The sequence below is a fragment of the Triticum aestivum genome, chromosome 6D, assembly GCF_018294505.1.
Source record: "Triticum aestivum cultivar Chinese Spring chromosome 6D, IWGSC CS RefSeq v2.1, whole genome shotgun sequence".
In the NCBI taxonomy this organism is placed as follows: domain Eukaryota; kingdom Viridiplantae; phylum Streptophyta; class Magnoliopsida; order Poales; family Poaceae; genus Triticum; species Triticum aestivum.
Window position 1 is genome coordinate 25,675,166 of NC_057811.1, and position 129,249 is coordinate 25,804,414.

Consider the following 129,249-nt stretch of genomic DNA (forward strand, 5'->3'; position numbering starts at 1 on the left):
TTCTGCGAGAGAGAGAGGTGTTGCAGGGGAGGAGGGAGGCGCCCAAGGCTGTAGGTAGCTGCCCTCCCTCCCCCCCCTTTATATAGGCCCCCCTGGGGGGGGGGGGGCGCCGGCCCTAGAGATGGGATCTCAAGGGGGGGGGGGGGGGCGGCCAAAGGGGGGAAGGGGTTGCCTTGCCCCCCAAGGCAAGGGGGAAGCCCCCCACCCTAGGGTTCCCAACCCTAGGCGCATGGGGGGAGGCCCATGGGGGGCGCCCAGCCCACTAGGGGCTGGTTCCCTTCCACTTTCAGCCCATGGGGCCCTCCGGGATAGGTGGCCCCACCCGGTGGACCCCCGGGACCCTTCCGGTGGTCCCGGTACAATATCGGTAACCCCCGAAACTTTCCCGGTGGCCGAAACTGGACTTCCTATATATAATTCTTCACCTCCGGACCATTCCGGAACCTCTCGTGATGTCCGGGATCTCATCCGGGACTCCGAACAACTTTAGGGATTCCGCATACATATATCTCTACAACCCTAGCGTCACCGAACCTTAAGTGTGTAGACCCTACGGGTTCGGGAGACATGCAGACATGACCGAGACGCCTCTCCGGTCAATAACCAACAGCGGGATCTGGATACCCATGTTGGCTCCCACATGTTCCACGATGATCTCATCGGATGAACCACGGTGTCGAGGATTCAATCAATCCCGTATGCAATTCCCTTTGTCAATCGGTATGTTACTTGCCCGAGATTCGATCGTCGGTATCCCAATACATAGTTCAATCTCGTTACCGGCAAGTCTCTTTACTCGTACCGCAATGCATGATCCCGTGACTAACGCCTTAGTCACATAGAGCTCATTATGATGATGCATTACCGAGTGGGCCCAGAGATACCTCTCCGTCACACAGAGTGACAAATCCCAGTCTCGATCCGTGCCAACCCAACAGACACTTTCGGAGATACCCGTAGTGCACCTTTATAGTCACCCAGTTACGTTGTGACGTTTGGCACACCCAAAGCACTCCTACGGTATCCGGGAGTTGCACGATCTCATGGTCTAAGGAAAAGATACTTGACATTGGAAAAGCTCTAGCAAACGAAACTACACGATCTTTTATGCTATGCTTAGGATTGGGTCTTGTCCATCACATCATTCTCCTAATGATGTGATCCCGTTATCAATGACATCCAATGTCCATAGTCAGGAAACCATGACTATCTGTTGATCAACGAGCTAGTCAACTAGAGGCTTACTAGGGACATGTTGTGGTCTATGTATTCACAGATGTATTACGATTTCCGGACAATACAATTATAGCATGAACAATAGACAATTATCATGAACAAAGAAATATAATAATAACCATTTATTATTGCCTCTAGGGCATATTTCCAACAGTCTCCCACTTGCACTAGAGTCAATAATCTAGTTACATTGTGATGAATCGAACACCCATTGCGTCCTGGTGTTGATCATGTTTTGCCCTAGGGAGAGGTTTAGTCAACGGATCTGCTACATTCAGGTCCGTATGTACTTTACAAATATCTATGTCTCCATTTTGAACACTTTCACGAATGGAGTTGAAGCGACGCTTGATATGCCTGGTCTTCCTGTGAAACCTGGGCTCCTTCGCAAGGGCAATAGCTCCAGTGTTGTCACAAAAGAGAGTCATCGGGCCCGACGCATTGGGAATCACCCCTAGGTCGGTAATGAACTCCTTCATCCAGACTGCTTCCTGTGCTGCCTCCGAGGCTGCCATGTATTCCGCTTCACATGTAGATCCCGCCACGACGCTTTGCTTGCAACTGCACCAGCTTACTGCTCCTCCATTCAAAATATACACGTATCCGGTCTGTGACTTCGAGTCATCCAGATCTGTGTCGAAGCTAGCGTCGACGTAACCCTTTACGACGAGCTCTTCGTCACCTCCATAAACGAGAAACATATCCTGAGTCCTTTTCAGGTACTTCAGGATATTCTTGACCGCTGTCCAGTGCTCCATGCCGGGATTACTTTGGTACCTTCCTACCAAACTTACGGCAAGGTTTACATCAGGTCTGGTACACAGCATGGCATACATAATAGACCCTATGGCCGAGGCATAGGGGATGACACTCATCTTTTCTATATCTTCTGCCGTGGTCGGGCATTGAGCCGTGCTCAATTGCACACCTTGCAATACAGGCAAGAACCCCTTCTTGGACTGATCCATACTGAACTTCTTCAATATCTTGTCAAGGTATGTACTCTGTGAAAGACCAATGAGGCGTCTTGATCTATCTCTATAGATCTTGATGCCTAATATATAAGCAGCTTCTCCAATGTCCTTCATTGAAAAACACTTATTCAAATAGGCCTTTATACTTTCCGAGAATTCTATATCATTTCCCATCAATAGTATGTCATCCACATATAATATGAGAAATGCTACAGAGCTCCCACTCACTTTCTTGTAAACACAGGCTTCTCCATAAGTCTGTGTAAACCCAAACGCTTTGATCATCTCATCAAAGCGAATGTTCCAACTCCGAGATGCTTGCACCAGCCCATAGATTGAGCGCTGGAGCTTGCATACTTTGTTAGCATTCTCAGGATCGACAAAACCTTCCGGCTGTATCATATACAACTCTTCCTTAAGGAAGCCATTAAGGAATGCCGTTTTGACGCCCATCTGCCATATCTCATAATCATAGTATGCGGCAATTGCTAACATGATTCAGACGGACTTCAGCTTCGCTACGGGTGAGAAGGTCTCATCGTAGTCAACCCCTTGAACTTGTCGATAATCCTTAGCGACAAGTCGAGCTTTGTAGATGGTCACATTACCATCTGCGTCCGTCTTCTTCTTAAAGATCCATTTGTTTTCTATGGCTCGCCGCTCATCGGGCAAGTCAGTCAAAGTCCATACTTTGTTTTCATACATGGATTCTATCTCGGATTTCATGGCTTCTAGCCATTTGTCGGAATCCGGGCCCGCCATCGCTTCTTCATAGTTCGAAGGTTCACCGTTGTCTAACAACATGATTTCCAGGACAGCGTTGCCGTACCACTCTGGTGCGGAACGTGTCCTTGTGGACCTACGAAGTTCAGTAACTTGATCCGAAGCTTCATGATCATCATCATTAACTTCCTCCCCAGTCGGTGTAGGCACCACAGGAACATTTTCCCGCGCTGCGCTACTTTCCGGTTCGGAGGGGGTGACTATCACCTCATCAAGTTCCACTTTCCTCCCACTCAATTCTTTCGAGAGAAACTCCTTCTCCAGAAAGGACCCGTTCTTGGCAACGAAGATCTTGCCTTCGGATCTGAGGTAGAAGGTATACCCAATGGTTTCCTTAGGATATCCTATGAAGACGCATTTTTCCGATTTGGGTTCGAGCTTTTCAGGTTGCAGTTTCTTGACATAAGCATCGCATCCCCAAACTTTTAGAAACGACAGCTTAGGTTTCTTCCCAAACCATAATTCATACGGTGTCGTCTCAACGGATTTAGACGGAGCCCTATTTAAAGTGAATGCGGCAGTCTCTAAAACATAACCCCAAAATGAGAGCGGTAAATCGGTAAGAGACATCATAGATCGCACCATATCCAATAGAGTGCGATTACGACGTTCGGACACACCATTTCTCTGAGGTGTTCCAGGCGGCGTGAGTTGTGAAACTATTCCACATTTCCTTAAGTGTGTACCAAATTCGTGACTTAAATATTCTCGACCACGATCTGATCGTAAGAATTTTACTTTTCTGTCACGTTGATTCTCAACTTCACTCTGAAATTCTTTGAACTTTTCAAAGGTTTCAGACTTGTGTTTCATTAGGTAGACATACCCATATCTACTTAAATCATCAGTGAGAGTGAGAACATAACGATATCCTCCGCGAGCCTCAACACTCATTGGACCGCACACATCGGTATGTATGATTTCCAATAAGTTGGTTGCTCGCTCCATTGTTCCGGAGAACGGAGTCTTGGTCATCTTACCCATGAGGCATGGTTCGCACGTGTCAAATGATTCGTAATCAAGAGACTCCAAAAGTCCATCTGCATGGAGCTTCTTCATGCGCTTGACACCAATGTGACCAAGGCGACAGTGCCACAAGTATGTGGGACTATCGTTATCAACTTTACATCTTTTGGTATTCACACTATGAACATGTGTAACATCACGTTCGAGATTCATCAAAAATAAACCATTGACCAGCGGGGCATGACCATAAAACATATCTCTCAAATAAATAGAACAACCATTATTCTCGGATTTAAATGAGTAGCCATCTCAAATTAAACGAGATCCAGATACAATGTTCATGCTCAAAGTAGGCACTAAATAACAATTATTGAGGTTTAAAACTAATCCCGTAGGGAGATGCAGAGGTAGCGTGCCGACGGCGATCACATCGACCTTGGAACCATTCCCGACGCGCATCGTCACCTCGTCCTTCGCCAGTCTCCGTTTATTCCGTAGTTCCTGTTTTGAGTTACAAATATGAGCAACCGCACCGGTATCAAATACCCAGGAGCTACTACGAGTACTGGTAAGGTACACATCAATTACATGTATATCACATATACCTTTGGTGTTGCCGGCCTTCTTCTTGTCCGCTAAGTATTTGGGGCAGTTCCGCTTCCAGTGACCAGTTCCCTTGCAATAAAAGCACTCAGTCTCGGGTTTGGGTCCATTCTTTGACTTCTTCCCAGTAACTGGTTTACCGGGCGCGGCAACTCCCTCGCCGTCCTTCTTGAAGTTCTTCTTACCCTTGCCCTTCTTTAACTTAGTGGTTTTATTCACCATCAACACTTGATGTTCCTTTTTGATTTCCACCTCCGCTTATTTCAGCATCGAATATACCTCAGGAATGGTCTTTTCCATTCCCTGCATATTGTAGTTCATCACAAAGCTCTTGAAGCTTGGTGGAAGCGACTGAAGGATTCTGTCAATGACCGCGTCATACGAGAGATTAACTCCCAGCTGAGTTAAGCGGTTGTGCAACCCAGACATTCTGAGTATGTGCTCACTTACAGATCTATTTTCCTCCATTTTACAGCTGAAGAACTTGTCGGAGACTTCATATCTCTCGACCCGGGCATGAGCTTGGAAAACGAATTTCAGCTCCTCGAACATCTCATATGCTCCATGTTTCTCAAAACGCTTTTGGAGACCCGGTTCTAAGCTGTAAAGCATGCCGCACTGAACGAGGGAGTAATCATCAGCACGTGATTGCCAAGCGTTCATAACGTCTTGGTTCTCTGGGATTGGTGCATCACCTAGCGGTGCTTCTAAGACATAATCTTTCTTGGCTACTATGAGGATGATCCTCAGGTTCCGGACCCAGTCTGTATAGTTGCTGCCATCATCTTTCAGCTTGGTTTTCTCTAGGAACGCGTTGAAATTAAGGACAACGTTGGCCATTTGATCTACAATACATAGTGTAAAGATTTAGACTAAGTTCATGATAATTAAGTTCATCTAATCAAATTATTTAATGAACTCCCACTCAGATAGACATCCCTCTAGTCATCTAAGTGAAACATGATCCGAGTTTAACTAGGCCGTGTCCGATCATCACGTGAGACGGACTAGTCAAGATCGGTGAACATCTCCATGTTGATCGTATCTTCTATACGACTCATGCTCGACCTTTCGGTCCTCCGTGTTCCGAGGCCATGTCTGTACATGCTAGGCTCGTCAAGTCAACCTAAGTGTATTGCGTGTGTTCCGAGGCCATGTCTGTACATGCTAGGCTCGTCAACACCCGTTGTATTCGAACGTTAGAATCTATCACACCCGATCATCACGTGGTGCTTCGAAACAACGAACCTTCGCAACGGTGCACAGTTAGGGTGAACACTTTCTTGAAATTATTATAAGGGATCATCTTACTTACTACCGTCGTTCTAAGCAAATAAGATGCAAAAACATGATAAACATCACATGCAATCAAATAGTGACATGATATGGCCAATATCATCATGCTCCTTTGATCTCCATCTTCGGGGCACCATGATCATCTTCGTCACCGGCATGACACCATGATCTCCATCATCATGATCTTCATCATTGTGTCTTCATGAAGTCGTCACGCCAACGATTACTTCTACTTCTATGGCTAACGCGTTTAGCAACAAAGTAAAGTAATTTACATGGCGTTATTCAATGACACGCAGGTCATGCAAAATAATAAAGACAACTCCTATGGCTCCTGCCGGTTGTCATACTCATCGACATGCAAGTCGTGATTCCTATTACAAGAATATGATCAATCTCATACATCACATATATCATTCATCACATCTTCTGGCCATATCACATCACATAGCACTTGCTGCAAAAACAAGTTAGACGTCCTCTAATTGTTGTTGCAAGTTTTTACGTGGTTTGTAGGTTTCTAGCAAGAACGTTTTCTTACCTACATATGACCACAACGTGATTTGCCAATTTCTATTTACCCTTCATAAGGACCCTTTTCATCGAATCCGTTCCGACTAAAGTAGGAGAGATAGACACCCGCTAGCCACCTTATGCATCTAGTGCATGTCAGTCAGTGGAACCTGTCTCACATAAGCGTACGTGTAAGGTCGGTCCGGGCCGCTTCATCCCACAATGCCGCCGAAACAAGAAAAGACTAGTAGCGGCAAGAAGAATTGGCAAACTCAACGCCCACAACTGCTTTCTGTTCTACTCGTGCATAGTAACTACGCATAGGCCTGGCTCATGATGCCACTGTTGGGAATCGTAACATAATTTAAAATTTTCCTACGCTCACCAAGATGCATCTATGGAGTGTACTAGCAACGAGGGGACGGGAGTGCATCTACATACTCTTGTAGATCGCGAGCGTAAGCGTTCCAATGAACGCGGATGACGGAGTCGTACTCGCCGTGATCCAAATCACCGATGACCGAGTGCCGAACGGACGGCACCTCCGCGTTCAACACACGTACGGTGCAGCGACGTCTCCTCCTTCTTGATCCAGCAAGGGGGAAGGAGAGGTTGATGGAGATCTAGCAGCACGACGGCGTGGTGGTGGATGTAGCGGGTCTCCGGCAGGGCTTCGCCGAGCTTCTGCGAGAGAGAGAGGTGTTGCAGGGGAGGAGGGAGGCGCCCAAGGCTGTAGGTAGCTGCCCTCCCTCCCCCCCCTTTATATAGGCCCCCCTGGGGGGGCGCCGGCCCTAGATATGGGATCTCAAGGGGGGGGGGGGCGGCCAAAGGGGGGAAGGGGTTGCCTTGCCCCCCAAGGCAAGGGGGAAGCCCCCCACCCTAGGGTTCCCAACCCTAGGCGCATGGGGGGTAGGCCCATGGGGGGCGCCCGCCCACTAGGGGCTGGTTCCCTTCCACTTTCAGCCCATGGGGCCCTCCGGGATAGGTGGCCCCACCCGGTGGACCCCCGGGACCCTTCCGGTGGTCCCGGTACAATACCGGTAACCCCCGAAACTTTCCCGGTGGCCGAAACTGGACTTCCTATATATAATTCTTCACCTCCGGACCATTCCGGAACCTCTCGTGACGTCCGGGATCTCATCCGGGACTCCGAACAACTTTCGGGTTTCCGCATACATATATCTCTACAACCCTAGCGTCACCGAACCTTAAGTGTGTAGACCCTACGGGTTCGGGAGACATGCAGACATGACCGAGACGCCTCTCCGGTCAATAACCAACAGCGGGATCTGGATACCCATGTTGGCTCCCACATGTTCCACGATGATCTCATCGGATGAACCACAGTGTCGGGGATTCAATCAATCCCGTATGCAATTCCCTTTGTCAATCGGTATGTTACTTGCCCGAGATTCGATCGTCGGTATCCCAATACCTAGTTCAATCTCGTTACCGGCAAGTCTCTTTACTCGTACCGCAATGCATGATCCCGTGACTAACGCCTTAGTCACATAGAGCTCATTATGATGATGCATTACCGAGTGGGCCCAGAGATACCTCTCCGTCACACGGAGTGACAAATCCCAGTCTCGATCCGTGCCAACCCAACAGACACTTTCGGAGATACCCGTAGTGCACCTTTATAGTCACCCAGTTACGTTGTGACGTTTGGCACACCCAAAGCACTCCTACGGTATCCGGGAGTTGCACGATCTCATGGTCTAAGGAAAAGATACTTGACATTGGAAAAGCTCTAGCAAACGAAACTACACGATCTTTTATGCTATGCTTAGGATTGGGTCTTGTCCATCACATCATTCTCCTAATGATGTGATCCCGTTATCAATGACATCCAATGTCCATAGTCAGAAAACCATGACTATCTGTTGATCAACGAGCTAGTCAACTAGAGGCTTACTAGGGACATGTTGTGGTCTATGTATTCACAGATGTATTACGATTTCCGGACAATACAATTATAGCATGAACAATAGACAATTATCATGAACAAAGAAATATAATAATAACCATTTATTATTGCCTCTAGGGCATATTTCCAACAGAATATAGTCATATGTGCTTATGGAAAAGAACTTGCATGACATCTTTTGTCCTACCCTCCCGTGGCAGCGGGGTCCTAGCGGAAACTAAGGGATATTAAGGCCTCCTTTTAATAGAGTGCCGGGCCAAAGCATTAACACACAGTGAATACATGAACTCCTCAAACTACGGTCATCACCGAGAAATATCCCGATTATTGTCACTTCGGGGTTGTCCGATCATAACACGTAATAGGTGACTATAGACTTGCAAGATAGGATCGAGAACTCACATATATTCATGAAAACATAATAGGTTCAGATCTGAAATCATGGCACTCGGGCCCTAGTGACAAGCATTAAGCATAGCAAAGTCATAGCAACATCAATCTCAGAACATAGTGGATACTAGGGTTCAAACCCTAACAAAACTAACTCGATTACATGGTAAATCTCATCCAACCCATCACCGTCCAGCAAGCTGTCAACATAAAAGTAAATAGATAGGCCCTTCGTAGAGGGAAGCAGGGATTTGTAGAGGTGCCAGAGCTCGATTTTGAAATAGCGATAAATAATATTTTGAGCGGCATACTTTCATTGTCAACACAACAACCGAGAGATGGCGATATTTTCCATGCTACACACATTATAGGCGGTTCCCAAACAGAATGGTAAATTTTATACTCCCCCTCCACCAACAAGCATCAATCCATGGCTTGCTCGAAACAATGAGTGCGTCCAACTAACAAGAGTCCCGGGGGAGTTTTGTTTGCAATTAATTTGATTTGATTTGCATAAAGAATGGGACTAGGCATCCTGGTGACCAGCCATTTTCTCGTGAGTGAGGAGCGGAGTCCACTCCTCTTGAGAATAACCCGCCTAGCATGGAAGATACAGACAACCCTAGTTGATACATGAGCTATTCGAGCATACAAAACATAATTTTATTTGAAGGTTTAGAGTCCGACACATAAAAATTTACTTGGAACGGCAGGTAGATACCGCATATAGGAAGGTATGATGGACTCATATGGAATAACTTTGGGGTTTATGGAAGTGGATGCACAAGCAGTATTTCCGCTTAGTACAAGTGAAGGCTAGAAAAAGACTGGGAAGCGACCAACTGAGAGAGCGACAACAGTCATTAACATGCATTAAAATTAATCAACACCGAGTGCAAGCATGAGTAGGATATAATCCACCATGAACATAAATATCATGAAGGCTATGTTAATTTTGTTTCAACTACATGCGTGAACATGTGCGAAGTCAAGTCACTCGAATCATTCAAAGGAGGATACCACCCTATCATACCACATCACAACCATTTTAATAGCATGCCGGCACGCAAGGTAAACCATTATAATCTCCTAGCAGATTAAGCATGGCATAAGCAACTATAATCTCTAATTGTCATTGCAAGCATGTTTATTCATAATAGGCTGAATCAGGAATGATGAACTAATTATATTTACAAAAACAAGAGAGGTCGAGTTCATACCAGCTTCTTTCATCTCAATCAGTCCATCATATATCGTCATTATTGCCTTTCATTTGCACGAACGAACGGTGTGTATAATAATAATAGTGCTCGTGCAATGGACTAAGCTGGAATCTGCAAGCATTCAACTCAAGGGAGAAGACAAGATGATATGGGCTCTACGTTAAATCAACAATCATGCATATAAGAGCCACTAAGCAATTTCATTATGGTCTTCTCCTCTCAACCCCCAAAGAGAAGAAAAGAAATAAAACTATTTACACGGGAAAGCTCCCAAGAAGCAAAAGAAGAACGAGAAATATTTTTGGGTTTTCTTTTAATTATTAGTACTACAAGCATGGAAAGTAAACTAGCTAAAAGCTACAACTAATTTTTTTGGTTTTTATTAAAGTTTTTCAAACACACAAGAAGCAGGCTAGAAAATAAAATAAACTAGCATGGATATTACAATGAAAAAGTATGAGCACCGACAACTAGCATGAGTGTGCGAACATGAATGTAATGTCGGTGAGAAATACGTACTCCCCCAAGCTTAGGCTTTTGGCCTAAGTTGGTCTATTGCCACGGCTGGCCTGACGGATATCCAAAGTTGTAACTGGGGTCGTACTGAGATGCAGCGGCTACTGCCTCCTGAGCTGCAGCGTGGCTGCGAGCTGCCTCCGCCCTCCTCTCGTACTCATCTGCCTCCTCTCTGGTAATAACATATCTTCCTTTTGCCTGATAATCAAAAAAGGCAGGAGCAGGGAGAGTAATATGGACAGCGCGACTTCTGTCAAAGATTAGTCGATACTGGAGGGACTATTCGTTCCTCTCAAGAAAACGATGATGCACCATGGCATTATAATCTCTTGGTGGCCATTCGCAAGCCCGCACTTGAGCTTCTCTTGGTGGTTCATCGTCCGCATCGCGTATTGCGAGCCTGGGTCCTTGCTTCCTTGAAGAACCACCTTGGTACATTTTCCTAAACATATTTCTTCCTCTGAAAAATTTCTGAAAATTTTAATAACTCAAAATAAAAATGAACCAAACTCAACAAAATTGATAGCAACTACTCCCACAAGTGCCTAGAGACTATATCATGCATTAGAACTACTTGGGACCATAAAAATTTGACATGCAAGCTCAAGAACAGGATCACCTAGGCAGAAAAAAATTGTAATGAATAAAGCACTAGAACAAAAACTAATTGGACCATTGGAGGAGTCACATACCAAGGAACAATCCCCCAAAGCAGTTTTGTAAATGGAGCTTTGAGCAAGGAGATCGAAAATCGCAGCAAAATGAGCTAGAACTCGTGCTTGAGCTGGTTGGTGATTTTTTTGGGAGGAAGAAGAAGTGTGTGGTTGCTGGAATAAGTGGAGGGGAGCCACCGTGGGCCCACAAGGCAGGGGGCGCGCCCTGGACCCTCGTGGCCAGGTGCTTGCTCCCCCTGTTGTGTTCTAAGTGCCAAATATTCTCAAATATTCCAGAAAAAGTCATATTAAATTGGCAGGGCATTTGGAGAACTTTTATTTTCGGGATACTTTTTTATCGCATGGATAATTCAGAAAACAGGCGGGAAATACTATTTTTGCTTTATTCATTCTAAATAACAGAAAGTAAAAAGAGGGTACAAAAGGTTGTGCCTTCTAAATTCATCCATCTCATGATCATCGAAAGGAATCAACTAATAAGGTTGATCAAGTCTTGTTAACAAAGTCATTCCGAATAACATGGAGCCGGAGAAATTTCGAATAACACTAGATTACCTCAACGGGGATATGAACATCCCCTATAATAAGAATATCATATTTCTTCTTGACAGTACGAAGAGGAAATTCAAAACCTCCAATAATAATCGATGGAATTTTTCCAATAGAATTGACGCTATGAACTTGAGGTTGTTTCCTCGGAAAGTGTACCATGTGCTCATTACCATTAACATGAAAAGTGACATTGCCTTTGTTGCAATCAATAACAGCCCCTGTAGTATTCAAAAAGGGTCTTCCAGGAATAATAGACATACTATCGTCCTCGAGAATATCAAGAATAACAAAGTCCGTTAAAATAGTAACATTTGCAACCACAACAGGCACATCCTCACAAATACCGACAGGTATAGCAGTTGATTTATCAGCCATTTGAAAAGATATTTCAGTAGGTGTCAACTTATTCAAATCAAGTCTACGATATAAAGAGAGAGGCATAATACTAACACCAGCTCCAAGATCACATAAGGCAGTTCTAACATAATTCCTTTTAATGGAGCATGGTATAGTGGGTACTCCTGGATCTCCTAACTTCTTTGGTATTCCACCCTTAAAAGTATAATTAGCAAGCATGGTGGAAATTTCAGCCTCCGGTATCTTTCTTTTACTTGTAACAATATCTTTCATGTGCTTAGCATAAGGATTCATTTTAAGCATATCAGTCAAACGCATACGCAAACAGATAGGTCTAATCATTTCAGCAAAGCACTCAAAATCCTCATCATCCTTTTTCTTGGATGGTTTAGGAGGAAAGGGCATGGGTTTCTGAACCCATGGCTCTCTTTCTTTACCGTGTTTCCTAGCAATAAAGTCTCTCTTATCATAACGTTGATTCTTTGATTGTGGGTTATCAAGATCAGCAGTAGGTTCAATCTCTACATCATTGTTATTAATAGGTTGAGCATCAACATGAACATCATCATTAACATTATCACTAGGTTCATGTTCATCACCTGATTGTGTTTCAGCATCAGAAACAGAAATATCATTGGGATTCTCAGGTGTTTCTACAATAGGTTCACTAGCAGCATGCAAAGTCCTATCATTTTTCTTCTTCTTTTTAGAAGTACTAGGTGCAGCTAAATTATTTCTCAGAGAATCTTGCTCAATTCTCTTAGGGTGACCTTCAAGATACAAAGGTTCCTGAGTCATTCTACCAGTTCTAGTAGCCACTCTAACAGCATAATCATGTTTATTATTCAATTCATCGAGCAAATCACTTTGAGCCTTAAGTACTTGTTCTACTTGAGTGGTAACCATAGAAGCATATTTAGTAATGAGTTTAAGTTCACCTTTAGCTCTAGACATATAATCTCTCAAGTGTTCAATCATATAAGCATTTCTTTCCAATTGTCTACCAACATAAGCATTGAAGTTTCCTTGTTTAACAATAAAATTATCAAACTCATCTAAGCATTGGCTAGCAGACTTGTAATGAGGAATATCACCTTCATCAAATCAATAGAGTGAATTTACCTTTACTACTTGTGTCGGGTTATCAAGACCATGTATTTCTTCAACAGGCGGTAAATTAAGACCATGTATTTCTTCAATAGGAGGTAAATTCTTAACATCTTCAGCTTTAATACCTTTCTTTTTCATTGATTTCTTTGCCTCTTGCATATCTTCAGGACTGAGAAATAGAACTCCCCTTTTCTTCGGAGTTGGTTTAGGAATAGGCTCAGGAGTTGGCTCAGGAAGTGTCCAATTATTTTCATTAGTCAACATATTATTCAATAGCAATTCAGCTTGATCGACTATTCTTTCCCTGAAAACACAACCAGCACAACTATCCAAGTGGTCCTTGAAAGCATCGGTTAGTCCATTATAAAAGATATCAAGTATTTCATTTTTCTTGAGAGGTTGATCAGGCAAAGCATTAAGTAATTGGAGAAGCCTCCCCCAAGCTTGTGGGAGACTCTCTTCTTCAATTTGCACAAAATTATATATTTTCCTTAAAGCAGCTTGTTTCTTATGAGTGGGGAAATATTTAGCAGAGAAGTAATAAATCATGTCCTGGGGACTACACACACAACCAGGATCAAGAGAATTGAACTAAGTTTTAGCATCACCCTTTAATGAGAACGAAAATATCTGAAGGATATAATAGTAGCGAGATTTCTCATCATTAGTGAACATGGTGGCTATATCATTCAATTTAGTAAGATGTGCCACAACAGTTTCAGATTCATAGTCATAAAAAGGATCAGATTCAACCAAAGTAATTATCTCAGGATCGACAGAGAATTCATAATCCTTATCAGTAACAAAGATAGGTGAAGTAGCAAAAGCAGGGTCATATTTCATTCTAGCATTCAGAGTTTTCTGTTTAAGTTTAGCTAATAACTTCTTAAGATCAGATCTATCATTGCAAGCAAGAAAATCTCTAGCAGTTTCTTCATCCATAACATAACCCTCAGGAACAACAGGCAATTCATATTTAGGGGGAGAACCTTCATCATCACTATCTTCAATAATATCAGTTTTAATAATTTCATTCTCTCTAGCCCTAACAAGTTGTTTATCAAGAAATTCACCTAGTGGCACAGTAGTATCAAGCATAGAAGTAGTTTCATCATAATTATCATGCATAGCAGAAGTGGCATCACCAATAACATTGCGACATATCAGAATTAATAGCAGAAGCAGGTGTGGTGTCGCAAGCTTACTCAAAATAGAAGGTGAATCAAGTGCAGAGCTAGATGACAGTTCCTTACCTCCCCTCGTAGTTGAGGGATAAATTTTAGTTTTATCGTCTTTCAAGTTCCTCATAGTGACCAGCAGATATAAATTCCAAGTGACTCAAAGAATAGAGCTATGCTCCCCGGCAACGGTGCCAGAAAATAGTCTTGATAACCCACAAGTGTAGGGGATCGCAACAGTTTTCGAGGGTAGAGTATTCAACCAAAATTTATTGATTCGACACAAGGGGAGCCAAAGAATATTCTCAAGTATTAGCAGTTGATTTGTCAATTCAACCACACCTAGATAACTTAGTATCTGCAGCAAAGTATTTAGTAGCAAAGTAGTATGGAAGTAACGGTAACAGCGATAAAAGTAGCAGTAGTAGTTTTGTAGCAATTGTAATAGTGGCAACGGTAAAGTAAATAAGCAAAGCACAATATGTGAAAAGCTCGTAGGCATTGGATCAGTGATGGATAATTATGTGGGATGCGATTCCTCATGTAATAGTTATAACATAGGGTGACACAGAACTAGCTCCAATTCATCAACATAATGTAGGCATGTATTCCGAATATAGTCATACGTGCTTATGGAAAAGAACTTGCATGACATCTTTTGTCCTACCCTCCCGTGGCAGCGGGGTCCTAGCGGAAACTAAGGGATATTAAGGCCTCCTTTTAATAGAGTGTCGGACCAAAGCATTAACACATAGTGAATACATGAACTCCTCAAACTACGGTCATCACCGAGAAGTATCTCGATTATTGTCACTTCGGGGTTGTCCGATCATAACACATAATAGGTGACTATAGACTTGCAAGATAGGATCAAGAACTCACATATATTCATGAAAACATAATAGGTTCAGATCTGAAATCATGGCACTCGGGCCCTAGTGACAAGCATTAAGCATAGCAAAGTCATAGCAACATCAATCTCAGAACATAGTGGATACTTGGGATCAAACCCTAACAAAACTAACTCAATTACATGGTAAATCTCATCCAACCCATCACCGTCCAGCAAGCCTACGATGGAATTACTCACGCACGGCGGCAAGCATCATGAAATTGGTGATGGAGGATGGTTGATGATGACGACGACGACGAATCCCCCTCTCCAGAGCCCCGAACGGACTCCAGATCAGCCCTCCCGAGAGAGATTAGGGCTTGGCGGCGGCTCCGTATCATAAAACGCGATGAAACTTTCTCTCTGATTTTTTTCTCCGCGAAAGCAAATATATGGAGTTGGAGTTGAGGTCGGTGGACATCCAGAGGGCCCACGAGGTAGGCGGGCGCGCCCCCCACCCTCGTGGACAGGGTGTGGGCCCCCTGGCCTTGATTCTTTCGCCAGTATTTTTTATATTTTCCAAAAATAAGCTCCGTTGATTTTCAGGTCATTTCGAGAACTTTTGTTTCTGCACAAAAATAACATCATGACAATTCTGCCGAAAATAGCATCAGTCCGGGTTAGTTCCATTCAAATCATGCAAGTTAGAGTCCAAAACAAGGGCAAAGTGTTTGGAAAAGTAGATACGACGGAGACGTATCAACGCGGCGGCTGCGCGGGCCTGTGCCGCAGATCAGGTGCAGGCGGCGACCATGGTGGCTCGTGGCGTGGGTGCGTGCCCGGCGGCTCTGACGCTTGGAGCTCGCCGGACGGCGCGGGTTGGGCAGTGGCCCGGTATGGCTGCTCCTCCGGCCGTGGGTGGATCCACGGCAGCTTTGCAGGTCGGTTGCGGCTGGCTTGTTCCGGTGGCGGCTCATCCGTAGGTGGCTTGTGTCAGTCTTCGACCCCTCTCCTCATCATCAGGCGCTACTTTCGTCGAAGGGTTGGCCCTCCCGCAGCTGCGGTCCATCGCCCGTCTCGCGCCTGGCAGCAGGACGGATCGATGGGGGCCAGTTTTTGGCCGGCCTATTGGGTCTCGGCGTTGGGGCCGCCCAGGGGTGCGAAAGGCGGATCCTTTCCGCTTGTCTCTTTGGTTGGGGTAGCGGCTTGTCTCGGGTGAGATGATGTCTAGGTCTTGGATGCCGGCGCGGCGGTCTTGGTGGTGGTACCACGGTGCTCATGGGCAGAGCCCGTGGCGCGGTGCTGCCTGGTGGCCATGGCCGCATGGGCAACGTGTTCCCCGAGGTGTGGCGTTCGGTGGCGGTGAGTATTGGCCAGTGTGAAAACCTGATCTATCTTCGGACGAACCGGCAGCGGCGAAGCTCGTTCCCTTCTTGAAGGCGTCGTCGCAGCTTTCATTGCCCGTGTGTTGCTCCAGGGGAAACTCTGATCCTCGGGTCGGGCGGTGGCGATGCTCTAGTGTCGTAACCTTCTTGAAGGCGCCGCCTTGGAGCCCACAGTTCTTCATATGTGGCTTCATCCCATCGCGGTGACGTGTTCACGGTTAAGGTCCTCCAGTTGCTCTTGTAGTGCTAGGGGTGGTGTTGCTGCACTCAGCGCCAATGTATCCTGCCTTGGGTGTGTGCGCTTTTCTGATGGCGTGCGTTTGTATTGAATTGTGGATGATCATTGCTTTATATATAAAGCGGGGCGAAAGCCTTTTTCGATAATGCATTAATATCACGAAGATATCAATTACACCTGTCATTTCTATCAACGAAATGTCTCAAAGATATACAAATATACACAGCCAAAAAACAGAAGAAAAAACACTTCATCCCAGTGATTGGCGAATCTCGCACGGAAACGAAGGGTACGCTTAAAACATCAAGTTTCTAAGTCTAATTAGCAAATGCATTACAATTTACACGTTAAACACCTCAGTATAATTGTCAAGTAATATGTTTAGCTGAAGGGTGTGGTGTGGTCTCAGTCAAGTGATATACTACCTCCATTCTGATTTACTAGTCCCCTTTCTATTTTGTGTTAAATTTTGACTTTAAATTTAACTGACAAAATGTTAATGCACGAAAAAAATAATATAATTGGAAACTATGTTCAAATACAAATCCAACGATATAAATTTTTGTGACATGCATTAATATTTTATTAGTTAAATCTCTAGTCAAAATTTGGCACAAAATACAAAGGGGGCTTATAAACCAGGACAGAGGTAGCAGTATAAGAAGAAAAAAGGAAAAACTGAAAAGAAAAATTGTGTACGAATCTTCGTGGAGGATCAAAGGAATATAGTGTCTACTGAGGCATAACGAAGTCTCAGATGACTGGGACTTCGCAAAACTGTTAGCTGAAATAAGATTTCTGGAGGGTAGGCTTAAGCCTATTGAAGCCCAATAATAGAATCGCCACTGGCGGTGATCAATTACTAGCATCAGCGGTATTCTAATCACCACCAAAGACAACACCCAGATTAAGAGATTCCAAAACAACGTCTTCAAGAAGAATACAATGCACAAGCGTTGTCGTTGCCCGATCAAAGGTCTTAGGTTTTCACCCTGAAGAAATCCGAATTCACACAAAAAACAATGCTTTCAACAAGATCAATACCAAATACAACCAATAAAAGACAAACTTGAATTTTCACGATGGGAATCGAGACTCGGTACTTGAGGAGCACCATCAAAAAATGTAGTTCTCGAGTGTTGTCGCCCCCACTTGCAGAGGCTGTTGATGCAAGTCACCATACATCTAGCACACAGTTTTCATTGCATCCAATACATCCTTCCACCAAAATTTTAAGGCCTTCAATTGCAACCGCCATGACTTTCTCCACCTCTATCAATGTCTTAGGAATCTTAACTTAGACATGTTTCATGACACTGGTAAAAAGTGAAGCTTCACCCCGCCCTCTTGGTGTTGTGTTGGCTGATAATATGAGCTCCCACGATCAGAATTTTTTCAATCTAGATGTCCATGGGCAACATAGGCCAATCCGTATGAATCTTCGACGGAAAGATCGGAATTCGTCAACGGCCAGATACAAGAGGTCGACCTCCCATAGAAGGAGGACTTGGCGAAAGAAGAGCGATAGGGCCAAACCACCACTACCGCGCCACTAACTCCACCAGGCGACGACCACGGCGGAGCCGGCCGCCCGCGACCCACGCCGCCCTCGGCGCGCCTCGCTCAAGCAGCCAGATCGGCGTGTCCGCTGTCCAGCGACTCCGACCGCCCAGCGGTACACCACCTTGACGTGTGACACGCCGCCATCATGCTGCCTGATGAGCTTCGGCGCGCCGCCACGCTGCTGCGCGCGCCGCGGGCGCTGGCCCGTCCGCCTCGTCCCGCGCCAGAGGCCTCACACAAGGAGACGAGACCACCCCACTGTCGCCAGCGCCGACTGGGCTTCGCCTGGCCGCGCATGCTGGCGGCGACGAGGAAGAGGAGAGAGGAGGAGGTGGATCCCCGGCGAAAGCGACTTGTTTACCTCCGGTGACGCGCGCGGGGCGCATCGCCGGAGCGATCCGTTTTTCGCGGCCTCTAGCGAGAAGACTAGTCTTCCCGTGATGTCTCTCTTCTCTGAATGATTCCTTGTCAGCTCTTCCCTGGTTATCTGACAAAGACAGCAGAACACCATGACATACTATTTCCCTTTTTCCAGTTTGCTCCATTAACGAGCTGAAAAGCTGGAGAGGAAAAGCTGGAGACTGCACGAAGCCGGCTGCATGTTGGGCAGACTGAGCCCAACTCCAACGCGTGATTTCAAACGGACGTCCGGTCTATCCGCTTTTTGTTCGTTTGAGGTAGAAAAATGGACACGGCAAAAAAAGAATACCTGTGAAACGGCAGCTCCTCCCTCCCGTCTCGCCCCCGCGTGGCGACGGGGAGGGAACCCTAGATCGCGCCGCCAGCCCCCCTCCTCTCCTCCCTCCTCCTTCCTCGCCGCCGCCGGGGGCCGGGCCGGGCAAAGGCTGATTGGCGCCGGCGGCGGCGGGGCATCCTCGTCCTCCCGCGGGGTGGGGTTGGCGCGGGTCAACACCCCGGGCCGGGGCATGGCATTGATGCCGGGCGCCACGGCGGTTCATCTGCAGCGGCGGCGCGGTGGCGGTGTGTGCCTAGGGCCGCGGCGGCGGTCGGTCGTCCTTCTCCTCCGGCGGTAAGGGCTGCGGTCGGCACAGGTCGCGGGCGGCTGCCTCTACTCCGGCGCGGGCTGGCGGAGGTGGCGGGACGGCAGCGGTATGTTCGACCCCCTCCTCTACGGCCGTCGTGGTGCATGAATCGACTGCTGGTGGCGGCTCCTCTTGTGCTCTGGTTCGGCTCGGCTGGCCGGTGGGTGGCATGGGTGCCGTGAGGGGGGAGGCAGGGGTGCCTCCCGGACTCGCCGTCGCCGGCATTTGGAGGTGCCAGATCGGGCGTCTTGGGTGGCTGCAGCATGGCTGGCCGTCGGCGTTTCCCCTGCTCAGATCTGGCTGCCGGCCGCTCCTGCCAAAGGAGCTTGTTTGGGGTGGAAAGACGGGTCTTTGCTGCCCGTTCACCGGTTGACGATTTCGGTGTGCAGCGGCGGCAGTTGAGGGGTGGTCTCGGATGCCGGGGCGGCGGCCTCGGTGGTGGGAGACGCGATGCTCGTGGGCGGAGCTCGCGGCTCGGATGTTGGCCGGTTACCATGGTCGTGCGGGCGGCGTGGTAACTTGGGTACGACCTGCTTTGTCCGTTTTGGACGGCCTGCTTTGTCCGTTTTGGTCTAAACAGACAACCGCGGACCATTTGGGGGTGCCTGTTGGAGTTGGCCTGATGGTGCACGAACGCATATGCCTTTGTCCGAGGAACACAAGGAGGATTAAACTTCATGAAGAAATTTGGTAGTAACTGACATTACCAGAGAAGATGTAAGTTCAGAGAAGCAGACACGAAAACTAAAAAAGTTCGCTCGGGCTGGAAACGGGAGAGACCAGCAGTATATACGTACTTGATAACTTCTCTTTTCTAGAGCAGATTTTGTTGAGCCCCCTTGCTTCAGATGCAGATGCATCATTATCAACCAACAAAACTTCCAGAGCATTTTTCAGGTTCTGCATATGTGACTCGCATAGTAAGATAGCAGCAGCACAATATTGGATCGCACCTCCAACTCCAAGCGCGGACCCTAACTCGCAAAATGTGCAGAAGTTTCTATGGCTGATTTAAAGAAATTATTTCCACGACTGTATTAAAGAAATTAACAAAGCCAATATTATATATACAAGATACAAGCATTATCTGAACTCACATTTTCCATGTACATACCCGGGTGAAGGCCCAAGATTCTTGATGACGACGCCAAGGACATTGGGATCGGGCGTCGGCGGTGCCCCGTGCACCGTAACCTTCCTGATGACGACGCCAAGGACATTGGGATCGGATGGAAGGGTCTGCAGGTGAGGGGTGGGATGTGCTGCCTCCCTTTCGGTGGAGCGGTGTTTCTTTCTACATATTCTTGGCGGCGGCTCTTGGCGGCATGGAGCAGCGGAGGCTTGGCGTCAGATGTGTGGTGACGGACACGCGCAGGAGGTCGACGCTGTCTGGCGTCGTGGTGGCGTCGGCGGCAGCGAGACCGGGCAAGGCCGACGCAACAATACAGCTCTGAAGATGGATATGTGGCAGGTGGCTGTGGCGGCCTCATACCCGGCAGGCGTCCTGGTTGAGGAGCACGCCGGACTGGTGGGTGCCCATATCCGGCAGGCGTCCTGGTTGGGACCTCAGGTCTTAGATGTTAGGTTTGGCTGCGATGTTTGTTTGGTATTAGGCCCAGACCATCAGCGCCCCTTCATCAGTTAGATAGGAGTAGCGACAGAGGTTGCGAAGATGGTGGATTTGGTCTTACTGTTGTACGACTTTGTGAGGTCTAATGTTAATAATTAATAAATTGGCCGTATGCATCGTCCAGATGCCGAGGCTGGGGGTATTTCTCCTTTTCTAAAAAAAATGTTCATATGCAATAACATGTGCACTTATGCAAGTGAAGGAACCTGCACTAAGACAAGGATACATAACAGCGCTTGGGTTGCAAATATGTTGCTTTATTATACTACTCCCTTCGTTTGAAATTACCCGCCTCGAAAATGGATGTATCTAGACATATTTTGGATGTATGTCTAGATACATTTATTTCCGAGACAAGTAATTCCGAACGGAGGGAGTACTATAAAGCACAGGACCGCCTACGGTCATATGCAAAAAACAGAGACCACCTCTTTGCATAGAAACCTCAGCCAGAGCAAAAAAGGACTTTAATTTTATTTCCATAGTACTGTCTATTGCATATGTCATGTCAACTATTGCTCTTGCAGAATCGAGCATCTTCCAAGCCAGAACAAAAATCAGGATCAGCTTCATCACCTGTCATGTCATCATCATTTTTGCCATCACCCTCCTTACCTTTGCCATTCGAGTTTTTACCATGGAATTATTATAAAAAGAAAAGCACCAACAACAGAAAGCACATAGAAAACACATCATATATACAAACCTCTGTTAATGGCAATGCACCTAGAAATCATACATGTGCATGACTAGTTCCAATACAATGCACCTTACAATACATACATGTGTGTGACTTGTTCACTACCGGAATCGCACCCTATGCCGACGGCCCCCGTCGGCATAGGGCCGTCGGCATAGAAAAGCCGTCGGCATAGACCCTATGCCGACGGTGGCCGTACATCTATGCCGACGGCCTTGGCCGTCGGCAACGTCATCGCCTAACGGCGGCCGCCGTCAAGTGCTGCCCAATGGCTTCTCGCCACGTGGCGAGACGCCGTTCAGCATGGGCGTGTCTATGCCGACGGCCCAGCCGTCGGCTTAGTTTGAAATTATGCCGACGACTAGGCCATCGGCATAGACACGCCACGTGTCAGATACTGGGCGCTCCTGGGGCAGGTCTATGCCGACGGCCAGGCCGTCGGCATAGACGTGCCACGTGTCGGCCACTGGGAGCTCACGCCAGGCCTATGCCGACGGCCTAGCCGTCGGCATAGTTTCCACGTGTCGTCCACTGGGAGCTCACGCCAGGCCTATGCCGACGGCCTGGCCGTCGGCATAGATTCTGTCCAGTTTTTTTTCTGTTTCTTTTCAGCTCAATTCATTTGAATATATAACAAACAACATATATAACAAACAGCATATACACAACATCACACAACAAATTGGCATCGTTAAGAAGCATCGCAAAGCATCACACATATAAGTATCATCACCACAAAGCATATAAGAATCTCACAAACAACAATAAGATAAGTATCATCACAATCATACAAGTATCATAGCATCGAGAAAGGCTTAAGCGCCAGGACGTCGAGCACCGCGGAGGTCGTCACCGCCAAGACCGCCGAAGCCCAGGTCATCACTGCTAGCGGCAGCGCTACCGCCAAGACCGCCTCCGCCTCCATCTCCGTGGATCGGAGTGGTCGGGCTCCGTGTCTCGGGAGTGTTGCGAAGACCACCGCCAATGGTAGATGCACCTGTTCCCTGGATGTTGAAAAGATATATTAACGGGATATAAGACTGTGTTGAAAGGCATGACATGCTTTGGGTGAATTGATTGGGGATGAACTAACCGGCGAGGGGCCAGCATTTTGTGCCACAAACTCCTCAAAGGTCAGCAGCACTGGTTGTGCTGGAGGACCCTCTGCTGATGGCCATTAAGGACACCTGTCGGCCGCCATTTCCTGAAAAGCGTGCTGCATCTCGCGATCCCTCTGCTGATGGTATGCATGAAGGCGGTCGTGCCACGCCATGGTCTCCTGGCATGAGTACTCCATGTAGGCCTACAGTATGACATGATGAGACTCATAAAACTACTAAATGCGGAAAATAAAGGGAACAATGAAGATAAAAGGGAAAATACTTACAGTTTGCTGCTCCTGAAAGAGGGACAGTGACGGTGCACTGCTCATGCGTGTGCTCGTGCGCTGGCTCAGGGTCGGGTCGATCCGACGGAGCTGTGTGTAGGAGATAGACGGAGTGATCACAACATCGAGAACCGCCTCCCGACCGTGCTCCTTCGGCCCCATGCCCACCACCACCCTTTCGTCCAGATCCGCCGCAATGGGGTCAGGTGTGTCATGATGTAACGCCAGATACCCTTCGGAGTAGGCCTTCTTCCTCCCCGCGGTCTTCTTGCCGTAGTACTTGGGCTCGCCAGGCTTGGGGTCCTTCCGCGTATGGGCGATCTCCCACGCCTGCATGTGTGAGAGCGGCCGCTTCAGTTTCTCCTCCTGCACCACCAAACAGAGGTTAGTCATACATAAGAAAGTGATGGTAAATAGAAGAAGAAGAATGTTTAATGGGGTTAGCTAGTCATACATTAACTGCCTTGTGGAGATAGTGGTTTCGGTTTCCCTGAGCATGTACTCCCTCCTTCCCTCGGTTAGCCTTGTTTTTGACTCTCATAGCCGCCCAGGCTCCAGCCTCATCACACCAAAGATCCACCAATGCCGCCCAAGACTCGTCTTTTCCATAACACCAATTTGGACACACCTACATAATAAAAGCATAATGGCATGTCAACACGAAACGGTGAAATGTACCACAAGGTAATGAAAGCATAATGAAAAATCTTTTATACTTACCGCCAAGAACTCGTCCCTCTCCAAGGTAATGCCCATCCTCCACGCTTCTTCCTTGGTCATCTTCACACCAAGATAGTCGTGGTAGTATGTCGAGATGGCCACATGGCGCACCTCGTACTGCATCTGGCGGGCCTTCTTCTTGCATTGGCGTAGCACGATCTGGTCCGCTCTGCCCCTGTGCTCCGGGAGAACTCGATAGAATTTCTACAATCATGCACGAAACAAGAATGGAAGAAGCCATGAGTTAAATCATTCATGAAACTAGAATGGACTTGTGCTTCTGAAGAGAACTCACCCAGAAAGTGGTGATCACGGCCTTGGCATGGGTCCCATGCTCCGCGTGGAGGGCCGCTTCCCAGTGCTCCCAGCTCGTGGCCAAGACCCGATGGTCCGGGTGCCTGACTGGATCCGGACAGTACAACCCCGGCCAGTGTAACTTCAGCAGGACGGTGATGAGGCCGTTGGGAATACAGACCCCTTTAGAATATATCCAGTTGCTGCAAAAGAATGAACTATTAGCATGTGACAAGCAAAATAAATAACAACCGGAATGAGCATGTGACAAGCAAAATAATGAAATTATTATAAAGTGGCACTTACTCTTTCCCCGTGGGCTCAATGAGCCACTTCTGCTCCTCAGTAGCAGGAACCTGCTTTGGTAGCTTTGCGTTACCACGCAGCCACCCCTTGTTGTCAACCCCCTCCCCGCCAGCACCATCATCCCCGCCACCACCCTCCTCCTCGCCTGCCTTCCCCTCCCCAACCTCCTCCTCATCCTCCTCCTCCTCGTCCTCCACCTCCTCCTCGGCCCCATCCCGAACCTCCTCCTCCTCGCCTGCCTCGTCGTCCTCCTCCTCCTCACCAGAGGAGGGTACCTCACTAGAGGAGGGTACCTCACTAGAGGATGGCCTCGAAGACAACACCCCTAAGTCGGTGAGGGTGCCCTCTTTCTGGCCGCGACCCCCTGTAGTGGCTCTCCCTCCACCTCACCCTCTAGGGGCTCTCCCCCGCCCCCTCCTCCTCTAGGGGCACCTCTCCCTCGACCTCCCTGTGAGGAGTCATCGTCAAGTAGCCGGGGGGGAGGATTACGTGCTCGACCACTCCGACTAGGCAGGCCAACGACCTTGCGTAGGAAACCCACGCCGTCGGCCTTCCCCTTGCCCATGTTCCACGAACCTGCATTGAAAAGAGAATAAGCAATTAGTAAATTAATGAAATGAAGGAAAAGGCATGAAAATAAACACATTAATAAAAAGGCATAGAAGGCATATTCCTAAACTATAGAAAAGAGGTTTCTTCGACGAGGCCAAGACCTCCAAGAAGGCCTTTGCGGTTGCCTCCGGCTCCTCCGGTTCATTCTCTGAAGGTGTCGCATTTCCCGTTTCTGCAACAATGACATCATCTAGCATGTCCCTGACCCCGTGGTCCTCATATCCATCGATGCGTTGTCGCATCACCTCCTCTCTACCACGGTCCTGCTCGGCTATGTTTATCGGCGGCATGTCAAAGTTTGGCATATATCCGTGCGTGCGAAGGTGCTCACTCATGTCCGTCTGATTTCTACGGTGACGTCTGGCACATCTCGCACAGGGGCATGGTGGGATAATTCTCATTGGACGACGGAATATCTCCTTCAAATAGACATCGGTTTTCACGATCCACTCTGATGTTACTCGATTCCGACGGATAAAACCACTGTACATCCACTGATTATCTGCCATCCTCTGCTTTTTTGCAAGCCACACAACATAATTAAGGATTCATTTAAATTAATCACATCAAATTTTCAGTTTCTACCGCGTTTAATCCACCTACATCTCTAATAGGTAAAGATGGGTCCTAATCCCACCCGAGGATGTGTAGATTGAGTACGTTCTCCATTCTACCCCGTTCCGAGACAAAATTTTGGCAGCACCTCCCCGCTGTTCTCCAGATACACGTCTCGGCAAATAGCCGAGAGAATGTGCTCCGGAGAACAATGGGGAGGCGTCGCCGAAATCCTGTCTCGGAACGGGGTAGAACATGGAGAACATACCCAATCTACACATCCTCGGGCTGTCCGTGGAAAACGCTGGACAATCCTAAAGAGCTGCGGTGATAAATATGCAATTGAATGCATATTTATCGATGCAACCCTTTCGGACGGGAGACGCCTAGGTTACGCGACATGACTTGAGAATGTAATCTAGTGACATGATTCGTAGCTCACCCTCGGCTGTAGAGGAAGTAGTCGAACAGCGGAGGGACAATCAGGGTCCAACAGCTCCTACGACGATCACTCCACCGAGGTGGAACACCACAGAACCTGCACCGTATCATCATCAATATCATCATCGTCATCATCATCATCTATCATCATGTAACAATCATCGAAGCATAAAAAAATCATCATCATCATCATTTATCTTGATCCAACAATCATCATCATTTATCATCTCTTCCGAAAAAATGGAAATCTATCATCATCATCATCTAAAAATTATCAAGGCATAAAAAAGCACTATCATCTATCATCAACATCATCATCTATCATCATCAACATCATAATCTATCATCATCAACATCGTCATCTATCATCTAAATTTTTTTGCATTTCTTGCATTTCTCACATTTCTAACTATCATCAAATCATCTATCATCTAACTATCATCATACATAATGCATGCATCCATCCATCTAACCATCTATCATCATACATAATGCATCCATCCATCTATCATCTAACTAAATTAAAAAATTGCTTCAAAGAGGGAGGGAATGAGCTCACCGTGTGGGAGGGCCGGCTGGGGGGGGGGGAGGGCAGGCACGGAGGGGGAGGCGGAGGGGAGCTCCGGCTCGGGCTAGGCCGACCGGAGCATCGACAGAGGAGGGCCGGTGCAGCCTAGCCGCCGGCCGGAGCAACGGTTGGGCGGCGGTGAGGGAGGAGTGGGCTCGGAGAGGTCCGGCCGGACCGAGGTCGACGAGGGCGTGGCCGAGGGGTGGCCGGGGAGGAGTCCACGCGCCCCACTGCGGCAAGGGAAGGGCGGCGGCGACGCGAGCCGAGATGACGAGGCCGGGGCGGAGCACGGGTGGGGCGGGCTGCGGCGAGTGGCGAGCGAAGGGCGGCGGCCCAGAGCGCGGGTGGGGCGGCGGCGGAGCAGGGCGAGGGAAGGGCGGCGGTAGCGAACGGCGGAAGGGCAGCGGTGGGCGGAGCAGAGGATCCGGCGGCGGCGCGGGTGTGGGTCGGGGGAAAGGGGGAGATGGGGAATGGGTGGTGCGGGGGCGAACCGCAGCGGATAAGGCAATCCTATGCCGACGGCCAAACCGTCGGCATAGGCCTGGCCCTTTGCCATGTCATCGATCTGTGGCCCACATGGCAGCGAGAGGGCCATCGAGTGGATAAGGTGGCTCTATGTCGACGGCCAGGCCGTCGGCATAGATAGGAGGCCTATGCCGACGGCTATGCCGTCGGCATAGATGGCAACTACTTTTTTTTAAAATAGTCCCACCTCGCCGAGGGAAAAGCAATTTGACCTGTTTAAATAGTTCACTAATCCATACGTTATAAGCTCCGGTATTCATTAGACTTATATGAAGAACATGGACAGTTGCTGTGAACTTTTCAGTGCTCGGGCACCGGATAGCCGGCCCGGTGCCCGAGCACTAAAAGGTTCACAACAATTGTACATTTTCAATGATGAATACCGGAGTTTTTAATCAATTCAATTATTACATTTTAGATTCTTAGTTTACCGTCTGTATGGGACCCGGTACCCGGCACCTGGAGGGGGGAAACGGACGCGTCGGGTCTACACGGAGGGGATCTTGCCGTGGGTCTGGCCCGGATGTTGCTCCAAAGTGTACCTATGGGCTGACCTACCACAACCGGGTGGATAGGTCCACTGCTGAAAGCCCGTCCGTGCAAAGTCAAAGGGCTAGATCCCGTGGTCAAACGCTATAGGGTTAGGCGGGACGGGGGCCCTGGGGGGTAGCAATGCCACCCGAGCGTCGCACCGGGCCCTCATACATGCGGGGTGGTGTGGTGGCATGTCCCAAGAGGCGGCACGCGTCTCCGGGGTGTGCCCCCCCTCATGGACGGCGCCGCCGCCGGCACCTGGAGGGGGAAACGGGCGCGTCGGGTCTACACGGAGGGGATCTTGCCGTGGGTCTGGCCCGGATGTTGCTCCAAAGTGTTCCTATGGGCTGACCTACCACAACTGGGTGGATAGGTCCACTGCTCAAAGCCCGTCCGTGCAAAGTCAAAGGGCTAGATCCCGTGGTCAAACGCTACAGGGTTAGGCGGGACGGGGGCCCTGGGGGGTAGCAATGCCACCCGAGCGTCGCACCGGGCCCTCATACATGCGGGGTGGTGTGGTGGCATGTCCCAAGAGGCGGCACGCGTCTCCGGGGTGTGCCCCCCTCACGGACGGCGACGCCGCCGGCACCTGGTGGGGGGAAACGGGCGCGTCGGGTCTACACGGAGGGGATCTTGCCGTGGGTCTGGCCCGGATGTTGCTCCAAGGTGTTCCTATGGACAGACCTAACACAACCGGATGGATAGGTCCACTGCTCAAAGCCCGTCCGTGCAAAGTCAAAGGGCTAGATCCCGTGGTCAAACGCTACAGGGTTAGGCGGGACGGGGGCCCTGGGGGGTAGCAATGCCACCCGAGCGTCGCACCGGGCCCTCATACATGCGGGGTGGTGTGGTGGCATGTCCCAAGAGGCGGCACGCGTCTCCGGGGTGTGCCCCCCCTCACGGACGGCGCCGCCGTCGGCACCTGGTGGGGGGAAACGGGCGCGTCGGGTCTACACGGAGGGGATCTTGCCGTGGGTCTGGCCCGGATGTTGCTCCAAAGTGTTCCTATGGGCTGACCTACCACAACCGGGTGGATAGGTCCACTGCTCAAAGCCCGTCCGTGCAAAGTCAAAGGGCTAGATCTCGTGGTCAAACGCTACAGGGTTAGGCGGGACGGGGGCCCTGGGGGTAGCAATGCCACCCGAGCATCGCACCGGGCCCTCGTACATGCGGGGTGGTGTGGTGGCATATCCCAAGAGGCGGCACGCGTCTCCGGGGTGTGCCCCCATCCAAGTGACGGCGGCACTGCTTTGCGTGCAGGGGGGCACACCGCGGAGCCCCAAGACGGGCGTCTACGCATGCCTGAACACTTTCACATATGCATCGGGACCCGTGCGATGTTTCGGTGACATAGCTACACCCCGAATCCCCCACCAACTAGAATTCCCTCCGTGTCGACCGTTTCCCCCCTCCGTGACAAGGCGATAGCGACGTTCGTAACGGGGGGCAGTCGATATACAATCAGGGTATGTTTTTTTAGATAAGGCATAATTATCTTATGCAAAAACAAAAACTAAAATAAAGTAAAAATGAGAAAATAAAGTAAAAATTAAAAAAAAAAATAGTATGCCGACGGCGAGGCCGTCGGCATACCTGTGCACACACGGAGGTGCAGTCCCACGGATCGATGACGTGGCACGGCACACGGATCGATGACGTGGCAGATGGGCCTATGCCGACGGCTATACCGTAGGCATATATTTGCCATAGGTAGTATAAAGCGAAATTTAAAATAAAACTAAATAAATGTATGCCGACGGCTAGGCCGTCGGCATATCTGTGCACACACGGAGGTGCAGTCCCACGGATCGATGACGTGGCATAGCACACGAATCGATGACGTGGCAGAGGGGTATGGGCCAGGTCTATGCCGACGGCACAGCCGTCGGCATAGTGCTGGCACGGGTATGCCGACGGCCGCCATTACCACCCGTCGGCGTAGGCTCAACGTCGTCAAACGGTCAGCGCTGACGGCAAGGGCTATGCCGACGGCCGCTCCTATGCCGACGGTCCCTGTAGGCATACCTCGAGCGGTCCCGACGGCCTCATATATGCCGACGGCCCCGTCGGCATATATGGATTTATGCCGACGGCTTTTCTACGCCTACGGCCTGCCCTTGGCCGTCGGCATAGCTGCATTTATGCCGACGGGTGCCGTCGGCATAGATTCGGCCGTCGGCAAACGAAGTTTTTCTGGTAGTGGTTCCAGTACAATACACTGGAATATCGATTGATACATTCATGATAAATCTCCAGAGTACTTATATTACATGTCCACAGCAAACCAAGAACCAATGCTGGTTCTAGTACACCAAGGAAAACAGCATAAAAACCTTGAATACATATCCTGACCACTTCTAGTACAATACCTGAATATTGATTGATACATTCATGATAAATCTCAAAAGCATTTATTGAATTACATGAGAGAAAACCAAGAACCAGTGATGGTCCTCTCATCTTAGCTTCTACCCATTGATTTTACCTCTCAAGGAAGTCCAGGTAATAGCCACATGCACATAAACCCAATCATACAGGCTGTCACAGAGCGAGTACCAAACAGCTCTCCATCTCCTCTTGAACAAGAAGGTACAGAAGACCACCCAGAGACCCATTACAAATCTAGAGCTCATGGCGAGGAGAAAGGAAACCAAGTCATCGCTTGCATCTCCATGGTTTTCTCCTGGAATTGGCTCAGGCTGCGGGCAATTCCGCAAGAGAGGAGAGCCGCAGAGACCCGGGTTGCCAATATAAATAGATGCCTGGTCTTCAAGTGTTTGCAGCTGATTTCCAGTTGGTATCTTCCCTCCCAGATTGTTGTAGGACACGTTCAGGTGACTCAATGGTGTGAGAGCCGATAAGCTTGAAGGGATTTCACCAGACAAATCATTGTGTGATAGGTCAAGTGACTCCACTTGAATTAAGGCGCCAATATTCTCAGGGATTTTTCTACTGAAGTTGTTCCATGATAAGTTCAGGTTCTTCAATGCTACAAGAGCGCCAATTTCTGCAGGGATATCTCCGGTAATACTGTTACAAGATAAATCAAGATTCACCATATATATGATTTCTCCTGTATATTGTCTCTCTTGACCTTTCGTGAGTATCGTGAAATTCTCAACATAGACAAATACTAGTCTCTCACCATCCGCTCTTTCAAAAGTTAACGTATTCTGAAGATTATCAGAGTTGCCTCTTGTTTGTGTCATGCCTGTGAAGTTACTAATAGATCTTGGTATGCTCCCTGATATATTGTTGTACGCAAGGTCCAAATATTGCAGATTAACAAGCTTTGTAAGCTCAACTGGAATGTGACCATAAAACATATTGGATCTCAGTCGTAAGAATGACAAAGATGATAGCTTCTCCCCAATCCATGCTGGTAAAGTCCCAACGAATTGATTATGTCCGAGATCAAGAAAGATGAGTTGTGGACATTTCTGGAGAAGTGAAGGAAATTCACCAGAGAGGTTGTTGTTTCTCAAGCTTAGATTAACGATGCCCAGATCTGTCATGTCTGTGATGGACTTGTTGACTAGGCAATCGGTAATTGATCCATTGAGGTTATTTCTTGATAGATCTAACAACCTCAATTCTCGCAATCTGCACAATGAAGATGGAATGGCCCCAGAGATCATGTTGTTATATAGAACAAGTGTTTCAAGCCCCGGCGCTCCAAAGTCTAATGGTAGTGGCCCAACAAGATTGTTCCGACTCAGATCCAGGTCGGTTAGATTGATGGGAAGTTTAGGTATTGGACCACCAAGCTGGTTAGAACTGAAATCCATTACCTCTGCTCTCATAAATTCCATTGTTGATGGGAGCACTCCTGTAATCTGATTATTTCGAATATTCAGATAATATTCTACTGAGGAAGCTGCTGTACAAAACCAATCCGGCACCATGTCATTTATGCTTGTGTTTGATATATCAAGACTCTTTACGGATGTTTGCCATTTAAGCCACATTGGGAATTTAGGCCCTAGCAGACAGGACCGAAGTGCAATCCAATTTAGGCTGAAAGGAGGGACCCAAGTTGGACTCAGTGTGATGGCAATGGAGTTGTAGGACAATATCAATTGCTCTAACATAGCTAGACGTGATAAATGGCCTTCATGCATAACCCCGTCCAGGTTATTAAAGCTAAGGTCCAACAAAGTTAGCTGTGTGAGCTCTCCTATCCACACCGGGACATGACCAGTGAATTTGTTCCGACCAAGTTCCAGCCAGCTCAGGTTTCTCAAGGGCTCTACTAGTGTAGTTGGTAGGCTTCCAGTCAGATTGTTGTCGTGTAGAGACAACCGTTGTAGTTTATTCTGTGAACAGCTGGGTAATCGATGGAATAACTCTGCTATACTCCCGTCGATATTGTTCACAGAAAAATCTAATGTCTCCAACTTACATAGGTTCTTCATGTTGGATGGTATCATGCCCACAAGGTTATTATCTGATAAATCAAGCTCCACAATCGAGGTCATATTACCTATCTCGTCCGGAAACGGGCCATAGAAACCATTGAACGAGATGTCTAGATGCTTGAGGCTGGTTAAATCCCAAAACCAGGTGGGCCTGCTATGCTTATGGAAGTTGTTTTCTGAAAGGTCGAGTGTTTCAAGAGATGTCAGATTTGAGAGCTGAAGAGAATCAGGGGTACTTCCAAGCTGGCAAAAGGGAAGACGAAGAACTTTCAGAGTTGGAAGCATGTTAATCACCGGAAGCCAGTGAACAATTGTACTGAGGTTCACCCCAGTCATATCCAGGTGCTCAAGGGAAGTTAACCGTGACAACCAGGTGATATCAGTGGAGTATATCTGCTGCGTCTTCCTAGGGTATCCCCTAGAGCACAAGGGTTATCGGTGTTTTGATCTGGAGTCGCGCCGTGTTATCGTCTCTCGCCATGTCATTTTTGACGAAACGTGCTTCCCATACACACAGCCACACACCCGCACGTCCACAGATGATCCCGCCCACCGTATCTCCCCTACCAAATCTCTGGCCGATCCTGCTTCCTCGGATCCACCGCCTGATCAACCCGAGTCTCCGGACCCCACCACCCCATGCACGCCCGTGCACGCTCGTCGCGACGCGCCCCCATCGCATGGCTCCACCACGTGTCCTCGCTCCACCGGCCACTCTTGCGGGTCCACCACTACCGCCCCCGACCGCGTCCACCTCCACCCAAACCCCACCCGCCTCTGCCGCACCTGCCAGCCCCACTGCGCCCGCATCCTCCTCGCTCCACGCGCCCTGCCGATAGGATCCGTCTGCCACCAGCCCCACCGAATCCTCCTCGGGATCGCCGCTCCCATGCACCCCCACCACCCAACGTACCGCCTCGTGCCGTCCCTGTTGCACCACCTAATAACGCACACAAAATGTCTACTCGCGCCAAATCCGGATTTTGCATGCCTCGTCGCCTCTTCCTTGCCTACACCCCATCCACCACCATCTCACCCATTCCACCCACCTACAAGTCAGCCCTCAAAGACCCAAATTGGCGCCAAGCTATGCTGGATGAGTACACTGCTTTAATGAATAACTCTACGTGGTCTTTGGTTCCTAAGCCTGCAGGTGTTAATGCGGTCACGGGGAAGTGGATCTATCGCCACAAATTCAACATGGACGGATCCTTGGCACGGTACAAAGCTCGTTGGGTGCTTCGAGGCTTCACACAAGGGGAAGGTGTGGACTATGATGAGACGTTCAGTCCGGTGGTCAAGCCGGCTACTATCCGCGTGGTGTTGAGCATTGCCACATCCCACTCTTGGCCCATCCACCAAATGGACGTCAAGAATGCCTTTCTCCATGGTGATCTCAACGAGCTCGTCTACTGCTCCCAACCGGCTGGTTTTGTTGACACCGCTCGTCCGGATCATGTTTGTCGCCTCCACAAGTCTCTTTACGGCCTCAAGCAAGCTCCTCGCACGTGATTTCTTCGCTTTCGGGCCTTCCTTCTCTCCCTTGGATTTCATGGCTCCAAGAGTGACACTTCCTTGTTCATTCTTCATCACGGCACCTCCATCGCATACTTGCTTGTGTACGTAGATGATATCATTCTCACAGCCAGCTCTCCTCAAACCCTACACCACATTATCTCGGCTCTCAAGTCTGAGTTTTCCATGACCGATATGGGGGCCCTCCACCATTTCCTCGGCATCAACGTCACTCCAACCTCCTCGGGGCTCTTCCTCAGTCAACAACAGTACACCTTGGAGGTTCTTGAGCGTGCCAACATGCTACATTGTAAGCCCGTCTCTACCCCCATAGACACGAGCTCCAAGCTGTCCCTCTCCCATGGCCAGCTTCTCTCCAACCCCACATATTACCGCAGTCTTGCAGGCGCGCTTCAATATCTCACCTTGACCCGGCCGGACATATCTTATGTCGTCCAACAAGTGTGCCTTTTCATGCATGAGCCACGCGACACTCATATGCAGCTTGTCAAGCGCATTCTTCGTTACCTCCAAGGCACCTCCCACTATGGCTTACAATTCTACAAGTCATCTTCCAAGGAACTCATCGCATACACGGATGCGGACTGGGCCGGTTGCCCTGACACGAGGAAATCCATGTCGGGTTTTTGTGTCTTCCTTGGTTCCAATCTCATATCTTGGTCATCCAAACGCCAGGCCACCGTGTCCCGTTCTAGTGCGGAGGCCGAGTATCGTGGTGTTGCTAACTGCGTTGCCGAGTCCTGCTGGTTACGCCAACTCCTTCACGAACTCAAGTGTCCACCACATCGTGCCTACTGTGACAATATCAGCACCTCCTACCTCGCGTGCAACCCGGTTCAACATCAACGCACCAAACACATCGAGATAGATCTTCATTTTGTGCGTGATCGCGTTGCCTTCGGCGACGTCCATGTCTTGCACGTCCCTTCGAGCTCACAGTTTGCTGATTTGTTCACAAAAGGCTTGCCATCTCCGGTGTTACACGAGTCCCGATCCAGCCTCAACATCCATGCCAATGGAGTTCCGGCTGAGGGGGGGTGTTGAGTTGTGTTGTAACGTGCTGTTATGCATGCCCATGTATATAGGATCAAGGGCCTGCGTGCCTCATGACTCGGGCAGCGCCCGGTGTATAGAAACCATGTATGTAACACTTGATGATTAATAGAGAGTGAATTGTTTCCTCCAACTCGTTTCTAGGACTGAATTAGAGGAACTATTTATGGGACTGAATTAATAAACAAATTAACAAAGCCAATATATACAAGATACAAGCATTATCTGAACTCACATTTTCCATGTACGTATGCAATAACATGTGCACTTGTGCAAGTGAAGGAACCTGCGCTAAGATAAGGATACATAACAGCGCTTGGGTTGCAAATATTTGCTTTGTTATACTACTATAAAGCAGAGGCAGACAATGCAAATATTTGCTTTGTTATACTACTATAAAGCAGAGGCAGACAACTGACAGTCATTACCACAGGGAGGACACAGTTCGACAAATCGACAATGGTCAGGCTCAATCGAATAATCCAAGAGAGCTGAACCTTTGAAGCAGTAATCAATCGAGCAGTCTATGTCATCTGTAAAAACCATCCAAGATCCAATGGTTACATGCAGGACAAAACAAACAAAACAGAGACCACCTATTACATGGAGACCTCAGCTAGAGCAAAGACTTCGATTTTCCCTCCATTGTGTTGTCTGGGTTCTTCTCAACTATTGCTCTTGCAGAATTGAACATCTTGCAGGCCAGAACAAAATCAGAATCAGCTCCATCACCTGCCATGTTATCATCATCCTTGCCATCACCAGTTTCATCGTCCTTATCTTTGCCATTTGAGTTTTGCCCGAGGTATTAATATTTACCATGGGGTAAAGCACATTGAAAAGAACCATAAACTATTATAAAAAGAAAAAGGACCAACAACAGAAAGCACATAGAAAACACATCATATATAATTATATACAAACGTCAGTCAATGGCATGCCCCTAGAATTCATACATGTGCATGTTTAGTTCCAATACAATGCACCCAGAATACATGCATGTGCGTGACTTGTTCCAGTACGATACACTGGAATATCAATTGATACATTCATGATAAATCTCCAGATTATATCATATTACATATCTAGAGCAAACCAAGGACCACCAGTGCTGGTTCTAGTACAATATGGAAAACAGCAACCAATCTCAGTCCATGGTACGCACCTTGAATACATATCCTGACTAGTTCTAGTACAATATAATACCTGAACATCGATTGATACATTCATGATAAATCTCAAAAGCATTTATTGAATTACATGAGAGCAAACCAAGAACCAGTGATGGTCATCTCATCTCAGCTTCTACCCATTGATTTTACCTCTCAAGGAACTCCAGGTAATAGCCACATGCACATAAACCCAATCATACAGGCTGTCACAGAGCAAGTACCATGAAACTCTCCATCTCCTCTTGAATAAGAAGGTACAGAAGACCAACCAGAGACCCATCACATATCCAGAGCCCATGGCTAGGAAAAGCGAAACCAAGTCGTCGCTTGCATCTCCGTGGTTTTCTCCTGGAATTGGCTCGGGCTGTGACGAACAATTTACGGAGAGAGGAGGACCACAGAGGCCGGGGTTGCCAATATAAATATAGGCCGGGTCTTCGAGTGTTTGCAGCTGATTTCCAGTTGGTATCTTCCCTCCCAGATTGTTGTAGGACAGGTTCAGGCGACTCAATGATGTGAGAGCCGATAAGCTTGAAGGGATTTCACCGGACAAATCATTGTGTGATAGGTCAAGTGACTCCACCTGCATTAAGGCGCCAATATTCTCAGGGATATTTCCATTGAAGTTGTTCCATGATAAGTTCAGGCTCTTCAATGCTACAAGAGCGCTGATTTCTCCAGGGATCTCTCCCATAAGATTATTACAGGATAAATCAAGATTCACCATATATATGATTTCTCCTGTATATAATCTCTCTTGACCTTTCGTGAGTACTGTGAAATTCTCAGTATAGTCAACTAGGTCACTGCCAGCAGAATATACTCCAGAAGTGAATGCATCCCCAAGATCATCATTGTCTCTTGTTTGTGTCATGCCTGTGCAATTGATAATAGATCTCGGTATGCTCCCTGAAATATTGTTGTAGCCAAGGTCCAAGTATTGAAGATTAACAAGCTCCGTAAGCTCGTCTGGAATGTGACCATAAAACATATTGGATCTCAGTCGTAAGAATGACAAAGATGATAGCTTCTCCCCAATCCATGCTGGTAAAGCCCCAGAGAATTGATTATGTCCAAGATCAAGAAAGATGAGTCGTGGACATTTCTGGAGAAGTGAAGGAAATTCACCAGAGAGGTTGTTGTTTCTGAAGCTTAGATTAACAATGCTCAGATCTGTCATGTTTGAGCTGGACTCATTGACTGGGCAATCAGCAATTGATCCATTGAGGTTATTTCTTGATAGATCTAATGACCGCAATGATCGCAACTTGCACAAAGAAGATGGAATGGCCCCAGAGATCATGTTGTTATATAGAAATAGTTTTTCAAGCCCTGGTGCTCCAAAGTCTAATGGTAGTGGCCCAACTAGATTGTTCCGACTGAGATCCAGGTCGATTAGAGTGATGGGAAGCTTAGGTATTGGACCACCAAGCTGGTTAGAACTGAAATCCATGACTTCTGCTCTCATAAATTCCATTGATGATGGTAGGAATCCTGTAATCTGATTATTTCGAATATTTAGATACTCTACTGAGGAAGCTGCTATCCAAAACCAACCTGGTACCATGTCATTTATGCTTGTGTTTGATATATCAAGATTCCATAAGTGTGTTTGCCTTCTAAGCCACATGGGGAATTTAGGCCCTAGCTGACAGGACCGAAGTTCAATTGTTCCTAGACTGAAAGGAGGAACCCAAGTTGGGCTCACAGTGATGGCTATGGAGTTGTCTGATAATGTCAATTCCTCCAACATACCTAGACCTGATAAATGACCTTCATGTATGACCCCGTCCAGGTTGTTAGAACTAAGCTCCAGATTTGTTAGCTGTGTGAGCTCTCCTATCCACACCGGGACATGACCAGTGAGTTTGTTCCCATCAAGATTCAGCCAGCTCAGGTTTCTCAAGGGCTCTACTAGTGTAGTTGGTAGGCTTCCAGTCAGATTGTTGTCCGATAGAGACAAGTCCTGTAGTTTATTCTGTGAACAGTTTGGTAATCGATGCAATAACTCTGCTATACTCCCGTTGATGTTGTTCATAGAAAAATCTAATCTCTCCAAATTACATAGGTTCTTCATGTTGGATGGTATCATGCCCACAAGGTTATTGTCTGATAAATCAAGCTCCACAATCGAGGTCATATTTCCTATCTCGTCCGGAAAAGGGCCATATGATAAATCAAGCTCCACAGTCAGGTGGTTGCCTGAAAAGTCTAGTGTTTCAAGAGATGTCAGGTTTGAGAGTGGAAGAGAATCAGGGCTACTTCTAAGCTGGCAATTGGCAAGACGGAGAACTTTAAGAGTTGGAAGCATGTTCACAACCGGAAGCCAGTGTAGAATTGTACTGAGGTTCACCCAGTTCATGTCCAGGTGCTCAACGGAAGTTAACCGTGACAACCAGGTGATATCAGTGGAGTATATGCCATCTGAGTTGTACGCAAGATTTAAGTAGTGTAAGTTGGAGAGATTACCCAGCTGCGGTGGTATCCTTCCAATGAACTGTGACCATGATAGGTCGAGATATCTCAGCTGATGGAGAGAACCCATGAACTCTGGTATTTGTATCTTGTCAAACCCATTCTTGCTGAGGTCGAGATAGCGTAGATGCCGTAAACCGAGCAACGAGGAGCTTATGTTGCCTGCTAGCACCTTCCTACTCTCATCGCTGCTTCCGTAACCAGGGCCTTGGAGATCGAGCCTGACAACATGGCCGGTCCTGTTGCTGCAGTAGACGCCCTTCCATCGGCAGCAGGCATCACTCTTCCATGATGGAAGGAGGTTGGCAGGGTCTGATAGACCTGCCCTGAAGGCCAGAAGGGCAGACCTCTCACCGGCAACACAGCTGGGGATCGCATCGTTTGGATGCAGGGCAGATGTGCTGCCCTCTGTGGTGCTCTTGGCTTGAGTAAACAAGACTAAGGCTATGGCTATTTGGATGCAGGAGAAGTGAAGTGTGTCCATGGATGCTTTTTCCATGGATGTATGATCTTCTTCTTCTTCCTCCTTCTGAGGGTTGGCTATATGTTTTTCTTGGTGCAGGACACCCCATGTATGGGTGGTGTATATGTAAATCCAACTCTTGGTGTCACCTCGCCAAGAAAAAAAGAGAACAATTCCTGGTGTCCTGGCTGCTGAATTTCCTGTGATGGTTAACTGCTTATAGTGACATCTGAGACGAAATTTCTTGTGACTGATTGTCGTTTGTACACAGGAACATGACCTGTGCTACGTGTAAACGTTAACACCAGTCATTTGCATGGGAAGGTCACTGGTCGCTATTCTGCTCTGCCTTGTTATACGGCTGGGGACCAGAGGTAGCTGACCTGGCCAGGTCTTCCTGAAGCTTGGAATTTAATTGCAGCCACTAGAGAGCGGAGTGGAGCCAGTGATTGACAGCAACCTGAAGCTCAATGCCGTTCTTCTACACCTATTTTTGACGTCCTCCATGGTCCAAGATTAATGGTGGGTGTACTTTCACCTACAACTCTCTTCCACTCCACTCTCTTTCTATCATTATCTGGATTACATTATGTAATCCTCGGCGTGAAGAAATATCTAAGTATCTGGACGATGAATATGTTAGGAATGAAAAGATGAGCATTATGTTCTGGTTACTAGGCATATCCTAAATGTGAATATTCTAGTAATTGTATAGCGTTAATGTTCAGTACTCCCTCCGTCCGGATTTACTTGTCATCAAAATGGATGAAAATGAATGTATCTAGAACTAAAATACATCTAGATACATCCATTTCATGACAAGTATTTCCGGACGGAGGGAGTATATGCTTATGTAAAATTACTGATGAATTCCATTGCAAAGAGATCCCATCCCATCTAGGGTATAAAATAAGATGGATCTGAAAGAAGTTTTGACATTGTGACCGCGAACCCAATCCCGTCCATCTGCTGGGGCAAGGGACGGAGGAAGGAGATGACCTGGCGGTCTGGAGGCCGGTGACGAGGACGGACAGAGACGCCGTCGAGGTGGCTGGCGGCGATCCGGTGGAAGAACTCCCCCACGACCCCGAGCCACCCCAGCGCCCCCTTCCCGCCGCCTCGGCCCTCCTCGCCGGCGACGGCAACAAGGGAATAAATCTGCGTTGGTTGAGCGGAGATGGAGACCTGTACTTCTGCAATCTGTGCTACTTACTCCTGTGGACTGACGGCGCCCGTTTTTGCTTCTGTGCATTATTCGTTCTCTGCATTATATCTGACAGAAAAACACAACACCTTGCGTACAGAAGATGATACTAGTATGATACTCACTCCGGTGAAGAACAAATAAACTGCCTGATGATCCTTGTGTCGTACTACGTTGGGCAGATCAATGGTGTGTGCAGGCATATGTCTCTCTCGAAGGATCAGAAGGAGAATTAAACTTCCGGAAAATCGTTAGTGACCAGAGCATCCTAAGCTAAGCTCATTTAACGTGGGGTCAGAGAACAAAACCAAGAACAACACAAACCCGTGGGTAATGTTAGAGTTATACTATAAGTCATGTACTCCTTTGTATTTATCCCGTTGTATAAGGGGTTTCCTGCATATGTTCCACACCTGTACATGTATATATATATCGGCCTATGGCCTCATGGAAATACAAGTTGCTTGTTCCTAACATGGTATTAGAGCTAGGTCAATTTTTTGCACGCTGCAACTCGTGCTATTGATCCAAGGCGTCGGCCTCGATCTCCTGGAGTCTCCCGATCTGATCGATCGAGTCCGGCTCGTCTTCCTCTCGCTCGAAGCCCGCCGCCGCCGAAGCTGTTCCCGCTCGAAGCTTGCAGCCGCCGAAGCTGCTCCCTCCCGCTCGCAGCCTCCCTCCCGCTCGAAGCTCGCTCCTCCCGCTCCTCGCTCCCTCCCGCTCGAAGCCGCCGTCGCCGCAGCTGCTCCCGCTCGAAGCCCGCAGCCGTTCCCGCTCGAAGCCCGCACTCCGCTCGAAGCCCGCTCTGCCCGCTCCTCGCTCCCTCCCGCTCGAAGCCTATATATATATATATATATATATATATATATATATATATATATATATATGTCTGCTGCATCGGGCTATGTAGCTGTCCCTCGCTGTCCGGTGATCTTCGATGATACTAACTACACCGAGTTCGCTGGCTTCATGCGCATTCACATGCGTGGCATTCGTCTCTGGGGTGTTCTTTCTAGCGAGGTCTGCTGTCCGCCACGTCCGGTTCCTCCAGTGGCCCCTACTCCGCCGACTCCACTGGTTCTTCCTACGGACGCTAATCAGGCTGCCAAGGATGCGGCTAAGCTTGCTGATGAGGCTGCTGATCGTGCCTATGATGAGAGGGTTTTGACCTATGAGGAGGCTCTTCAGACGTATCATGGTGCTTTGTCTGTTTACACCCAGTGGCTTGATGATGATGCTCGTGCTGCAGCTGTTCTCACTGCTAGTGTTCTGCCTCAGTTTGCTTCTGAGTTTCTGGGTCTTCCTACTGTCTTTCAGATGTGGACCTGTCTTCGTCAGCGCTATGAGCCCTCTGGTGATGCCTTATACCTTTCTGTGGTTCGTCAGGAGCATGCTCTTTAGCAGGGTGACTCTACTGTTGATGACTTTTATGCACAGAGTTCTGCTATCTGGCGCCAGCTTGATTCTCTCCGCAGTGCTGGTTGTCGTACTTGCCCCTACTGCCAGGCTGTCCAGGCCAATTTGGAGTTTCATCGCGTCTACAAGTTCCTGTCTCGGCTCCGTAAGGAGTTTGAGCCCCGGCGTGCTCAGTTGTTTGCTCGTGGCCGTATTTCTCTCATGGAGGCGCTTTCGGAGATTCGTGCTGAGGAGACTCGCTTACGTGGTGCTGGTTTGCTGGAGGTTCCCTCTGTGCTCGCTACTCGGGCTTCTTCCACTCCACCTGCTGCACCGACTCATTCTCGCTCAAGTGCTCCGCCGCTCTTGCCCACTCCTTCTGGAGGCTCAGGTCACCCCCGTCCACATTGTGACTACTGCAACAATGATGGTCATATTGACTCCCAGTGCTACACAAAGCGGAAACACCTGCGCAAGGCGCGATCACCATCCTCAGGGACTTCGTCATCTCCCTCGACAGCTTCAGCCATTGCTTTGACTGAGCAGGATATTCTAAGACTTAAGCGTCTACTCGCGGCTTCAGGTTCTTCCTCGACGGGTACTGCTGGTTCTGTGACTGATGCTTCCCGCACTGCGCAATCGCCCTCTACACAGTCAGGTACATCCCCATGGGTTCTGGACTCTGGAGCTTCTTTTCATATGTCTTCTCATTCTTCCGCTTTGTCCTCTCTTCGATCGCTGGATTCTCCTGTTCATGTCTTCACTGCTGATGGTACTTCACTTTCTGTTGCTAGTAGAGGCAATCTTTCCACTCCTTCTTATTCTGTTCCTGATGTTGCTCATGTTCCTCGACTTACTATGAATCTGTTTTCTGCTGGTCAACTTACTGATTCTGGTTGTCGTGTCATCCTTGATGTTGACTCTTGTTCTATTCAGGACCATCGCACGCACACTCTGGTTGGGGCTGGCCCTCGCCGCCGTGATTCTCAGGGTCTTTGGGAGTTGGACTGGCTTCATGTTCCTTCCGCTGCCACCACCATCGCCAGTTCCTCCGCTTCTGTCGCCTCTGTTACTGGTTCCTTCAAGCAGTGGCACTATCGACTTGGTCATCTGTGTGGTTCTCGGTTGTCGTCTTTAGTTCGTCGAGGTCTTCTGGGGTCTGTCTCAGGAGATGTCTTTTTAGAGTGTCAGGGTTGTCGTCTTGGCAAGCAGATTCAGTTACCATATTCACATAGTGAGTCAGTGTCTAAGGGTCCTTTCCATTTAGTCCATTCTGATGTATGGGGTCCGGCTCCTTTTACTTCGAAAGGTGGTCATAAATACTATATTATTTTCATAGATGATTTCTCTCATTACACATGGCTTTATTTCATGACTTCTCGTAGTGAGGTGTTGTCTATTTATAAGCGTTTTGCTGCCATGGTTCATACTCAGTTTTCTTCACCCATTCGTGTTTTTCATGCTGACTCCGCTGGCGAGTATATCTCTAAGATGTTGTGTGGTGTCCTTACTGAGCAGGGTACTCTTGCTCAGTTCTCTTGTCCTGGTGCTCATGCTCAGAATGGCGTGTCTGAGCGCAAGCATCGTCACCTTCTTGAGACGGCTCGTGCGATGATGATCGCCGCCTCTCTTCCGCCTCATTTTTGGGCCGAGGCTATCTCCACTTCTGCCTATCTCATCAACCTTCAGCCGTCCGCTGCTTTGCAGGGTGGCGTTCCTTTTGAGCATCTTTTTGACCGTTCTCCCGATTATTCGATGCTTCGCTTGTTTGGTTGTGTTTGCTATGTTCTTCTTGCCCCTCGCGAACGCACCAAACTGACCGCTCAGTCTGTTGAGTGTGTCTTCTTAGGCTACAGTGATGAGCATAAGGGCTATCGTTGTTGGGATCCTATCGGTCATCGGATGCGTATCTCTCGAGACGTGACTTTTGATGAGTCTCGTCCCTTTTACCCACGCCCATCTTCCTCGATTTTTTCAGTGGAGGATATCTCTTTCCTCACTTTTCCTGACTCACCTATCACCCCCGTCGTGCCTGTGCCTATTCGTTCCACTCCCTCTGCTTCTCCATCTCTAGTCGATTTGTAGCCACCATCCTCTCCGGTCTCCTCGCCTAGCATGTCATAGGATTCTACGCCTTCCTCTCCGGTGACTTCTTCGTCACCACCCCCCATCCTACCTTGGCGATTCCTCCTTCTATTGTTCCATCTTTTCCTCAGCATTACACTCGTCGTTCACGACCTGTGGATGCCTCATTGGATGAGTCGTCCTCTTCCTCTCAGCCTACTTATGGCTTGCGTTCTCGTCCTCGTCCGCCTGTTGATCGCTTTGGATTTCCCACCGCTGGTGCTGCTGTTCTTGAGCCAACTTCTTATCGTCAGGCTGTTGTTCATCCTGAATTGCAGTTTGCGATGGCAAAGGAGATTGCTGCTCTTGAACGCACTGGTACCTGGGATCTTGTTTCTCTTCCTCCCGGAGTCCGTCCCATCACTTGTAAGACAAGGTTAAGACTCGCTCCGATGGTTCTCTTGAGCGTCACAAAGCTCGTCTTGTGGCTCGTGGTTTTCAGCAGGAGCATGGTCGTGATTATGACGAGACTTTTGCGCCTGTGGCCCATATGACCACTATTCGTACACTTCTTGCCGTTGCTTCTGCACGCCACTGGTCTATATCTCAGCTTGATGTTAAGAATGCTTTTCTTAATGGTGAGCTGCGTGAGGAGGTGTACATGCAGCCACCACCTGGGTATTCTATTCCTGATGGCATGGTATGTCGTCTTCGTCGCTCTCTCTATGGCCTTAAGCAAGCCCCTCGCGCCTGGTTTGAGCGTTTTGCCTCTGTGGTCACTACTGCTGGTTTTTCAGCAAGTGCTCATGATCCAGCATTGTTTATTCACCTTTCTCCTTGTGGTCGGACTCTTCTTCTTCTCTATGTTGATGACATGATCATCACTGGGGATGACCCCGAGTATATTGCCTTTGTAAAGGCCCGTCTTAGTGAGCAGTTTCTTATGTCTGATCTTGGACCTCTTCGCTACTTTCTTGGGATTGAAGTCTCTTCTACCTCTGATGGCTTTTTTATATCCCAGGAAAAGTATATCCAGGATCTTCTTGCTCGTGCTGCTCTTACTGACGAGCGCATTGTTGAGACTCCTATGGAGCTCAATGTTCACCTCCGTGCTACTGATGGTGATCCTCTCCCTGACCCGACGCGTTATCGTCATCTCGTTGGCAGTCTTGTCTATCTAGCTGTCACTCGTCCGGACATCTCTTATCCGGTTCATATTCTGAGTCAGTTTCTCTCTGCTCCCACATCGGTTCACTATAGTCATCTCCTTCGTGTTCTCCGATATCTTCGGGGCACGATCTCTCACTGTCTATTCTTTCCTAACTCCAGTTCTTTACAGCTTCAGGCCTATTCGGATGCTACGTGGGCTAGTGATCCTTCTGATCGCCGTTCACTTTCTGCTTACTGTGTTTTTCTTGGCGGTTCTCTCATTGCCTGGAAGACGAAGAACCAGATTGCAGTTTCCCGTTCGAGTGCTGAGGCTGAGTTGCGAGCCATGGCTCTTTTGACGGCAAAGGTGACTTGGTTACGGTGGTTACTTCAGGATTTTGGTGTTTCTGTCACTACACCGACTCTGCTCTTATCTGACAGTACAGGTGCTATTAGCATTGCGCGTGATCCTGTGAAGCATGAGCTCACCAAGCATATTGGTGTTGATGCTTTCTATGTGCGCGCTGGTGTGCAGGATCAGGTTATTGCTCTTCAATATGTGCCTTCTGAGTTACAGTTGGCGGATTTCCTGAGGAAGGCCCAGACTAGAGCACAACATGGCTTTTATCTCTCCAAACTCAGTGTTGTTCCTCCACCATGAGTTTGAGGGGGGGGGGGTGTTAGAGTTATACTATAAGTCATGTACTCCTTTGTATTTATCCCATTGTATAAGGGGTTTCCTGCAAATGTTCCACACCTGTACATGTATATATATATATATCGGCCTATGGCCTCATGGGAATACAAGTTGCTTATTCCTAACAGGAAAATGCTACTAGCTTCGCACGATGAAATCCCATCTGATTAATCAAGAGGGTGTTCCGTTTCAGTTTGAAGCACGAACAAAAATCGGCTCATATGGCCCCCCATGGTACAAGCTTTGCACAAAAGAGCACATAATCACCCTAGCACAAACCAATGAGAAAGCGCAAGGTGATAACGAAGATGCATGGATAGACTTAGTCCACCCGGTGAACTTTGGTGTACAGGATTCGGTTTCAAGGTTCGGCGACCAACTTTGGTGTACCACCCTGTGAACATTCAGGAATGCAAGGATGAAAGCTTTCTTTGTGTCTTGCTCCCGTAGGAATTCTTATAATTTAGTAATTTGAAGACTTTGTTGCTGACTGAGTGGTGTGTGCAACCTGACCTCCGTGCACTAGTTTGTATGCTTGAACATTCACCGGTTCTTGAGAATCTGACACTTCAATTGCGTAAGGTATACGTTTTTTAAATGGACAGTTGCAGAGTTGCTGTAGTGTTAAGTTTTCATGCACGATTGATAGCTATTGATGAAATATTTTTGTGTGCTGCAGCAAGAAGGACCTACATGTGAATTTGAGGTGGAAGAAAATCATACTTTGATGGAGCAACCAACTGCTATTTCAGGATACCTGAAGATTATCAAAGTCAAATGTAACGAGATGGATGGCAGAGTTTACGAAGTGTTGAAGTTCTTGAGTATATTTGGCATAGACATTATTATCCAAAGGACTAAGGGATAATTGGAGAAAATGTAAGTTAACTTGTGACTCTTTGCCTGGTTATTATATAATTTAGTTGTATAGGAATCCTTCATATAATGGGATTACAAAACACGATTAAATCTGTTATTATGGATAGTATTTTCCACTGCGGTGTGTCAACTAATTAACTTCCATGCGAATCAAAGTGTCTAACCAGATTACTTCTTTTGACGTCATACTCTGATGAGATGAGCAAGCATGGGTGGCCTTCGGTATTGCTATGAAACAATTTATTGTTGCTTTTCCAAAATATCAATTGTATAAAAAATTATTCAAATTCATGTTAATATTTCATCGTATAATAATTGAAATATTCATAGTATGTGCATGGTAGTAAGCTAAACCTCCCATCCCCTACAGTTTGGCTTCAATGTTCAAGTCTCTTTGTCAAGTAATTGAACACCTCTGAAGCTTCTTTGTTTTTACATACTTGTACAGGATTCGGTTTCAAGAGGTGGCAAGGAGCTATTGATGGATGGATGTACCAGCCCATGACCATTCAGTTTCAAGATGCGGCGGTGAACTTTTGCTGTCGTTGGATGAACCATACCGTGGAATGCAAGGCTTGAAATCGAAATGTTTTTTGCAGCGGGTAACTGCATCGTGGCGCCGCGCCCGGCGCAACCGCATGCATAATGGCAGCATGACGTACGTGACCATGGCAATCAGCTTAACTGACCAAAATGTACTCCCAAAGACCCAGTAAACACACACACATACACTTCGGTTGCAAATATGCTGCTTTGTACTACTACAAGGCAGACAACTAACACAGCCATCCTCACAAGTCACAACCAAACTCACCAAGATGGCTGAAAGTGTGTAGTAATCAAGCGAGCTATCTAAAAAACAGCAGTTAAACAATTAAAGCCAAACATAGGAATATGAGGAATAAAAACCATCTGACAGAGCAACTCACAAAACAGAGACCGCCTTTCAGACAGAGCAAACAGGATTTTAACTCTCTATCTCATGAATCCGCTTCTCGCCTGCCAAGTTATCATCATCTTTGACAAGTATTTACAATTTGGTGGGAAAGCACATTGAAAAATCACTATCTGATTTGACTACTCATAAAAAGAACAGCACCCGCAACAGGAAGCACATAAAACACATCATATGTACTAACCTCGCTCGATGGCATGGACCTAGAATACATAAATGTGCGTGACTAGTTCCAGTACAATACATTTGAACATCGATTGATACATTCATGATAAATCTCCAGAGTATTAAATTACATGTCCACAGCAAACCAAGAACCAATAGTACAATACAGAAAACAGCATGCCAATCTCAGTCGATGGTATGCACCTTGAATACATATCCTGACTAGTTCTAGTACGATACTTAAACATCAATTGATTCATTCATGAGAAATCTCCAAAGCATTTCTTGAATTACATGAGAGCAAACCAAGAACCAGTGCTGGTGATCTCATCTCAGCTTCTACCCATTAATTCTACCTCTCAAGGAAGCCCAGGTAACAGCCACTTGCACATAAACCCAGTCATACAAGCTGTCGCAGAGTGAGTACCACGAAACTCTCCATCTCTTCTTGAACAAGAAGGTGCAGAACACCACCCAGAGACCCATCACATATCCGGACCCCATGGCAAGGAAAAACGAAACCACGTCGTCACTTGCATCTCCATGGTTTCCTTCTGGAATTGGCTTGGGCTGTGGACACCTCCGCGAGAGAGGGGGGCCGCAGAGACCTGGGTTGCCAACATAAATAGATGCCTGGTCTTCAAGTGTTTGCAGTTGATTTCCAGTTGGTATCTTTCCTCCCAGACTGTTGTAGGACAGGTTCAGGCGACTCAATGATGTGAGATCCGACAAGCTTGAAGGGATTTCACCAGACAACTCATTGTGTGATAAGTCGAGTGACTCTACTTGCATTAAGGTGCCAATATTCTCAGGGATTTTTCCATCGAAGTTGTTCCATGATAAGTTCAGGCTCTTCAGTGCTAAAAGAGTGCTGATTTCTGCAGGAATCTCTCCAGTAAGTCTATTACAGGATAAATCAAGATTCAGCATATATATGATTTCTCCTGAATATAATCTCTCTTGACCTTTCGTGAGTACTGTTAAATTCTCAGAATAGTCAACCAGGTCATTGTCATCAATAAATACTCCAGAAGTTAATGCATTCCGAAGATCATCAGTGTTGTCTCTTGTTTGTGTCATGCCTGTAAAATTAATAATCGATCTCGGTATGCTCCCCGAAATATTGTTGTAGCCAAGGTCCAAGTATTGAAGATTAACAAGCTTTGTAAGCTCGACTGGAATGTGACCATAAAACATATTGGATCTCAGTCTTAAGAATGACAAAGATGATAGCTTCTCCCCCATCCATGCTGGTAAAGTCCCAGAGAACTGATTTTGTCCGAGATCAAGAAAGATGAGTCTTGGCATTTCTGGAGAAGCGAAGGAAAATCACCCGAGAGGTTATTGTCTCTTAGGCTTAGATTAATGATACTCAGACCTGTCATGTTTGTGCTGGAGTCATTTACTAGGCAATCAGTAATTGACCCATTGAGATTATTTCTTGATAGATCTAACAACTGCAGTGATTGCAACTTGCACAAAGAAGATGGAATGGCACCAGAGATCATGTTGTCATATAGAATAAGTGTTCTAAGCCCTGGCGCTCCAAAGTCTAGTGGTAGTGGCCCAAGTACATTGTTCTCACTAAGATCCAGGTAGGTTAGACTGATTGGAAGCTTAGGTATTGGACCACCAAACTGGTTAGAACTGAAATCCATTGCCTGTCCTCTCATAAATTCCATTGTCGATGGGAGGACTCCTGTAATCTGATTATTCTGGATATTAAGATAAGCTACTGAGGAAGCTGTTATCCAAAACCAGTCTGGTACCATGTCATTAATGCTCGTGTTTGATATATCAAGACTATATACACGTGTTTGCCATCGAAGCCATGTTGGAAACTTAGGCCCTAGCTGGCAGGACCGAAGCTCAATAGAACTTAGACTGAAAGTAGGAACCCAAGTTGGACTCACTGTGATGGCTATTGAGTTGTCTGACAATGTCAATTTATCTAACATATCTAGACCTGATAAATGGCCTTCATGTATAATCCCATCGAATTTGTTGGCATTAAGGACCAACGATGTTAGCATTGTGAGCTCTCCTATCCACAAAGGTACATGACCACTGAGTTCGTTATCACTGAGGTCCAGCCGGTGAAGGTTGCTTAAGGATTGTACTGTTGTAGTTGGCAGGCTTCCATTCAGATTGCTTCTTGGCAGAAACAAGACTTGTAATTTATTCCATGAACATCTGGGTAATCGATGGAATAATTCTGTTATACTCCCATTGATATTGTTCGCAAAAGAAGATAATATCTCCAAATTACATAGGTTCTTCATATTGGAAGGTATCATGCCCACAAGGTTATTTTCTGATAAACCAAGCTCCACAATGGAGGTCATATTACCGATGTCGTCCGGAAAAGGGCCATAGAAACCATTTTGGGCGATTTCTAGATGCTTGAGGCTAGTTAAATCCCAAAACCAGTTGGGCGTGCAACGCTTTTGGAAGTCGTTGCCCGAAATGTCAAGTGTTTCAAGAGAAGTCAGGTTTGAGAACTGAAGAGAATCAGGGCTATCACTGAGCTGGCAAGCTCTAAGACAAAGAAATTTCAGAGTTGGAAGCATGTTCATCACCGGAAGCCAATGAACAATTGTACTGAGGTTCACCCCAGTCATATCCAGGTGCTCAACGGAAGTTAACTGTGATAACCAGGTGATATCCATGGAATATGTGCCATATAAGTTGTACCCAAGATTTAAGTACTGTAAGTTGGAGAGATTACCCAGCTGCGGTGGTATCCTTCCAATGAACGGTGACCATGATAGGTCAAGATATCTCAGCTGATGGAGAGAACCGATAAACTCCGGTATTTGTATCTTGTCAAACCCGTTGTAGCTGAGGTCAAGATACTGTAAATGCTGTAAACCAAGCAACGAGGAGCTTATGTTGCCTGCTAGCACCTGCCTGCTCTCATTGCCGCTTCTGTAACCTGGGCCTCGGAGATCGAGCCTGACAACATGGCCGGTTCTGTTGCTGCAGTAGACACCCTTCCATCGGCAGCAATCACCACCCTTCCATGATGGAAGGAGGTTGGCAGGGTCTGATAGACCTGCCCTGAAGGCAAGAAGGGCAGACCTCGCACCGGCAATACAGCTGGTGACCGTATCATTTGGACGCAGGGCAGATGTGTCCTCTGTGGTGCTCTTGGCTTGAGTAAGCAAGAGCAAGGCTACGGCTATCTGGATGCAGGCTAGTTGAAGCGTGTCCTTGGGTGCTTTTGCCATGAGTATGTGTTCTTCTTGGTGTAGGATACCCCATGGTATACATACATGATATATATGTAATCAAACTCTTGGTGTTGCCTGCCAAGATAAAAGTCACTGGTTGCTGTTTAATTAAAGCATCTGGAGAGTGAAGTTGACCAATAAGGGGTTGCAGGCTTGATCGATGCTCATGGAGTTTCCCTCTTGTCCGTTTTGGGGTTCGAGGTAGCAGTGCACACCAATCAGGGCTTGCAGGCTTGGGATTTGAGTAAAGCAACTGGACAGTGAAGTTGCATATATTTAATCAGAGCAGTTTGTTCATAATTAAGAAAAATATGCACAGTGCTTTGGTTACTAGCAATCCTGATTGTAATTATTCTAGGAATTATATAATGTATATGTACAATGTTGATGTGTGCTCTTATATAAAAACAACTGATGGATTCCACTGCTAGCAGATCCAAATATTCTAGGGTCCAAATTAAGTTTGATTTGAAGGAAGTTCAAATCTTCGGACACATGGCGAACCCAATCCAGTCCATCTGCGAGGGCAAGGAATGGACGAAGGGGGGGTACCTGGCAATCTCGAGGCCGGCGACAAGAACGGAGAGACGCCGTCGAGCGGGCTGGCAGGCACCCCAGTGCCTCCTTCCTGCCGATCCACCGCACCCTCCCCGACCTCATTGCCGTCCAGCCTTTGATGTCAGCTCTGGTGGCACACCAACAAGGACTCTAGGGCTTGGAATTCAAAGCCACTGGTCAGCAATGTGAAGCTGGGTGCAGTTTCTCCACAGCTACTTGACTTTTGAGGGCCCAAGCACTAACCAAGGATCATGAATCTGTTCGGAATGGAACAAAATAAGTATAAATGTTTTCTTTATAAGTAATCCAAAAGAGTGTAGATATGCCATAGTATTTGGGATGTGTTTGTATATAGAGTGAACGATGAATCCCACTACTAAGGTCCTCATCCTTTTACGCCTGGCCTGAAGCATGCCTGCAAATTGCCTGGAGTGTGTTTGGTTGGAGTCCATAGGAGCAGCAGCTAGCCTGGCCTGGTGACCGCAAAACATTATTTAGCCTGGGCCATGACCGAGGCTACCTGATTAGCCTGGCTCAGGCGCAAGGAGCCGGTTGCCTGGCGTCAAGTCGTACATTTTAATCAGCTTTTTCTTTCGTGGGCCAGCTCTCAAACGAATCATTTCTGCACTAAGCTTTTCTCAGGCCAGGTACAGAACCAAACAGACCATGCCTGACCAGGCACAAAACGTCTACGTTTCCAGGCTTTTCGGGTTGACATCGTTTGCTCCAGCTATTCAAGTTGATGCAAAAGGACTCAGATATATGTCAAAAAAATCCTTATAAGCAAGAAAGAAAAACATGTTCTTTGTCATAGAGCACTATGTTCATGAGAAATTAATGAATTAAAAAAAATCCTTATAAGCAAGAAAGAACGAAAAACCTCCAAGCAAACTCGCACAATATGCAGAGGTTTCTAGGACTGAATTAAAGAAATTAATTCTAGGACTGAATTGAAGAAATTAACAAAGCAAATATCTACAAGATACAAGCATTATCTGAACTCACATTTTCCCTGCACATATGCAATAACATGTGCTAGATGTGAGTCAACTCAGATTAACTGAAACCATACATGCATAACAAAATAAACATGACAGTTAAATCTTCAGCTTACGTGCCTAAAATTTACCCACCAAACCCAATAAACACACGCACAGAAGGATGCACAACAGCACTTGGGAGTTGGGAAGCAAATATGCTGATTTATACTACTATAAAGCAGAGGCTGACAACTAACACGGTCATTACCACAGGGGGGATACAGTTCCACAATTTGACAATGGTCAGGCTCAACAAAATAATCAAAGAGAGCTGACGCTTTGAAGTAGTAATGAAGCAAACAGTATGCCATCTGTAAATCGGATACAGGGACATGAGTATAAAAACCATCCAGTGGTTATATGCAGGAGCAACAAACAAAACAGACCCGCAAATAAATAAATAAAAACAGAGACCACCTCCTTGCATGGAGAGACCTCCTGCCATCGTATTGTCTGGGTTCTTCTCAACTATTGCTCTTGCAGAATCGAACATCTTCCAGGCCAGAACAAAATCAGAACCAGCTTCATCACCTGCCATGCTATCATCATCCTTGCCATCAACGGTTTCATCCTCCTTATCTTTGCCATTTGAGTTTTGCCCGATATTAGTATTTAAAAGACCATAAATCATTATAAAAAGAAAAGCACCAACAACAGAAAGAACACACAAAACACATCATATATAATTATATAGAAAGGTCAGTCGATGGCATGCCCCTAGAATTCATACATGTGCATGTTTAGTTCCAATACAATGCACTCAGAATACATACATGCATGTGCGTGACTTGTTCCAGTAAAATACACTGAAATATCAATTTACACATTCATGATAAACCTCCAAATTATATCAAAATACATGTCTAGAGCAAACCAAGAATACATGTCTAGAGCAAACAATATGAAAAACAGCATAACAACATCAGTCGATGGAATGCACCTTCAATACATATGCTGACTAGTTCTATTACAATACCTGAACATCCATTGATACATTCATGATAAATCTCAAAAGCATTTATTGAATTTCATGAGAGCAAACCAAGAACCAGTGATGGTCATCTCATCACAGCTTCTACCCATTGATTTCACCTCTCAAGGAAGTCCAAGTAACAGCCACATGCACATAAACCCAATCATACAGGCTGTCACAGAGCGAGTACCACGAAACTCTCCATCTCCTCTTGAACAAGAAGGTACAGAAGACCACCCAGAGACCCATCACATATCCAGAGCCCATGGCGAGGAAAAACGAAACCAAGTCGTCGCTTGCATCTCCGTGGTTTTCTCCTGGAATTGGCTCGGGCTGTGACGAACAATTTACGGAGAGAGGAGGACCGCAGAGGCCGGGGTTGCCAATATAAATATATGCTGGGTCTTCAATTGTTTGCAGTTGATTTCCAGTTGGTATCTTTCCTCCCAGATTGTTGTAGGACAGGTTCAGGCGACTCAATGATGTGAGAGCCGACAAGCTTGAAGGGATTTCGCCAGACAGCTCATTGTGTGATAGGTCGAGTGATTCCACTTGAATTAAGGCTCCAATATTCTCAGGTATATTTCCCTTGAAGTTGTTCCATGATAAGTTCAGGCTCTTCAATGCAACAAGAGTACTGATTTCTGCAGGTATTGATCCAGTAAGACTATTACAGGATAAATCAAGATTCACCATATATATGATTTCTCCTGTATATAATCTCTCTTGGCCTTTCGTGAGTACTGTTATATTCTCAGTATAGTCAACTAGTTCATTTTCATCAGACGATACTCCAGAACTGAATGCATACTGAAGACCATTAGTGTTGAATCCTGTTTGCATCATGCCTGTACAATTAAGCATAAATCTCGGTATGCTCCCCGATATATTGTTGTACGCAAGGTCCAAGTATTGAAGATGAACAAGCTTCGTAAGCTCAACTGGAATGTGACCATGAAACATATTGGATCTCAGTCGTAAGAATGACAAAGATGATAGCTTCTCCCCTATCCATGCTGGTAAAGTCCCAGAGAACTGATTATGTCCAAGATCAAGAAAGATGAGTCCTGGGCATTTATGGAGAAGCAAAGGAAAATCACCCGAGAGGTGGTTGTCTCTTAAGCTTAGATTAATGATACTCAGAACTGTCATGTTTGTGCTGGACTCATTGACTAGGCAATCGGTAATTGGCCCACTGAAATTATTTCTTGATAGATCTAAGAACTGCAATGTTTGCAACTTGCACAAAGAAGATGGAATGGCGCCAGAGATCATGTTGTCATATAGAAGAAGCATTCTAAGCCCTGGCGCTCCAAAGTCCAACGGTAGTGGCCCAACTACATTGTTCCGACTGAGATCCAGGTAGGTTAGATTGATGGGAAGCTTTGGTATTGTACCACCAAGCTGGTTAGAACTGAAATCCATTGCTTCTGCCCTCATGAATTCCATTGTTGAAGGGAGGACTCCTGTGATCTGATTATTTTGGATATTGAGATACCCTGCCGAGGAAGCTGCTACCCAAAACCAACCCGGTGCCATGTCATTAATGCTCGTGTTTGATATATCAACACTATACATGCCTGTTTGCCATTTAAGCCACGTTGGAAACTTAGGCCCTAGCTGGCAGGACCGAAGATGAATAAAACTTAGACTGAAAGTAGGAACCCAAGTTGGACTCACTGTGATGGCTATTGAGTTGTCTGACAATGTCAATTCCTCTAACATATCTAGGCGTGATAAATGGCCTTCATTAATGACCCCATGAAGTTTGTTGGAGCCAAGGACCAGCCTTGTTAGCTTTGTGAGCTCTCCTATCCACTGTGGCACAGGGCCACTGAGTTTGTTACGACTGAGGTCCAGCCTGTGAAGGTTCCTTAAGGATTGTACTGTTGCAGTTGGCAGGCTTCCAATCAGATTGCTTTGCCGCAGAAACAAGTCCTGTAATTTATTCTGTGAACAGTTTGGTAATCGATGGAATAACTCTGCTATACTCCCGCTGATATTGTTGAGCCCGCTTGCTTCAAATTTTGTTTGATGGAATAACTCTGCTATACTTCAGATTGCTTTTCTAGAGCAGATTTTGTTGAGCCCACTTGCTTCAGATGCAGATGCATCATTATCAACCAACAAAACTTCCAGAGCATTTTTCAGGTTCTGCATATGTGACTCGCATAGTAAGATAGCAGCAGCACAATATTGGATCGCACCTCCAACTCCAAGCGCGGACCCTAACTCGCAAAATGTGCAGAAGTTTCTATGGCTGAATTAAAGAAATTATTTCCACGACTTAAAGAAATTAACAAAGCCAATATTATATATACAAGATACAAGCATTATCTGAACTCACATTTTCCATGTACATACCCGGGTGAAAGCCCAAGATCCGATGCGGATCGGGCGTCGGCGGCGCCCCGTGCACCATAACCTTCCTGGCGACGACGCCAAGGACATTGGGATCGGATGGAAGGGTCTGCAGGTGAGGGGTGGGGGTGTGCTGCCTCCCTTTCGGTGGAGCGGTGTTTCTTTCTACATATTCTTGGCGGCGGCTCTTGGCGGCATGGAGCAGCGGAGGCTTGGCGTCAGATGTGTGGTGACGGACACGTGCAAGAGGTCGACGCTGTCTGGCGACGTGGTGGCGTCGGCGGCAGCGAGACCGGGCAAGGCCGATGCAACAGTACAGCTCCGAAGATGGATATGTGGCAGGTGGCTGTGGCGGCCTCATACCCGGCAGGCGTCCTGGTTGAGGAGCACGCCGGACTGGTGGGTGCCCATACCCGGCAGGCGTCCTGGTTGGGACCTTAGGTCTTAGATGTTAGGTTTGGCTGCGAGGTCTGTTTGGTATTAGGCCCAGACCATCAGCGCCACTTCATCAGTTAGATAGGAGTAGCGACAGAGGTTGCGAAGATGGTGGCTTTGGTCTTACCGTTGTACGACTTTATAAGGTCTTGTGTTAATAATTAATAAATTGGCCGTATGCATCATCCAGATGCAGAAGCCGGAGGTATTCCTCCTTTTCTAAAAACAAATTTACATATGTGCACTTATGCAAGTGAAGGAACCTGCACTAAGACAAGGATACATAACAGCGCTTGGGTTGCAAATATGTTGCTTTATTATACTACTTCCTTCGTTCGAAATTACTTGTCTCGGAAGTGGATGTATCTAGACGTACATCCACTTTCGAGACAAGTAATTTCGAACGGAGGGAGTACTATAAAGCAGAGGACCGCCAACGGTCATATGCAAAAACAGAGACCACCTCTTTGCATAGAAACCTCAGCCAGAGCAAAAAAGGACTTTAATTTTATTTCCATAGTACTGTCTATTGCATATGCCATGTCAACTATTGCTCTTGCAGAATCGAGCATCATTTTTGCCATCACCCTCCTTATCTTTGCCATTCGAGTTTTGCCCGAGGTATCAGTATTTACCATGGAATTATTATAAAAAGAAAAGCACCAACAACAGAAAGCACATAGAAAACACATCATATATACAAACCTCTGTTAATGGCAATGCACCTAGAAATCATACATGTGCATGACTAGTTCCAATACAATGCACCTTACAATACATACATGTGTGTGACTTGTTCCAGTACAATACACTGGAATATCGATTGATACATTCATGATAGATCTCCAGAGTACATATATTACATGTCCACAGCAAACCAAGAACCAATGCTGGTTCTAGTACACTAAGGAAAACAGCATAAAAACCTTGAATACATATCCTGACCACTTCTAGTACAATACCTGAATATTGATTGATACATTCATGATAAATCTCAAAAGCATTTATTGAATTACATGAGAGCAAACCAAGAACCAGTGATGGTCCTCTCATCTTAGCTTCTACCCATTGATTTTACCTCTCAAGGAAGTCCAGGTAATAGCCACATGCACATAAACCCAATCATACAGGCTGTCACAGAGCGAGTACCAAACAGCTCTCCATCTCCTCTTGAACAAGAAGGTACAGAAGACCACCCAGAGACCCATTACAAATCCAGAGCTCATGGCGAGGAGAAAGGAAACCAAGTCATCGCTTGCATCTCCATGGTTTTCTCCTGGAATTGGCTCAGGCTGCGGGCAATTCCGCAAGAGAGGAGGGCCGCAGAGACCCGGGTTGCCAATATAAATAGATGCCTGGTCTTCAAGTGTTTGCAGCTGATTTCCAGTTGGTATCTTCCCTCCCAGATTGTTGTAGGACAGGTTCAGGCGACTCAATGATGTGAGAGCCGATAAGCTTGAAGGGATTTCACCAGACAAATCATTGTGTGATAGGTCAAGTGACTCCACTTGAATTAAGGCGCCAATATTCTCAGGGATTTTTCTACTGAAGTTGTTCCATGATAAGTTCAGGTTCTTCAATGCTACAAGAGCGCCAAGTTCTGCAGGGATCTCTCCGGTAATACTGTTACAGGATAAATCAAGATTCACCATATATATGATTTCTCCTGTATATAGTCTCTCTTGACCTTTCGTGAGTATCGTGAAATTCTCATCATAGACAGATACTAGTCCCTCACCATCCGCTCTTTCAAAAGTTAACGCATTCTGAAGATTATCAGAGTTGCCTCTTGTTTGTGTCATGCCTGTGAAGTTACTAATAGATCTTGGTATGCTCCCTGATATATTGTTGTACGCAAGGTCCAAATATCGCAGATTAACAAGCTTTGTAAGCTCAACTGGAATGTGACCATAAAACATATTGGATCTCAGTCGTAAGAATGACAAAGATGATAGCTTCTCCCCAATCCATGCTGGTAAAGTCCCAACGAATTGATTATGTCCGAGATCAAGAAAGATGAGTTGTGGACATTTCTGGAGAAGTGAAGGAAATTCACCAGAGAGGTTGTTGTTTCTCAAGCTTAGATTAACGATGCCCAGATCTGTCATGTCTGTGATGGACTTGTTGACTAGGCAATCGGTAATTGATCCATTGAGGTTATTTCTTGATAGATCTAACAACCTCAATTCTCGCAATCTGCACAATGAAGATGGAATGGCCCCAGAGATCATGTTGTTATATAGAACAAGTGTTCTAAGCCCTGGAGCTCCAAAGTCTAATGGTAGTGGCCCAACAAGATTGTTCCGACTGAGATCCAGGTCGGTTAGATTGATGGGAAGCTTAGGTATTGGACCACCAAGCTGGTTAGAACTGAAATCCATTACCTCTGCTCTCATAAATTCCATTGTTGATGGGAGCACTCCTGTAATCTGATTATTTCGAATATTCAGATAATCTACTGAGGAAGTTGCTATCCAAAACCAATCTGGCACCATGTCATTTATGCTTGTGTTTGATATGTCAAGACTCATTACGGGTGTTTGCCATCTAAGCCACATTGGGAATTTTGGCCCTAGCTGACAGGATGGAAGGTCAATCCAATTTAGGCTGAAAGGAGGGACCCAAGTTGGACTCAGTGTGATGGCAATGGAGTTGTCTGACAATATCAAATGCTCTAACATAGCTAGACGTGATAAATGGCCTTCATGCATAACCCCGTCCAGGTTATTAAAGCTAAGGTCCAACATAGTTAGCTGTGTGAGCTCTCCTATCCACACCGGGACATGAATTCCCACCAAGTTCCAGCCAGCTCAGGTTTCTCAAGGGCTCTACTAGTGTAGTCGGCAGGCTTCCAGTCAGATTGCTGACATATAGAGACAACTCTTTTAGTTTATTCTGTGAACAGCTGGGTAATCGATGGAATAACTCTGCTATACTCCCGTTGATGTTGTTCATAGAAAAATCTAATATCTCCAAATTACATAGGTTCTGTAAGTTGGATGGTATCATGCCCACTAGGTTATTATATGATAAATCAAGCTCCACAATCGAGGTCATATTACCTATCTCGTCCGGAAAAGGGCCATAGAAACCATTGCTCGACATGTCTAGTTTATGAAGGTGGTTGCGTGAAAGGTCAAGTGTTTCAAGAGATGTCAGGTTTGAGAGTGGAAGAGAATCAGGGCTACTTCTAAGCTGGCAATTGGCAAGACGGAGAACTTTAAGAGTTGGAAGCATGTTCACAACCGGAAGCCAGTGGACAATTGTACTGAGGTTCACCCCAGTCATATCCAGATGCTCAAGAGAAGTTAACCACGACAACCAGGTGATATCAGTAGAGTGTGTGCCTCTATGGAAAGAAGAATCAACACTCCTGTATGAGTAGGTCTCAAGATTTAGGTACTGTAAGTTGGAGAGATTACCCAGCTGTGGTGGTATCCTTCCAATGAATCCTGACCACGATAGGTCGAGATATCTCAGCTGATGGAGAGAACCCATGAACTCCGGTATTTGTATCTTGTCGAAGCTGTTCCAGCTGAGGTCGAGATACCGAAGATGATGTAAACGAAGCAACGAGGAGCTTATGTTGCCTGCTAGCGCCTGCCCGGTTCCGTCTTCAGTGCCTCGGAGATCGAGCCTGACAACATGGCCGGTTCTGTTGCTGCAGTAGACGCCCTTCCATCGGCAGCAGGCATCACTCTTCCATGATGGAAGGAGGTTGGCAGGGTCTGATAGACCTGCCCTGAAGGCCAGAAGGGCAGACCTCTCACCGGCAACACAACTGGGGATCGCATCCTTTGGATGCAGGGCAGATGTGTCCTGTGTGGTGCTCTTGGCTTGAGTGAACAAGAGCAAGGCTATGGCTATTTGGATGCAGGAGAGCTGAAGCATGTCCATGGGTGCTTTTGCCATGAGTATGTGTTCTTCTTGGTGTAGGATACCCTGTGGTATACATACATGATATATATGTAATCAAACTCTTGGTGTCGTCTTTCCAAGATAAAAGTCGCTGGTTGCTGTTTAATTAAAGCAACCGGAGAGTGAAGTTGAGGGAGCAGACCAATGATGGCTTGCAGGCTTGTATCCATATGCTCATGGAGTTTCTCTCTTGTCCGTTTTGGGATTTGAGGCAGCAGTGCACACCAATCAGGGCCTGCAGGCTTGGGATTTGATTAAAGCAACTGGACAGTGAAGTTGTATATAATTTATCAGAGCAGTTTGTTCGTAATGAAGAAAAATATGCACAAAGTTTTGGTTAGTAGCAATCCTGATTGTAAATATTCTAGGAATTATATAATGTGTATGTACAACTGATGGATTCCATTGGTCACTAACAAGTTAGCTCTGGTGTCGATGTTTGTGTTAGCTCTGGTGGCACACTAACAAGGACTCTGGTGCTTGGAATTCAAAGCCACTGGTCAGCAATGTGAGCTGGGTGCAGTTTTTCCGAGGATCATGAATCAGTTCGGAATGGAACAAAATAAGTATAAATGTTTTCATTATAAATAAATCCAAAGTGTAGATATGCCATAATATTTGGGATGTGTTCGTATATAAAGAGGAAACGATGAATCCCACTACAAAAGTCCAAATTAAGTTTGATCAGAAAGAAGTTCCAACCTTGGGGCGTCTGGCGAAGCCAATCCCATCCATCTGTGTGGGTAAATGATGAATCCCCATCCATCTTTGTAAATTTATTATGTAACTCACCGAAAGCAAAGTTTGCATCCGTTGTGAACTGGGAGAAAAAATGATTGGGTGTTCGCTCTGGCGAAGTATCATTTGCTCGAGCAGTTTGCGTGCGTGCGCATGTGCGTCCACCGGAAACACGGCGAGAGAGTGAGGCTCCTGCTTGTCAACAAAGGAATGGTGGAGGACGGAGAGGACCTTGTGACCTCGAGGGCGATGGCGCCGGTGACGATGTCGGAAGACGCCGTCGAGCGGGCTGGCGGCGACCCGCTGGACGAGCTCCCCCCGCGCGCGACGCCGACCCGCTCCAGCGCCACCATCCTCCTTCGCCGCACCCCTACCGGGCTTGACCGCCGCCTTGGGTCCTCCGCCCCCACTACCCGCTGGCGCCGGTCGCCGGCGATGTAGGAGTGGGCAGAGCCGGCGACCCAGTGACTCTTACAAGTGACCCACCGAAGGAAATCAAGATTTTTTAATAATCCCTCTACTCCATATTAATTGATGCACAAAGTTAGACTGAGGGCCTGTTTAGATTGTGATTATCTTTGCCACATTATTTTTATCACACTTGCTTAACTTGAGTTGCGCAAATTTTTAACCATACTTTCGTTTGCCTAAAAAATTTCTTGCCTTACATGTGTCAAGAATCAAACACCCGGTCAAATTTCTCTAAGGTAAGGTGTGACAAAGTGTGGCAAGGTGTGGTTAGAAACTAAAAAGACACTTTCAATTAACATGGATTGGTGGAAGTACACCCTCCATTTTTTATATACAACCACTATTGAAATTATAATTTGCAGCTATATAAGGCTACTAATATTGATCGACGTAAATATTGATGGAGTGAGAAGGTTGATTTGCATGCGTTGCATTAATCAACCAATAAGGAGTGAGAGAGTTGTCTTGTTGTGTGTTGAAGAAAAAAATACACATTAATTTACACGTCAAACTAGGAAGAAAGTTGGCCTCAACATTGGTTTAAACCAGCATTCATTTTTTACCTTGGTACATGTAATATAGGTTTATTGCTTTGTATACAAAAATGAAGGGAGTACTAATTTTATGGAATCCTCTATTTTCAGTTAGCTTTAATAAGTCAAAAGCTTTTTTTTACAGAATTAATCAAAAGCTTACAAAGAGCAAATTATATGTGTACCACTGTCGATTTACCTGTATATTCAAGAAAAATGTGGGGGTACATGTATATTCAAATGGTACTGGATTTTTGTTATTCCAAATATGCCACTAAAAATTTGCACACGATACAATTTGTCACTTTTGTGGCTCATATGAAGAAACAAAAAAAAAATTACCCGAGGACCCAATATCTTGTTCCATGCGTGTGCAGCAAAGAGGGAAAGCTCAAAACTCAGAATACCAATTGTTTTGATCCTACTTCTTGTATCTCTCGAGAACAGCACAAGACCTTCCTTCGTCTAGCCGAAGCTAGCCAGTCAGATCCGTATTACAACTTGGAGAAGAAGAAAGAGGCATGCCCCTTTGAGGGTTCAAATGATTCACCGGATGCCTCTCTGGACAGAAGTACAGCTACTTTATAGCACACCACATAACAGAACTCTCTTACAAGTGGGTCCCGCCTAGTATGTGATCCATTCCTTCCCTGCGTACCGGCTGGACTTGGTATAAGGCCTTATCTGACCTGCGGGGTCCAGCAGAGACTGTGGATTTATTTATTTTGTTTTTGCAAATAGAGACTGTGTATGTTGAACCAGCGCTGTTCTGTCCCTTAAGGAACTTGAGTTTCTTCAGGAACGGCGTCCGCTGTTGATTGCTGCTGCTGCTGCTCTTTCGGCTTCAGCGTTGTGCCCCCAAGATCGAAACTTGGCTCTGATAAAGTAATTTTCAGTTTTCAAATTTGAAATTCCCTTTTCTTTTCATTGAGCCAAAGCTGTATATATTTCATTTCGTTTCTCTTTCACTCGTTTTGCTGCATTTTGTCAAACTTCATGCCGAGCTGATTATCTTTTCCTGCTTTCCTCAAGCATCATCGGGTCTGAATTTCAAAACCGGAAACTACTAATATATGGAGTGTTGTTCCGGAAGAGCAGGGGCAAAAGCGGAGCCGTTCTCAGCGAGCCAGCATTGACCATAGTTCCACCCCAAGCAGTCATTTCACCTTTTGTTCACTGCTTGGTTCTGTTTCGCTGATTACATGCCTGCTTTTGGGGTTGACATCGTTTGCTCCAGTTCTTCAAGCTGATTCAAAATGACTCAGCCATGTCCAAAAAAAAAAACAATCCTTATAAGCAAGAAAAAAAAACATGTTCCTTGTCATAGAGCCAGAACATGTTAATGAGAAAGATCGGTAACATAAATCCAATCTCGTTTGCTACCTTGCCCGGTTTCAGCCAATATGCCACTGAAGGACACTATCTCATCTTCTAGAGCAGATTTCTCATAACACCCTTGTATCAGAAGCAGATGCATCATTATCAACCAACAAAACTTCCAGAGCATTTTTCAGGTTCTGCATCATTGTCAACCAGCATAGTAAGGTAGCAGCAGCACAATATTGGACCGCACCTCCAAGTGCGGACCCTAACTCGCACAATATGCAGAAGTTTCTAGGACTGAACTAAAGAAACTATTTCTAGGACTGAATTAAAGAGGTTAACAAAGCAAATATCTACAAGATACAGGCATTATCTGAACTCATGTTTGCCTTTTACATATGCAATAACATGTGCACTTATGCAAGTGAAGGAACCTGTGCTAAGATAAGGATACATAACAGCACTTGGGTTGCAAATATGTTGCTTTATTATACAGTTCGACAGTTTGACAATGGTCAGACTGAACCAAGCAGTCCAAGAGAGCTGAAGGTTTGAAGCAGTGGTCAAGATAGCAGTCTATGTCATCTGTAAATCGGATACGGGGGCATGACTATAAAAAACATCCAACGGTTATATGCAAAAACAGAGATCACCTCTTTCCGTAGAGACCTCTATTGCCATAGCAAAAAAGGACTTCAATTTTCTCTCCATAGTACGGTCTGGGTTCTTCTCAACTATTGCTCTTGCCAGGCCAGAACAAAATCAGAATCACCTTCATTCTTGCCATCACCGGTTTCAACCTCCTTATCTTTGCCATTTGAGTTTTGCCCGAGGTATCAGTATTTACCATGGAATTATTATAAAATGAAATGCACCAACAACAGAAAGCACATAGAAAACACATCATATATAAAAATTAAAAAACCTCAGTTGATGGCAACCTAGAATTCATACATGTGCATGACTAGTTCCAATACAGTGCACCTAGAATGCATACATGTGCGTGACTTGTTCCAGTACAATACACTGGAATATCAATTGACACATTCATGATAAATCTCCAGATTATATCATATTACATATCTAGAGCAAACCAAGGACCACCAGTGCTGGTTCTAGTACAATATGGAAAATAGCAACCAATCTCAGTCCATGGTACGCACCTTGAATACATATCCTGACTAGTTCTAGTACAATATAATACCTGAACATCGATTGATACATTCATGATAAATCTCAAAAGCATTTATTGAATTACATGAGAGCAAACCAAGAACCAGTGATGGTCATCTCATCTCAGCTTCTACCCATTGATTTTACCTCTCAAGGAACTCCAGGTAATAGCCACATGCACATAAACCCAATCATACAGGCTGTCACAGAGCAAGTACCACGAAACTCTCCATCTCCTCTTGAATAAGAAGGTACAGAAGACCAACCAGAGACCCATCACATATCCAGAGCCCATGGCTAGGAAAAACGAAACCAAGTCGTCGCTTGCATCTCCGTGGTTTTCTCCTGGAATTGGCTCGGGCTGTGACGAACAATTTACAGAGAGAGGAGGACCACAGAGGCCGGGGTTGCCAATATAAATATAGGCCGGGTCTTCGAGTGTTTGCAGTTGATTTCCAGTCGGTATTTCCCCCCTCAGATTGTTGTAGGACAGGTTCAGGCGACTCAATGATGTGAGAGTCGATAAGCTTGAAGGCATTTCACCGGACAAATCATTGTGTGATAGGTCAAGTGACTCCACCTGCATTAAGGCGCCAATATTCTCAGGGATTTTTCCATTGAAGTTGTTCCATGATAAGTTCAGGCTCTTCAATGCTACAAGAGCGCTGATTTCTTCAGGGATCTCTCCAGAAAGACTATTACAGGATAAATCAAGATTCACCATATCTATGATTTCTCCTGTATATAATCTCTCTTGACCTTTCGTGAGTACTGTTAAATTCTCAGTATAGTTAACTAGGTAATTGCCAGCAGAATATACTCCAAAAGTGAATGCATCCTGAAGATCATCATTGTCTCTTGTTTGTGTCATGCCTGTACAATTAATAATAGATCTCGGTATGCTCCCTGAAATATTGTTGTAGCCAAGGTCCAAGTATTGAAGATTAACAAGCTCCGTAAGCTCGTCTGGAATGTGACCATAAAACATATTGGATCTCAGTCGTAAGAATGACAAAGATGATAGCTTCTCCCCAATCCATGCTGGTAAAGCCCCAGAGAATTGATTATGTCCGAGATCAAGAAAGATGAGTCGTGGACATTTCTGGAGAAGTGAAGGAAATTCACCCGAGAGGTTGTTGTTTCTTAAGCTTAGATTGGCAATACCCAGGCCTGTCATGTTTGTGCTGGACTCGTTGACTAGGCAATCGGTAATTGACCCATTGAGACCATTTCTTGATAGATCTAACAACCTCAATGCTCGCAAACTGCACAAAGAAGATGGAATGGCGCCAGAGATCATGTTGTTATATAGAAGAAGTGTCCTAAGCCCCGGCGCTCCAAAGTCTAATGGTAGTGGCCCAACTAGATTGTTCCGACTGAGATCCAGGTTGGTTAGAGTGATGGGAAGCTTAGGTATTGGACCACCAAGCTGGTTAGAACTGAAATCCATTTCTTCTGCTCTCATAAATTCCATTGTTGATGGTAGGAATCCTGTAATCTGATTATTTCGGATATTCAGAGACTCTACTGAGGAAGCCGCTGTCCAAAACCAATCCGGTATTATATCGCTTATGCTTGTGTTTGATATATCAAGACTCGTTACGTGTGTTTGCCATCTAAGCCACATTGGGAATTTTGGCCCTAGCTGACCGGACCGAAGTTCAACTATTCCTAGACTGAAAGCAGGAACCCAAGTTGGGCTCACTGTGATGGCTATGGAGTTGTCTGATAATGTCAATTCCACCAACATATCTAGACGTGATAAATGACCTTCATGTATGACCCCGTCCAGGTTGTTAGAACTAAGGTCCAGATTTGTTAGCTGTTTGAGCTCTCCTATCCACACTGGGACATGACCTGTGAGTTTGTTATCACTGAGATACAGCTGGTTCAGGTTTCTCAAGGGCTCTACTAGTGTAGTTGGTAGGCTTCCAGTCAGATTGTTGTCGTGTAGAGACAACCATTGTAGTTTATTCCGCGAACAACTGGGTAATCGATGGAATAATTCTGCTATACTCCCGTCGATATTGTTCACAGAAAAATCTAATGTCTCCAACTTACATAGGTTCTTCATGTTGGATGGTATCATGCCCACAAGGTTATTATCTGATAAATCAAGCTCCACAATGGAGGTCATATTACCTATCCCATCTGGAAACGGGCCATAGAAACCATTGCTCGAGATATCTAGAGAATCAGGGCTAATTCTAAGCTGGCAATGGGGAAGGCGAAGAACTTTCAGAGTTGGAAGCATATTCACCAATGGAAGCCAGTGAACAATTGTGCTGAGGTTCACCCCAGACATATCTAGGTGCTCAAGGGAAGTCAACCGTGACAACCAGGTGATATCAGTGGAGTATGTATCCTCATTCCCAAGACTTAAGTACCGTAAGTTGGAGAGATTACCCAGCTGCGGCGGTATCCTTCCAATGAACAGTGAGGCTGATAGGTCGAGATATCTCAACTTATGGCGAGAACCCATGAACTCCGGTATCTGTATCTCGTCGAATCCGTTGCAGCCGAGGTCGAGATACCATAGATTTTTTAAACCAAGCAACGAGGAGCTTATGTTGCCTGCTAGCCCCTGTCTAGTCTCAACACCGCATCCGTCTTCAGGGCCTCGGAGATCCAGCTTGACAACATGGCTGGTGGTGTTGCTGCTATAGACGCCATTCCATCGGCAGCAGTCGTCACCCTTCCATGATGAAAGGAGGCTGGCAGGGTCTGATAGGCCTGCCCTGAAGGCAAGAAGGGCAGACTTCTCACCGGCAACACAGCTGGGAATCGCATCGTTTGGATGCAGGGCAGATGTGCTGCCCTCTGTGGTGCTATTGGCTTGAGTGAACAAGAGTAGGGCTATGGCTATTTGGATGCAGGAGAAGTGAAGTGTGTCCATGGGAGATTTTGGCATGAACATATGGTCTTCTTTTCTCCCGGGTCAGTTATATGTTCTTCTTGAGATAGCAGACCAATGAGGACTTTGGGGCTAGGAATTTCATGGAAGGCGCTGGAGAGTGGAGCTGAGCGCGGTTTTTTCCACAACTAGTCGTCTTGACGGTCCAATCGTGACTTTGGGGCTTGGAATCTAACGGAAGTCGCTGCTGGAGTGTTGGGTGGAGCATCAATTGACAACGGTGTGAAGCTAAGTGCAGTTTTTCCACAGCTAGTTGGCCTGCGGGTCCAAGGACCATGAATTGTTGGGAGTAATCCGAAATGTAAATATTCTAAGAATTGCTACAGAATAAGTGGTGAATTCCGTTGCTTGCTAAGAGATCCCGCCGTCCCATCTAGGGCCCAAATTAAAGATTGATGCATTGTTTTAATGGCGTATTGCGTTTTATGGCGAGCGACCCCCTTTATAGCATTATAGCGACGATATAGCAACGCCATAAAGGTATTGCGAGCCTGGGTCTGTATGGCGATTGACCCCCTTCACACCTGTATATCGTCGCTATAGTGATGAGATACGGACGCCTTTAAAAATGGATTGATGTGAAAGAAATAAATCCGGTCCAAGAAGAAATCCCAATATTTGGGACGGCGAACCCAATCCCGTCCATCTCCCTCCGACGACCACAAGAATACTGCAGCTGAATGGGGGAGGGGAATGTGGAAGGAGGCGACCTTGCGATCTGGAGGCTGCCGGCGCCGGTGACGAGGCCGGGGACGCCGTCGAGCGGATCCGCCGGCGACGCGCCTCCTTCATGCTCCCCCGCGGCTGCCTCCGGACGACGGACCAGGCATGGCCGCCGCCCCGGCTACTCTGCTGGCGCAGGTCGCCGGGCATGTCGGAGTGAACAGAGTAGGCAGCCCACACCGTGGGGATGAAGATCTTTTTTCTTTGAGGGAAGTGGGGATGAAGATCTAATCCGTGCCCATGCTATCTCTTTTTTTTTACGTAAGAAATGTATTAATATCGTGAAAATATCAATTACATCGGCCTTTCTATCAACAACATGTCCCAAAAGCATCAAAGATACAAAACAGCAAAAAAAAAATACTCCATCAATGTGATCAGTCACTAGTATCAACAACACTCTAACCACTACTGAAGTCGAATACAAAATAGGTTTTCCAAAACAATGCCTCCACGAATATACAATGCACGAGAGTTGTCATTGCCCGATCGAAAATCTTGGATTTTCACGCTGGAGAAAGTCTGAATTCACCCCAAAACACAATGTCCTCAACAAGGTCATTGCAGGTACAACCAGTCAGACCTTGGCCTTTCACCTTGGGAATTGAGACTCGGTACTCGAGGAGCACCATCAAAAATGCAGTCCTCAAGTGTTGTCCCCCCACTTGTCGAGGCCATTGATGCAAGTCACCAAACACCTGGCACACAGGATTCATCGCATCCAATACATCCTTCCACCAAAGCTTCAAAACCTCCAATCGCAGCCGCCATGACTTTCTCTACCTCTATCAATGCCTTAGGAATCTTAACTTAGACATGTCCCATGACACCAATAAAAAGCGAAGCTTCGCACCGCGCCCTCTTAAGCGCACGACCCGAACCTTTCCAATCTAGATATCCAGGGGCAACATACGCCAATATGTATAAATATTGCATTGGAAGATCGGAACTTGTTAGCGGCCAGATACACGAGATCGACATATGACATAAAGATGACTTGTCGGAAGTAGAGCGCTAGGGCCAAACCACCACTGTCGCGCCGCTAACTCCACCAACCAACGGCCACGGCGGAGCCGGCCGCCCGCGACCCACGCCGCCCTCAGCCTGCCCCGCTCGAGCAGCCAGATCGGCCCGTCCGCTGTCTGGCGACTCCAACCGCCCAGCGGTACACCATCTCGACACCTGACACGCTGTCGTCATGCTGCCATCGCCGACAAGCTCCAACGCACCGCCATGCTGCTTTAGAAGCAGATGCATCATTATCAACCAACAAAGCTTCCGGGGCATTTTTCAAAAGGATGGCATTGGTATTATCCTGAAAGAAGAAAGAAAATAAAATAAAAAATAAAACTAAATCAAAATAATGAAGTTTTCTAACACAAGAATGAGTTAGTGGCGCTGGTATCACCCTTTAAGAAGACAGAAAATGAAGAAAAACTAAACAAAATAAAAGTAAAGTTTCTAAGGAAAAATTGAATTGGTGACATTGATATTACCTTTTAACAACAAAGAAAATTAAAAAATTGCATGCAGTTTTGCACCAAAAATGTACTTCTTGTAATATGCAAGCAATACACATATAATAGTGCAACTTCAAAATCTTATATAATTTACACACATGTTATTTTAGTACATGCGTGCATACTTACACACAAAAAAAATAAAAAAAATGGCATTTTTAAAGAAAATGAATTAGTGGTATTGGTATTATCCCTAAAGAAGAAAGAAAATAAATAAGAAACTTTCGCACAAATAGCACAAAAAATGCACTTTTTATAGTATGCAAGAATATACATATAATAGTGAAATTTCCACTCTAGTTTAGTTTGCACACACATTATATAATACTTGCACGTGTACATTTATACACAGTTACATCCAAACATACACACAAAGAAAAAACAAAACCCGACTAAAAAACCAAAATAAAAGAACTGAAGACATGCATGCACCAGCAAGAAACGAAAATCGACTGAAGAAATCAACGGGTCAGTCAAATCCATGGTGAACTTTCACACGTATATCGTAACTTGAATCAACTGTTACAATACTGACTGACTCAAATTAAATATTCAGTTGCCTGATGTGTAGCTAAAGAGTAATAATATGTCAACAACACTTGCTGCCTTGAGTTCTCTGTTGCAGGTGGTGTGCCTCACCGGTGGCCCAGACGTTCGGTCCTTGCTCAATGGACCGGCATTCTCCACTAAGGGGGCTTATGCTGCTCTCGCCTCGCAGCTCTCGGACCCTAACCTTGCTCACATTTGGGACCCTTGTGTCCCTAGCAGGGTTCGGATGTTTGGATGGTTGTTCTATTTGGAAGGTTAAATACAAGGGCGAATCTTCAACGCAAGACCATCATCGACTCTCCGTCATGCCCGTGTTGTCATAATGCGCCAGAGGACAGTGCTCACCTTTTCTTCACATGCCCAGCAGCCGCAGCTACTCGGGGCACTATTGGGATGTTGCCCTCCTTCTCCCCCCTTGCGGATCTTTGGTTTTCACCATGTCCAAATGGATTCCCTCGGTCGGTTTGGCTCTTTATGTTACTACTTTTCCTTTGGAAGATCTGGGATGCTCGCAACGCAAAAACCTTCAGAAACTTGTCGCTCTCTCTCGATGATATCATTAGGGCTATTATTTCAGACCTCGCTCTATGGTCTCACCGCCTTAAAAAGGCGGATCAGAAAATCCACGCCGGATTGTGGCGGGATTTTCTAACCTCTTGTCTATCTTGAACTTATTTTTGATTGAAATTTATTCAGGTGGGGAGTCTTTCCCCCCGGTGACAGTTTCAGAAAAAGAAAACTCTTGTGTATTATTAACTCTTCTAAGTTGCACGTAGATACATCTCGAAGCAAGCAATTGAACTGTTTTATATAATTTCTTCGTGTCATCCCCAAATTCCCATTCCATGGCTGTCACAGATGTATGAGATCCATCTACTAGCATAAATTCCACACCTAGTCAAAGAGGCTATTTTTTTAAATAATACATTTTTTTATTAAATTACAGAAATATTACGCCGAAAATATTATTTTCAAAAATAATACACGGTCGGCTCGCTGCAGGCCGACTGGGCCTAATCGGCCCACAGCAGGCCAATCGACTAGCAGCAGGCCAACTGCAGGCCCGGCTGGCACGCGGCGGCCTCTGGTTGGTCGGGCCACGTCGCGAGGGTGAGGGGTTGGGCTGTCGGCTTGGTGCGCCCCTGTCGGCCTACCGCCCGCCGATCGGCCAGCTGCTGGCCGACAGGGTGCTGCCACCTGACGCGCTGGCCGGCCCGTGCCTTATCCTCCCCTTCCTCCCTTCTTCTTCTCCCCTAGCTCGCTTCTTCTTCTGTTCTCTGTGTTCTTCCCTTCTCCTCTCTCTACAGAAAAATGACACCCATTTATACACCTAAATGAGCAAGATTTTCGCGATTTTGGCACCGTGAATGGGTTCAACTCATTTAGGGCAGCCAAAAGAGGTCTCGATCTACTGATGGGGTAGCTCGTGGTGGTCGTGGTGAGCATTTTGGTGGAGGTGGTGGTGGTGAAGTTGGGGCAGTGTGGTGGTGGTGAAGTTGTTGTTCGTCGTTCTTCGTTGGAGCCGGAGCACCGGCAGTTTTTCGTTCGTCGTTCTTCGTTCGCACGCACGCTTCAAGGGTATATTTCAGCCCACATTTTATTTTTCGTAGGTGCTCCGGTAGTAAATATTTGTAGTTGCTACGGCAAATATTCGTAATATAGTTGTAGGTGTATGGATTGTATTAGTTGTTAGTGGGGATAATAAGTTGTTGCTTAATACTTGACACGTACACAGGTGCGTGATAAGAAGTTGGAAACATGAATAAAAAGTTCGAAAGAACAGACAAGATTTTTTTAAAGAGTTCGGGTCGGCATGTGCATAGCATGTCAGTGTGATGAAAATCTAACAAGCAAACAAAAAAAGGGAAAAGTACAACTACATGTTAAAAAACGTTTCAGTCCGTATCCGATGCCAAATTGAAGCGGATTACACGCTAACCTTTATTCTGCGTATTTTCTAAAGTCCATTCACTAAAGCACGTCTCAATGCCACACTGTTTTTTTTAACTGCCACACTGTAGTTTAATCCATAACAAGCAATAGCACCCCGCTAATGCCTCAACGTGGGCGTACTAACAAAAAAACTTCGGATAAAAACTTCTTTGCGAGGAAGAATTTTACATGATCGTAGAAAAAAGACGCATGCCTTTTTTTAAATTATTCTTAAAATAGATTAAAATAAAAAATACATCAACATGGGCCTATTTATTCAAATAAACTGAATTATCATATTTGTCGGTTATATTATTATTATTATTTGAGGCCTATTTATTATTAGTAAACATGGGCCTATTTATTATATTATTATTAAAACAAGAGTCAAGCAACTCATCATAATCGTCCACATAGATTAAATTATATTGATCGTGAAATTTACTATGGTCCTGATAATATATAGACATGGCTAATACTTGTATTTCGTTGTTGAAAAAAAATAGGTGAGTCAAGATGTCCGATGTAGTGAAGTTGAGATTTTACTATGGTCCTGGTACTGTCCAAACAAATGAGTTGGGAGCAGATCTGAGTGAATTTACTCACATAGAGGTGGCAATGAGCGCACCACAAACATGGTCTGTTAGTCAGTTGAAAGAATGGATTGCGGCAAGTTTAGGTCTTGATACTGAAACACACACCGTCGGTGTTCATGCATTGTGGACACGGTCAAGTTCAAAAATTTACTTTTATTTGAGGCCAATAGAGGGAGACTCGATGAATTCAATCTCTATTTGCGGCGCTACATGACCGGAACACGGTTACGCATTGTCCAGTACTCCCACCCAGAGGAGATACCGGATCCTACTCCGTCGGATATGTACCCGAGCTATGATACTTCGGGCTCTAGGCAGTACGCGGTAAGATATATTTTCTTTACGTAATGTTGTCACATACTTTGACGTGCAAGAGACAGACATTATTAATCGTCATGGAAATTTGCAGGCTACCTTGACACGCGAACTCTACGACGACGTGACCACCTTTGGACGATCACTATCGTCTGGACCTCTTCTTCATCTTCGTCCAGTGGTACAGCCCTTCTTGGAAAGAATTCAGAATAAGATACGGACTGTGTACGAGGCTATCACGTGCACCCGGAGAACCGATGTTGTTCAGCACCAGCAGGAGCAGCCGCGTCACTCCATGCACCAACATCAACCACGTCCACGTCTCGCACATCAGCCGACAACCAGGCCACCCCTCCTGACCAACCTGGCAGTTCTAGGTGGCACCCGCAGCACTATGGTCCCACGTCGAGCTTCGTGTTTTCTCCACAGCCACAGCAACACGGTCCCTCGTCGAGCTTCGTGTTATCTCCACAGCCACAGCAGCACGGTCCCTCGTCCAGTTTCGTGTTTGAGCCAGAGCAGACGTCACACCCAGCAGGTATGTGTCTTCATATTTATTGTTTTCAATATTAATTGCCCGACCTCATTCTTCATGATGAAACGTTCCATCGCGTAGGAGGCTATGGATATCAGGCGTCTATGTCGGCATCACATGATACGTGGGGGAGTGATCAACATCCCGAGGACAACATACAGGCTCAGATGTCGCAGCACACCCAGTGGATGAACATGTTTTCGACTCCTCCACCAGGCCCCACACAGGATACACAGCATGACCAGGGAGAGTCTGAGATTCCTCCTCGTCACATTAGGGCACCCGACAGGTTGGGATGGTCCCCGATTCCAGATCCGCCTCCCCGCCAGGCCAGACGTCGTCACTGACGCTTCTATCTATCAGTACAGACATTACCATCTATTTCTGTGTGAGACTTATGTCTATTTTATGTATGAGACAAATGACTATGTACTTATGTACGAGACATATGCCTACTCTATTTTAGTACTCTGTTATCGGAACTACAAGATAATATTTAGATAGAACTACATCTAAATTAAATGGTACGTAACTGAACTCACAACATACAGCATAAAAACTACATGAAGTCATCATCGTCATCCTCGATCGATGCAGAAACCTTGCCCTTCGATGATGAAGAACCCTTTCCCGCCACCCGTTTCCCGCCACCCGTTTCCCTCCTCCCATTTCCCGCCCCGTTTCCCGCCACCCGTTTCCCACCACCCGTTTCCCTCCTCCTCTTTCCCGCCACCCGTTTCCCTCCTCCCATTTCCCGCCAACCCTTTCCCGCCATACCGCAGTCCTTCTTTCCCGTCATTTTCTCCTCTCTACCTATAAAACCCCCTTCAGACGGAGCTGGATAAGCATTGCAGTGTGGTGGTGGTGAAGTTGGGGCAGTGTGGTGGAGGTGAAGCTGTTGTTCGTCGTTCTTCGTTGGAGCCGGAGCACCGGCAGTTTGGTGGCCGCCGTTCGTCGTTCTTCGTTCGCACGCACGCTTCAAGGGTATATTTCAGCCCACATTTTATTTTTCGTAGGTGCTCCGGTAGTATTTGTTAATATATTTAGATGTCAACTAATTAGTTGTGTAAAAATGTGTAGTTGCTCCGGTAATAATCCGTCCTATATGTGGATGTCAAGTATTTAGGAGTGTCAGTATATATACTAGTCCAGAAAAAAGGTCCGTAATATAGGCAGTCCAGTCAAATATATTAATCTGTCAATATTTGTAGTTGCTACGGCAAATATTCGTAATATACTTGTAGGTGGGTGAATTGTATTAGTTGCTCCGTTAATATTCTGTAATATATAGCTTCGTAATATATAGACATGTCTAATATTTGTTAGTGGGGATATTAAGGGGTAGGTTAGGTACTCAATGCGATTTGTGTGTTGCAGATGGCTAAGGGTACTCAGTGGATGCTTAGCCCTATTGTTCATGTCCAAGGCTTTTCTCCAAGTGTTGTGCAAGTTAGTGAAGTGGACCTCACTTTTGATTGGTTGAAGACTAAATTCATGTTGAAGCAAGGGTTGAAGGAAGACGATTTTGTGTACTACGTCAGCAGGAAGCAGTCAGATGGCCCTGGGGAAAGAAAATTGATTGACATAACTGATGATGGCAAGATTCAAGAAATGCTGAGCGAATGGGAATGGAAAAGGGTTGTTGAGTTGCATTGCTACAGGAAACCGAGTTATATGTGATGAATTTGTCATTCGAGATCCGCCTCCCCGCCAGGCCAGACGTCATCATTGACGCTCCTATCTATCAGTAGAGACATTACCATCTATTTCTGTGTGAGACTTATGTCTATTCTATGTATGAGAAAAATGACTATGTACTTATGTACGAGACATATGCCTACTCTATTTTAGTACTCTGTTATCGGAACTACAAGATCATATTTAGATAGAACATAATATTCATACAACGAGACATTACAAACAACTAGATAGAACTACATCTAAATTAAATGGCACGTAACTGAACTCACAACATACAGCATAAAAACTACATGAAGTCATGATCGTCATCCTCGATCGATGCAGAACTCTTGCCCTTCGACGATGAAGAACTCTTGCCCTTCGACGATGCAGAAACCTTGCCCTTCGATGATGAAGAACTCTTGCCCTTCGACGATGCAGAACCCGGAAGCGGCGGCATGAAGATATCATCTTCGTCCTCGCTCTCCTCAGTCCATAAACATGGATTATTTGCTGCAATCCTTCTGAAAGTTTCACTCTTCGGCACCACTACCTTCTTCCACCTGTCATGCAACCTAAGAAGTTCTTTACATACCTCCTCATAGGTCCTTTCAGGCCACCCAGACCTACGTAATTGGTGAGCCAACTCATTCATTATGGTGTCACTACCGGTGAGTTCGTCCCATGGAACTATCCTATTATCCATCCTGAAATCGGTAGCTAGCCTCAGAAGAGTCCTGCTCATCCCAGGGTGAAAACTACGATCGAAAGGATAATGGGACATCTCAACTACACTACACTGCAATGCTTATCTACCTCCGTCTGAAGGGGGTTTTATAGGTAGACAGGACAAAATGGCGGAAAAGAACGACTACGGTATGGCGGGAAATGGGTGGCGGGAAAGGGGTGGCGGGAAAGGGGTGGCGGAAAATGGGTGGCGGGAAAGGGGTGGCGGGAAACGGGTGGCGGGAAAGGGTTGGCGGAAAATGGGTGGCGGGAAACGGGTGGCGGGAAACGGGTGACGGGAAATGGGTGGCGGGAAAGGGTTGTGCGGAATACGTCAAAGTTTTACAAAAAAAACCAGCGATCATTCGGGAAAAAAAATGATGGCATGCACCAGTCGGCCCACAGCAGGCCAACTGAGCCTAGTCGGCCCACTGCAGGCCTATCGGCCAACTGCAGGCCGACTGGGCTTGATCCGGTGGCCAACAGCCCAATCGGCCAGCAGCAAGCTGATGGGCCACCAATCGGCCTGCTGTGGGCTGACTGGGCTCAGTCGGCCTGCAGCGGGCCGAGGGTGTATTATTTTTGAAATTAATTTTTTCAGCGTAATATTTCTGTAATTTAATAAAAAAATGTATTATTTAAAAAAATTAGCGTCAAAGAGACTCATCAAACACGTCAACATCGCCCATATTCTAGCTAGGGAAGGGGTGAGTAATCGGTTATGTAATGTGTGGACTGAATCCCCACCCGATTGTATCTTGAGGGTGATCTCTGAGGAGACACCGGACTTTGCTGAATAAATAGACACCGGACTTTGCTGAATAAATAAAATGCGTGATAGTTCACAGACGTATGTGTCTTATGTCCACTTCAGATCCGAGCCCCATTTCAAATTTAAAGGGCTCGTTCTACAGGAATAGGAGGCGCATCTACACTTTCACCTTGGTGTGTATGACTTGGTTAACAGAGGCCTCGTTGTTTCCTTAAAATACAAAAAATAGTAAAACATACAAGCCCTTTAATTAATCCTTGTGTACAAATCAATGAAAAAAATCCTTAGTTTCTAATTAAACTGAACTAGCACAAAAATACATTCACTACCGTGGGTATCTTGATGACAACAAATACTCTTCTTCTAGGCTATATTGTCTGCTCAGCTCCTCTGTGCTCTTACCCGTAACCACCGCATAACTAGGCGCAACCATCTCATACATCTTAACATTTTCATTGGGTACTCGAAGGCTCTCGAGTGTCATCTCGACTTGCCTCATGGTCGGCCGGTGGTCTCCTTCCATCCTCACGCATGCCGCTGCCAACATAGCTACCTCTTCAACCTCCTTGCCCCCTTCCACCACAATCTGAGGATCTAACACATGGACTAGACCGCCTGTTGCGAGCAAGGTAGTGAAATATAAGACAAGGCTTTCCTCCTCCGGTGATCGAAATGAGCATGGTTTTTTCCTGGTGAGCAGCTCCATGAGGAGAACACCAAAGCTGTAAACGTCGCTCTTCTCGGTAAGCCGTCCCGAATAGTAGTACATGGGGTCTAAGTACCCGAATGTCCCTTGGATCGCGGTTGCATTCCCCGTTTGATCGATCGGAATGCACCTTGAAGCTCCAAAATCCGACACCTTTGCTACGAGATTGCCATCTATCAAAATGTTCTGAGACTTGATGTCCCTGTGGACTATAGGGATTGACACGGCCGAGTGAAGGTACGCGAGAGCTCTCGCGGTCTCCGTTGCAATCCTCAGACGATCCACCCATGGCAGCGATGCTTCAGGCTCTTCGACATGAAGATGATGGTAAAGAGTCCCATTGGAGATGAACTCGTACACTAGCAAGGGCACCTCCGTCTCGAGGCAGCACCCGAAGAGCTTCACCACGTTCCGATGGTTGATCTGAGAGAGGATGGCTACCTCGTTGATGAACTCGTCGATCTCCCTCTGGATCGCGACCTTAGACTTCTTGATCGCCACAACATGCAGGTCTGACATGATCCCTTTGTACACCGTGCCATGCCCCCCTCCACCGATCTCGCGAGCTTTGTCGAAACTGTTTGTGGCCTTCTCCAGCTCCACCAAGGGGATGATCATCCTCTCGGCGATGTCCGCCTTTTGTGACACCAGTTGCTGCAAGAGATACCCCCTGTTCTGCTTGAAGAACTTCTGCTTCAACATTTTTGCCCTCCGGCGCTTCATCTTCCTGGTCAAAAATATGGCACCAAGTACCATGAGTAGAAGGCCAGCGCCGCTGCCCATTCCTATGCCGACACTTAAACCTGTAAAAATACGAGAGAAAACGTGTCTCTCTTGTTAGGAAATGGTCTCTGATGTGAAACAGAGCAAGAACAGTCTCTCTCTGATCTGATGTTGTGGTGCCGTGCTTACCTAGGGAAGATTTGACGCAGCCATCTTTGACATGTGGGTTGTCGCGGGCCCCAGGCGGGCACCGGCATATGTATCCGCCGGCCGTGTTGGTGCACTCGCCGCCGGAGCAGGTGCCGGGCAGCGCGCACTCGTCGACGTCTTGGCATCCGTCGGCGAGGTACGGGTTGCCCTGGTAACCGTCCTCGCACCGGCACACGTAGCCAGTGCGGTAGTTGCCGGTGACGTTGTGGCATGAGCTGAGACTGCTCCGGCACGCGCTCCTCGCCGCGTCCTCCGGGCAGCCCGACGTGCCCAGCGTATCCTGCGGCTGCGGAAGCGGCCTGGACTCCACGGCCCACTCCAGCACAACGGGGATCGCCGTCCGGCTCGACGAGTCCGCGAGCGACGTGTTGAGGAGCGCGGCGGAGACGCCCTCGAACCAGCCCCTCTCGGCGATGCGAACGTACGCGGGCAGCTCGCCGTCCTTCTCGTGGTTGGGATCCACCCACTTGAACTCCACGCCGTAGGACGGGCGGCCGATGGGGATGGGCGTCTCGCAGCAGCCGATGCCGGCGCACTTGGCGACCTCCTCGAGCGAGCTGGTGGCGGCGCTGGACCACCGGTCGTTGACGGCGCAGAAGGCGGAGCAGCCGACGATGACGTTGCCGGTCTCCCCGAGCAGCGTGGCCTGCACGTTGCACCCGGTGACCAGGAACTGGTTGCGCGTCTCCGACACCACGAACGGGCCGGCGCGGGCGCCGGCGAGGCCGCCCCACGTGCCGTTGCCCTCGGGGATCCCGTAGTAGGTGATGTTCACGGCGCCCGCGGTGTCCATGACGCGCACCGTGGAGTTGGCCAGCGAGATGTCCACGACTTCGAGGGTGCCGCTGCGGCCGCCGATGAGCAGCCGCTCTCGGCCGGGCGCCCGGTCGCAGGTGAGGTTGAAGCCCGGCCAGTAGCACCCTTGGCCGATGCCGAACGGGTACGGCACGCTCACGCTGCCGCAGCTGGTTGGGCAGCTCGCCGCCGGCGGCCCAGCACCTCCTGTGACCTGAGCAGCCGGCGCCGAGATGCAGAGCTGGAACAGCAGCACAATGAACGCGGCCGCCGGAATCATCGTGATGATGCGTGTAAAACCCTCGTCGTACCGACGCGGGATATGCAGCTGCGTGCGACGAATATATGCTATCGGTCCATGCATGCAGTGAGTCAGCCCATGCATTGATATTCACGCGTGGACTGACCATGTCTACGCCGACTAGTATATATCACTGTTCATTTTCCTTGCAACAGAAGCAATAATAGCACTGTATACGTGGACGTTTTCAACAAGGATGGAGCAACATCTACATTTTGGACAAAAACTATCTTAAAAAATACTTAAAATTATAAGTGGGTCTTTGTCCCAATTTACATTAACGAGACATAGGGTAGAGTGTATTTTTAGGTATATCATGGTAAAATCTAAAAATGTGCCATTATGTCCTTAGAAAGGAATACACTCTCCATGTCAGTATATCTCTTTGACGTTAATGTAAGAAATAGGAGTAAAGAAAACCTCAAACAATACTCGCTTTGTTTCAGGGTGATTGATCGACCTTTTAGATTATTGTTGGTTGATCACTTTGTAGCATGCATGCATGCACGCAGCTGACTAGTTGCAGCTTGCAGATTGTGACTGGGTTATATTCCCTCCGTTTCTAAATATCTGTCTTTCTAAAAAATTTAATAAATGACTATATAAGAAGCAAAATGAGTGAATCTACACAGGAACGGAGGGACTACTATACTATAATAATACCACATGCCTTGACTAGTCTTCTTTTGGGCATTCGTGTCTTGATTGGGTTCTTATTTTCTTTGACGGCTAGATGTCTGATAGCACAGTGAGAGAGGACAAACTGCATACACGGCCACACCAGCTCCATCAACACTGCTATAGGGACGGCAATTTTCTGGCCGATCTGCACACAATGGGCGAATCAGCCACTAGATTGCAGCATATTACTAATCGCCATCGTTGGAAGTATGCATCTTTCCTGATCGTTCGGAGACCGTCGTGTGCAGAGCACTTCCGCAGCTCCATTGGTAAAATCACTTCCGCTTTGACTAAAAAGGGTGAATTCCGGAAGTTCGTTGAAGCACGCACCTACCCAGCCTTTCCTTGTTACTCGACTGTTCGGCCATTCGCAAAACAATTTGGATCTCACGCGAGGGCATAATAAGTTTTAAGTTTTAATCTTTGAAACTTACGATTTTACATCTGAAAGTTACGATTCTCGGTTGCTCGTACCAAGTTTCAGAGTTGAAACGTTTAATGATTTTTGTTGTTGACCACAGGTACTGAAGTTGTGATTTGGTTGGTTGCTTGTACTAAGTTTCAATGATGGGAACTTAACAAAGAAAATTAAAACTCATCAAAATGTATTCAGAATGGGTCTTATTTGAAAACCATCATGACAAAAAACACGAATATGCAAATAAAACTTAATTTAGTCTTTTTGTTCAACAGATATGAAATATTGATCATCGAAAGCGAAAAGAAAAAACATGCGCGGGGCTTGTGCCCCTCACCTGCGTGCCAGAAATCATGAATTTCATATATGGCATTAAAAAATTGCCCATACCCTTATATACCACTTAAATTTCCCTTTCCCAAATATGTCATGGAAATTTTGCATCGCAATATTCCACTACTGCCAGTTGACCGTTACTTGACAATTGAAAAAGACAAAAATTCCCTTGACCATACCTTGTGACCATTTAGCTAAATGATCTACTGATTTTGGTGTACTCCATCACCAGGTTGCAGCTCAAGAGGAAAACAAGGAATTGAGAGAGAACCAGAGAGATACAGGCCACCGGGCTAGGGCGGATAGCCCGCACCATCGCTGGAGCCAGGGAGATGGTCATTGTCCATGAGCCACCGGCAGGCCGCCGTTGGAGGATTAAGGAGAATGGGCCCCTGCGCCTTGCTACTTGTGAGATGCGTTGGAATTTCCCCGAAGAAGAAGGGTGAAGCAATATAGTAGTAGATAGTATTTTCCTCAGTAGATAATTAAGGTTATCGAACCAATATGAGATAGTTTATGAGTTTAATCTCAGCCTCCCTAGTCAAACGTACAGCTGTCACAACAGCTGGTACTGGTCAAACAAATCATTTGTCTTCATCGAGGAACTGGTTCTATCCCTGCACTACTTTACTTTATGTCTTTGTCTTGTGAAGTCCTTGCCTACTCCTTTCTGTGTGAAGACATTGCTTTGAGACATTCCCTTTTGATATCATTATGTCTTCCTATGTGCTGATCTTAATGTTCCATGCTACCTAGTTTACCTGTTGCTTTCATTTCTCACATCATCTGTGTTTCATTGATTGCATGCCTAGCATAGCTTTCCTTCCGCTATACTTTGTTTAGATTTTGTTTTGCTTCTGCATCTTCGAAGACATTGCATGTTTCGAATACTTTCATAAAAATTGCCTATTCACCCCCCTCTAGTCAATAACTAGCACTTTCAATGGTATGTCCTCTTCTGATCTTCAAAGCCAAGGAGCATCAAGAAGACATGAAGCTGAAGCTACAATATCTACCATCTCCGAACAAAAGGGAGCAGTGCATGTGAAAATGTGGAAGTAAAGCCAGGTCGATATTGTACTTGACGACTACATGGATTTTTGGAAGAAATAATTTGCAAAATTGGTTCAAGAGGTGAAGGAAATAAAGCAAGATGACATGTTCTTGATTGGAAACTATATGATTGCGCTAGAACCAATGGAAGCTCTATCAATTGCAGAAAGAGCGCAAATGCACTGCGGCTTTTGAAGTGCCAAATTAATCGAGAAATATTCATAAATACCAAGGACTCAAATCTTCTGCTTTATTGGTTGAAGGAGGAAATTTCTGAGATGGAGAGAGCAAAAGGTGTGTAAACATTTCACCTTCTTGTTTTGCCCTACATCCATCTTATATTTATTTACTTTGTAGCATTATTGACTACAACTTTGTATAGGCTTGTTTCTCTCTGCCGATCGATGATAGGTAAGCAAAGACAAAACACATGCCATTCTTATACTCACTGAATGTAGTAGATAAGCCAAAGCACAACTGCACAACGTACGCATAGTTTGTTTCAGCTTTGTATAGCTGGTAATTCATTCGGGCACTATCACTACTAGGGAAAAGCCTAGCAATAGCGTGGGTTTTTAGCCTAGCAGTAGCGCGGTCACGGCGCTACAACTAAAGGTTAGCAGTAGCGTTGGTTTACCCGCGCTACTGCTATATCCACTTAGTAGTAGCGCTTCCTGCAAAAGGCGCTACTGGTAATTACTAGTAGCGTGTCTCACTGCCCGCGCTACTACTATTATTCCGTATTCTATTTATTTTATTTTATGTCGTATTCATACGCCTTTATACAAGTTTTCACACAGTAGCAATTTAGAGATTGTTTTTACATCATAATGAGTTATTACATCATTGAGTGAAAGAAGCGTGGACTAGTTTCAAGTGGATGGATCCATCCAATGATAAAATAAATATCATCATCATCATCATCATCATCATCATCATCATCATCACCATCATCATATCATTAACAACTTATCATCATAATACATCATTGTCATATAACACCTCCTCATGATCATCATTTTCATCAATGAGACATCATAGAGCAAGTTGGTCACTAGTCATAATCACAACTCCTCCTCATCATCATCAACTCTAACACATTGTAGCACATAATAACACATTGTACCTAGGACCTACTTCTCTCTCATAGGACCTACTACCCTCTCTTAGGTAAAATAGCATAAAACAAGATAGGCCCTGACACTACTAGAAAAAGGGCCATTTGTCCCGGTTCGTAAGGGCCTTTTGTCCCGGTTGTTGAACCGGGACTAAAGTGTCGTTACTAATGCCCTTGGCCTTTAGTCCCGGTTCTTACATGAACCGGGACAAATGGGCCTCCACGTGGCCCGTGCGCGAGCCCAGGCAGGAGGCCCTTTGGTCCCGGTTGGTGGCACCAACCGGGACCAATAGGCGTCCACGCATCAGCAGCTGGCAGGAGCTGAGGTTTTTGTTTTTTTAAAAGGGGTGGTTTAGGGGTTTTGGGGGGTTAATTTAGGTGTTTCATATATTGTGTTATCTAGCTAATTAATAGAGAGAAGTGTCATCTCTTATCTTCGTGCTTGGTCGACGTACGCTACGTATTATACGTATAGAGAGGACTCGACATGCTAGCTAGTAAGCAAATGAAGGAAACATAAGATCGTCATGAACATATGCATACAGAGAGAAGTGATATCGACCACCTCTCCTACTCCGAGAGATTGGTCGAACAACAAGTTCTCGTATATCTATCCGACACTATTGGCTACATATATACAATATAATTATCTCTTACAATATAATCTCCTAATTATATACGAAGTCAAGGTCCACATGGTATTCTCCGTCTTTAGTGATCACGTGGTCAAGGAAGAATGCCGCCAATTCCTCTTGAATTGCTTGCATACGATCTGGTGGTAGGAGTTCATCCCGCATCCGAAAGATCTAATTTGAAGAAGGAGGTCAATACATATATATATATGAATAAATGAAACTCAACACAAATGATGGTAATAAAATAAAATTGTGAATATTATTGTTTACGCACTTCATATTGTTTGTCAGAGTAGCCCCGCTCACAGGTCGTGTGGCGGATGGACTCGCAAACGTAGTATCCACAGTAATTATTCCCGGTTTTCTGCCACAACCACTTTACAAGAAATAGAGGTCAATCAAACTGATAAGCAAGCATGCTATAAATGGTATTGATGAAACTAGCGCTTGAATCACTAGGAGATGCGCAGAACATGCTAGTAGTACTTACTTTCGGGTGTCTAAATTGCAGCTTCTTCGGCAGTCCCGGAGCTTTATTGGTGAATTTTGTCCAAACCCTGCCAGACAAAGAAAACAATTACTTGATATCAGGAAATGAACAAAGTTGCTGATATGGTGCGATAATGATCTATTTAACTTACTTCTCGAGCATTTCAGTCATGTCTGCATACTCCTTAGGATCTTTTCGTCTCGAGTCTAAGACGGTTACTAGTCCCTGCTCAAGCTTAATCTCTAGGAGAATATAGTGGAACCTGCGCACGCATGCATAACTCATCATTTACATTACTATAACCTGGACTAATAAGGAAAACCGAATATGCAGAAGACAGTAACACTCACTTGAAGTTGTAAGGAAAGAGTATTATATCTTTGTTTTCATTTATTACCAACGATCGTAGCAAGTTGGACTCGGTATCTTTGGCATGAAATTCAACCTCATATGCATCTATGAGATTTGTGTTAATGAACCCAATATCACCGATTTGTCTTTTTTTCAATTCGGCGATCTTCAATCTGCATAATATAGTGAGGATAATTATAAATACATGCAATGAAAGAGCTGACCTATATATAGAGACTTAATGACAGAAGTAGTACTTACAGACAGTAGCAAGTGACCGTTAATTTATCGAGCAGAAGGCGGAGCAGCCGACGATGACGTTGCCGGTCTCCCCGAGCTGCGTGGCCTGCACGTTGCACCCGGTGACCAGGAACTGGTTGCGCGTCTCCGACACCACGAACGGGCCGGCGGCGAGGCCGCCCCACGTGCCGTTGCCCTCGGGAGGAGAATATCCGGTACTCCCAACCCTAGGGTGCTCCCAGTGCTCCAAACCCCGTATCACATTTTTAAATATTCGAAAAACTCTGAAAAAAATCCAACAGATAGACACAACATCATTGTATGTTGTCACAAAACTTGACATCAAAATTCGAAACATAGCTTGAGAAACATAAATGACAAATTCGACAGTAAATAGTACACAACATAAGTTGGGTTTTAAATTTGGCTCATTATCACATTGATGTCGATTTTGCCATTTTTGTATCTCGAGTAGTGTTTTGAATTTTGATTTAAATTTTTTTGACAACATACATTAATGTTCTGTCGATGTGCAGGATTTTTTCCAGAGTTTTTCAAATATTTAAAAATGTGCTACCGAGTTTGGAGCACCGGGAGCACCCTAGGGGTGGGAGTACCAGATATTCTCCCGCCCTCGGGGTCCCGTGGTAGGTGATGTTCACTGGAGTTGGCCAGTGAGATGTCCGCGACCTTGAGGGTGCCGCTGCGGCCGCCGATGAGCAGCCGCTCTCAGCCTCTCGCCCGGTCGCAGGTGAGGTTGAAGCCCGGCCAGTAGCACCCTTTGCCGATGTTGAACGGGTACGTCACGCTCACACGGCCTTAGTTGGTCGGGCAGCTCGCCGGCGGCGGCCCCGCACCTCCTGCGACCTGAGCAGCCGCCGTCGAGATGCAGAGCTGTAACAGCAGAAAAATGAACGCCGCCACCGGAATCATGGTGAATTCGTGATGATGCGTGTAAAACACCGAAAAAGATTTTTTTTACCAGTGGCGGGAGGAACCGGTGGAGCATCCACCATTAAACGTTGCTTTGAAATTGATCTGGCTGGAGACCCCACCATGCTTTATTTTTGTCTTTTATAGCAATACAACTCTTATACAAATAGATATACTTCACGCCACAACAACACCTTTTGTCAGATATCAGGATGTGGAATGACCTCTGGAAATTGAATGTTTTGCCCAAGGTGCGAGTGTTCTTTTGGCGAGTGCTGCGAGGTATATTACCAGATGAATGCACTCTCATGCACCGGCATATTCGACAACAAAATCTCTGCAAGATTTGTCTGGCTTCGCAGGAGAACCTATTGCATGCACTCTTGGAGTGTTCACATGCGAGACAGTTCTGGGAAGAGGCGCAGCAACTCTTCGACTTCAAGCTACCGCGGCTCCATCCTGTGACCTGGGCCGAAGACATCATTTGTGATGACCGCCTTACTTCCAGGGACCGAGCAGTGGCCGTTTCGGTCATGTGGTCCATTTGGCACTCGAGAAACAGATTGACACATGGTGAGGATCAGCTCGATCCGGCAAGCTCTGTACGACGCACTCGGGAGGCGTTATCCCTTCTTGAGGTGCCGCGGCAACTAGCACTGATCATGCCTGGGCATGGGTGGCGGCCGCCCGACGCGGGTTTCGTCACTATCAACACTGATGCGGCAATCAAACGAGAAGATGGCAAAGCAGGAGCAGGGGGCGTCGCCCGATCCTCTTGCTCATTTCTAGGAGCATGGAGCAAGCCATACTCCGGAGTTACGGATCCCTTCATTGCAGAGGCGATGGCAGTGCGTGACGGAGTTATCTTCGCAAGCTTGAGGGGTTATTCACATGTCATTGTGGAGACGGACTGCTCGGAGGTCGCCAACCGCTGGACCACTCGCCACGACTCTCGATCGGTCGTGGCACCTATTTTGTTAGAAATTGGAGAGCTCTCTGGTAGTTTCACTTTTTTTGATATTTTTGAATTCAAGGCGGCAAGATCGGCTAACGGTCCTGCTCATCTTTGTGCTAAGCAAGCTTGCACAATTGACGTGACCGAAAGCTGGATCGAAAGTACTCCTAGCTTCCTGATCAGTAGCCTCTTGGCAGACTGCCCAGCGAACGCTTTTAAGCAATAAAGCTCTCACTATTTCCCCCGCAAAAAAAAGATGTCAGGGTGAGAGCAAAGAGGTGCACCACGGCTGCATGCAGACACTAAATACATGCACTTTGTTATGTGATATTTTTTTGCGAGAAAATTTCCGATCTATTTATCTTCAAACATGGCAGTACAACGAATACCAAAAATAATAGAAATTACAACCAGATCCGTAGACCACCTAGCGACGACTATAAGCACTGAAGCGAGCCGAAGGCGCGCCGCCGTCATCGCCCCTCCATCGCCGGAGTCGGGCACAACTTGTTGTAGACAGTCGGGAAGTCGTCATGTTAAGGCCCCGTAGGACCAGCGCACCAGAACAGCAACCGCCGCAGATGAAGAATAACGTAGATCAGAAGGATCCAATCCGAAGACACACGAACGTGGACAAACAACGACGAGATCCGAGCAAATCCACCAAAGATAGATCTGCCGGAGACACACCTCCACACACCCACCAACAGTGCTAGACGCACCGCCGGAATGGGGGCTAGGCGGGGAGACCTTTATTCCATCTTCAAGGAGCCGCCGCCGTCTCGTCTTCCTGAGCAGGACACAAACCCTAGCAAAAATGAAAGAAACGACTAAAAACGGTGCCCTCCCGCCGGCTCTTGCAGAGATCCACCGCGCCCCATGTCCCTAGGGCCACCGGAGAGGAGGCGGACCTGCGGCGGCACCGGTGGGAGGCAGAAATCCTAGCTTTTTTGTTCTCACAGATAACCTGTACAGCGTGAGTGAACACGAGACCACCTGGAAAGGCCGACACGCACGCACAAGCGCGCCGCGCCCCAAGAATCTATAGCTGCACTGGACGTGACATTTTAAAAGGTTGATAACTTTTAAACTAAATATCCAGTTTTGAAACCTTTTACATTTTTGAATTCAAGGCGGCAAGACCCTTGAAAACAAGATCAATCTTGGATACACTTTGGCTAGTTTGAATTTAATCGTTTCACTCATTTCAGGAAATGCATTTCAGTCTGTTTCATATTTCACTAGTTTTAGAAAACCTTTCACTCAGTTTCACTTTTCACTAGATTCGGAAAACACCTTACACCCATTGACAAAAGATAAATCACTCATTTTAGAAATCACATTTCACTATAACATATTTCACACCGAAATATGTGTCATGTGTATGGAAAACAAATTTCACTCATCTAAAGAAAATAATTTCACACGGTTGAGAAAACATACTTCACTCAGTTGAGAAAACATATTTCAAAATTGATTTCACTCAATGAAAAAACTAATTTCAATTATTTCAAAAAACCTATTTTACTAGTTTCAGAAAACCTTTCAGCCAATTTCACATTTCACTAGATTCAGAAAACACATTACACCCGTTTACAAAAGTTAGATTTCACTCATTTTAGAAATCACATTTCACTATATTTAACGTATTTCACACCGAAATATGTGTCATGTATATGGAAACCAAATTTCACTCATCTAAAGAAAATAATTGCACACGGTTGAGAAAACATACTTCACTCAGTTGAGAAACATATTTCAAAATTGATTTCACTCAATGAAAGAAACTAATTTCAATTATTTCAAAAAACATATTTCGCTTGTTTCAGAAACCTGATTTCAGTCATTTGAAACGTTGAAATTAAAACATGTTTGAAATGCATCCCAATTGGTCTTATTCTAAAGCTCTTGGCTCCACGAATTCAAATATATAAAATATTTCAAAAATAACAGTATGGTTTAAAAGATAGAAATGATTGATAATACTATAGAGAAAATAAGAGGAAAGAATTTGTACCATGGCACCACATGCAACGTCAGGATAGTTTCTCTCTCACCTGACATGGGTCCCATCAATCTGACAATGATTTGACTTAAAACAAAAATAGAAGAAATTATTTACATCAATACTTTAATATACACATGCATGTGGTCCCACACCTTTACACATGGCAACAAGGCATTGGTGAGAGAATCACCGGCACCGGTAAAAAACACTTTGCGTGTAAAACACTCGTACCGCCGCCGGTCACGTGCAGCTGCGTGAGAGGCATATATGCTGTCGGTCGGTCTATGCATGCAGTGAGTCAGCGCATGTGTTCATATTCACGCGTGGACTGACCTTGTCTATATCACTGTTCATTTTGCTTCCAACAGAAGCAATAATAGCACTGTACGTACGCGCGGACCTTTTCAAGGCCGTGATTATTAGTATTATTTTTTATTATCTTACTAAAGGATGGAGCAAAAATCTGAATTTTGGACCGACAACGTCTTTAAAAATACTGAAAATTAGTATAAGGCTACTCGTTGCTCCCAATCATGATACTAGTTCAAGTTCATAGTATTATAAATGACTCTATTTATTGTCTTGCATGACACATACTAGTAGCATAACATTTATTATGTTATGTCATCATAATATAGTACTCTATTTTTTAATTTAATTTTATGCCACATCATCAAAATTGCCTAGTTGGCATACATGATACTAGCTATCATACTTTCATTACGGATAGTCTGGGTGTTGTCCCAATTTACTTTCACGAGACCTAGGGTAGAGTGTTTTCCTTTTTATTGTTTCTATGTACTACAATATCATTACATATATTCAAATTTGATTAAAAAATTACTAGTGTGTTTTTTTTCTCCAAAAAAACCTACACAACATATGTTTTTATATTTTCAAGTATATCATAGTAAAAAAATTAATGGGCACCTTATATTGAAAATTTGTGTCCAAACAACGATTTTAAGGGGACCGGGGAGAGGGAGATTAAAATTACAAGTAACTCCATTGATCGTATCCACTAAAAAAAAATCATTGATAGTACAATCTGAAAATTAACCTAGTCTAAATCGGTGAAACCGGTGTCCGTCCTACAAGTCATTATTCCTTCATAATTTGTCAAGGGTTAGTATTTATTCTTTATTCGGGTCTATCTGTTGAACCTCTTTTTCTTTTGCTTAGGTTCAACCAAGGTAGTGGATAAACAGAAGGGGGAAATATACAGTGGGGGACACATTTCTTGTGATTGTGACAAAATGGATTGCTTGGCTTGTTCAGTTAAGTTCAACTTAAAACTTACATAAATTTGCAAAATAAACTGTTTTGATTAAATGTATTGTTTGTTTATTCCTCAAAATTAAATCAAGATATTTTTAAGGGTAGCTAAATAGAAAAAGGGATACTTTCTTCGTGGAACAAGATATTGGGTCCTCGAATAATCTCTTTTTTTGTTTCTTCATATGAGCGACAAAAGTGACAAATTGTACCGTGTGCAGATTTTTAGTGGCATACTTGGAATAACAAAAATCCAGTACCATTTGAATATACAGGTACCCCCACATTTTTCTTGAATATACAGGTAAATCGACAATGGTACACATATAATTTGCTCTTCATAAGCTTTTGATTAATTCTGTAAAAAAAGCTTTTGACTTATTAAAGCTAACTGAAAATAGGGGATTCCATAAAATTAGCACTCTCTTCATTTTTGTGAATTCCTTATTTGACGTGTAAATTAATGTGTATTTTTCTCTCCAACACACAACAAGCCAACCTGCTCACTCCTTATTGGTTGATTAATGCAACCCATGCAAACCAACCTTGTCACTTCATCACCGTTTAGGTCGATCAGTGTTAGTAGCCTTATATAGCTGCAAATTATAATTCCGATAGTGGTCTTGTATATAAAAAATGAAGGGTGTACTTCTACCAATCCATGTTAATTGACGCACACTTAAGGGCTGTTTGGTTCTAACCACACCTTACCACACTTTGTCATACCTTACCTTGGGCAAATTTGACCAAATTATGTGCGTGTTTGTTTTTGCCACATCTAAGGCCAAAAATAAATAAATATGAGCAATAAGCCTCACATGTCAAAGACATAAAAAGTGTGGTAAAATTCTCTTAGACAAGCAAAAGTGTGGCTAAAAATTTGCGCAACTCAAGTTAGGCAAGTGTGGTAAAATTATGTGGCAAAGATAATCACAATTCAAACAGGCCCTCAGTCTAATATGGAGTAGAGGGATTATTAAAAAATCTTGATTTCCTTCGGTGGGTCACTTGTAAGAGTCACTGGGTCGCCGGCTCTGCCCACTCCTACATCGCCGGCGACCGGCGCCAGCGGGTAGTGGGGGCGGAGGACCCAAGGCGGCGGTCAAGCCCGCAGCCCGGTATGGGTGCGGCGGAGGAGGATGGCGGCGCGGGGGAGGCGGGGAGCAGGTCGGCGTCGCGCGCGGGGGAGCCCGCTCGACGGCATCTTCCGGCCTCGTCACCGGCACCATCGCCCTCGAGGTGACAAGGTCCTCTCCGTCCTCCACCATTCCTTTGTTGGCAAGCAGGAGCCTCACTCTCTCGCCGTGTTTCCGGTGGACGCACACACGCACGCAAGCTGCTCGAACAAATGGACACAAGAGAAAACAGAGGAGGAGCAGAGCAGCACACAGGTTAGTTCTCCTGGCAACGAACACCCATCGTTTTTCTTCTCAGTTCACGACGGATGCAAACTTTCATTTCGGTGACAAGTTACATAAACTTTACACGGATGGATGGGGATTCATCATTTACTCACACATATGGATGGGATTGGCTTCGCCATTCGCCCCAAGCCCCCAAGCCTGGAACTTCTTTCTGGTCAAACTTAATTTGGACCTTAGTAGTGGGATTCATCATTCACATCCCAAATATATTATAGAATTGAAGCAGTGGAATCCCTAGAATATCTGGATCTGCTAGCAGTGGAATCCATCAGTTGTTTTTATATAAGAGCACACATCAACATTGTACATATACATTATATAATTCCTAGAATAATTACAATCAGGATTGCTAGTAACCAAAGCACTGTGCATATTTTTCTTAATTATGAACAAACTGCTCTGATTAAATATATGCAACTTCACTGTCCAGTTGCTTTACTCAAATCCCAAGCCTGCAAGCCCTGATTGGTGTGCACTGCTACCTCGAACCCCAAAACGGACAAGAGGGAAACTCCATGAGCATCGATCAAGCCTGCAACCCCTTATTGGTCAACTTCACTCTCCAGATGCTTTAATTAAACAGCAACCAGTGACTTTTATCTTGGCAGGCAACACCAAGAGTTTGATTACATATATATCATGTATGTATACCATGGGGTATCCTACACCAAGAAGAACACATACTCATGGCAAAAGCACCCAAGGACACGCTTCAACTAGCCTGCATCCAGATAGCCGTAGCCTTGCTCTTGCTTACTCAAGCCAAGAGCACCACAGAGGACACATCTGCCCTGCGTCCAAATGATACGGTCACCAGCTGTATTGCCGGTGCGAGGTCTGCCCTTCTTGCCTTCAGGGCAGGTCTATCAGACCCTGCCAACCTCCTTCCATCATGGAAGGGTGGTGATTGCTGCCGATGGAAGGGTGTCTACTGCAGCAACAGAACCGGCCATGTTGTCAGGCTCGATCTCCGAGGCCCAGGTTACAGAAGCGGCAATGAGAGCAGGCAGGTGCTAGCAGGCAACATAAGCTCCTCGTTGCTTGGTTTACAGCATTTACAGTATCTTGACCTCAGCTACAACGGGTTTGACAAGATACAAATACCGGAGTTTATCGGTTCTCTCCATCAGCTGAGATATCTTGACCTATCATGGTCACCGTTCATTGGAAGGATACCACCGCAGCTGGGTAATCTCTCCAACTTACAGTACTTAAATCTTGGGTACAACTTATATGGCACATATTCCATGGATATCACCTGGTTATCACAGTTAACTTCCGTTGAGCACCTGGATATGACTGGGGTGAACCTCAGTACAATTGTTCATTGGCTTCCGGTGATGAACATGCTTCCAACTCTGAAATTTCTTTGTCTTAGAGCTTGCCAGCTCAGTGATAGCCCTGATTCTCTTCAGCTCTCAAACCTAACATCTCTTGAAACACTCGACATCTCGGGCAACGACTTCCATAAGCGTTGCACGCCCAACTGGTTTTGGGATTTAACTAGCCTCAAGCATCTACATATCGCTGAAAATGGTTTCTATGGCCCTTTTCCGGACGACATCGGTAATATGACCTCCATTGTGGAGCTTGGTTTATCAGAAAATAACCTTGTGGGCATGATACCTTCCAATATGAAGAACCTATGTAATTTGGAGATATTATCTTCTTTTGCGAACAATATCAATGGGAATATAACAGAATTATTCCATCGATTACCCAGCTGTTCATGGAATAAATTACAAGTCTTGTTTCTGCCAAGAAGCAATCTGAATGGAAGCCTGCCAACTACAACAGTACAATCCTTAAGCAACCTTCACCGGCTGGACCTCAGTGATAACGAACTCAGTGGTCATGTACCTTTGTGGATAGGAGAGCTCACAATGCTAACATCGTTGGTCCTTAATGCCAACAAATTCGATGGGATTATACATGAAGGCCATTTATCAGGTCTAGATATGTTAGATAAATTGACATTGTCAGACAACTCAATAGCCATCACAGTGAGTCCAACTTGGGTTCCTACTTTCAGTCTAAGTTCTATTGAGCTTCGGTCCTGCCAGCTAGGGCCTAAGTTTCCAACATGGCTTCGATGGCAAACACGTGTATATAGTCTTGATATATCAAACACGAGCATTAATGACATGGTACCAGACTGGTTTTGGATAACAGCTTCCTCAGTAGCTTATCTTAATATCCAGAATAATCAGATTACAGGAGTCCTCCCATCGACAATGGAATTTATGAGAGGACAGGCAATGGATTTCAGTTCTAACCAGTTTGGTGGTCCAATACCTAAGCTTCCAATCAGTCTAACCTACCTGGATCTTAGTGAGAACAATGTACTTGGGCCACTACCACTAGACTTTGGAGCGCCAGGGCTTAGAACACTTATTCTATATGACAACATGATCTCTGGTGCCATTCCATCTTCTTTGTGCAAGTTGCAATCACTGCAGTTGTTAGATCTATCAAGAAATAATCTCAATGGGTCAATTACTGATTGCCTAGTAAATGACTCCAGCACAAACATGACAGGTCTGAGTATCATTAATCTAAGCCTAAGAGACAATAACCTCTCGGGTGATTTTCCTTCGCTTCTCCAGAAATGCCAAGACTCATCTTTCTTGATCTCGGACAAAATCAGTTCTCTGGGACTTTACCAGCATGGATGGGGGAGAAGCTATCATCTTTGTCATTCTTAAGACTGAGATCCAATATGTTTTATGGTCACATTCCAGTCGAGCTTACAAAGCTTGTTAATCTTCAATACTTGGACCTTGGCTACAACAATATTTCGGGGAGCATACCGAGATCGATTATTAATTTTACAGGCATGACACAAACAAGAGACAACACTGATGATCTTCGGAATGCATTAACTTCTGGAGTATTTATTGATGACAATGACCTGGTTGACTATTCTGAGAATTTAACAGTACTCACGAAAGGTCAAGAGAGATTATATTCAGGAGAAATCATATATATGCTGAATCTTGATTTATCCTGTAATAGACTTACTGGAGAGATTCCTGCAGAAATCAGCACTCTTTTAGCACTGAAGAGCCTGAACTTATCATGGAACAACTTCGATGGAAAAATCCCTGAGAATATTGGCACCTTAATGCAAGTAGAGTCACTCGACTTATCACACAATGAGTTGTCTGGTGAAATCCCTTCAAGCTTGTCGGATCTCACATCATTGAGTCGCCTGAACCTGTCCTACAACAGTCTGGGAGGAAAGATACCAACTGGAAATCAACTGCAAACACTTGAAGACCAGGCATCTATTTATGTTGGCAACCCAGGTCTCTGCGGCCCCCCTCTCTCGCGGAGGTGTCCACAGCCCAAGCCAATTCCAGAAGGAAACCATGGAGATGCAAGTGACGACGTGGTTTCGTTTTTCCTTGCCATGGGGTCCGGATATGTGATGGGTCTCTGGGTGGTGTTCTGCACCTTCTTGTTCAAGAAGAGATGGAGAGTTTCGTGGTACTCACTCTGCGACAGCTTGTATGACTGGGTTTATGTGCAAGTGGCTGTTACCTGGGCTTCCTTGAGAGGTAGAATTAATGGGTAGAAGCTGAGATGAGATCACCAGCACTGGTTCTTGGTTTGCTCTCATGTAATTCAAGAAATGCTTTGGAGATTTCTCATGAATGAATCAATTGATGTTTAAGTATCGTACTAGAACTAGTCAGGATATGTATTCAAGGTGCATACCATCGACTGAGATTGGCATGCTGTTTTCTGTATTGTACTATTGGTTCTTGGTTTGCTGTGGACATGTAATTTAATACTCTGGAGATTTATCATGAATGTATCAATCGATGTTCAAATGTATTGTACTGGAACTAGTCACGCACATTTATGTATTCTAGGTCCATGCCATCGAGCGAGGTTAGTACATATGATGTGTTTTATGTGCTTCCTGTTGCGGGTGCTGTTCTTTTTATGAGTAGTCAAATCAGATAGTGATTTTTCAATGTGCTTTCCCACCAAATTGTAAATACTTGTCAAAGATGATGATAACTTGGCAGGCGAGAAGCGGATTCATGAGATAGAGAGTTAAAATCCTGTTTGCTCTGTCTGAAAGGCGGTCTCTGTTTTGTGAGTTGCTCTGTCAGATGGTTTTTATTCCTCATATTCCTATGTTTGGCTTTAATTGTTTAACTGCTGTTTTTTAGATAGCTCGCTTGATTACTACACACTTTCAGCCATCTTGGTGAGTTTGGTTGTGACTTGTGAGGATGGCTGTGTTAGTTGTCTGCCTTGTAGTAGTACAAAGCAGCATATTTGCAACCGAAGTGTATGTGTGTGTGTTTACTGGGTCTTTGGGAGTACATTTTGGTCAGTTAAGCTGATTGCCATGGTCACGTACGTCATGCTGCCATTATGCATGCGGTTGCGCCGGGCGCGGCGCCACGATGCAGTTACCCGCTGCAAAAAACATTTCGATTTCAAGCCTTGCATTCCACGGTATGGTTCATCCAACGACAGCAAAAGTTCACCGCCGCATCTTGAAACTGAATGGTCATGGGCTGGTACATCCATCCATCAATAGCTCCTTGCCACCTCTTGAAACCGAATCCTGTACAAGTATGTAAAAACAAAGAAGCTTCAGAGGTGTTCAATTACTTGACAAAGAGACTTGAACATTGAAGCCAAACTGTAGGGGATGGGAGGTTTAGCTTACTACCATGCACATACTATGAATATTTCAATTATTATACGATGAAATATTAACATGAATTTGAATAATTTTTTATACAATTGATATTTTGGAAAAGCAACAATAAATTGTTTCATAGCAATACCGAAGGCCACCCATGCTTGCTCATCTCATCAGAGTATGACGTCAAAAGAAGTAATCTGGTTAGACACTTTGATTCGCATGGAAGTTAATTAGTTGACACACCGCAGTGGAAAATACTATCCATAATAACAGATTTAATCGTGTTTTGTAATCCCATTATATGAAGGATTCCTATACAACTAAATTATATAATAACCAGGCAAAGAGTCACAAGTTAACTTACATTTTCTCCAATTATCCCTTAGTCCTTTGGATAATAATGTCTATGCCAAATATACTCAAGAACTTCAACACTTCGTAAACTCTGCCATCCATCTCGTTACATTTGACTTTGATAATCTTCAGGTATCCTGAAATAGCAGTTGGTTGCTCCATCAAAGTATGATTTTCTTCCACCTCAAATTCACATGTAGGTCCTTCTTGCTGCAGCACACAAAAATATTTCATCAATAGCTATCAATCGTGCATGAAAACTTAACACTACAGCAACTCTGCAACTGTCCATTTAAAAAACGTATACCTTACGCAATTGAAGTGTCAGATTCTCAAGAACCGGTGAATGTTCAAGCATACAAACTAGTGCACGGAGGTCAGGTTGCACACACCACTCAGTCAGCAACAAAGTCTTCAAATTACTAAATTATAAGAATTCCTACGGGAGCAAGACACAAAGAAAGCTTTCATCCTTGCATTCCTGAATGTTCACAGGGTGGTACACCAAAGTTGGTCGCCGAATCTTGAAACCGAATCCTGTACACCAAAGTTCACCGGGTGGACTAAGTCTATCCATGCATCTTCGTTATCACCTTGCGCTTTCTCATTGGTTTGTGCTAGGGTGATTATGTGCTCTTTTGTGCAAAGCTTGTACCATGGGGGGCCATATGAGCCGATTTTTGTTCGTGCTTCAAACTGAAACGGAACACCCTCTTGATTAATCAGATGGGATTTCATCGTGCGAAGCTAGTAGCATTTTCCTGTTAGGAATAAGCAACTTGTATTCCCATGAGGCCATAGGCCGATATATATATATATACATGTACAGGTGTGGAACATTTGCAGGAAACCCCTTATACAATGGGATAAATACAAAGGAGTACATGACTTATAGTATAACTCTAACACCCCCCCCCTCAAACTCATGGTGGAGGAACAACACTGAGTTTGGAGAGATAAAAGCCATGTTGTGCTCTAGTCTGGGCCTTCCTCAGGAAATCCGCCAACTGTAACTCAGAAGGCACATATTGAAGAGCAATAACCTGATCCTGCACACCAGCGCGCACATAGAAAGCATCAACACCAATATGCTTGGTGAGCTCATGCTTCACAGGATCACGCGCAATGCTAATAGCACCTGTACTGTCAGATAAGAGCAGAGTCGGTGTAGTGACAGAAACACCAAAATCCTGAAGTAACCACCGTAACCAAGTCACCTTTGCCGTCAAAAGAGCCATGGCTCGCAACTCAGCCTCAGCACTCGAACGGGAAACTGCAATCTGGTTCTTCGTCTTCCAGGCAATGAGAGAACCGCCAAGAAAAACACAGTAAGCAGAAAGTGAACGGCGATCAGAAGGATCACTAGCCCACGTAGCATCCGAATAGGCCTGAAGCTGTAAAGAACTGGAGTTAGGAAAGAATAGACAGTGAGAGATCGTGCCCCGAAGATATCGGAGAACACGAAGGAGATGACTATAGTGAACCGATGTGGGAGCAGAGAGAAACTGACTCAGAATATGAACCGGATAAGAGATGTCCGGACGAGTGACAGCTAGATAGACAAGACTGCCAACGAGATGACGATAACGCGTCGGGTCAGGGAGAGGATCACCATCAGTAGCACGGAGGTGAACATTGAGCTCCATAGGAGTCTCAACAATGCGCTCGTCAGTAAGAGCAGCACGAGCAAGAAGATCCTGGATATACTTTTCCTGGGATATAAAAAAGCCATCAGAGGTAGAAGAGACTTCAATCCCAAGAAAGTAGCGAAGAGGTCCAAGATCAGACATAAGAAACTGCTCACTAAGACGGGCCTTTACAAAGGCAATATACTCGGGGTCATCCCCAGTGATGATCATGTCATCAACATAGAGAAGAAGAAGAGTCCGACCACAAGGAGAAAGGTGAATAAACAATGCTGGATCATGAGCACTTGCTGAAAAACCAGCAGTAGTGACCACAGAGGCAAAACGCTCAAACCAGGCGCGAGGGGCTTGCTTAAGGCCATAGAGAGAGCGACGAAGACGACATACCATGCCATCAGGAACAGAATACCCAGGTGGTGGCTGCATGTACACCTCCTCACGCAGCTCACCATTAAGAAAAGCATTCTTAACATCAAGCTGAGATATAGACCAGTGGCGTGCAGAAGCAACGGCAAGAAGTGTACGAATAGTGGTCATATGGGCCACAGGCGCAAAAGTCTCGTCATAATCACGACCATGCTCCTGCTGAAAACCACGAGCCACAAGACGAGCTTTGTGACGCTCAAGAGAACCATCGGAGCGAGTCTTAACCTTGTCTTACAAGTGATGGGACGGACTCCGGGAGGAAGAGAAACAAGATCCCAGGTACCAGTGCGTTCAAGAGCAGCAATCTCCTTTGCCATCGCAAACTGCAATTCAGGATGAACAACAGCCTGACGATAAGAAGTTGGCTCAAGAACAGCAGCACCAGCGGTGGGAAATCCAAAGCGATCAACAGGCGGACGAGGACGAGAACGCAAGCCATAAGTAGGCTGAGAGGAAGAGGACGACTCATCCAATGAGGCATCCACAGGTCGTGAACGACGAGTGTAATGCTGAGGAAAAGATGGAACAATAGAAGGAGGAATCGCCAAGGTAGGATGGGGGGTGGTGACGAAGAAGTCACCGGAGAGGAAGGCGTAGAATCCTATGACATGCTAGGCGAGGAGACCGGAGAGGATGGTGGCTACAAATCGACTAGAGATGGAGAAGCAGAGGGAGTGGAACGAATAGGCACAGGCACGACGGGGGTGATAGGTGAGTCAGGAAAAGTGAGGAAAGAGATATCCTCCACTGAAAAAATCGAGGAAGATGGGCGTGGGTAAAAGGGACGAGACTCATCAAAAGTCACGTCTCGAGAGATACGCATCCGATGACCGATAGGATCCCAACAACGATAGCCCTTATGCTCATCACTGTAGCCTAAGAAGACACACTCAACAGACTGAGCGGTCAGTTTGGTGCGTTCGCGAGGGGCAAGAAGAACATAGCAAACACAACCAAACAAGCGAAGCATCGAATAATCGGGAGAACGGTCAAAAAGATGCTCAAAAGGAACGCCACCCTGCAAAGCAGCGGACGGCTGAAGGTTGATGAGATAGGCAGAAGTGGAGATAGCCTCGGCCCAAAAATGAGGCGGAAGAGAGGCGGCGATCATCATCGCACGAGCCGTCTCAAGAAGGTGACGATGCTTGCGCTCAGACACGCCATTCTGAGCATGAGCACCAGGACAAGAGAACTGAGCAAGAGTACCCTGCTCAGTAAGGACACCACACAACATCTTAGAGATATACTCGCCAGCGGAGTCAGCATGAAAAACACGAATGGGTGAAGAAAACTGAGTATGAACCATGGCAGCAAAACGCTTATAAATAGAAAACACCTCACTACGAGAAGTCATGAAATAAAGCCATGTGTAATGAGAGAAATCATCTATGAAAATAATATAGTATTTATGACCACCTTTCGAAGTAAAAGGAGCCGGACCCCATACATCAGAATGGACTAAATGGAAAGGACGCTTAGACACTGACTCACTATGTGAATATGGTAACTGAATCTGCTTGCCAAGACGACAACCCTGACACTCTAAAAAGACATCTCCTGAGACAGACCCCAGAAGACCTCGACGAACTAAAGACGACAACCGAGAACCACACAGATGACCAAGTCGATAGTGCCACTGCTTGAAGGAACCAGTAACAGAGGCGACAGAAGCGGAGGAACTGGCGATGGTGGTGGCAGCGGAAGGAACATGAAGCCAGTCCAACTCCCAAAGACCCTGAGAATCACGGCGGCGAGGGCCAGCCCCAACCAGAGTGTGCGTGCGATGGTCCTGAATAGAACAAGAGTCAACATCAAGGATGACACGACAACCAGAATCAGTAAGTTGACCAGCAGAAAACAGATTCATAGTAAGTCGAGGAACATGAGCAACATCAGGAACAGAATAAGAAGGAGTGGAAAGATTGCCTCTACTAGCAACAGAAAGTGAAGTACCATCAGCAGTGAAGACATGAACAGGAGAATCCAGCGATCGAAGAGAGGACAAAGCGGAAGAATGAGAAGACATATGAAAAGAAGCTCCAGAGTCCAGAACCCATGGGGATGTACCTGACTGTGTAGAGGGCGATTGCGCAGTGCGGGAAGCATCAGTCACAGAACCAGCAGTACCCGTCGAGGAAGAACCTGAAGCCGCGAGTAGACGCTTAAGTCTTAGAATATCCTGCTCAGTCAAAGCAATGGCTGAAGCTGTCGAGGGAGATGACGAAGTCCCTGAGGATGGTGATCGCGCCTTGCGCAGGTGTTTCCGCTTTGTGTAGCACTGGGAGTCAATATGACCATCATTGTTGCAGTAGTCACAATGTGGACGGGGGTGACCTGAGCCTCCAGAAGGAGTGGGCAAGAGCGGCGGAGCACTTGAGCGAGAATGAGTCGGTGCAGCAGGTGGAGTGGAAGAAGCCCGAGTAGCGAGCACAGAGGGAACCTCCAGCAAACCAGCACCACGTAAGCGAGTCTCCTCAGCACGAATCTCCGAAAGCGCCTCCATGAGAGAAATACGGCCACGAGCAAACAACTGAGCACGCCGGGGCTCAAACTCCTTACGGAGCCGAGACAGGAACTTGTAGACGCGATGAAACTCCAAATTGGCCTGGACAGCCTGGCAGTAGGGGCAAGTACGACAACCAGCACTGCGGAGAGAATCAAGCTGGCGCCAGATAGCAGAACTCTGTGCATAAAAGTCATCAACAGTAGAGTCACCCTGCTAAAGAGCATGCTCCTGACGAACCACAGAAAGGTATAAGGCATCACCAGAGGGCTCATAGCGCTGACGAAGACAGGTCCACATCTGAAAGACAGTAGGAAGACCCAGAAACTCAGAAGCAAACTGAGGCAGAACACTAGCAGTGAGAACAGCTGCAGCACGAGCATCATCATCAAGCCACTGGGTGTAAACAGACAAAGCACCATGATACGTCTGAAGAGCCTCCTCATAGGTCAAAACCCTCTCATCATAGGCACGATCAGCAGCCTCATCAGCAAGCTTAGCCGCATCCTTGGCAGCCTGATTAGCGTCCGTAGGAAGAACCAGTGGAGTCGGCGGAGTAGGGGCCACTGGAGGAACCGGACGTGGCGGACAGCAGACCTCGCTAGAAAGAACACCCCAGAGACGAATGCCACGCATGTGAATGCGCATGAAGCCAGCGAACTCGGTGTAGTTAGTATCATCGAAGATCACCGGACAGCGAGGGACAGCTACATAGCCCGATGCAGCAGACATATATATATATATATATATATATATATATATATATATATATATATATAGGCTTCGAGCGGGAGGGAGCGAGGAGCGGGCAGAGCGGGCTTCGAGCGGGAGTGCGGGCTTCGAGCGGGAACGGCTGCGGGCTTCGAGCGGGAGCAGCTGCGGCGACGGCGGCTTCGAGCGGGAGGGAGCGAGGAGCGGGAGGAGCGAGCTTCGAGCGGGAGGGAGGCTGCGAGCGGGAGGGAGCAGCTTCGGCGGCTGCAAGCTTCGAGCGGGAACAGCTTCGGCGGCGGCGGGCTTCGAGCGAGAGGAAGACGAGCCGGACTCGATCGATCAGATCGGGAGACTCCAGGAGATCGAGGCCGACGCCTTGGATCAATAGCACGAGTTGCAGCGTGCAAAAAATTGACCTAGCTCTAATACCATGTTAGGAACAAGCAACTTGTATTTCCATGAGGCCATAGGCCGATATATATATACATGTACAGGTGTGGAACATATGCAGGAAACCCCTTATACAACGGGATAAATACAAAGGAGTACATGACTTATAGTATAACTCTAACATTACCCACGGGTTTGTGTTGTTCTTGGTTTTGTTCTCTGACCCCACGTTAAATGAGCTTAGCTTAGGATGCTCTGGTCACTAACGATTTTCCGGAAGTTTAATTCTCCTTCTGATCCTTCGAGAGAGACATATGCCTGCACACACCATTGATCTGCCCAACGTAGTACGACACAAGGATCATCAGGCAGTTTATTTGTTCTTCACCGGAGTGAGTATCATACTAGTATCATCTTCTGTACGCAAGGTGTTGTGTTTTTCTGTCAGATATAATGCAGAGAACGAATAATGCACAGAAGCAAAAACGGGCGCCGTCAGTCCACAGGAGTAAGTAGCACAGATTGCAGAAGTACAGGTCTCCATCTCCGCTCAACCAACGCAGATTTATTCCCTTGTTGCCGTCGCCGGCGAGGAGGGCCGAGGCGGCGGGAAGGGGGCGCTGGGGTGGCTCGGGGTCGTGGGGGAGTTCTTCCACCGGATCGCCGCCAGCCACCTCGACGGCGTCTCTGTCCGTCCTCGTCACCGGCCTCCAGACCGCCAGGTCATCTCCTTCCTCCGTCCCTTGCCCCAGCAGATGGACGGGATTGGGTTCGCGGTCACAATGTCAAAACTTCTTTCAGATCCATCTTATTTTATACCCTAGATGGGATGGGATCTCTTTGCAATGGAATTCATCAGTAATTTTACATAAGCATATACTCCCTCCGTCCGGAAATACTTGTCATGAAATGGATGTATCTAGATGTATTTTAGTTCTAGATACATTCATTTTCATCCATTTTGATGACAAGTAAATCCGGACGGAGGGAGTACTGAACATTAACGCTATACAATTACTAGAATATTCACATTTAGGATATGCCTAGTAACCAGAACATAATGCTCATCTTTTCATTCCTAACATATTCATCGTCCAGATACTTAGATATTTCTTCACGCCGAGGATTACATAATGTAATCCAGATAATGATAGAAAGAGAGTGGAGTGGAAGAGAGTTGTAGGTGAAAGTACACCCACCATTAATCTTGGACCATGGAGGACGTCAAAAATAGGTGTAGAAGAACGGCATTGAGCTTCAGGTTGCTGTCAATCACTGGCTCCACTCCGCTCTCTAGTGGCTGCAATTAAATTCCAAGCTTCAGGAAGACCTGGCCAGGTCAGCTACCTCTGGTCCCCAGCCGTATAACAAGGCAGAGCAGAATAGCGACCAGTGACCTTCCCATGCAAATGACTGGTGTTAACGTTTACACGTAGCACAGGTCATGTTCCTGTGTACAAACGACAATCAGTCACAAGAAATTTCGTCTCAGATGTCACTATAGTGTAAGCAGTTAACCATCACAGGAAATTCAGCAGCCAGGACACCAGGAATTGTTCTCTTTTTTTCTTGGCGAGGTGACACCAAGAGTTGGATTTACATATACACCACCCATACATGGGGTGTCCTGCACCAAGAAAAACATATAGCCAACCCTCAGAAGGAGGAAGAAGAAGAAGATCATACATCCATGGAAAAAGCATCCATGGACACACTTCACTTCTCCTGCATCCAAATAGCCATAGCCTTAGTCTTGTTTACTCAAGCCAAGAGCACCACAGAGGGCAGCACATCTGCCCTGCATCCAAACGATGCGATCCCCAGCTGTGTTGCCGGTGAGAGGTCTGCCCTTCTGGCCTTCAGGGCAGGTCTATCAGACCCTGCCAACCTCCTTCCATCATGGAAGAGTGATGCCTGCTGCCGATGGAAGGGCGTCTACTGCAGCAACAGGACCGGCCATGTTGTCAGGCTCGATCTCCAAGGCCCTGGTTACGGAAGCAGCGATGAGAGTAGGAAGGTGCTAGCAGGCAACATAAGCTCCTCGTTGCTCGGTTTACGGCATCTACGCTATCTCGACCTCAGCAAGAATGGGTTTGACAAGATACAAATACCAGAGTTCATGGGTTCTCTCCATCAGCTGAGATATCTCGACCTATCATGGTCACAGTTCATTGGAAGGATACCACCGCAGCTGGGTAATCTCTCCAACTTACACTACTTAAATCTTGCGTACAACTCAGATGGCATATACTCCACTGATATCACCTGGTTGTCACGGTTAACTTCCGTTGAGCACCTGGACATGAACTGGGTGAACCTCAGTACAATTCTACACTGGCTTCCGGTTGTGAACATGCTTCCAACTCTTAAAGTTCTCCGTCTTGCCAATTGCCAGCTTAGAAGTAGCCCTGATTCTCTTCCACTCTCAAACCTGACATCTCTTGAAACACTAGACTTTTCAGGCAACCACCTGACTGTGGAGCTTGATTTATCATATGGCCCTTTTCCGGACGAGATAGGAAATATGACCTCGATTGTGGAGCTTGATTTATCAGACAATAACCTTGTGGGCATGATACCATCCAACATGAAGAACCTATGTAATTTGGAGAGATTAGATTTTTCTATGAACAACATCAACGGGAGTATAGCAGAGTTATTGCATCGATTACCAAACTGTTCACAGAATAAACTACAGGACTTGTCTCTATCGGACAACAATCTGACTGGAAGCCTACCAACTACACTAGTAGAGCCCTTGAGAAACCTGAGCTGGCTGAATCTTGATGGGAACAAACTCACTGGTCATGTCCCGGTGTGGATAGGAGAGCTCACACAGCTAACAAATCTGGAGCTTAGTTCTAACAACCTGGACGGGGTCATACATGAAGGTCATTTATCAGGTCTAGGTATGTTGGAGGAATTGACATTATCAGACAACTCCATAGCCATCACTGTGAGCCCAACTTGGGTTCCTCCTTTCAGTCTAGGAACAATTGAACTTCGGTCCTGTCAGCTAGGGCCTAAATTCCCCATGTGGCTTAGAAGGCAAACACACTTATGGAATCTTGATATATCAAACACAAGCATAAATGACATGGTACCAGGTTGGTTTTGGATAGCAGCTTCCTCAGTAGAGTATCTAAATATTCGAAATAATCAGATTACAGGATTCCTACCATCATCAATGGAATTTATGAGAGCAGAAGTCATGGATTTCAGTTCTAACCAGCTTGGTGGTCCAATACCTAAGCTTCCCATCACTCTAATCGACCTGGATCTCAGTCGGAACAATCTAGTTGGGCCACTACCATTAGACTTTGGAGCACCAGGGCTTGAAAAACTATTTCTATATAACAACATGATCTCTGGGGCCATTCCATCTTCTTTGTGCAAGTTGCGATCATTGCGGTCATTAGATCTATCAAGAAATAACCTCAATGGATCAATTGCTGATTGCCCAGTCAATGAGTCCAGCTCAAACATGACAGATCTGAGCATTGTTAATCTAAGCTTCAGAAACAACAACCTCTCTGGTGAATTTCCTTCACTTCTGCAGAAATGCCCACAACTCATCTTTCTTGATCTCGGACTTAATCAATTCTCCGGGGCTTTACCAACATGGATTGGAGAGAAGCTACTGTCTTTGTCATTCTTGCGACTGAGATCCAATATGTTTTATGGGAACATTCCAGTCCAGCTTACGAAGCTTGTTAATCTACAATATTTGGACCTTGCGTACAATAATATATCAGGGAGCATACCGAGATCTATTATTAATTGGACAGGCATGACACAAACAAGAGACAACACTGATGATCTTCAGAATGCATTCACTTCTGGAGTAAGTTTTGATGACAATGAACTGGTTGACTACAGTGCGAATTTGACTGTACTCACGAAAGGCCAAGAGAGATTATATACAGGAGAAATCATATATATGGTGAATCTTGATTTATCTTGTAATAGTCTTACCGGAGTGATACCCGCAGAAATCAGCAGTCTCGTTGCGTTGAAGAGCCTGAACTTATCATGGAACAATTTCAATGGAAAAATCCCTGAGAATATTGGTGCCTTGATGCAAGTGGAGTCACTTGACCTGTCACACAATGAGTTGTCTGGTGAAATCCCTTCAAGCTTATCGGTTCTCACATCATTGAGTCGCCTGAACCTGTCCTACAACAATCTGGGAGGGAAGATACCAACTGGAAATCAGCTGCAAACACTTGAAGACCAGGCATCTATTTATATTGGCAACCCGGGTCTCTGCGGCCCTCCTCTCTTGCGGAATTGCCCGCAGCCTGAGCCAATTCCAGGAGAAAACCATGGAGATGCAAGCGATGACTTGGTTTCCTTTCTCCTCGCCATGAGCTCTGGATTTGTAATGGGTCTCTGGGTGGTCTTCTGTACCTTCTTGTTCAAGAGGAGATGGAGAGCTGTTTGGTACTCGCTCTGTGACAGCCTGTATGATTGGGTTTATGTGCATGTGGCTATTACCTGGACTTCCTTGAGAGGTAAAATCAATGGGTAGAAGCTAAGATGAGAGGACCATCACTGGTTCTTGGTTTTCTCTCGTGTAATTCAATAAATGCTTTTGAGATTTATCATGAATGTATCAATCAATATTCAGGTATTGTACTAGAAGTGGTCAGGATATGTATTCAAGGTTTTTATGCTGTTTTCCTTAGTGTACTAGAACCAGCATTGGTTCTTGGTTTGCTGTGGACATGTAATATATGTACTCTGGAGATTTATCATGAATGTGTCAATTGATATTCCAGTGTATTGTACTGGAACAAGTCACGCACATGTATGTATTGTAAGGTGCATTGTATTGGAACTAGTCATGCACACGTATGATTTCTAGGTGCATTGCCATTAACAGAGGTTTGTATATATGATGTGTTTTCTATGTGCTTTCTGTTGTCGGTGCTTTTCTTTTTATAATAATTCCATGGTAAATACTGATACCTCGGGCAAAACTCGAATGGCAAAGATAAGGAGGGTGATGGCAAAAATGATGATGACATGACAGGTGATGAAGCTGATTCTGATTTTTGTTCTGGCTTGGAAGATGCTCGATTCTGCAAGAGCAATAGTTGACATGACATATGCAATAGACAGTACTATGGAAATAAAATTAAAGTCCTTTTTTGCTCTGGCTGAGGTTTCTATGTAAAGAGGTGGTCTCTCTTTTTGCATATGACCGTTGGCGGTCCTCTGCTTTATAGTACTCCCTCCGTTTGAAATTATTTATCTCGGAAATGGATGTATCTAGACGTAAATACGTCTAGATACATCCATTTCCGAGACAAATAATTTCAAACGAAGGGAGTAGTATAATAAAGCAACATATTTGCAACCCAAGCGCTGTTATGTATCCTTGTCTTAGTGCAGGTTCCTTCACTTGCATAAGTGCACATGTTATTGCATATGTACATTTTTTTTAGAAAAGGAGGAATACCCCCGGTCTCTGCATCTGGACGATGCATACGGCCAATTTATTAATTATTAACACAAGTGTAAGTCGTACAATAGTAAGACCAAAGCCACCATCTTCGCAACCTCTGTCGCTACTCCTATCTAACTGATGAAGGGGCGTTGATGGTCTGGGCCTAATACCAAACGGACCTCGCAGCCAAACCTAACATCTAAGACCTGAGGTCCCAACCAGGACGCCTGCCGGGTATGGGCACCCACCAGTCCGGCGTGCTCCTCAACCAGGACGCCTGCCGGGTATGAGGCCGCCACAGCCACCTGCCACATATCCATCTTCAGAGCTGTACTGTTGCATCGGCCTTGCCCGGTCTCGCTGCCGCCGACGCCACCACAACGCCAGACAACGTCGACCTCCTGCGCGTGTCCGTCACCACACATCTGACGCCAAGCCTCCGCTGCTCCATGCCGCCAAGATTATGTAGAAAGAAACACCGCTCCACCGAAAAGGAGGCAGCACACCCCCACCCCTCACCTGCAGACCCTTCCATCCGATCCCAATGTCCTTGGCGTCGTCGCCAGGAAGGTTACAGTGCACGGGGCGCCGCCGACGCCCGATCCGCATCGGATCTTGGGCTTTCACCCGGGTATGTACATGGAAAATGTGAGTTCAGATAATGCTTGTATCTTGTATATATAATATTGGCTTTGTTAATTTCTTTAATACAGTCGTGGAAATAATTTCTTTAATTCAGCCATAGAAACTTCTGCACATTTTGCGAGTTAGGGTCCGCGCTTGGAGTTGGAGGTGCGATCCAATATTGTGCTGCTGCTATCTTACTATGCGAGTCACATATGCAGAACCTGAAAAATGCTCTGGAAGTTTTGTTGGTTGATAATGATGCATCTGCATCTGAAGCAAGGGGGCTCAACAAAATCTGCTCTAGAAAAGAGAAGTTATCAAGTACATATATACTGCTGGTCTCTCCCGTTTCCAGCCCGAGCGAACTTTTTTAGTTTTCGTGTCTGCTTCTCTGAACTTACATCTTCTCTGGTAATGTCAGTTACTACCAAATTTCTTCATGAAGTTTAATCCTCCTTGTGTTCCTCGGACAAAGGCATATGCGTTCGTGCACCATCAGGCCAACTCCAACAGGCACCCCAAATGGTCCGCGGTTGTCTGTTTAGATCAAAACGGACAAAGCAGGCCGTTCAAAACGCGCCGCATCTGTAAATTTTGTCCGTTTGGCGTGTCTGACCTGCCCCATTTCTGGCGCAAACATGCACTTGGTTTGCGTCCACACGGACGCTGAACGGACGGGCACATGCTTGCCGGTCGTCCGCCTCGGGGACGTGTGGCGGCCGCCCAACTACCTCCACCGCCCAAACTAAATACGGACGAGCGGCGGGCGCCGACTGTCAGCCACACATCCTGCAGTTGTCGTCCTTCTTAAATTGGAGGCCAGTCCATAAATTGGAAGCCGTGGACTGGCCCGTCCATAGCTTCCACTTCCCGGCCGGCCTGCCTCCTCGAGCACAGACAAGAGCGAACCCTAGGCAGCGCCTCCGCACCCCCACTCGCCCACCTCCCCGCCGGCGCCATGGGCTGACATTGGATCAAGGGGAAGCACGACCACGAGGCCGGCTCCTCCTCTGGCCGCCGCAGGTCCAGCTAATCCGATTCGCCTTGTGACGCCCCCGATTTGACCGTACACTAATCATGCACGCAAATGTGTACGATCAAGATCAGGGATTCACGGGAAGATATCACAACACAACTCTACAACATAAATAAGTCATACAAGCATCATAATACAAGCGAGGGGCCTCGAGGGCTCGAATACAACTGCTCGATCATAGACGAGTCAGCGGAAGCAACAATATCTGAGTACAGACATAAGTTAAACAAGTTTGCCTTAAGAAGGCTAGCACAAAAGTAGCAACGATCGAAAAGGCAAGCCTCCTGCCTGCGACCTCCTAACTACTCCTCGAAGCCGAACTCCATGTAGAATCCCTCGGGATCTCTAGCTCCTGGACTCCAGCATCTGGTTGCGACAATCCGGTATAGAAAAAGGGAAAAGAGGGAGAAAAGCAACCGTGAGTACTCATCTAAAGTACTCGCAAGCAAGGAGCTACACTACATATGCATGGGTATATGTGTAAAGGGCCATATCAGTGGACTAAACTGCAGAATGCCAGAATAAAAGGGGGATAACTAGTCCTGTCGAAGACTATGCTTCTGGACATCTCCATCTTGCAGCATGTAGAAGAGAGTAGATTGAAGTCCTCCAAATAGCATCGCATAGCATAATCCTACCCGGCGATCCCCTCCTCGTCGCCCCTGTTAGAGAGCGATCACCGGGTTGTATCTGGCACTTGGAAGGGTGTATTTTATTCAGTATCCGGTTCTAGTTGTCATAAGGTCAAGGTACAACTCCGGGTCGTCCTTTTACCGAGGGACACGGCTATTCGAATAGATAAACTTCCCTGCAGGGGTGCACCACATAACCCAACACGCTCGATCCCATTTGGCCGGACACACTTTCCTGGGTCATGCCCGGCCTCGTAAGATCAACACGTCGCAGCCCCACCTAGACTCAACAGAGAGGTCAGCACGCCGGTCTAAACCTATGCGCGCAGGGGTCTGGGCCCATCGCCCTATGCACACCTGCACGTTGCGTACGTGGACGGAAGCAGACCTAGCCCCCTTAATACAAGCGCGAGCTTACGGTCCAATGCGGCGCGCGCCACTCAGTCGCTGACGTCAAAAGAGCTTCGGCTGATACCACGACGTCGGGATACCCATAACTACTCCCGCGTAGATGGTTAGTGCGTATAGACCAAATGGCCAGACTCAGATCAAATACCAAGATCTCGTTAAGCGTGTTATGTATCCGCGAACGCCGACCAGGGCCAGGCCCACCTCTCTCCTAGGTGGTCTCAACCTGCCCTGTCGCTCCGCCATAAAGTAACAGTCGGGGGCCGTCAGGAACCCAGGCCCACCTCTACCGGGATGGAGCCACCTGTCCTTTCAGCCTCCTCATCAGAATCACTTGCGGGTACTCAACGAGCCGACCCGACTTTAGTCACCACATGTGTCATGTATATAATGTATATAGTATATACCCGTGATCACCTCCCGAAGTGATCACGGCCCAGTAGTATAGCATGGCAGACGGACAAGAGTGTAGGGCCACTGATGGAACACTAGCATCCTGTACTAAGCAGTAGGATAGCAGGTAAGGGTAACAATTGTAGTAACAAAGACAGGCTATGCATCAGGATAGGATTAACGGAAAGCAGTAACATGCTACACTACTCTAATGCAAGCAGTATAGAGAAGAATAGGCGATATCTGGTGATCAAGGGGGGGGGGGCTTGCCTGGTTGCTCAGACAAGAGAGAGGGGTCGTCGGTGACGTAGTCAACCACAGGGGCATCAGCATCGTCACGGGGTCTACCGAAGAGAAGAGGGGGGAGAAAACAGTAAATACATAGCAAGCAAGTGCATAACAGGACAACAGGCAGAGCTAGACGTGTTCTAACGCGGTATGAGGTGATACCGGTGAAGGGGGGAAACATCAGGGAAGGTATCCCCGGGGTTTCGCATTTTCGGACAGATGAACCGGAGGTGAAATGTTACAGGTTCACTATGGTAGGGACGCGTGGCGGACGAACGGGCCGCGTATCTGGATTCGTCTCGTCGTTCTGAGCAACTTTCATGTAGAAAATATTTTCATCTGAGCTACTGTTTAAAAGATATGATTTTCTAAAGATTTACTAATTTCTGGAATTTAATTAATAATTTAATTTAGTTCGAAATTGGATTTATGTCATCAGCATGATGTCATGCTGACATCAGCAGTCAACTGGGGTTGACTAAGTCAAACTGACACGTGGGTCCAGTGGGACCCACCTGTCATTCTCTGTTTAGGTTAATTAGGGTTTAGCTAATTAATTACTATTTAATTAAATTAACTAATTAATTAGATTAATTTAAACAGGGTTAATTAACTTAATTAATTAACTAATTAATTAATTACTTTTATTTTTATTTTTATTTATTTATTTATTAATTTTTATTAATTAAGTTATTATTTTTATTATTATTTATTTATTATTATTTTTTTCTTCGCTTTTTGTTTATTAAACAGGGGCGTGGGGCCCCCTAGTCAGTGGCTCAGGAGGAGCCATAGCGGGTGTGGGTTACGGGCACAGCCCGAACGGGCGAGGGGGATACGGGCGACGGCGCCAGCCCATCGGGGCCCTTGCCCAGGCCAGCAGCAGGGCGCCGGCGGCCAAGGGCGGCGCTAGGCGAGGCCGCGGCCGGTGCGAGGAGTAAGGCAGGCGCGGCGGTTGCCGAGGTCGGGCGCGGGTGGAGATGGCCGCGGACGGCAGTGGCTGGGGCGCGAGGCACCCGCGGGCGCGGCCTGTGGTGCGGGTGGCCGCGGAGGGGTCTGCGCGGGCGAGGACTTGGCGCGGGCGGGGCGCGGGTGAGCGCGCACCAGCGCGGCGCGGTGTACGACGAAGCGCGACCGGAGCGAGGTGACCGGACGGGGCGGCGGGGGCGCATGTGCAAGGGAGGCACAGATGAGGAGAGGGGGAGGTTCGCTCACAGCGTTGAAGGGGAGGGGTCGGCGTGGCTCAGGTCGGGCGACGAGGAGGAGATGAGGAGGCGAGGCGACGACGTTGAGGTGACGACGGCGTAGGGCGACGGGGCACGGCCTCGAGGTGATGGAGTCGGCGTGGTTTCGGCGGCGGCCCCGGGTCGATCCCGTGAGGAAGAGGCGCGGGAGGTCGGGTGACGGCAGCGGGCATCGGGGCGCCGGCGAGGTGCGGCGTGGTGGCGCGCGGCATCGACCTCGGCAGGGTCGGGGGCGCAGTTGCCCCGATCGGATCGGGGGAGGTGGGGAAAGAGAGAGCGAGAGGGGGATCGAGGGGGAGTGGGGGGTGCGGTAGGTGGCTAGGGTTTGGGGGGAGTGGATAAGGAGGAGTGGGGGAGTGGCCGGCTGGGCCTTTGCCCAGTTGGGCCGGTGGCCTGCTGGGCCGGAGCCCGGGGGGGTTCTTCCTTTTTTTGTATTTATTTGTTTTCTATTTATTAGTTTTCTATTTATTTTCTATATATTTTTGTTTTATAAAATATACAAGTAGTACCTAAATTAGTGTTACAAAATACCCCAATGCCACAAAAAGTTTGGTGACAAAATAAAATAGTTTAGTAATTTATTATTAGTAAAAGGCATTTAATTAATTGTTTTTGCTACTGTTTAAATCTTTATAGTTAATTTAAGCATTATATAAAAGTTTGGTTTCTCCACCATAATTGCTTACGATTTATTTGAAACAACCCGAACATTTTAGTTTTAATTTTTTGAAAACTTTTGTTGTTTGCTTTTCTTTCGAATTTGAATTTGAATCGGTTTCGAACTAACGCGAGATTAGCAAGAGTAACTCTGGTGATGTGGCATCATTAGCAGAGGTTTACTGTAGCTTGATTATCCGGGCGTCACAATTCTCCTCCACTACAAGAAATCTCGTCCCGAGATTTAAGAGGTGGGATAAGGGGGAAAGTTCTGGTTACGAAATTATAACGGATCTTCTCGAAGAAGTTAATCCCTTTTGTTGATGTCTTCAATTCTTTATTCCTATGCATCATGATGATGTTGTCGTCCTTTCTTCGGGGAACTCCATCGTACTTACGAATAGGAAAGGGGCAGCTCTTCAACGATAGGATGTTATAAGGGAAAATCATCTGGGAGTATCCCAAGAATGAACATATGAGTATCTCTCGAGTAGAACAAATGAAACACATCGAGAGCACGTAGGGGAGTGCATGAAGAAGTTTCGAGCGAATAGGCAATCGTTCATTGCCTGAAACAGAGCGAAAAGGGGTTCAGAGCAACGGAAATAAGTATTGTGTCCGATACCAGAATTGATCACTTGGGATGGTGGCCTGTGAATTACATACGAGCCCACGCGCGAGGAATAACTTTGGGAACAGGGGGTATAGGAGAGTCAGGTTTCGATCCTGTGGAACTGTGGGTTATGGGCCCACCATGTGGATTAAAAAGTAGGAGGAACGGTGACATCTTGCACTGTCATGATAGCAAGACATGTCAGAGGGTAGCCTGTCGATTATGTCGACAACAACGCCGGTACCAAGGGCGAGGGACGAAGAGAACCATTTTCCTGCTCGTTGAAACGAGGCGGACCATTAGGCAAAGTTCTCGTCCATCGGTGGTTACCGAAATGTCACCAACAATAGTAACAGGGTCTTACTGACAGAGTTGTACACCGAGGTGTTTACATAAGCAGGAGAATATTACTGCTTAGATCATATAGATCACCAGAAAGGTTAAACCTAACAATGGAAAGGAAAATATGATTATCAGATTAAACAGAAGAATGGAAAGGAAAATGTGTTTAAACACATATTTCAAGGGTATATCCTTCCAAAGGACAAGCAGCGTATCATATCCATGACAGGATAGAAAGTAGAAAACCATTTAGGTAAGGGGAGAGGAATTTCATGACATAACCCATACAGCGGTGTTTGGATAATTGAGCAAGAAACATTTAGTATTGGGCTTCAAATGTTCTTGTTGAAAATCGGAGTACCATAGACATGCTTTGAGATAGCATTGACATGGTCAACAGGTGAAGATCAGAATTTGGAAACAAAAAGGATCCATTAGGAACAACTTATAGAATAAGTCTTACAATTTCCTCATGGAAGAATAGATAACCTTGCTGAAAGGAAAGCTTATAACAATAGGTCCTCCGGCTAGGTGTGTTTGGCATGTCATCACCTTACCGGGTCATAAATAGGCCAATGTTATAACTCTTGGAAATATGTTCCAACCATCATATCTGACCGAGATTCAGATTTGATTGGTGTCAGGATAACTCAGACTCAGGATGCCTGAGAAGAAAGGTGCAACACAAATTTTCGAGGTGACATTGTATGATTCTCGGGAATTAAACCATGGAAGCGAGTTCCGGAACAAGAGTTCATCATTAAATCAAGGAGAGGATGAGGGGGTGGCTGATGGACTCAGCGACAATTCATTGAGATTTTCAAAAGATGGATTTCCACAACTATGTGAACAAGGAGATAACATTAGCTAGATCGAATGACTTAATGATGTATGCTCGAGGAAAACACACACAGTTAAACATTGGTTGAAATGTGCACCCGAAATATGGGCTAGGTAGCACAATCAATGTTCGAATGATGATTCATTAAGCCATAGACGTAGAATGAAACTATAGGCCAATAACTTCAAAGCATTAGGGTTACTAGAAGTTTAGAATTTACACATCACAGACCATTTGTCGGTATTTCGTTTAGAAACAACACGGGGATCAGAAAACAAATGGAGATGGCGAGAAGTATTACTATATCAAGAATTCTCAAGAGGTGGAGAAATTCTCACAATATCCTTGACATAAAGGATGGTAATACTCCAAGGTAGAACATAACATAGGCTGGTTAGCAAGGAGCTCCATAACTTGATCAAGTTTGTGATGAAAGGATGTTGTCGATGGTAACTCAAATTACCAAGGAACGAGGATGGCACTTATCATCAAGAATTCCATTGATATCCTGGAAGGAGTCAAAATGTTGATGATGTCCACGGCAAATTTTGTCAAGAGGCTCCACGAAGATGTAATCGATCGGCGATGACATCAAGTCAAAGGAATGATGAAGCGATAGGTTAATGGAACCAAGGGGAAGGCACAAACTTGAAATCACGCTTGTTGTTCAAGGCGAACTAATATGACGAGGAAGATCGACGTAAGCTTAGCTCATCATCGAAAGTTGTGTTCCGGGAAGGACCGGGTAGCACAGTTAAAAGTTTGCACGATAATGATATAGCCGATAAGGCTAGGAATGACTTGAGGGATTATTACACTCGTAAGCAACAAGAATTACTTAGAGTTATTGAATCGGAGTGCGGAATCGATTCGCTTATCGGTGTTCTCGAGTGACTAATAACTCAGAGCCCGTGGAAAATTGGAATCAGTGAGAATGTAGCACTTGATGAAAAACTCATAAGAAGTTATGCAGTTCCATGACAATCTCGAGATACCAGGGGGTAATACTCGACGACAGATCAAGGCAAAGGTTGGACTAGGGTATTGCCCTGCAGAAGACAAGTGCTCAAACTTGCACGAGAAACGGAATCAAGGAGAAACATGGTCGGAACCACGTCCACGGATACCAGATGAACTTATTACAAGGGGGTAATTATTATAAGAGAAGCTTCCATGATAGGATCTACATCGTGTCCATGGGCATGAACACAAAGGTTCAAGGTCGACTCCCACTTCTTCAATGCATAACCTTCCATTCGCCTCTCGTATTTTGATAATGACATTAGTTGCCGAAAGTTTTACCTGGTGCAATACCAGATAAGTATGTCCCGCGAAATCTTTCGGGTTCACACAGATTAAGGAAGGCATAGGTTCAACCCATCGGGGCATCGAAGAAAGATATACTACAAACTTCAGGAGTAAATAACACAAGCTCAGAAGTAGAGCATGGTCGACAAAGCAGAGGATAAAATTTACCAAAGGCATTATGTATCCGAGGAAAAGCTCACCAGCTTATTTAATATGGAGGACATTGTCGGATAAAATCCGACAAAAGGGTCTGGTGGTCCACAAGGGATCTGATGTGAGCATCAGTACTCAACCAGAGGAAGAAAGAATGTAAGGAGATCAGACTATAGAAACAACTGACTAACTCACAAGCTCAAATGCAAAGGAATTATGAATTCCAAGTCAAAGGATCAGAAGCAATGCTCTGATTAGGGATGGATAAGTTGAATAGCCTTAGGGGTACAATCGATGACTATTTGATTGATCGAGATCCAGCTCATGTTAAAGATGTCTGAGCCGGAAGGATGAATTCTAGGATCTGATTGAGGATTGCGAGCATTCGCAACCTATTGAATCAATGGACTCAAAAAGATAATGACAAGAGATGCCAATAAGATTACGAGAATTAAGATTAATCATAATGCAAGTAAGCAAGAATTTCAAGAGAAAAAAGGCTCCTGAAGATTTTCGGAAGATCGAATGATACCTTGAACACTTTTGTGAAATACTTGAATCAACTGGGGATGACCGGATACTCGGTAAGTGCTAGAAATTATCCGTAGTGGTATTCATGTGGCAAAGAACAGCAAGGTAGTAAGCTCAAAAGATTCTCGCAGCAGCAAAGAGAATTTAGGGGTATCTTGTAATAACAAGATCAACTGGGAAACATTGTATGAGTGGCGAGTATACGTGGTTATCCATAGGAGTTTATCGATGAAAGGGAATTGCAAAAGCGATAACACAAGTTCTCGGGTTATCAGCGGAGAGTATCTTCAGGGTCTTCTCGGGCAGCAGACGATCATCAGTAATAAGGGGCTCTCCGGGTGAAAGTGATAGCGAGATCCTAATGTTAGATTTAGCAAAATTCATTTAACCCGAGTAGAAAAGAGATCAGAGTCCTGGAGTATAGACAAGGAGTAAAAGATCCTAATACCACCCAATGGCAACGTGGGCCCGTAAGCCACACAACCATGTTAGTAAAAGTTTTTCAATGACTAGACTCGACTTCGGCCAAGGAGTTGGAAAGGGGGATTCCTACAGGAAGTCGGCTCTGATACCAACTTGTGACGCCCCCGATTTGACCGTACACTAATCATGCACGCAAATGTGTACGATCAAGATCAGGGATTCACGGGAAGATATCACAACACAACTCTACAACATAAATAAGTCATACAAGCATCATAATACAAGCCAGGGGCCTCGAGGGCTCGAATACAACTGCTCGATCATAGACGAGTCAGCGGAAGCAACAATATCTGAGTACAGACATAAGTTAAACAAGTTTTCCTTAAGAAGGCTAGCACAAAAGTAGCAACGATCGAAAAGGCAAGGCCTCCTGCCTGGGACCTCCTAACTACTCCTCGAAGTCGAACTCCATGTAGATTCATCCTCGGGATCTCTAGCTCCTGGACTCCAGCATCTGGTTGCGACAATCCGGTATAGAAAAAGGGAAAAGAGGGAGAAAAGCAACCGTGAGTACTCATCCAAAGTACTCGCAAGCAAGGAGCTACACTACATATGCATGGGTATATGTGTAAAGGGCCATATCAGTGGACTGAACTGCAGAATGCCAGAATAAAAGGGGGATAGCTAGTCCTGTCGAAGACTACGCTTCTGGACATCTCCATCTTGCAGCATGTAGAAGAGAGTAGATTGAAGTCCTCCAAGTAGCATCGCATAGCATAATCCTACCCGGCGATCCCCTCCTCGTCGCCCCTGTTAGAGAGCGATCACCGGGTTGTATCTGGCACTTGGAAGGGTGTATTTTATTCAGTATCCGGTTCTAGTTGTCATAAGGTCAAGGTACAACTCCGGGTCGTCCTTTTACCGAGGGACACGGCTATTCGAATAGATAAACTTCCCTGCAGGGGTGCACCACATAACCCAACACGCTCGATCCCATTTGGCCGGACACACTTTCCTGGGTCATGCCCGGCCTCGTAAGATCAACACGTCGCAGCCCCACCTAGGCTCAACAGAGAGGTCAGCACGCCGGTCTAAACCTATGCGCGCAGGGGTCTGGGCCCATCGCCCTATGCACACCTGCACGTTGCGTACGCAGCCGGAAGCAGACCTAGCCCCCTTAATACAAGCACGAGCTTACGGTCCTATGCGGCGCGCGCCACTCAGTCGCTGACGTCAAAAGAGCTTCGACTGATACCACGACGTCGGGATACCCATAACTACTCCCGCGTAGATGGTTAGTGCGTATAGACCAAATGGCCAGACTCAGATCAAATACCAATATCTCGTTAAGCGTGTTATGTATCCGCGAACGCCGACCAGGGCCAGGCCCACCTCTCTCCTAGGTGGTCTCAACCTGCCCTGTCGCTCCGCCATAAAGTAACAGTCGGGGGCCGTCAGGAACCCAGGCCCACCTCTACCGGGATGGAGCCACCTGTCCTTTCAGCCCCCTCATCAGAATCACTTGCGGGTACTCAACGAGCCGACCCGACTTTTGTCACCACATGTGTCATGTATATAATGTATATAGTATATACCCGTGATCACCTCCCGAAGTGATCACGGCCCAGTAGTATAGCATGGCAGACGGACAAGAGTGTAGGGCCACTGATGGAACACTAGCATCCTATACTAAGCAGTAGGATAGCAGGTAAGGGTAACAATTGTAGTAACAAAGACAGGCTATGCATCAGGATAGGATTAACGGAAAGCAGCAACATGCTACAGTACTCTAATGCAAGCAGTATAGAGAAGAATAGGCGATATCTGGTGATCAAGGGGGGGGCTTGCCTGGTTGCTCAGACAAGAGAGAGGGGTCGTCGATGACGTAGTCGACCACAGGGGCATCAGCATCGTCACGGGGTCTACCGAAGAGAAGAGGGGGGAGAAAACAGTAAATACATAGCAAGCAAGTGCATAACAGGACAACAGGCAGAGCTAGACGTGTTCTAACGCGGTATGAAGTGATACCGGTGAAGGGGGGAAACATCCGGGAAGGTATCCCCGGGGTTTCGCGTTTTTGGACAGATGAACCGGAGGTGAAATGTTACAGGTTCACTATGCTAGGGACGCGTGGCGGACGAACGGGCTACGTATCTGGATTCGTCTCGTCGTTCTGAGCAACTTTCATGTAGAAAGTATTTTCATCTGAGCTACGGTTTAAAAGATATGATTTTCTAAAGATTTACTAATTTCTGGAATTTAATTAATCATTTAATTTAGTTCGAAATTGGATTTATGTCATCAGCATGATGTCATGCTGACATCAGCAGTCAACTGGGGTTGACTAAGTCAAACTGACACGTGGGTCCAGTGGGACCCACCTGTCATTCTCTATTTAGGTTAATTAGGGTTTAGCTAATTAATTACTGTTTAATTAAATTAACTAATTAATTAGGTTAATTTAAACAGGGTTAATTAACTTAATTAATTAATTAATTAATTAACTAATTAATTAATTACTTTTATTTTTATTTTTATTTTCTTTATTTATTTATTTATTAATTTTTATTAATTAAGTTATTATTATTATTTTTATTTTTATTATTTATTTATTTATTATTTTTTTTCTCTTTTTTTTATTAAACAGGGGCGTGGGGCCCCCTAGTCAGTGGCTCAGGAGGAGCCATAGCGGGTGTGGGCTACGGGCACAGCCCGAACGGGCGAGGGGGATACGGGCGACGGGCGCCAGCCCATCGGGGCCCTTGCCCTGGCCAGCAGCAGGGCGCCGGCAGCCAAGGGCGGCGCTAGGCGAGGCCGCGGCCGGTGCGAGGAGTAAGGCAGGCGCGGCGGTTGCCGAGGTCGGGCGCGGGTGGAGGTGGCCGCGGACGGCAGTGGCTGGGGCGCGAGGCAGCCGCGGGCGCGGCCTGTGGTGCGGGTGGCCGCGGAGGGGTCTGCGCGGGCGAGGACTTGGCGCGGGCGGGGCGCGGGTGAGCGCGCACCAGCGCGGCGCGGTGTACGACGAAGCGCGATCGGAGCGAGGTGACCGGACGGGGCGGCGGGGGCGCGTGTGCAAGGGAGGCACAGATGAGGAGAGGGGGAGGTTCGCTCACAGCGTTGAAGGGGAGGGGTCGGCGTGGCTCAGGTCGGGCGACGAGGAGGAGATAAGGAGGTGAGGCGACGACGTTGAGGTGACGACGGCGTAGGGCGACGGGGCACGGCCTCGAGGTGATGGAGTCGGCGTGGTTTCGGCGGCGGCCCCGGGTCGATCCCGTGAGGAAGAGGCGCGGGAGGTCGGGTGACGGCAGCGGGCATCGGGGCGCCGGCGAGGTGCGGCGGGGTGGCGCGCGGCATCGACCTCGGCAGGGTCGGGGGCGCAGTTGCCCCGATCGGATCGGGGGAGGGGGGAAAGAGAGAGCGAGAGGGGAATCGAGGGGGAGTGGGGGTGCGGTAGGTGGCTAGGGTTTGGGGGGAGTGGATAAGGAGGAGTGGGGGAGTGGCCGGCTGGGCCTTTGCCCAGTTGGGCCGGTGGCCTGCTGGGCCGGAGCCCGGCGGGGGGGGGGGGTTCTTCCTTTTTTTTGTATTTATTTGTTTTCTATTTATTATTTTTCTATTTATTTTCTATATATTTTTGTTTTATAAAATATACAAGTAGTACCTAAATTAGTGTTACAAAATACCCCAATGCCACAAAAAGTTTGGTGACAAAATAAAATAGTTTAGTAATTTATTATTAGTAAAAGGCATTTAATTAATTGTTTTGCTACTGTTTAAATCCTTATAGTTAATTTAAGCATTATATAAAAGTTTGGTTTCTCCACCATAATTGCTTACGATTTATTTGAAACAACCCGAACATTTTAGTTTTAATTTTTTGAAAACTTTTGTTGTTTGCTTTTCTTTTGAATTTGAATTTGAATCGGTTTCGAACTAATGCGAGATTAGCAAGAGTAACTCTGGTGATGTGGCATCATTAGCAGAGGTTTACTGTAGCTTGATTATCCGGGCGTCACACGCCTGCACCACCTGCTCCGCCCGCTTTCCCGATCGCACCGCCGCCGGCCGGGCATCGGGACCGGCCATACATTCACGTCGACGTCTACCAGCGCTACTGGGAGACGGCGACGCCATTGTCGTGGGGAGATGTCCACTTGCCAAACAACTGGCATCACTCCGCCAACCGGGTGCCCATCCCTCCGGTGCCCGTCAGCGGCCGCGCCCGCCTCCTGGAGATCAACCGACGCCGCTCCCACCTGCCACCGGATCTGCTGGACGACCCCAGGTACGCCGTAGGTTCGCTGTTGTGGGATACATGGCTCCGCGACGAGCACGACCGGCGATGGCAATCTTTTTTTGCTGATCGTCCTCCGAGCCCGCGGTGACCACGTTCTTCTCATGCTGGCAGCCCTCCCAAAACGTGGGGCCGTAGGCGTGTGCGTGGCATCACGCCGACGCCTTCTCCTTCTCCGTCCCCATCCCCACCACCGTCGCCGCCCATGACCGAGGAGGAGGCCCGACTCATGAGGCGTGTCATGGAGGACTCCATGAACATGCAGGACGAGCGAAGGGCCTGGAAAACCGCGCTGGCCCTCTCTGCGGCCAGCGACGTGGGCATCACGGAGCTGGACCTCGCCATCAAGGAGGAGGTCCTCGAGGAGCCGCTCGTTGCTGCGTGGTACCCTCGCCTGGTGGGCCAGCGGTGGAGCTGGGAGTGCACGGTGCCGAGATGACCGACGCGGTGGGTGGCGGCCCATGGGCAGCCACACCGCCGTGATCACCAGAGCAGGAGCCGCAGGAGGAGGTGGTGCAGGCGCCGCCAGCGCATCCGGTCTACTAGGGGCCGCCTGCCCACCTTTGGCATCCACCTCTGTACGTCAACCTCACCAGCGATGACGACGCGTAGAAGGGAGGCTCCTGGAGACGACGGTGGCCTCACCGGCGACGGCGGCAACCATTTTTATCTAGTTTTTAAGTCTTTTATTAAGTTTAGTTTAGTTATTATGAACTACAGTGAACGTTGGTATTGCGGCCGTGTGGCCTTTTAATGTCTATATTTATGTTTTCGTATTATTTGCAAGTATATTTGGGTTTTCTTTTGGGCACAAATGCAAGTCCAAAACACGCGAACGTTTTGGGGTTGCCGTGCCGGTTAGGTGCACCGCTAGATGCACGACCGCAAATGGATGGCCATGTCCATTTTACCGAAAAAGGCTTTCGTCCCGCTTTATATATAAAGCAACGATCCAGTTACAACCAACCTCATACAACTTCACACCAACACACACAGGGCAAGATACAAGAATGTTGAGAACAGCTACACAGCCCCACACAACTCCAAGCCATCTACAGGAAGGAAGAGAGAGCCCGCTTGAAGTCGCCGGAGGCCTCAACCGTGAGCGAATCACAGCGAAGAGCCGAAGCTGTACACGACGAACCAATTACTCCAAGGAGGAGCCTTCAACAAGGTCATGGCACCTAAGTACCACTGCCGCCCGATCAAGGGATCGAGGTTTCCCCCGGAGCAACACGGAGGAAGAAGAGGAACCACGGCGACGCCTTCAAGAAGGAGACATGCCCGTAGGCGCCGCCGCCGCCGACCTGGCAGAGCCAGAGAGGGTTTTCACTCGGTAAGCCCTCTTCGCCTCCGAGATGGAGTGCCGCAAGCATGCTGCAGAACCACCGCCACCGACCGTCGTACCCAAGTTACCACGCCGCCCGCACGACCATGGTAACCGGCCAACATCCGAGCCGCGAGCTCCGCCCACGAGCATCGCGTCTCCCACCACCGAGGCCGCCGCCCTGGCATCCGAGACCACCCCTCAACCGCCGCTGCCGCACACCGAAATCGTCAACCGGTGAAGAAGAAGGATGATGATAGGACTTTCCATGCTGCTAGTGAACCTATTGTAGAAACACCTGAGAATCCCAATGATATTTCTATTTCTGATGCTGAAACACAATCAGGTGATGAACATGAACCTAGTGATAATGTTAATGATGATGTTCATGTTGATGCTTAACCTAGTAATAACAATGATGTAGAGATTGAACCTGCTGCTGATCTTGATAACCCACAATCAAAGAATCAACGTTATGATAAGAGAGACTTTGTTGCTAGGAAACACGGTAAAGAAAGAGAGCCATGGGTTCAGAAACCCATGCCCTTTCCTCCTAAACCATCCAAGAAAAAGGATGATGAGGATTTTGAGTGCTCTGCTGAAATGATTAGACCTATCTTTTCGCGTATGCGTTTGACTGATATGCTTAAAATGAATCCTTATGCTAAGTACATGAAGATATTGTTACAAGTAAAAGAAAGATACCAGAGGGTGAAATTTCCACCATGCTTGCTAATTATACTTTTAAGGGTGGAATACCAAAGAAGTTAGGAGATCCAGGAGTACCCACTATACCATGCTCCAATAAAAGGAATTATGTTAGAACTACCTTATGTGATCTTGGAGCTGGTGTTAGTGTTATGCCTCTCTCTTTATATCATAGACTTGATTTGAATAAGTTGACACCTACTGAAATATCTTTGCAAATGGCTGATAAATCAACTGCTATACCTGTCGGTATTTGTGAGTATGTGCCTGTTGTGGTTGCAAATGTTACTATTTTAACGGACTTTGTTATTCTTGATATTCCCGAGGACGATAGTATGTCTATTATTCTTGGAAGACCCTTTTTGAATACTGCAGGGGCTGTTATTGATTGCAACAAAGGCAATGTCACTTTTCATGTTAATGGTAATGAGCACATGGTATACTTTCCGAGGAAACAACCTCAAGTTCATAGCATCAATTCTATTAGAAAAATTCCATCGATTATTATTGGAGGTTTTGAATTTCCTCTTCCTACTGTAAAGAAGAAATATGATATTCTTATTATAGGGGATTCATATCCCCGTTGAGGTAATCTAGTGTTATTCGAAATTTCTCCGGCTCCATGTTATTCGGAATGAGTTTGTTAACAAGACTTGATCAACCTTGTTAGTGGATTCCTTTCGATGATCATGAGATGGATGAATTTAGATGGCACAACCTTCTGTACCCTCTTTTTACTTTCTGTTATTTAGAATGAATAAAGCAAAAATAGTATTTCCTGCCTGTTTTATGAATTATCCATGCAATAAAAAAGTATCCCGAAAATAAAAGTTCTCCAAATGCCCTGCCAATTTAATATGATTTTTTCTGGAATATTTGAGAATATTTGGCACTTAGAACACAACAGGGGGACCAAGCACCTGGCCACGAGGGTCCAGGGCGCGCCCCCTTGCCTCATGGGCCCACGGTGGCTCCCCTCTACTTATTCCAGCAACCACACACTTCTTCTTCCTCCCAAAAAAATCACCAACCAGCTCAAGCACGAGTTCTAGCTCATTTTGCTGCGATTTTCGACCTCCTTGCTCAAAGCTCCACTTACAAAACTGCTTTATGGGATTGTTCCTTGGTATGTAACTCCTCCAATGGTCCAATTAGTTTTTTGTTCTAGTGCTTTATTCATTGCAAATTTTTGCTGCCTAGGTGATCCTGTTCTTGAGCTTGCATGTCAAATTTTTATGGTCACTAGGCACTTGTGGGAGTAGTTGCTATCAATTTTGTTGAGTTCGATTCACTTTTATTTTGAGTTACTAAAATTTTCAGAAATTTTTCAAAGGAAGAAATATGTTTAGGAAAATGTACCAAGGTGGTTCTTCAAGGAAGCAAGGACCCAGGCTCGCAATACGCGATGCGGACGATGAACCACCAAGAGAAGCTCAAGTGCGGGCTTGCGAATGGCCGCCAGAGGACTTTATGGTTCGAACAGGAATCAAAGAGGAATTTAACGCATATGTGCGTAACGCTGACCTTCAGAGCTTCGAGGCAGATAAGTGCCGTCAGTAGCACTATCTCACGATTCCTTTGTGAGAAGGTTTGAATTTTCATCATCACGTAATTCTCAAACTGTCCTGTTTGATCTTTATGAAAATTCTTATAGTATGGACTTAGAGGATTTTAACACTGCTTGCAAACTTCCATAATGGGGTAGCACTAGTGAGCCTCTCAAATCTGAGTTTAGAGACTTTCTTGCTAGTATAACTGTGGGGGAATCTAGAGATATAACACAAGCTATCATAGGGAGTATTCATTTTCCTGCTATACATTATTTTGCTCTCTTCATAGGCAGGTGCATAAATGGTAAGGATGAAGCATGTCACATGTGTGTCCCTGATCTCAGTGTTCTCAGGAGTGCTGTATTAGGAGACAAACATTATAATTTGGGAGCCATTGTCGCATGTAGGTTGCATAATAATAGAATTAATGGAGATTTCTTTGGAGGAATTTATGCAACCCGTCTAGCTAATTTCCTTGAGATACCCATACGCGAGTATGATGTTGAGTTGCCTCTTGTTTACTTAGATTATAATGCCATGGTGCATCATCGTTTTCTTGAGAGAAACGAACAGTCCCTCCAGTGTCGACTAATCTTTGACAGACGTCGCGTTGTCCATATTACTCTCCCTGCTCCTGCCTTCTTTGATTATCAGGCAAAAGGAAGATATGTTATTACCAGAGAGGAGGCGGATGAGTACGAGAGGAGGGCGGAGGCAGCTTGCCGCCACGCTGCAGCTCAGGAGGCAGTAGTCGCTGCATCTCAGTACGACCCCAGTTACAACTTTGGATATCCGCTAGGCCAGCCGTGGCAATAGACCAACTTAGGCCAAAAGCCTAAGCTTGGGGTTGTACGTATTTCTCACCGACATTACATTCATGTTCGCACACTCATGCTAGTTGTCGGTGCTCATACTTTTTCATTGTAATATCCATGCTAGTTTATTTTCTTTTCTAGCCTACTTCTTGTGTGTTTGAAAAACTTTAATAAAAACCAAAAAAATTAGTTGTAACTTTTAGCTAGTTTACTTTCCATGCTTGTAGTACTAATAATTAAAAGAAAACCCAAAAATATTTCTCGTTCTTCTTTTACTTGTTGGGAGCTTTCCCGTGTAAATAGTTTTATTTCTTTTCTTTTCTTTGGGGGTCGAGAGGAGAAGACCATAATGAAATTGCTTAGTGGCTCTTATATGCATGATTGTTGATTTAATGTAGAGCCCATATTACCTTGTCTTCTCCCTTGAGTTGAATGCTTGCAGATTCCAGCTTAGTCCATTGCACGAGCACTATTATTATTATACACACCGTTCGGTCGTGCAAGTGAAAGGCAATAATGACGATATATGATGGACTGATTGAGATGAGAGAAGCTGGTATGAACTCGACCTCTCTTGTTTTTATAAATATGATTAGTTCATCGTTCCTGATTCAGCCTATTATGAATAAACATGCTTGCAATGACAATTAGAGATTATAGTTGCTTATGCCATGCTTAATCTGCTAGGAGTTTATAATGGTTTACCTTGCATGCCGACATGCTATTAAAATGGTTGTGATGTGGTATGATAGGGTGGTATCCTTCTTTGAATGATTCGAGTGACTTGACTTGGCACATGTTCACGCATGTAGTTGAAACAAAATTAACATAGCCTTCATGATCTTTATGTTCATGGTGGATTATATCCTACTCATGCTTGCACTCGGCGTTCATTAATTTTAATGCATGTTCATGACTGTTGTCGCTCTCTCAGTTGGTCGCTTCCCAGTCCTTTTCTAGCCTTCACTTGTACTAAGCGGGAATACTGCTTGTGCATCCACTTCCATAAGTTATTCCATATGAGTCCACCATACCTTCCTATATGCGGTATCTACCTGCCGTTCCAAGTAAATTTGTATGTGCCGAACTCTAAACCTTCAGATAAAATTCTGTTTTGTATGCTCGAATAGCTCATGTATCAACTAGGGTTGTCTGTATCTTCCATGCTAGGCGGGTTATTCTCAAGACGAGTGGACTCCGCTCCTCACTCACGAGAAAATGGCTGGTCACCGGGATGCCCAGTCCCATGCTTTATGCAAATCAAATCAAATTAATTGCAAACAAAACTCCCACGGGACTCTTGTTAGTTGGAGGCACTCGTTGTTTCGAGCAAGCCATGGATTGATGCTTGTTGTTGAAGGGGAGTATAAAATTTACCATTCTGTTTGGAAACCGCCTATAATGTGTGTAGCATGGAAGATATCGCCATCTCTCGGTTGTTATGTTGACAATGAAAGTATGCCGCTCAAAATATTATTTATCTCTATTTTAAAATCGAGCTCTGGCACCTCTACAAATCCCTGCTTCCCTCTACGAAGGGCCTATCTATTTACTTTTATGTTGAGTCATCACCCTCTTATTAAAAAGCACCCGCTGGAGAGCACCTCTGTCATTTGCATGTATTACTATTAGTTTATATTGGGTATGACTATGACTGGATCTCTTTTACCATGAATTACAATGTTTAGTCAGTTCTTGATCTTTAAAGGTGCTCTGCATTTATGTTTTGCGGTCTCAGAAAGGGCTAGCGAGATACCATCTTGTTATATCATATTATGATTGTTTTGAGAAAGTGTTGTTATCCGAGATTTATTATTATTGCTCGCTAGTAGATTATGCCATTGATATGAGTAAACATGAGACCTGAATGTTATTGTGAATGTGGTTAGTTCATAATCTTGCTGAAAACTTGAATGCTGGCTTTACATATTTGCAACAATAAGAGCAAACAGAGTTTGTAAAAGTTTTTCTTTATCACTTTCAGTTTATCAACTGAATTGCTTGAGGACAAGCAAATGTTTAAGCTTGGGGGAATTGATACGTCTCCGTCATATCTACTTTTCCAAACACTTTTGCCCTTGTTTTGGACTCCAACTTGCATGATTTGAATGAAACTAACCCGGACTGACGTTGTTAGCAAAATTGCCATGATGTTATTTTTGTGCAGAAAACAAAAGTTCTCTGAATGACCTGAAAATCAACGGAGCTTATTTTTGGAAAATATAAAAAATACTGGTGAAAGAATCAAGGCAGGGGGCCCACACCCTGTCCACGAGGGTGGGGGGCGCGCCTGCCCTCCTGGGTGCACCCCCTGCCTCGTGGGCCCCCTGGATGTCCACCGACCTCAACTCCAACTCCATATATTTGCTTTCGCGGAGAAAAAAATCAGAGAGAAAGTTTCATCGCGTTTTATGATACGGAGCCGCCGCCAAGCCCTAATCTCTCTCGGGAGGGCTGATCTGGAGTCCGTTCGGGGCTCCGGAGAGGGGGATTCGTCGTCATTGTCATCATGAACCATCCTCCATCACCAATTTCATGATTCTCACCACTGTGCGTGAGTAATTCCATCGTAGGCTTGCTGGACGGTGATGGGTTGGATGAGATTTACCATGTAATCGAGTTAGTTTTGTTAGGGTTTGATCCCTAGTATCCACTATGTTCTGAGATTGATGTTGCTATGACTTTACTATGCTTAATGCTTGTCACTAGGGCCCGAGTGCCATGATTTCAGATCTGAACCTATTATGTTTTCATGAATATACGTGAGTTCTTGATCCTATCTTGCAAGTCTATAGTCACCTATTATGTGTTATGATCGGACAACCCCGAAGTGACAATAATCGAGATACTTCTCGGTGATGACCGTAGTTTGAGGAGTTCATGTATTCACTATGTGTTAATGCTTTGGTCCGGTACTCTATTAAAAGGAGGCCTTAATATCCCTTAGTTTCCGCTAGGACCCCGCTGCCACGGGAGGGTAGGACAAAAGATATCATGCAAGTTCTTTTCCATAAGCACATATGACTATATTCGGAATACATGCCTACATTACGTTGATGAATTGGAGCTAGTTCTGTGTTACCCTATGTTATAACTATTACACGAGGAATCGCATCCGACATAATTATTCATCACTGATCCAATGCCTACGAGCTTTTCACATATTGTGCTTTGCTTATTTACTTTACCGTTGCCACTGTTACAATTGCTACAAAACTACTACTGCTACTTTTATCGCTGTTACCGTTACTTTCATACTACTTTGCTACTAAATACTTTGCTGCAGATACTAAGTTATCCAGGTGTGGTTGAATTGACAACTCAACTGCTAATACTTGAGAATATTCTTTGGCTCCCCTTGTGTCAAATCAATAAATTTTGGTTGAATACTCTACCCTCGAAAACTGTTGCGATCCCCTACACTTGTGGGTTATCACGCGTCACCACCGGCCATCCCCGCCGCCGAGCCACCACCACACCGCCCGCGAGCACCATCCGGACCGCACCCAACCTCACCTACCCGGAGTAGCACAAGCTCCGATCTGCCTCGGGCCCAGATCAGGTCCTCCCGAGCACAAACCGTAGGTCGTAGCCACCTTGACAGGCGCTCGCCGCTGACCCGTACCCAGGAGAAGGGAGATCGCAACCGCCACCCGCACCCCGTCGTCTAGCAGCAAACGCCGTGTCGCGCCCCTGCCGACGACCCGTGCAACCCCCACGAGCTACCACCACTGCTCCGACCCGAAGCACGGGAGGACCCAGCCGGAGCCAGCACCAGCCACTGGAGGGACGCCCCGGCCAGGGGCCGCCACCGCCGTTGGTGGGGAGCCCAGCACCACCCGAGGTGCCGGCGGCCAGATCTGGCATCACCAGATCGAGCCACGAGGGCCACCACGGGCGCGCAGCGAGCGACCCCCCATGCCGCCACCAGGAGTCGCCGTGGGCGCACGACACGCACGTGACCCCGCCGTCATGCCCCACCG

General features: G+C 46.3%; 6 protein-coding genes and 3 pseudogenes across 7 annotated transcripts; 2 read left to right on the forward strand and 7 right to left on the reverse strand.

The window, feature by feature from the left end:
- Positions 1 to 27,400: 27,400 nt before the first annotated feature.
- On the reverse strand, positions 27,401 to 32,729 carry LOC123142359 (receptor-like protein EIX2). The gene is made up of 4 exons (XM_044561307.1): positions 32,620 to 32,729; positions 30,120 to 32,470; positions 29,905 to 30,003; positions 27,401 to 27,441 (listed from the first exon to the last, which is right to left on the reverse strand). Exons 1-4 carry the CDS (start codon positions 32,727 to 32,729, stop codon positions 27,401 to 27,403), a joined length of 2,601 nt encoding a protein of 866 aa, XP_044417242.1.
- A 2,296-nt stretch (positions 32,730 to 35,025) lies between these two features.
- Positions 35,026 to 38,888, reverse strand: LOC123143200 (receptor-like protein EIX1). Its single transcript, XM_044562048.1, has 2 exons — positions 35,964 to 38,888; positions 35,026 to 35,421 (listed from the first exon to the last, which is right to left on the reverse strand). The coding sequence occupies exons 1-2, from the start codon at positions 38,785 to 38,787 to the stop codon at positions 35,258 to 35,260; spliced, it is 2,988 nt and encodes a 995-aa protein (XP_044417983.1). The 5' UTR covers positions 38,788 to 38,888; the 3' UTR covers positions 35,026 to 35,257.
- An 8,217-nt stretch (positions 38,889 to 47,105) lies between these two features.
- LOC123143201 (receptor-like protein EIX1) lies at positions 47,106 to 50,894 on the reverse strand (annotated as a pseudogene).
- Positions 50,895 to 52,390: 1,496 nt separating this feature from the next.
- Positions 52,391 to 55,223, reverse strand: LOC123142361 (receptor-like protein EIX2). The gene is made up of 2 exons (XM_044561308.1): positions 55,157 to 55,223; positions 52,391 to 55,081 (listed from the first exon to the last, which is right to left on the reverse strand). Exons 1-2 carry the CDS (start codon positions 55,221 to 55,223, stop codon positions 53,166 to 53,168), a joined length of 1,983 nt encoding a protein of 660 aa, XP_044417243.1. The 3' UTR covers positions 52,391 to 53,165.
- A 1,358-nt stretch (positions 55,224 to 56,581) lies between these two features.
- On the reverse strand, positions 56,582 to 60,991 carry LOC123143203 (receptor-like protein EIX2; annotated as a pseudogene).
- A 761-nt stretch (positions 60,992 to 61,752) lies between these two features.
- LOC123143204 (receptor-like protein EIX2) lies at positions 61,753 to 67,881 on the reverse strand. Of its 2 annotated transcripts, XM_044562050.1 has the most exons (3): positions 63,496 to 67,881; positions 62,903 to 63,036; positions 61,753 to 62,765 (listed from the first exon to the last, which is right to left on the reverse strand). In XM_044562050.1, exon 1 carries the CDS (start codon positions 66,930 to 66,932, stop codon positions 64,146 to 64,148), a length of 2,787 nt encoding a protein of 928 aa, XP_044417985.1. In that variant the 5' UTR covers positions 66,933 to 67,881; the 3' UTR covers positions 61,753 to 62,765; positions 62,903 to 63,036; positions 63,496 to 64,145. The 2 variants fall into 2 exon arrangements, with proteins under 2 accessions (XP_044417985.1, XP_044417984.1); XM_044562049.1 differs by having other exon boundaries at positions 61,753 to 63,036.
- An 8,646-nt stretch (positions 67,882 to 76,527) lies between these two features.
- LOC123140874 (wall-associated receptor kinase 3) lies at positions 76,528 to 79,009 on the reverse strand. Its single transcript, XM_044560139.1, has 2 exons — positions 77,896 to 79,009; positions 76,528 to 77,786 (listed from the first exon to the last, which is right to left on the reverse strand). The coding sequence occupies exons 1-2, from the start codon at positions 78,989 to 78,991 to the stop codon at positions 76,603 to 76,605; spliced, it is 2,280 nt and encodes a 759-aa protein (XP_044416074.1). The 5' UTR covers positions 78,992 to 79,009; the 3' UTR covers positions 76,528 to 76,602.
- Positions 79,010 to 90,488: 11,479 nt separating this feature from the next.
- Positions 90,489 to 94,996, forward strand: LOC123143205 (receptor-like protein EIX2; annotated as a pseudogene).
- Positions 94,997 to 103,253: 8,257 nt separating this feature from the next.
- On the forward strand, positions 103,254 to 106,420 carry LOC123143206 (receptor-like protein EIX1). The gene has a single exon (XM_044562052.1). The coding sequence runs from the start codon at positions 103,321 to 103,323 to the stop codon at positions 106,159 to 106,161; it is 2,841 nt and encodes a 946-aa protein (XP_044417987.1). The 5' UTR covers positions 103,254 to 103,320; the 3' UTR covers positions 106,162 to 106,420.
- Positions 106,421 to 129,249: the final 22,829 nt, after the last annotated feature.

Coding starts and splice junctions, on each gene's coding strand:
- LOC123142359 (XM_044561307.1), bottom strand. CDS start 32,729: ATGGGGGCGCGTCGCGACGAGCGTGCACGGGCGTGCATGGGGTGGTGG. Junction 32,471..32,619: donor CAGGATCGGCCAGAGATTTG/GTAGGGGAGATA, acceptor CTTGTGCTCTAG/GGGATACCCTAGGAAGACGC. Junction 30,004..30,119: donor TACCTGGACTTCCTTGAGAG/GTAAAATCAATG, acceptor ATCAATATTCAG/GTATTGTACTAGAAGTGGTC.
- LOC123143200 (XM_044562048.1), bottom strand. CDS start 38,787: ATGGAAAAAGCATCCATGGACACACTTCACTTCTCCTGCATCCAAATA. Junction 35,422..35,963: donor TACCTGGAGTTCCTTGAGAG/GTAAAATCAATG, acceptor CAAATGGCAAAG/ATAAGGACGATGAAACTGGT.
- LOC123142361 (XM_044561308.1), bottom strand. CDS start 55,223: ATGCAGAACCTGAAAAATGCTCTGGAAGTTTTGTTGGTTGATAATGAT. Junction 55,082..55,156: donor TGCATCTGCATCTGAAGCAA/GTGGGCTCAACA, acceptor CAAAATTTGAAG/CAAGCGGGCTCAACAATATC.
- LOC123143204 (XM_044562050.1), bottom strand. CDS start 66,932: ATGTTCATGCCAAAATCTCCCATGGACACACTTCACTTCTCCTGCATC.
- LOC123140874 (XM_044560139.1), bottom strand. CDS start 78,991: ATGATTCCGGCGGCCGCGTTCATTGTGCTGCTGTTCCAGCTCTGCATC. Junction 77,787..77,895: donor CTGCGTCAAATCTTCCCTAG/GTAAGCACGGCA, acceptor GTATTTTTACAG/GTTTAAGTGTCGGCATAGGA.
- LOC123143206 (XM_044562052.1), top strand. CDS start 103,321: ATGGAAAAAGCATCCATGGACACACTTCACTTCTCCTGCATCCAAATA.